Consider the following 144,179-nt stretch of genomic DNA (forward strand, 5'->3'; position numbering starts at 1 on the left):
TTTATCTGCATCCCATTAGGCTGAATTAGTTCTCCTTCCCTCAAAATGGCCCTAAAGGTACAAATTGAAATCCTGGCACTTTGTTTTCAGGAAATCACACACTGAGTCACAGGACGCTAGTTTTAAGAGATGTGCACACATTAAAACTTTCACTGCAGAGCTTGGTGTAAAGCCAACTAAACTCTCCTCTGAGTCTCCTGTTTACTAGTACCCCTGAGATCAGGCAGTGAGAGGTGTTAGCGCTAGTACAAATTCAGGCTGATGCATGTCTGCACCAGGGATTTATGAGGGAAAGGACAAGGTCTTGGCCCCATTGTCTGTGAAAATAGAATGAGGAGCATGAACAGGGAGTCTTAATGTTGTGGGTCAAAATATTCGCTTTGGCTTCCCCTGTCTCATTGACCAAAGCAAACCATGTTAGGCTGCTAACTTTAAAGTGAACAAGCTAGTGCAGTGTTCCCAGGCGCCTAAAATGGGAAAATATAGAAATACTTGGCATAGCGGTTTTGAAGATAACTCTCAATACTGTACACATCTTAGCACTGGCCAACATACATAACAGCATATGGCACAATAGAAACATTTTCTTATTGTCAGATTACCTATTTTCCCCCCCAACTCATTTTCTGAAGTTATATTAATAACCCAATCTCATACCAAAAGTTTCCTTCACACACACACACACACACACACACACACACACACACACACACATGCAGGCTTTTTTTTTTTTTTTTTTTTTTTTTTTTTTTTTTTTTTTTTCAATCCTGGCTGCTTCTTGCCTTCCATACAATGTTTCTCTACTTCCACGTCCTACTTGTGTAGGACCAGCCAAGCAGCCACAAAGCTGAATGGATGAGTGAGACTGAACAGCAGGCAAACCACAGTGCTTCCCAGCTCACTGGCCTGTTCCAGCACTTTCCCTGGGATGGGGCATGGACTCCTTAGATGGAAGAGACTTTGGGTCCTGGAGGAGGAGGCCGCATCAGGGATGTTTACCAAGGGACTGGGTCACAGGGCTTGTAAGACAGAGCTGACTGAGATATCCGACACAGGTATTTTGTGTTATTCGGCTGGTTGCCCAGGGACCGTAAGAAAAGACTGACAAACAATTAAGATTTGTTTGACAGCTGAGAAGACACGTGTGTGTGTGAACACCCTGGTGGTGTTCTTCACAGGAAAGGTAATATGCTGTCTGTCCTCACACACGGCTTGACGGAGGTTCACTAATGCTGCTCTGATGCTTCAAGTAACCTCTGCAGGAAACCTCTCTGCTCTTCAGGGATCCTTATCACAGGCGAGAAGAGCTGTTATATAGGCAATATTCATATAGGACATGTGTACACAATCCACATTTGGACTCATTAATCATTCTTATTATGGAAAAATATCCAAGGCTGTAAAATATAATGAAAAAGTATCTTGTTAAAATACTAAAATGTCCAAGAGAGTACTTAGGGAAATTAGATCGAAAAACATATGTTAAGTGCCTTCCAAATTACAATTTGTAAATAAATGCTTCTGGTTTAATCACATGGCAATTTATAGGGACATTTTGCTAAAAAGAATCACATTACAGTCTCTGACAAGAATTTGATAAAGATTGAGCCATATGGCTTGCTGCTTGAGTAGCTTTAGAGATTTCATTTGTCATTAATCTTTTTAAACACATGTTTTATTATCTTACTGAATAATTCTGTTTTTAAATCAATTTTGCAGTAAATTTTGAAATACTGTTCCATGTCCCAAATCTGGAAATCTGTTTTCAGCCTTCAAATCCAGCACTCTTTATGTCCTGACAGTTTTACAGTTTCCAGTGCTGGACAGCAAGGTGAACTCTTGCTTTAGGAAGAATATTTCCTGCAGCCATTTTGTAGATTTATTGGCTTCTATGGGAGAAGAGAAGCCAAAGCTCGCAGTGATTCTAGGTGCTGGTGCTCACAGAGCAGACAAGAGCTTGACCCCACAGTCAGCTGGTGAGTCAATCCAGTCAAGTGAACCATCAGTGCTGAGTCTGAGCCTCAGGTGTGATAGACATGAAAGGATAGATGAGTGAGGTCTGAGATGGGAAGTGATACAAAGAAACAGTGTTAAGGCAGCAAGCTGTGTTCCCCAACAATGGTTTACTCAGTTTTCTAAGACACACGGCTATCTTTTCCCTAATTATTTTGCATCTAGATGGGATGATGAGCTAGGATTGCAGCAATGAAACATGAGTGGAAAGGACATGAGCAACTTCTCAAGCATTTGAAACTTTTCAGTAAGCCTTGACAGTCTCTCATTTCCATGGTCTGGAACACTTTCCACCACACAGGTAAGGACAACTATCTAGAAGTTTTGCAGCAGCAAGGTGGGAGGAACTTGGGACCCTCAATAACCCTGTGGAGAAAAATTTCCCAGCTGTCCTTAATAAACTAGACTGTCACGTTATAAATTTCAATTAAAATTACTGGTTTGTTTTTTTTTTGAGGGGGGGGGATCTTATATTTTATGCTATTTTATTTTATTTTATTGAATTTACTGGAGTGACATCTATATACAGTATATAAAAACCCAGCAACCAATACAGAACAATGAACAACCAAAACGACCAGTCGACCAGTTGCTTTGATGTACACTGACCACCAGGGGGCAACGCTCAATACAGGAGCTACCCCCTGGTGGTCAGTGTACTCCCATAGCAGGAGCACCACTCAGTGAGAAGCCAGGCTCATAGCTGGCAAGAGCAGTGGAGGTGGTGGGAGCCTCTCCCACCTCCATGAGCCAAGTGGTAAGGAGCAATGAGCCAAGTGGTAAGGAGCAAGCATACGGGCAGTTAGGAGTGAGCAGGTAGGTGGTTAGGAGCAAGGGGTTGATCCTGGGTTGTGAGAGGGATATCAGAAGTTGGACATCCCCTAGGGGGTCCTGGATTGCGAGACCCCCCCCACACACACGTGCACAAATTTTGTGCATTGGACCTCTAGTAGGTAAATAAAATTATATACATTTCAGGTATACAATTCTATGATACATCATCTGAATACTGCATTATGTGTTCACCACCCAAAGTCAAGTCTCTGTCTAGCACCATTTATTCCCCATCTACCCTCTTCTACCTACCCCTATCCTCCTTTCCCTTTGGTAGTTACTATACGGTTGTTTGTGTCTATAAGTTTGTTTTGTTTTTGTTTTCCTTTTGCTTAACCTCTTCACCCTTCTCATCCAGCCCTCAAAAATCCTCCCCTCTGACAGCTGTCAGTCTGTTATCTATACCTGTGAATCAGTTTCTGTTTTGCTTATTTTGACCATTAGATTGCACATATAAGTGAAATCATATGTTACTTCTCTGGCTGAATTATTTCATATTGCATAATACTCTCCAGGCCCATCCAGACTGCTGCAAAGGGGAAGAGCTCCTTCCTTTGTATGTCTGACTAGCATCCCATTGTGAAAATGCCCCACTGCCTGATTACCTGCTCAGCTACTGATGGGCACTTAGGCTCCTTCCAAATCTTGGTATTTGTAAGTAACACTGCAATTAACATGGGGTGTATATATTCCTTTCAGTTAGTGTTTCAAATGTATTTGGATATGTTCCCAGAAGTGGAATTGGTGGGAAAATGCAGTCCTATTTTTTTTTTATTTTTTTTTTGAGGTAACTGCATGCTGCTTTCCACCGTGGCTGAATTCCCACCAGTGTGCATTCCCATCAACAGTGCACAAGGTTTCCCTTTTCTTCACATTCTGGCAAACACTGTTGGTTTTTTTTGTTTGTTTTTTGTTTTTTAACTTATTGATGATAAGCAATCTGACATATATGAGGTGATATCACATTGTTTTAATTTGCATTTCTCTGATGGTTAGTGAGGTTGAGCTTCCCTCCTCTCCCCGCATAAGTCTATTGGCCTTCTGAATGTCCGCTTTGTAGAAGTATTTATTCAGGTCCTTTGCCCAATTCTTAATTGCATTGACTGTTGTTACGGTATTGAGTTATAAAAATTCTGTATAAATTTTCGATATTGAGTACTTATTAGATGTGTCATCATTCAGTGAGTTGTCTTTTCATTTTGTTGATGGTTTTCATTGCTGTGCAACAACTTTTTATTTTGATGTTGTCTCGTTTGTTTATGTGATCTTTTGTTTCCTTTGTCAGTGGTGATATATTATCAGAAAAAATATTGCTAAGATAAATGTCCAACATTGTGCTATATATGTTTTCTTTTAGAGTTTTTATGGTTTTGAGTCTAACAATTAAGTCTTTAATCCATTTTGAGTTTATTCTTGTGTATGTTGAATGAAGGTGGACTAATTTCTTTCTTTCTTTTTCCTTTCTTTCTTTTTTTTCTTTTCTTTTCTTTTTTTGGACATATACCTGTCTAATTTTCCATACATAATTTATTAAATGGACTATTTTTACCTATTGTATGTTCTTGCCTCCTTTGTCAAATAATAAGTGAATGTAAAGGCTTGGGTATATTTCTGGGATCTCTATTCTGTTCCATTTATCTATATGTCTGTTTTTATGCCAATACGAGGTTGTTTGTTTTTTATTTTATTTTAAATGTGTTTTTATTTATTTTAGAGAGAGAGGAGAGGAGAGGGAGAGAGATAGAAAAATCAGTATGTGAGAGAAACATTGGTCAGGCTCCCTCCTGCATACAACCTAACAAGTTATCAAACCAGCAATGTTCAAAGTGCATGGTGCATAGGAAAACACTCAACCACCTAGCCACATCAGCAGAGGCTCATGATGTTTTAAGTATACTAGAGGCCTGGTGTCCAAATTCATGCACAGGTAGGTTTTCTTGGCTTGGCTGGCAATCAGGGCCCAATTGGGCTGCCAGCTGCAAGGAGGGACTGCAGGAGGTTGGCCAGCCACGGGAGGTAACACACTGACCAACAGGAGGCAGCTTCTGTGTGGAGCATCTACTCCCTGGTGGTCAGTGCACATCATAGCAACTGGTTGACCGGTCATTCGGTCATAACAGTTGCTTAGGCTTTTATGGTCCCAGATTAGGAACAGACAATGGATATATTTAGCCTTCCTCAGAACCCCTCCCAAGAAGCCCCAGAATCAGTATAGTTTGTGGCCAGGTTGAGTCCACACGAAATCACCACCCACACCACTACAAATGAAATACCCTTATTGGTTACACTTGGCAAGATCTAGAATTCTGCTGAAGTAAATCTGCTCCATGTGGAGAGCCCCCATAAAACATTATGTGCAATAGTCACAGCTATTACTTACAAACAGCCAGCCTGAGAGTCAGCTCTACCCACTGAGTACCACCAGCAATAAAAACTAAACTACAACAGAAAAGTACACACAACCCTTACAAGTAATACCTCTGGAGCACTTGGTTCAGATGATCAGAAAGCCTGCACCATTGGGCCTCCCAGAATACTTATTACGTAAGCCACTCTGCCAAGACTAAGAAACATAAAAGATACAATTAATAAGTAGAAGCAAACACAGATAGTCAAAATGAAGGAACAATGCCAAAACAGGTTTGGTTCAGTGGATAGAGTGTCAGCCTGCGGACTGAAGGGTCCTGGGTTCGATTCCCGTCAAGGGCATGTACCTTGGTTGCGGGCACATTCCCAGTAGGGAGCGTGCAAGAGGCAGCTGATTGATAACTCTCTCATCAATGTTTCTAACTCTTTCTATCTTTCTCCCTTCCTCTCTGTAAAAAAATCAATAAAATATATATATTTTTTTAAATGAAGGAGCAAGGAAACATATCCCAAGTGAAAAAGCAGATAAAAACTCTAGAAAAAGTTCTAAATGAAATGTAGACAAGCAATATTCTAGATGCAAAGTTTAAATCACTGGTATAATCATATAAATGAACTGAGAGAAATAATTAATGAACTCAATGAGAACAACAATAGATAAATAGGGAACATAAAAATGAAGAAAGGGGACAAAAATCAGAAAAAATGAATGTGATCACTGCAATAAAGAATATATTCAGAAAAAAATAATATATTAGAGGGTATTAATAGCTGATTAAATAAAGGAGAAAGTAGAATCTGTGATCAGTTAGACAGTTAGTGAAAAACACCCCAACAGAACAACTAAAAATAATTTTAAAATGAGGATAGTTTAAGAGATCTCTGGGGCAACATCAAGCATAGCAACATTGTCATCATTGGGGTTTCAGAAGGAAAAGAGAGAGAGATCAAAGGATTGAAGACCTATTTGAAGGAATAATAATGGAAAGCTTCTTTAAAATTTTTAATATATTTTATTGATTTTGTACAGAGAGGAAAGGAGAGAGATAGAGAGTTAGAAACATCGATGAGAGAGAGTCATCGATCAGCTGCCTCTTGCACACTCCCTACTGGGGATGTGCCTGCAACCAAGGTACATGACCTTGACCGGAATGGAACCTGGGACCCTTCAGTCCCCAAGCCGACGCTCTATCCATTGAGCCAAACCGGTCCCGGCTGGAAAGCTTCTTTAATGTGGTGAAAGAAATAGCCACACAAGAACAGGAAGCACAAAGATTCCCAAACAAGATGAACTCAAAGAGGTCCACATCAATGCAAATCATGATTAAAATGCCAAGTTTAAAGACAAAGAGAGAAGCAAGAGAAAAGTAGTTAGTCATGTACAAAGAAGCTCTCATAAGACTGTTAGCTAACTTCTCAACAGAAACTTTTCAGGCCAGAAGGATTGGTACAAAATATTCAAAGTGATAAAAAGCAAAAAATAAACTACAACCAAGATTGCTCTGCTCAGCAATGTTTTTATGTAGAATCAAAGTAGAGGTAAAGAGTTTCTCAGACAAAAAAAAAAAAAAAAAAAAAAAAAAAATCACACACACACACACACAAAAAACAGACAAACAACAACAACAACAAAAACAACACTAAAGTAGTATATCACCCCTAAGTCAGTATTACAAGAAATATAAAAGGGACTTCTTTAAGAACAGATCATATACAAAAGATGTAAATGTTATGTTAAATGAAATAAGCCAGTCAGAGAAAGAAAAATACCACATGACTTCACTTAATATATTGAACAAACTAAAGCAAATTAGAGATAGACTCATAGATAGATAGCAAGCAGACAGCTTTGATGAGGAAAGAATGTGGAGGTAGTGATGGAGAGATTGAGATAAAGATAAAAAGAGAGAGAGAACGCATGGACATGGGCAACAGTGTGGTGATTTTGGGGTTAGGTGGATGGGTAGAGGTGAAAGAGGACATAGAGAGGATAAATGCTGATGAATAAATTTAAAAAAAAGGTAAGTTACAGAATTTAAAAATATAAAGAAGAAAATATAAGAAAGAAAAAGTTCTCACTAAAAAAAGCAAACACACAGTTAAAGCAGTGAATTAACCAACCACAAAGTTTAAAAGACAAAACTAGGAAGATCATATAAAATTACAAAGTTTACAGATAAACTCAATCACACACACACAGAAGTAAAAAGTAATGGCTAAAACATAACACTGAGGAAGAGAGAAAAAATTTAGTGATTTTAGAATGCATTCAAACTTAAGTAATCATAAAATTAAATTGATTTCTGTAAAAATAACTTTGTGTATTAGAAGCACATGGTAACAACAAACCAAAAATCTACAAGGGATACAAGAAATAAAGAGAAAGACATTCAACTATGTTACAAAGTCTCAGTTTTTTATCTTTTTTTTTTTTCTTATTCATTTCTTATTTTTATTGAATATATTGCAGTGGCATTGTTTAGTAATAAAATTATACAGGTTTCAGGTATATAATTCTATAGTACATCATCTATATGTTGTATTGTGTGTTTACCACTCCAAGTCAAGTCTCTTTCCATCAGCATTTATCCCCCTTTACCCTCCTCTACTTCCCATCCCACCCATTCCCTCTGGAATCCACATTATCAATACATTTTAGCCCCCAGACCCCAAAGTATGCTGACACATTGAAAATCAATTAAAATACCTGAGATTTCCCAAATCTGTAAAATAAAGCAATAATACTTTTTAAGAAAGAGAGAGAAAGGAATCCAAACAAACACTAGAAAATTTCATTGTATCACAAGAGAATGAAGCAAGGAAATAAGAAACAAAGTAGAACTATAAAACTTATCAGAAAACAGTTAATAAAATAACAATAATTATATACCTGCCAATAATTACTTTAAATATGAATGAACTAAATGCTCCAATGAAAATAGGTCTCAATAAATAAAAAGACAAGACCTACACATATACTATATACAAGAGACCACTTCAGTATGAAAGGCACTGAATTTAAATGATGAAAAATATATTATGAAAATGGAAACAATAAAATCTGGTGTAGCAATATTTATACCAAAAATACAACTTTAAAACAAGGTCTTTAATAAGACATGAAAGACAGCACTTCATAATGAGAAAGGAATCAATCCAACAAGAGAACATAAACTCTCCTAAACATCTACATAGCCAATGTAGGAACACCTAAATATAAAAAACAAATATTGATGGGAATATAAAGAGATACTGGCAGTAACACAGTCATAGTAGGGAACTTTAACACACTATTCACATCAATGGATAGGTCATCCAGGCAGAAAAACAGATGGAAAAAGGCGTTCAAATTCATAAGGAACTCTTACACACACACACACACAACAACAACAACAACAACAACAACAAAAACACACACACACAAATTCAATTAAAAATTGGGCACAGGATCTGAATAGGGGACATACAGAAGGTCGATAGACATGAAAAGATGCTCAATGTCACTAATCATCAGAGAAATTCAAATTAAAACCACAGCAAGATATCACCTCACACCTGTCAGAATGGCTGTCATCAATAAATCAACAAACAAGTGTTTGTGAGGATGTGAATTTACAATTAACTGTTGTTTGAATTATAAATTTCTGCAACCACTATGCAAAACAGCATGACATTCCTAAAAAAATAAAGAGTGGAACTACCATATGTCCCAGCAAGCCCACTTCTGTGTATTTATCTGAATAAATCTAAAACACAAACTTGGAAGAGACATACACAGCCCTATATTCATCACAGCATTATTTACAGTAATCAACATATGTCAGCATACATAGTTCATTGATACAATATACAATGAAATATTACTCAACTATAAAAAAGACTGAAATATTGACATTTGTGACAATATGAATGGGCCTAGATAGTATCATGCTAAGTGAAATAAGTCAGAGAAAGACAAACCATATAATTTCCTTGTATGTGAAATCTAAAAATAAACAAACAAAAGGAAACAGACTCATAGATAATGAGATTAAACTTGTTGGTTGCCAGATGGGTGTGTGATTGGGGAAAAAGGTGAAAAGGGGAAGGGAAACAAAGTCTCTTGGTTCAATGTTTTATAATCTCACGCAGCCTGATAGGGAGAACTTAATGTGGCAGCATATTAAGCACCCTGGGGACATCACTCGTCCTGGCACCTGAAAGGCTAAGCTGGTAATGCATATTAACAGGAGGAGTGGGCTTGCCCTCTTGATAAAGTCAGAGCAGTTATGAGTTCAGTGTTTGCTCCTACAAACCTTAGATTTGGTTACCTGAACCACCCAACTTCCATTTGGCCTGTTCTCCTGGCTCTTCTAACAACCTAGGCATGTGGACTGAATCTCCCTTATTCAGGAACTGTCTTAGTGCCCTTTTGTGTCCTGATGGACATTAACGGAGTTTACCAAAAATGGCCAATTTAAAAACAAGGCCTAAGGAAAAGCTGCCTTTCAAATGCCCAATCATTGGTCCAGATGCTGTCAGAATTGATCAGTATCCTTTCTTAACTTCTCACTCAAACTAACTTCCTGAAACTTAACCTAGGACAAATGTCCCTTTATAATGTACTTATTCAAATATATCTGAAAGATATAATAGGAAATTCACTCTTATAAAGATAATTAGAGGCCCAGCACACAAAATCGTGTGCGCATACAGTCCCTAGGCCTAGCCTGTGATCAAGGCTATCTTGCCCAGCTGCTGACAGCCAGCCCCACTCCCTGCCACCATCCATCCTGGTTTCCGGTTCACCACCCTACCATGGGAGCCTGTCAGCTGGGGAAGGGGCAGAGAGGTCGGCCATTCCTGCCTGCTGGCTGGCCCCACCCCTGCCTCAGATCACCCTCTGTGTGTGGGGAGACTGGCAGGGTTGGGCCTAGTGCCACCTGCATCCCCTGCCACCCACCCCAGTTCCCCATTCACCATTGACAATGGGAACCTGAAGGCTGGTGAATGGGACTAAGTGGTTGGCCTATTCTGCTCATTCGCCAGTCCCACACCCTGCCCCCACCCACCTCTGTTCCAGATCATTGCTGGGTGGGGTAAGAAACCAAGAGGTGGTCAGTGCACCTCATAGTGACTGGTCAAGCGATTGTTCTGGTCATTCTGCTGTTATGGTCACTGGCTTTTATTACAATATATAGGACTAGAGGCTCTGTGTATGAAATTCGTGCATGGAGGGGCGTTCCCCCAACTCAGCCTTCACCCTCTCCAATTGGGGACCCTTATGATTGGGCCTAAACTGGCGTCAAACATCCCTCTCACAATCTGAGACCACTGGTTCCTAGCTGTTCACCTGTCTGCCTGCCTGATTGCCCCTAACTTCCTCTGCCTAACAGCCTGATCACCCCTAACGGCCCTCCCCTGCTACCCTGGTTGCCTCCAACTGCCCTCCCCTGCAGGCCTGATGTTGCCCCCAACTTCCCTCCTCTACTGGCCAATTTGGTCCTGTTTGGTCAGTTCCTATGCCAGTCAGCGTCAGAAGCTCCACCTCTTAGGCCATCATTAGTTCCCCTACAGCACATGTGTCAAACACAAGGCCCGCGGGCCAAATCTGTCCGGCCAGGCCTTGCAATGTGGCCCGCACTGCGCTGTCATCACTGCACTCCGCTGCGTTTCCATCACAATGACAGTTTATGACTGTTCAGTAAACCATTCGGCCCGCGATTTAGGCTGGATTTTAGATTTTGGCCCCTTCTCTGATTGAGTTCGACACCCCTACCCTACAGCACCCACCTTTGGTTCTGATTGGTTGGTTCCTATGCAGTCAGCATCTCCAGGCCTATCTCTGTGCCTAATCAAAGAGGCAGGGCTTAACAGCAGTCCCCTACCCCCTTACCTATTCACCCCCACCCCCACCCCACCCCTCTCTGCCCCCTGCTGGCTGTTGGGGAAGACAAGAAAGAAAGAGGGAGAGAAAGAGAAAGGAAAGTACACTGATCAACAGCTTCCACTGAGGCTGCAGTTCAGACCCTGACTCACTTTCTGGGTCTCAGCCACCTGTACAATCAGTGCTGGGTCACCAGGTTGCAGCTGGGCAACCCAGCGCTGACTTCTGGATGGTCAGCGTTCGGTCGTGAGCAGTCGTTATAATCCTGGGCTTTTATTATTATTGATGATAGGTATGAAAACACGTCGATGTTATGTAATTTAGGTCATGTAATAAGTGAGATAAAATTGCATGTACATTAGTAAAAAAACACCAAACCAAAAGTCTTATCTGAGAAGAAAATAAAAATGGTGCAGGATACCAAATAATCAGAATATAACTTACAACAGAAGGTAATAAAGTGGAAAAAAAACTTAATGAAATTCCTCTTTCTCTACTTTTTGTTTTTTTTTTTACTTTCTCTCCACAAAACATACAATCGGTGAGAACCTAAATGAGAAACATGAATCTTTTAAGTTTTATACATTTTTAGACTCACTATTAGTCGGCTTAGCTTTTCTGTAGATTACCTTTTTCTATTCTACAGTTATACCCTGCTCTCCTCAGCCTCTTCCCTCAATATAATTTAATAAGGTAGTCAGAAATGTCACTTTCTGCCAATTACATGGTACGTCAATCACTCATTCTATGCACAAATTATATGTGCTCTTGATATACTGACATCCCAAATTAATATGGAGAATAAAAGTAATAATTTTTTCCTCTTCAATGGAATAACATATTCCTTAAATATGTTTTATTTCTGTAAATCTGTAAAGCGCACGCATGTGAGCGCGTGCGCTCGCGTACACATACACACACATTTAGCTTTAGTGAAATGCTTGTGCTCTCAAAGCTAAAAAACAAACAAACAAACAAAAAACTATGAGCAAGACTTAATATAATGTGCCTATGAGGGAATATATACATAAATCCACTGATAGGAAAGCACAGCACAGGTAATGCTCCAAAGACAGGCAGTGAGAAACTGAATCGATATAAGGCGAAGACACAGTGGAATAAGTGTGCACTAGATAAAATATCAAGCTAATATCCCAGGTAGTCTTCCTAAATAGAAATGTAGAATAATATTAAAATGCTAATGAGTACTGGGTACTGATATTTAAGAGTTGGTGAGCCCCAGCAGGTGTAAAGTTCTGACTTTAAGCCAGTAGACTAAAAGCCATGTGCCCCTAATGCAATTTGATCACTACAACTACAGTGATAGCAAATTGGTCTCTGATATTTTATTTTAAATAAGCAAGCATTTGGTAAAAAAAAAAAAAAGTATACTAATGATATCTACTTTTAAATATTACTAATAATGTTCTAAAATAAAGAGATTGTGTTCTCATTTATGAATCCTTAAATGTAATCATCAAATGCATAGACTTTTTCAGATTTTTTGTAATTTTACTTTCTGATAATTATACATGCCCTGAAAACAATATTTTAAAAAATCTGAGGAAATTAAGTGTTTAATTGTAGAAAATGCATCAGAACAAAATAAATTTTTGCAATTACATACAAAATATAAAAATAGTTTAATAATCTATCAATTGTTAGAAATTAAAATTTTTCTTATAATATCACATGTGGTATTGGACTCAATAGCTTTCAATAGAATTGCATGCTAACTGGAAGACAAAAGTGTGTGATGAGGCTACATTGTAAAGTTAGATAATATTTTTTAAACCCTCTTTCTTCTTTACCTCCTGTCCTTCCTACCAAGTCAATGCTCTTTCCAACCTTGGTGTTCTTGGATAGTTTAGTGCACAACCTGTGGTACAGAATGTGGTACCCTCATGTCCTAGGACTCATGCCTCAGGTAAGGTCCTGTGACTAATTCTGGCCAATAGTTTATAGAAGTAAGTTGTATAAATTACTTTCAGAGAGTTAAGAAATAAAACAAAGAAAATACCCTATGGATCCTGTATCTCTCACTTTTCCTGCTAGACTAGAGTTTGTGAGGCCCTAGATCCCAGATGGCATGACCAAGGAGATGCCAGCCTATGGTTATTGGGACCAATGCAACACCAATAGGAATCCAAAATTTATAGTTCTGTGAAAAAGGAAACATCATACAGTGCAAAACACTGCAACATTTGCCTCTGTGCCTCTCTGCTGCTTTGCTATATGGAGCTGGGAAATCACAATCTGCAGTGGAAAGGGCAGGCACACTCCGGGAACTAGAGAGGAGCTGGCTTATATAGACAGAAGTTCCACACATTGATCCCTGATTGGTCCATCTTTTTGAAAATGAGGACTCGGAATCTTCACAGTTTGATAGGTCCAAAAGACACTGTCATGATTGATCAGAATAGAGACACTGATTGGCTGTAGCTGCAAAAGCTCTGCTTAGATGGTAAAAGAATCCTGTTGGTTGAAAAAGATTCCAGAAAGTCCCTTATAAGTCTGCTCACATGGCAGGAGCATAGGCAGGCAGGCAGTTCAGTGCAGAGGCAGGTGGCTCAGTGCAGACTTCTCCCTGAACTGCAGTTTGCCTGAGAGGCCCCTGTCAGGCTCCTAGGGTCTGTTTCTGTTTGTTTGTTTGTTTTGTTTTGTTTTCATTTGAACCTAGTTAAGCCACCAGATGCCATTATTACTTGGTAGGTATCTTCTTTCTGAAGTTCCATGCTTCTGAATCTCTGCACAAAGGAAAGCAGCGCTGGGGAGCTTCCCAGTTCTATCTCAATGTGATCTAAGCAAAATTTTAGCCCTTATATTAAACCAGAGGCCTGGTGCACACATTCGTGCACAACAGGGTCTAATTAGGTTGGGCCAGTGGGAGGAGGAGGCAGTGGGAGGTTGGCCATCCAGCTCTGCTCTCAATGGGAATGAGGGAGCCATTGGAAATGGGGCCCATTGGGGAGAGGGGCTGCAGGCAGTTCTCCTGCTAACCCCACCCCTGATGCGGTGGTGGTGGTGGTGGTGAGGGGAGATCAGAGGTCTGGCACATCATAGCCACCAGTTTTTCCATCTTTCTGGTTGCTTGGCTTTAATATACCAGTATATAGATTACTAAAAATTCAGGGTCTGTCTGTTATAGAAGTTCCTGTTACTTATTGTGACTTCTACATAAATTGATCCAGAAAAGAAAATTAACTCTGAAATATGTTATATTTGCCTCATGTCCAAGTGGAAAACTGATCTTACAGGCTTTGAAATGAAGCATATATGTGGATAAAACATACTAGGGCAACACTCAAGGTGAGGATATGGTTTTCCCATTCAAGTTCCAATACACCATTTGAGAGAGTGAGAACTGAGTGAGCCAGTGGGGAGAAAGTGGAGAATGAAGGTACAGGTACATGGGAACTGTGTTGAAAAGGACATTATTAGCATAAGGTAGGCATTTATAAAATCATCCAAGAAAATATATTGCTACCAAATATGAGTCCTTATTTAAAGTGTTTCACAATTTTTAAAAAATGTGAAATAAATACATTTGCTAAAATAAAATGTCTTCTTAGACTTTGGAAATCTATCATAGTTACAGGTATTTAGAAATAGGACACTGGCAAGAATGACTTTCATCCTGTTCCTTTTTTCTCCTCAAAACATCTGTTCATTCACATGCTCCAGAAGTAAGATTTTAAATTGTACATCATAATAATTTCATATACCTTTACATTGAGAATTTTTTTTCACTTAAGTTCTAATCTTATCAACTATATTCATCATATCAAATAAAACAATGTGTACATTTTACCTTATCTTATAGCTGAATGTTGTACCCTTTTACTCATCTCTCCCTGTTTTTCTCACATCACTGAAATTTAAAAGCTAATTGAGCAATATTTGACTTAAATAGAATTCAAAACTAAATTTATTTACCTACAGATACTTCATAAGTCACCTACCCCAAATAAGAATATGAGGAAAAATTAAGGAATTAAACCTGTGACTTCATATGTATCCCTCAACAATGTCTAGGTCATGGATGGCCACTTGGAAATTCTTCAGTTGTAGAATAATTCATGTTTCTCCCACTCTCATCAGCTTTTACTATAAAATGAAAATGCAATATTATTAACACATTATAATCATTCTGTGTTGATTCTCAGTTATAAAACAGTAGAACATTCAACCAGACTCAGATTTCAGCTCCTTGAGGGCCACAATTGGGTCTCAAGTGTTTCTGAGCACTGTTCTGCAGTTTCTAGACAGAGTTTTTGGATCTCTTGCCTAAAATATCTCATCACAGCCAATGTTTAGGCATGTGCTTGTTCAATGCCAACTTTCTGTGCTTATGGTAGGCTTCTGGCAGGGGTTCAATTTCTCATAATCCTCTCATGTTCAGATGTGCTCTGTTACTTTGTTGAAGAAAGAAATATTTTGTTCTCTCTTGTGGGTTATTAGATAGCAAATGTGACAGCTTGTTTGGTGTTTTTTATTTTACTATGCCATCCTTGGATCTCATAGGTACTTGGATATCAGCCATAGAAATGGATTTTGGAAACATGCTGAATGAATTACGGCAGGCTATAGCTAAAATTGCTTCACTCTGCTCCCTACTATAGCTAGCATTTTAATTTGTGTCCCATACATATGCATCCACCTCTTTTACCTAGAAATAATTTCTTTCTTTGTATTTTTTAAAAGACTTTCCTCCCTTTGTGAGCTCTTCAGATGTGTTTTAGTCAAGAGCTGGTCCTGGATCCAGTGTTGCTCCTAGTGTCACCTGTAGCATTATTTTCACCGAATGGCTGGTAGAGGATACAGTTGGAGAAAAATCACTGCAGACATCCTTGGGCCTGTCTTTACCAGAGAAAAACAGTGTGACCTCTTTTATGGATAAGATATCTATGCTGTAATGATGCAGTTTTTAGATTATAGTTAAATATCTTTACTGAAAGTTGGGGTTTAATAACCCCTGGAGCAGACTGGGGTCCACTGCTAAAGATCACAAATATGTCCATTCATTTCTTTAGAAGCAAGTGCCCTTCCAGTTTCTTTTTCATGCAAGTGGGTGCGTCTGGACTGTGCTCCGCAGGCTTGCCACTATGACTGCACTGTGACCTGCAGTTTGTGAGAGAACAAGACTGACTAGTGCCTGTACCCACTGGCTGCGGAAGTGCTCCCATTTCCTATCTTTCCCCTCAGTATGCAGCAGAAGCAGCATGCTGATGAGGCTATGGGGAAACCTTCTTTCTGGATGCCATCTTTCCCCTCTCTGTTTGATGGACAGCAGGAGACAGCGCAAAAGAAGCTAAGGCATTATGCTCTGTGAGATAAGCCAGGTAGAGAATGAAAAACTTTGCAAGGCACCATGCTCATAGTACCTTTTAGATAAGAATCCAGAACAGAATAGAGCAGAGAGTTGCCAGGGACTGTGATGTGAGAAAAACAGGGTGAGATAAAAGAGTACAACATTCAGCTATGAGATAATGTGAAATGTACACATTGTTTTATTTGATATGATGAATATAGTTGATAAGATTAGAACTTAAGTGAAAAAGAAATTCTCCATGTAAAGGTATATGAAATGATTATGATGTACAATACAATTTAAATATCTTACAATTTTACATGTCAATCATTCTTTAATAAATATGAAATTTAAAAAAGCAACAACTCTAAAACAAAAGTTTTATTATTAGGAGGTAGCTGTTTACTATCATTGGACACACACTGAAAGGTAAAATTCAGAGCTGATCTGTCACCCATATGCAGATTCTGGCCTCACAGCCTAATTGATATTTAAATGAACAGTTGCATCCTGTAGAAAAGAGGAAGATAACTAGTGCAGGTTAACCAGAAATTACACTTTGTAAAGATTGTCTTCCTTGAGTCATTTGGCTCCATATCTGACTGCACATATAAGCACAAAATGATTTCATAGGTAAAACAATTCGAAGAATAAATTTATTAATGACATAAAAGTAGCAAGGGGAGAATTATGTTGTTGTTTTTTCATGCTCATTGATAATTGATTGAAGAGTATGGGAATTTATAGGAGAGATGGGTAAGCCTCAGAATATGATTAATTGCTAATTTTTACTTTTTCAGTTTTTCCATAGTAAGTAATAAATGAGAAATGAGCTAATCCCTAAAAATGGGAGGAGATAATGTGTATTACATGTATGCATGTCTGTGTGTTTGTAGTGTGTTTAGTTCAGTGTTGCTTAAGGGAAATACAGTTGGGAATAAATGATATTAAGGTTTATTTCTACCTCTAGGAGTCAAAGAATTATTTAGAAAATCATATGGAAATCACTGTTTAAATGCACTCATGTGTCTCTGGAAGCAGCGCTATTGCAGATGGTGGTGAGTCACTTCCCCTATCCTAATATGTAAAAAGCCAAGGACTATCACGACCGGAAATAACCAGATGAATAACCAAAGAGCAGGCTGTGGGGGGTGACCAGACTAACAAGGGGGCAGTGAGGGATGACCAAATGACCAAGCAACAGTTTTGTGGAGTGGCCAGGCCAGTAGAGGAAGGACAGTTGGGGGTAACCAGGTCAGAAGGGGGGACAGTAGGAGGCGACCAGGCTGAGGGGGCAGGCAGTGAGCTGCAGTCAGGCCAGCAGGCAGGTGAGCCGTTAGGAGCCAGCAGTTCAGGATTGTGAGAGAGATGTCCAACTGAGGTTTATGGGCCTAAACCCTCAGTCAGGCATCTCACGAGGGGTCACAGATTAGAGAAGGTACAGGCTGGGCTGAGGGGACCCACTCCCATGCAGAGTTTTTACACTGAACCTCTAGTCTATATATACATTGACAGAACACCGGAAATCAGTTCTGCAGTTAGTTCTGGGTTGCTGTGGTGACCCAGCACTGACTGCTGAGCAGGCTGTGGATCAGGCCTGGAGAGAGGCCTGAAGAGAGAAGCAGGGTCTTATCTATAGTCTCCATGGCAGCTGTTGATTAGCCCTTGCTTCTCTCTTTCTCTTTGGGCCCCTGTGGCAGCTGCTCATCAGCCCTGGAGATAGGCCCAGAGATGCTGATTGGCATAGAAACTGATCAATCAGAAGCAAATCTGTGTGAACTGTGAGGAGCCACTGGCTGCCTGGGAGGTGTAACTTTTGACACTGACTGGCATAGAAACCAACCAATCAGAACCTAATCTGGGTGAACTGCAAAGGCAGAACCTAAGGTGGGGGCTGAGGAAGAGATTTTTAGGCAGTTGGGGGCAAGATAAGGCCTGCCAGGGAGGGCCATTGGGGGTGAGATCAAGCTGGCAGGGAAGAGCAGTTAGGGGAAATCTGGCAAGCAGGCAAAGGCAGTTAGGGGTGATCAGGCAGGTAGGCAGAAGGGTTAGGGGCGATCAAGTAGGCAGGCAGGTGAATAGTTAGGAGCCAGGGGTCCCAGTTGTGAGAGGGATGTCTGACTGCTATTTACGAGATTGAGCCTAAACCAGCAATCAGACATCTTCCAAGGGGTCCCCAATTGGTGAGGGTGCAGGCTGCACTGAAGGAACCCCCCCATGCATAGATTTTGTACACTGAGCCACTAGTTTGTAATAACAGTAATAAGAGCAATGCAACTCATCAGAGGCATTTCATGAGACAGGAAAAGTGCTGACTGTAGCCACGTGGAAAGAGCAATAAAGGGGACACCAGCATAGCCTGAAGGATTCCCGTGAAAACCAATATGTTCCCAAAGTGTTATTTGCTATTTAATAATAAACATAATTTGAGAAAAATTGAAGCAAATTAATGCGAATATGGGCAAAAATTAATCAAAACAATTCTACTAAATGGCAAAAGGCATCAATAAAAAAGGCAAAAAATTTTTAAATTAAAAAGGTGCAGATTGAAAAAGAAGGAATTAAGTCCTTTCAGTGAAGAATTTTATCTCTTCTACCTTTGCAAAATCTTGTTTCATTTTACTTCTTACTCAAGCACTTCTTCCAGGAAACAGTCCCAGAAAATTCAGGATCACTTTAACTCAGCCTGTTTCCCAATGAAGCCTGTGTCTGTGTGTCTGAAGATTAGTGAGGAATGCCAGGGGCTAAGGGAAAAGCAGTCATACTTCTCATACTTATTGCTTCGAAGTACCCTTCTTCATAAACATCAACTGTACTTTTCCAGCTGCTCAGGATACAAAACTTACCATTATCCTTAATTCCTCCTTAAAACAAAAAGTCTGTCCTTTTTATTTTATTTTATTTTTTAATTTTATGTTTTATTGATTTTTTTACAGAGAGGAAGAGAGAGGGATAGAGAGTTAGAAACATCAATGAGAGAGAATCATACATCAGCTGCTTCTTGCACACTCCCTACTGGGGATGTACCCGCAACCAAGGTACATGCCCTTGATGGGAATCGAACCCGGGACCTTTCAGTCAGCAGGATGTCACTCTATCCCCTGAGCCAAACCAGTTTCGGCAAGTCTGTCCTTTTTAAAGTGTTTTACATTAATAATGAAAAAAAAGTAAGGTAGTAAATAGTTCCCATATATCTTGTACCCAGTTTCCCATATCAATATTATTGCTACTATTTTATCCTCATCCAAGTATATGTTTTTTTTTTTTTATTTTTAATTTTTTTGGAGAGGAAGGGAGAAGGGGACAGGGAAATATTGATAGGTATGTGGCCAGAGATCCAATCTGCAACTTACGCATGTGCTCTGACCAGGAATTGAACTCACAACTTTTAGGTATATGGGACTGTGCCAGTACAGGTCCTTCCCTGTCAGAGTCTGTACCCCCATGGAAGCCAGCCATTAGATGGAGAAGACATGAGAAGCCATAGGCATGTAGGAGAAACTTTATTGCAGATCAAGTAGCCTTTGCTAACAAGGAGCCATCGAATAAAACAGTAGCTCTTAGTAGCTTACAGAGCAGCAGCACAAGCATAGGAGCCCAGTAAACTGCTTTACAAATCAGCCACAAGCATAGGAGCCCTTGCTAATACAGTAGCAAACAAAAGAGCTACAGGAGCCAGCTGTCTGCTGTCAGTAGTACATTGTATACCAGCTTTGACAAAGAAGGCTTCTTGCCAAATTAGTATCTTGGTTATAGAAACTTAGGCATGCACAATGCATACAGTAAGATTGCTGTGACTTTGCTTTTGCATCTGCATATGGCAAGTTGGCCTTGAACATCTGGCATACTCTGATTAGGGTTCCCACACTCAGATTGGCCTTGAACATCAGACATACTGATTAGGGTTTCCATAGAGATAAAGTTCCAACCACTGTGCCTTCCAGCCGGATCCAATTTCCCATATTATTAATATCTTCATATTATAAATATCTTCAATTGTAACATCTTCACAATTAATGAACTGCTATTGGTACATTTATTACTTGAAGTCCATATTTCTTTCAGATTTCTTTAGCTTTTAACTAATGCCCTTTTTCTGTTCCATGTTTCTATCAAAGATTAGGCCTCCTCAGACTCCCCTTGGCTGTGTCTGTTTCTCAGCACTGGCATGTTCTTGATGACTTAGGCAGTTTTTAGGAGTCATGGTTAGGTATTTTATAGGATGTCCCTCTATAAGAATTTGATGTTTTCCTTCTGATTAGACTGAATTATGGGTTTGGAGAAATAAAAATAAAAGATAATGTATTATTTTTATTACAATATATCCTTGACACTGTATCATAAGCAAGACCAATCTATTAGCAAATCCCATGGGCTTTTCCATTGGTATATTTCTAAGTACAAAATAATTACCAAAACTACAACCAGCACCCTGGCTTATGCTACCATCATCATTCTCTTGGATGATTTTAGTAGCTTTTGAACTGATATACCCTCTTTTACCTCTTCCCCTACATAAAAGGCAGAATGAGAGTTTATATGTATTATGTGCGTTTGTGTGTGTGTGTGTGTGTGTGTGTTTGTGTAATTCTTACCAGAGGATTTTTTTTCCCATTGATTTTTTAAAGTGACAGGAAGAGAAGGAGGGAGGGGAGAGAAAGAGATGTGAGAGAGACACATGGATTGGTTGCCTCCAACACCAGCCCTAAAATTGCAACCCCGGTACATGCTCTTGACATGGAACCAAACTTGAAATCCTTCATCACTCTAACCACTGAACATACCAGCCAGTTTTTTTCTTTCTTTTTTAAAATGTAAGTTAAGTCATATCACTCCTCAGTTGAAAGCCTTCAGTGAATTCTTATCTCACTCAAAGTAAAAGTCCTAAAATCTTTTCAATTAATGTATGTATGTATGTATTATCTAGTATATTGCATTTATTGGGGTGGCAACCACTCACCTGCCTGCCTATCTGATTACCCCTAACTGCTTCTGTCTGCCAGCCAGATCACCCCCTAACCACTCCCCTGCCAGCCTGATTGATGCCTAACTGCTCCCCTGCCAGCCCGATTGCCCCCAACTGTCCTCCTCTTCCAACTGCCCTCCCCAGATAGCCCAGTCATACCTTACTGGCCTCCCCTACCAGCCATCTTATGATGGCCATCCTGTAACCAAATAAGGGTGGCCATCTTTTGACCACATGGGGACAACCAGCATGTGTGAGGGCATGATGCTCAATTTGCATAGTACCTCTTTATTATATAAGATAATTAGTAGATGCTCCCTATATAATCACTAACATTGTAAAGATCTGTACAATCTCTTGTTATACCAGATTCTAGTCACCAGTTTAATAGCCACAGAGATGTCTTGAGAGATAAATGGGATTTGTGAATTAATCTTCTGAATTAATCAGATAAATGGGATTTATAGAATTTATCATCCTCTGGAGGAAGATTAATAATTTAGTTATGAAGTGATTTATACAGATTTATTAGAAATTGAACACTGTTCCTAGATTTATAGCTATATTTCAATTCCAGTTATTTAAACAAAGTTTATTAAGGGATTTGTGTATTTAAGGTAATATCCCAAATGTTGCAAGAGATGCAAAGAAAAACAGGAGATACTACTACCAAGAAATCTGCACTTCATTGAGATAAAATGAAATAGCTTGCTGTTCCCAAAACGTTGGAGACCTGAAAATGAAAAGTCGTTGTGCAGAACAAAGACAATGAAACCTTCAGACTCACCCCCTCAGGCATGCTCCACCCAATGGAATGGACTAGTCACTCAAAGAAAATGCGACATTACAGGCCACCAAACACATCCCCCTTGTGTAGTATTTTGTTTTCCATTTCCCACAATCTCTTTCTCTTACTTCATCCCATTTCATCTGCAATCGTCATGACTGAGAGGGCAGGGTGGGGCGAGGATAAACTCCTGACTCCACTGTGGGGCAAGGCAGAGTTATCCTCCATTTTGTGTAACTGGACCCTAGCCCTCACCCAACCAATCAGGGTCAGCCAAAGCAGTGACATCACCACCGGAGTAAAACCCAGGGCTTGGTGAAATTCTCTCTTCAGCCATGCTGTGGTGTGAGTGGGACTGAGTCCATGCTAGCATGGAAAAAGCTCTTTTGTTTATTGGATCGGACTTGCTCCCTGGTTGTCCTTGGGAATCACAAAGTCTGGGCGTAACAATGACAAGTAAACCATCTTTGATGCAGACACAGATGGACTTCCCAGCCTCCATCCTTGATTCTTGTAATTGGTCTCATAAATCATATACTCTCCTGAATAAATGCATGTGAGAAGAAAACAATTCCTCATTTTAGCAGTTGAATGATAAAAAAAAAACAAAAAAAAAACTGAAACTTTGTAACATTTTATAATCTATTTTTTTATTATAGAATACATTTTAAAAGGTAAGGGAAACTAATGGCATCAGAAAGTACTATAAAATATTTCACAGAAAATTATCTGATGAAAATAGATAAATCCCAAAGCATTAACAAAATAAAAGCTTATCTCTCTCCCAGGGAAATCCCCAAAGGATATTCCCGATTAAGTTTTCCTCCAAGGGACCCACATGTGCTGGTCTTGCCCAGCGGTTTCAAGGTAATGGAGCAAATACAAAGGCAAACACAGACCCTGAGGGGACATGCCTGAGGGCTTTCACAAGCCAAGCTTTGTGTTAGTTATGTTCTATCATTGCTTAGACCTGAGAACCTGCTATTCTACCTGCTTACCTGGACCCCGAGGGACCCACCTGCAAAGAAGGGACACATAGGATTTCACTTGAGCCAGAAAATGACCAGCCGCAGACAACTATCAGCTTCTTAGTTCAGCAGACTTCTTTGAAATCCTTCAAACTGCTTGCTAAACTTAATGTCCAATCTACTGGAAGACAAATTAGGAAGTCTTTCTGGATTCCAAATTTTTGACAATGAGAAACTGGCTCAGTATTTCCTTCTTTTCACTTTGTGTTGTGGACCACATGTTTGTGCTCCAAGCCTGCTGCTCCCCTCCCCCGCAAAAATATCATAGGCTGAAGCTCTAACTCCAAGGTGATGGTATTTGAAGGTGGGGCCATTGGTAGGCGATTAGGTAATGACAGAAGGGCCAGTAGGTTTAGTGCCTATTTGAATAGGGTGTCCACAGAGCTTGCTCCCTGTTTTCTCTCCATAAGCACCTCCTGGGAGAGGCCACGCAAGCACAAAGCTAGCAGGGGACTGTGGAAGCCAGGAAGTGACCCTTCACCAGAAAAAGAATCATCCAGTTTCTTGTTTTTAGATCCGCCCCCCTCCCAAACCCAAAAACTGTGAGAAATCATGTCTGCTGATTAAGTGTTAAGTCTATGTATTTTATTACAACAGTCTGAGATGACTATAACACTAGAAACATCACTCTCTTTTAAAATATCTCTGAACCTCTATTGAGACTAAAGTGATAGCAGATGGGGTCTCTTACAGCATAAATCATAAATAAATGGCTTTTGCTAATTCTGTATATGACTTGGCTTTATTTTTCTCAGAACTCAGTCATATAACCTCACCCAACTGGAATAAGCACTTGAATGTGCCATCTAGCTATGCCCACAAAGTAGAGAAAACTAAGTAGGTCAGAAGCTAGTCAATTGTCCCACATGAATCAGAGATGCCGTGTATTTATTTATTACAGTGATATTTATAACAGGAAAGTGTGCGAGTAAGCCCAAGCCAAATGCAGGAGTAGCCTTGCTCTTTCTTATCCCATGAGTGTCTGAACCAACAGCCATTCCTTCTCCCTGAAACAGGCCTCCTCCCGGCTCCTGTGACACACACTGTCCTTATTTTCCTTTCCTGAGGCTTTGGCGGGCTCCTCCGCCTCTGCCCAGTCACATGTGTTCTGATCTCGGCATTCTCTTCTCCTTTAAGCCATTCACCCTCTCCAATCCCATCAACCCCTTTAATTTTATTTTGTATAAATCCTGATGATTTTTAAACATTCTTCAACTATATGTAGATGAATATAGTTCCATAGACAATCACAGTTTTTAAAAATGAAGAAACAATTCCTTTATTGAGGTGTTTTTTCTTAGGTTTTTTGTTTGTGTTTGTTTGTTTTTTTCTCAAAGATATAAACCTGAATACCATTGTTACTCCTTCTATCACTCTTAGCAAATCAACCCCAACCCCTGCCAGGTTGACCTCTCAGTGCCATTTAAATCATATGCTTCTCCTCATCCTACAGCTATTGGTTTAATTCTATTTAATTCACAGTCATCTTTATTAAGGACAATTGAAAAATTCCTTTAACTGGTTTCTCTTCAGGCCTAGTCACCTCTTATTTTTAATCCTTACACTTTAATAGAACAGTATCTATATAATATGAGAAGGGCTATGTTGCTGGGAATGGGAACTGTAAATTGTGGTTTTGCTCTGTCAGTGTCTATATTTTCATAGCATAATTGTGCTAAAAGAGAAACCTCTCCCCTTATAACATAAGACTTATTACCAAATGCATTCTTTAGCTATTTGAGCTTCAGTGTGCTCCAGAATCTAGGAAAAGAAGGAATCAAGGGAGAAGAGAAAATACTTCATCGCATCCCTAAGACAGATGATGTAATCAGTGAGTATGAAACCTTTCTGGGCACTTGAACAATCACACAATTTAATTGGAAAGGAGCTTTCAGATGTCTCATTCCTGGGCTTCCATTTATTGGAATTAGGGCTATTCTCTTTAGGTATTTTGAGTGTATTATTCATTTTAATTGATTCTATTTTGACTTCTATCATGGTTTTATAAGTTATTAATAGAAACAGTTTCCTTACACAAAGGAAAGATACTGCCTTGGTGGCTTAGTTGTAAACCCTCATGATAGGGCCTCCTAAGGCCATATTAATCATTTCACCACTGTATTTGTGGAGGCTTGCTTTAAAGGGAGAGCAGAGGAAGCAAGCAAAGTAGTAATGGGGCAAGTCTAAAATGAGAAAAAGGCCTATAACTGTGAGTTTTAGGACACAGGAAATATGTTCCTTATAGTTTCATGCTTTTCCATATTCAAGATTTAAAGCTTCTATTATCAAATATATAAAGCTGCAAAATTGATATAAAGAAAATGAAAAATAAAATACAAGCTTTTCATGTCTATAGGTGAGAAAAGTTAAGCTCAGAGGATTTGAAGGATGTATTTAAAATTTTCTAGGTACAGTAAACATAGAGCTTTGCATCTGTGTGACTTAGCCAATCATAGCATTATTATCTTTATTTTATATTAGCTTTTTATTGTGCAAAATAAATTACCTCACAATTGATAGCTTAGAACCATTTTAATTTATCATCTCTCAGTACCTGTGGATCAGGGGTCTGGGCAAGTTCACCTCCTGGGACACAAAGTCTGAGGGAAAGGGGTCATCTGGGCTGTGCTCCCATCTGAAGCTGAGGGCCCTCTTCCCGATTGAGTGGGTATTGGCAGATGTGTTTTCTTGTACCTGGAGAAAACACAGGACAGCTGGAACACCTCTTAATCTTCTAGGCCACTTTGTTTTAAGGCATATCTGATTGGGTCAGACTTACACAAGATTTTCTTTTGATTACTTCAAAGGTAATTGTTTAGAGAACTTAACTGCATTTGCCACACCCCTTTCCTTTGTAATGTAACAAATCAGTCATTGAATAATATCTCATCATATTCACGTGGTTTTGGATTTCCTCTGAATAGTTTACTGGTATTATACAAAGAGATAATAAAGGGTAGATAGATGTCTTGCATCAGACATCCATACTTCAGCTATTGTCTTTGGTACCTACTAAGTAGTCTTGCAACTTAATTAGACTTTACCTGGCATTTTAAATCTTTGTTTTCTTCTTTGCAATATTAGCATAAAATACATTCACTTGCTAGAAGCCTTTTTCAACTGTATATCCAAAATAGAAACCAGAGCCTATTTCTTGCCATTTGATCAAGATCACCATCTTGTGATTGATTTATTTAAAGTCAATGTTGTTTTTTTTTCTATGAGGAAATATATAATATTAGAGGCCCGGTGTGAAGATTCATGCACATTGAAAGTAAATTAATTAGAAGATGGCTGGTGGGAGGGACTGGTCAGATATGCCCAGGAGCCAACCTCCTACAGTCCATCCCTGGCTGGCCACACCTGGGGTGGTGCCGGGGCTCAAAGGGTGACTGTGGAGTGAGTAGGGTCCCTCTGGCAGGTGGAGGTCCCTCAGCCTGGCGTATGGGTATTGTGCTGAAACCAGCTCTCTGACATACCCTGAGGGGTTCCGGAGTGCCAGAGGGCATTCTGGAAAGTTACTGCCCGAATTGAGCATCTGCCCTGGTGGTTAGTGTGTATCATAGCTACTGGCTATAGGCCAGTTGTTTAGCCATTTATATACATATAGATAGTAGCTGATCTTTTACTTCAACCCAGAAACTTTTTTTTTAACTAAAACTTCAAAATTTTACAAATCTTACTTATTTTCATTTACTTCTTTTTTATGAAGAAGATTATAAAACCAACATGAATTGGCAATCGCCATAGAGTGAATATTAACAAAAAGGTATTATGACCTTTGGCCCACTTTTCTTTTCTTTTAATTATATTTTCAAAAAATTAACAAAATGGCAACTGTTAAAGTCTTATATGCAAAAAGTAAGACTGTTGATGTAGGTCCATTTGTTTATGTTTTCTTTTGTTTCCCTTGGTTGAGGCAATATATCAGAAAAAATATTGCTATGAGAAATGTATGAGATTTTACTGCCTATGTTTTCTTCCAGGATTTTATGCTTTCAAGTATAACATTTAAGTCTTTAATCCATTTTGAACTTAATATTGTGTTATGATGTAGGAAAATGCTCTAGTTTCATTTTTTGCATGTATCTGTCAATTGTCCAAGCACTATTTATTAAATAGACTATCTTAAGTCCCTTATATTTCCTTTACCAATTATTGATAGACTATAAAGACCTGGGTTTATTTCTGGGTTCTCTATTCTGTTTCATTAATTTATATGTCTTTTTTTAATCTAGCGCCAGGCTATTTTGATTACTATGGCCTTGGAGTATAATTAGAAATCAGGTAGTATGATTCCTCCAACTTTGTTATTTTTTCCTTTTCTTTTTTTTTTTTTTTTTTTTTTAAGATTGCTGTGGGTATTCTGGGTCTTCTGTGGCTCCATATGTCTTTTTTGAATACTTGTTCTAGTTCTGTAAAATATGTCATTGGTATCTTATAAGAATTGTGCTGAATCCATAGATTGCTTTGGGTAGTATGAATATTTTAATGATGTCAATTCTTCCTATTCATGAACATGGTATATGCTTCAACTTTTGAATCATCTTCAATTTATTTCTTTAGTGTCTTATAATTTTTCCAGTACAATATTTAGTTAAATTTAAATCCTAGATATGTTATTTTTTTGAAGCACTCGTGAATGATATTTTTTTAGCATCTCTTCCTAAAAGTTCATTATTGGTATATAAAATGCAACTGATTTCTGGATATCTATTTTATATTCTGCTATTTTACAGAATTCATTTATCAGTTTTAAAAGTATTTTGGTGGAAACTTTAGGGTTCTCCATATATAGTATGATGTTATCTGCCAATAATGATAGATTTACTTATTCCTTTCCAGTATGGGTGCCTTTTATTTATTCTTTTTGTTTGATTGCAATGGTTATGACTTTCAGGACTCTATTGAATAAGAATAGTGAAAGCAGACATCCCTGATCTGATCTTTCAGGGGAATGCTTATAGTTTTTGCCCTTTTAGTATGATGTTGTCAGTAGGTTTGTCATATATGGCCTTATTACTTTGAGATATAAAAATACAACCTACTAAATGGGAGGTCATATTCACTGATACATCTAATAAGGGTTTGATATCCATAATTTATAAGGAACTTATAAAACTCAACACCAAAAAGTCCAATTAAGAATTGAACAAAGGACCTGAATAGACACTTTCCCAAAGAGGACATACAGATGTACAAGAGACATATAAAAAAATCATCAATGTCACTAATAATTAGGGAAATAGAAATTAAAATGACAATGAGATATGACCTCATATTGTCAGAATGGTTATCATCAACAAATCAAAAACCAACAAGTGTTGGTAATAATGTGGAGAGAAGGTAACCCTTGTACAGTTGGTGGGAATGCAGATTGATGCAGCCATTATGAAAAACAGTATGGAGTTATCTCTAAATTTGAAACTGCCTATGACCCAGCAATTCTGGAATTTGTTCAAAGAAAGCCAAATCACTAACAGGAAAGAATATATGCACCCCTATGTTCATTGCAGGGTTATTTACAATAGCAAAGATTTAGAAGTAGCCCAAGAGTTCATCAGTAGATGAGTGGATAAAATATATGTGGTACATTAACACATGGAATACTACTCAACCATAAAAAGAAGAAAATCTCACTCTTTGCAAAACCATGAAAAGTATTATGCTAAGTAAAATAAGCCAGCCAAGAAAAGGCAAGTACCAAATGATTTTACTTATGTGTGGAATCTAGTGAACAAAGTAAACTAACAAACTAGAGACAGATTCATGGATACAGAGAACAGACTGACAGCTATCTGAAGGGAGCTGGGTAAGAAGAGTGAAGGGATTAAGCAAAAAATATAATAAGACTCATGAACACAGACAACAGTTATGGTGATTGCCAAAGAGAAGGATGTATGGGGAATTATAGAAGAGGGTAAAAGCGATAAATGTTGATAGGAGACTTAACTTGGGATGGTGAACACACATACAATATACAGATGATATATTATGGAATTGAATACCTGAAACTAATATAATTGTATTAACCAATGTAATCACAATAAATTAAATAAAAATGAAACTTTTGCACTTCTGCATTTAACTTTAAAATATATTAATGCTGTGATGGCTGAGCAGGAAGCAAGCCTTAAAAACAACCCTTGACTGGAAATTAGCAATAAGAAAACTTCAGAATCACCAGGAGGTATGATCCTTCACCAAAGTTTTCATGTATCACATTTGCAAAGCTGAAGGGAAAATTCTCCAGATACAGTTTCCCTCCAGTGATGTTTTGATGTTTGTTTCATTGAAGAAAAAATAATTTCATAGTTTTTGAAGTTATAATCTATTTTGAAGGGAAAAAAACACAAAACTTTCAAAGTAAATACAAAATAATAATGTCTTATTGGGTATCTACTAGGTGACTGCTATCTTTCTCATCCCCAGGAGTTAGAGATGCTACATGACTTACCCTAAACACGAAGTATCTAAGCAGCATAAGAATCTAAGTGTACCTGGCCACATGGTTTGCAATAAGAAAAGCTTGTACAGGGAAGTGGCATTAATTATTTTATCCGGACACTCGTAAAGGGAAAAGTAAGACAATCTATTGTACTTGCAAAATCAGAAGATATGGTGAAACAGGTTGCTGATGTAGTGCTGCTATATATGTAGTCTCTGCAAGCCTTTTCTTTATTTATTAACTTAAACATTTAATGTGCACTTACTATGTGCTAGACAACATATTAGGCCTTTAGGATACATTCATTAAATAACCAATGGATTAAATAACAAATTTTGTGACCTTTTAGAACTTACTTTTACAATGCTCAACATACTGAGTATGCATATAAGACTTAAATTACATGGTAAATTAATGAGAACAAGCAAACAGTGTATAGGGATCAGGAGTGCAATTTGAAACAGAATGGTCAGAATAGGGTACATTGGGAAGAAAACGTTGGTCAAAAGCTAAAGAAGGAGATTAGATAGGAGGGTATGGAAAAGGAATACAATAATGGAAGAGAATCAAAAATTAAGCTGGGAGTGATGCTGATTTTTTTTTTCAACTATAAAAATCCATCCCAATTCTATTTTATATATTTTTTCAATTCTGCTACAGATCATGGCCATCATCTTCCTGTTTTGTCTCTTTCTTCTTTCATCTCTTTGACCATTTATAATTCTCCATTTACTTTCTTATTTTTTTTAATTCTCCTCACTGATACAACTCACTTATAATTTTTGCAGAATGTATGGTTTCATTTTTTATGGTCACATTACAGTCTTTTACCTATTCTGCTCAAAGCTCCCCAAAGGAATGCCACATACAGAAGACATGTGAATAACTCTTCTTCTTTCTTCCAAATAATCTATGCTTGATTTTTACTTAGGGTTTGATTAAATCTGTGTGTTATATATTCTCCATTTGACTCCTAAGATGCATTTCTCACTGTGGCTCAGTGTCCAGGAATGTTTCCTCTGTGGACTTCTGCAACCTCACTGTCTTTCCATCTGACTTCCCATTGGTCTCATCTAGATCACAGGACAAAGAGAAGTGATTATCCTCATCTTCCTTCCTTCTTGGGCACAGTTTTCAGTGGCCTATCAAAGTTATGCCTCCCATCTGGTAGCCCTCTTTTCCAGCTATAGTTAATGGTAACCATGTATTCTCTTGTTCTTTCAGACAAAGGTAGCAAATACTTTATGCAATCAAGATATACTTCACCATCTCTTCTGGGTTTAGTGCTGTGTATATCTCTGTAAATAGTCCCTCAGTAGGTCCATTTTAATGCACCTCTGCGCCATCTCTTTCTACCTGGATACTGATCTATACTGTCATTGCTGCTCTCATCATATTATTCCATTGCAGGGTCAATCTCTATGTTATCTAAGAAGAAATATGCTAATTGACTGCCTCAACTTCAAAGATGTCAGTGCCCACAGCCACAAGATGGTGGCACCCAGTCACCTCAGCCCGACCAGGGTGGCAGGTGTGTGGCACAGTCCGGCTTGCCCCCAGACAGGTCCAGCCACACCACACGCCTGCTGCCAGAGTCTCCCAGTCCCCTCAGCCTCACAGCCACCCAGGAACAGCCCGAGGCATAGGCAAGCCTCAGATGGGGGCTGCCCAACCAATGCCCAAGGTGCAGGCAAACTTCGGATGAAAGCTGCCCAGCTGCCCAGAGCCACCCAAGGCTCAGATAACCAGGGCAGGCTGAGCTTGCACCGCCAGCAGTGTCAGCAACAGAGGTGTGATGGGGCTTTGCCTTCCCCTGATCACAGCATTGCCTCCCACCCCTGAGGGCTTCCAGACTGTGAGAAGGGGCAGGCTGAGCTGAGGACAACCCCCCCTCCAGTGCATGAATTTTCATGCATCGGGCCTCTAGTTTACTATAAGATAACAATACACAGATGTATCATAAAATTGTGCCCTTGAAATCTATATGATTTTATTAACCAATATCATCTCAATAAATTTAATTTAAGCCAAAGCCGGTTTGGCTCAGTGGTAGAGCGTCGGTCTGCGGACTGAAAGGTCCCAGGTTCGATTCCAGTCAAGGGCATGTACATTGGTTGCGGGCACATCCCCGGTAGGGGGAGTGCAAGAGGCAACTGGTCGATGTTTCTCTCTCATCGACGTTTCTAGCTCTCTATCTCTCTCCCTTCCTCTCTGTAAAAAATCAATAAAAAAATAAATAAAAATATTAAAAAAAAATAATAAAAAAATAAATTTAATTTAAAAAAATAAATAAAAGGATGTTAATATTTAAAAACACTAAACACATATTTTTATCTCAAAGACACAAAATATTGATGGTTTAAAAAATAGCTTAAGCCCTAATTGGTTTCACTTAGAGGATAGAAGGTAGGCCTGCATACTGAAAGGTCCCAGGTTTGATTCCAGTCCAGGACATGTACCTTGTTTGTGGGCACATCCTCAGTAAGTGGTATGCAGGAAGCAGCTGATCAATGTTTCTTATAGATGTTTCTAACTCTCTATCCCTCTCTCTTCCTCTCTGTAAAAAAAGCAATAAAGTATATATTTTTAAAAAATACATTAAAAGCATTTATAATATGAAAACTCAGTAAACTAAGCATTAATAAAGATATCTTATATAATAAAGAGGTAATATGCAAATTGACCATTATGCCCTCACAAGATAGTTGCCTATAACCAGGCTGGCAGGGGTTTAGTGAGGGACAAACAAAGAACTGAATAGCAGGCTGAGTGGGGTGACCAGGCCAGCGGGGTGGGGGGGCCATGAGGGGTGACTAAACTGGCAACGGAGGCAGTTGGGGGCAATTCGGCTTGTGAGAGGGCAGTCAGAGGTGACCAGGCTGGCAGAGGGGGGTATTTGGGAGCAATCAGGCCAGCAGGGAGGGCAGTAAGTGGTGACCAGCCTGGCACAAGGGTGAAGGGGCAGTTAGGAGCTACCAAACTATCAGGGAGAAGGCAGTTGAGGGTGACCTGGCCAGCAGCTGAGGGTAGTTAAGGGCAACCATGCCAGTAGGGGGCACAGTTAGTGGTGATCAAGCCAACAGGGGGCAGTTATGGGCAATCAGATTGGCAAACAGGCAGTGAGGGGCGATTAGGCTGGCAGGGAGGGTAGTTAGGGGCAACTAGGCAGGCAGGCACATGATTGATTAGGAGCAGTGGTTCAAGATAGTGAGAATTTCTGATTGTCAGTGTAAGCCCAATCACAGGGATTGGGCCTAAACCAACAGTCAAACACATCCCTCTCATAATCTGGGACCACTCACCTGCCTTCCTGCCTGATTCCCCCTAACTGCTTCTGTCTGCCAGCCTGATCACCCCCTAACTGTGAGCCCCTGCCACCCAATGGCCCCCAACTGCCCTATCTTGCCAGCCTGGTCACCCCTAACTGCCCTCCCCTGCCAGCCTGGTCACTCCTAACTGCCCTCCCCTACAGGCCTGGTCCCTCCAACTGCTCTCCCCTGCTGGCCCTCCCCAATCATCCTGATTGCCCAAAACTGCCCTCCCCTGCTGGCCATCTTGTGGCAGCCATCTTGTGGCAATCATATTGTAGCAACATAAGGGCGGCCATCTTGTGATGACATGGCAGTAGCCATCTTGTGCTGGCCATCTTGTGATGACATGGCAGTAGCCATCTTGTGCTGGCCATCTTGTGATGACATGGGAATAGCCATCTTGAGATAACTTTGGGGAAGCCATCTTGTGATGATATGAGGGTGCAAAGGCCATCTAGGCTTTTATTAACATGTCTCTGATTTGAAATTATACCACTACTATTAAGAGTGAGTTCTCCCTGTTTTTCTATTATTTATGCTGTCAGAGATGTGAACTTTCAACAATGATGAATCATATTGGCAAGGCCAGGTTATTTTATTTATTTATTTATTATTTATTATTTATTTATTATTTATTTATTATTTATTTATTATTTATTTATTATTTATTTATTTTTATTATTTTTTTATTTTTATTTTTATTTTAGTTTCTGACTTTAAAGCAATTGGTTCCACCATTTCATTTTTAACAAATATATCTACTTCATTTTCTAAAGACAATCTTAGCTATTCCTGTTTTATTAAGAGTATAAAAACTGGCCTTGAATCTTAGGACAGTTTGAAGCTTCTATCTAGATGTGATATTCAATCAGGGATAACTGCTACCCCCCACAGGAAGTGTTTGAATGTCATTTGAAAAGGGAATCATTCTTGTGGGTCACTTTCTCAGCTGGAGAATTCTCCTGGTAGTTACTGGAAAGAGATCAGGAATGACCACTGTTCTGCCATGCATTCTGCTCGGCTGCAGTCACTCTCCCTGCTGAGATCCTATCCAGCTTATGTTTTCTTCCAGAAAATATTAACATTGTGGGTTACATTAATAAGTTTCATGTTTTTTCAGAAGGAAATCGTATCCCCATATGATAATATAATTGATCATGATATGCTAGAATAGATTTGATAATATTTTTTTTAATTTACATCTTATCATAAAAAAGATTGAGCTAGAATTTTACAAGATCATATATGTACACATATATATCTTATGAAATGAAAGATTCATATGTCAGTGTGTTTTCTACTTTTTCTATGTTCACTGTTTATTATGTGGTTTGTTTATTTTTTAATTTTCTTCTCTGGCTTCATTGATCATATCTCTCCTCATTCCCTATTTATTTGAAAGATGTAAACCTTGTGTTTATTCTGCCAATGGCTTACTTGTGTACTTGAATCTAAATTTCTGCATCAAGTTTAAAAACAAAAACAATTGCATAAGTAAAACATTTTACACTTACTTTCTTCTGGCATACTGCCTTCTGAAAATGTTATTTGGAAAGGAGGAAAGGTAAAGTGTGTGGATGGACAAAGGTCTGGGAAGAAACCTCTGATACTGGTAGTTCTCATAGGAGTTTGGTGAATGGAGGATGTTAAGTTAGCCTCCAGTTTGCCTCTCTATACCCTCACCTTTAGCCCTTCATGACCAGTGTATTTGAGGAGCCCATCTTTGTTTTCAGCCTTGTGAGATGGGTTTCTTCTCACATGAATGATTATTTCAACAGAGGAAGACACAGGAGCAGTTCTGTTCCCATGTGTTAGCTCATTCAGATTGCATAAAGATTGCTCATAGAACTTCAAGTAAGGAGAGCATGTGATGAAGTAACAGCAGTATTTTAAATCATGGGATCTTCATCTTTATCTTTATTCATATTCATTTATTTTAAAAATAATACTAATGTATATGTGTGTTAAAAACTGCAAATGATAGTGAACGTTGTGATAAGTAAATGTCTTTATTCTTACTTGGACCATGGATTTATTTTCTTTAGTAAACCAGAAATTATTTTTAGATAAAGAAATACACACATAGGAGGCAAACACCTATGTATTTGCATTATAAGCTAATAATATACAGATAAATTTTTCTTTCTCTAATAAAACCTACCTAGTTCTTATTAATTTCTATAGACTATTTTGTCATGATAGCTATAGCATAAAATAATTAAACCATCCACTACTGTTGCTAAACATTAAAAGTATTTAATTTTATTTTCTTTTAGAAATAATACTATGCTGAATTTCTTTCTACAATTATCTGGAGACAGTTTTGTTAAATTCTAGCAATAGAATTTTATTACTGAAAGATATGTTTATTTCTGATTTTAGAAGATATTCCTAACTTTTCTCAAAAAGTTTGCTCAAAGATTTTATTTATTCATTTTTGTATCCTTAGTTCCTTGCATAATTATTGGAACACAGTGGGTATATGATTAAATGAATGAATGAGATATTTTATACCAATTTATTGATATATCAATATTATTGATAGATTCTATGCCTGCCCAAATTTGTAATATTAGCAAACTTTCAAATTCTCAAATAGATTTCTTGAACTGATCCTTATTATAATCAAACATATATCATGGTGGATGCAATACTATATGATCAGATAATATTACCAAGACTCACTGTAAAAACTTAAATAAAATAATAGGTTCAGCACTAAAATATATTTTACCATTTAACCACATTTAAGAAATATTTTTTTCATAATATTTCTGTTTTCTACAAAATAAAGGTTACTACATTTAAATATGCTGAAACTACATAAACTGGAGCCATCATTTGACTTCTATAAAACTCCATCTTCAAGTTTTCAGCCTAAGTTTTTGTTTTTTATTCCATTCTGTATCATTGAAAGTATTCCTCTAGCAAGCAAAAAAAGATATCTTTATCAGGACATCACTGACAGTATTTTGTGAGGTATGACTCATCCTTATTCTGTAAGTAAGGGAAATATGGCTTAGATTCATTTTATGCCCAAATCAAGCAGGTATTGAAAGATAGACAGAGATTCCAAATCAAGCCAAAACAGATCTTTCCTATGAAAGACCACGGCTTGTTTGGCTTTGCCAATATATTGCCCTAGTAATTCACTGCTGTGTTTCTATTATTTTTGCCAATGCTATCAGTTAATAAAAAAGATTGGCTACTGAGTTTAAGCACTGTGATCATTCACTGTCCCTTTCACTTTCTCAGCATCATAAAATATCAAGTTCTGTGCCTGGCAACTTACTTCTTCAAAACAAAGCCTTTAAGAATATGCCTTTACATCTTGTTGCATCTGATGTAATATGCTTCAATACAGTTGTTATTAGATAAATGAATCACATTAAATTTGACTGACTGACTTTCATCATCTCTGAGTTATCTAATTTTCAAAGATAAAATGAATTTTTATACTGATTTAAATAAGCCCCTCCCTCTTTTTGGAAATACAAAGTTTTGCTAGAAAGTTAGGAACTATATTTAAAAATCTGACTCCAGACCCCCCTTCTGTTTGAAAGTGAAATCTTTTAGGGAGTGAAAATATGCCAGCCCTGATGGAAGGGAATCTAAGCACTAAGAGCTTCTCCCTGCAGTCCTGAGAAATTTATACCACTTCCCTCCTAGGATGCAATTTCCACCTCTACATAGTTTGAGGAGTTCATAGGTAATCTCCCAAGTTCTCTTTTTCTCTACTATCCTATGTGCTTGTAAATATAAGACTGGCTGAAAGACTTGGATGAAATTAGATGATTTTACATAAAAGGGAGGTAATGTAACAAAATGACCCTGTTCTTCAAGAAATGGCTGATTTGTCACAGGAAACAAGGAAAATACAAGATGAGACTAAAAAATATTGCACCAGAAGGGAAGGAAGGTCTCAAAGAATCATAAGGGTATGTGTGAATGTGCATTCCTTGACTATGTATGAGACAATTTGAGCACAGAAAAAAATGATGACTGCGTATTTATTATAGGTCTTTGAAATAGATAAGTACAAGGAAAAAGAACACTTTTTAGATGTTTTAGTATGGTGCAATCTATAAATAGTGAAGGAATAAAAGAGTTAGAAAATCACCATTAGTAACTCCTTTATAAAAAAGTGGTGATATGCAAATTGACCCTCACACCCTCACAAGATGGCTGCCTACAACCAGGCCAACAAGGGTGTTAGTGAGGGATGACCAAATGACTGAACAAGCAGGCTGCGTGGGGAGACCAGGTCAGCAGGGAAGTTAGTGAGGGACTACCAAACAACTAAACAGCAGGCTGTGTGGGGTGACCAGGCCGACAGAGGGGGGAAGTTAGGGGCAACCAGGCTGGCAGAGGGGGGCAACTGGGGTGACCAGGCTGGCAGGAGGGGTAGTAAGAGGTGACCTGGCCAGCAGGGGTGGGGGCAGTTAGGAGCAACCAGGCCGGCAGGGAGAGAGTAGTATGGGATGAGCTGGCCTGCAGCAAGGGGCAGTTAGGGACAACCAGGCCAGCAGGGGGGGCAGTGAGGGGTGACCAGGCATGTAGAGGGCCCCCTGGGAATGCACATGGATATTCTTTAAATTGATGTCAGTTGAGTCCCATGTGACTGGCATGGCCATTTCCTGGAAAAGGCCTCCCCACAAATGGCGGGAGACGTATCAGTACTGACATCTTATCTGTATCCATGTGCTGGGAATGAGGGATTGAATAGGACCTTGGCCCACCCAGGCCGTGATATGTTAAATCCAGTTCTAATACCAGGAATGAGGGAATGCATAGGACCAGGCACACCCAAAGCTTCTTTGATCCTAAGCTTTTCAGGGAAATAAATAAATGTGCTGCGTGGCTCAGGTCGTAGTCTGTCTCTCCAGCAGAAGAGGGCAGTGACCCACCTGGGACCCAGCTTTGAATCTATTTCTGTGTCAGCTCTCTTTATTTCATATATTTCTCAATCCCTGGCCGCCTCTTCCAAGAACCTGTTTCATCTCTCTTCCAGCGCTGGACATGGAGAAGGGAGATCTCCATCAACTCAGGCCCCTGCACAGGCAGGCAGGAAGGTGAGCCATTAGGTTCCTCTAGTCCAGGATTGTGAGAGGAATGTTCGATTGCCGGTTTAGGCCCAGTTGGACATCCCTCAACGGGTCCAGGATTGGAGAGAGTGCAGACTGGGCTGAGAAGACCTTCACCACTGTTCACAAATTTCAAGCACCAGGCCTCTAGTCATAATAATAATTCAAATAAGTCCCATCAATGGATGCTAGATTTGGATGTGAAAATTTGAGGAGTAAAAGGATATTTACATAGTATGATAGTGTCATCTTATAAATTATTTATAATTACAAACAGAGAAATTGAAACTTTATAGAAGTTAAACCTGGCACAAACCTCTGAAACCGGGGCTCAAAGCTAACAGCTCCAGAACTGTGGCTCCTCATATGATGCAATGAAAAGAACCAGCAGCAGAGCCAACAGCAAGTCCTCGATATTGCCACAAAAATTCTTACACAAAACTGAACATTATCAGAAAAACACAACTGGGGAAATTTTTAAATATAAATGATATGTTCATCAATATTAATGTCAATATAGCTAAGATAGATGAGGGACTATTCCAATTAAAAGAGGCTAATGAGATATTACAAGTCAGTGCAACACACTAATTGGGATCTCCTTTAGTTATAAAGCACAAAATTGGGACAATTAATAAAATCAGAATAAGCCTGGAGAGTAGATAATGTTATTCTTTCTATGTGAATTTCTGGATTTTGATAACCATTGGTCTTATATAAGAAAATGAATATGTTAGTTTTAGGAAAATCACTCTGAAGTATTAAAGCATAAAGTAACTTAAGTAGATCTGCAGCATGTGCCCTTTGATTCTGGGCTGGTACACTTCTGACACACCCCTGCCAGGACCTGCAGGACCTGTGAGGAGTTTGGAAACATTCTACCAGGAAGCATTTTACTAAAGGTGCAGAGAACCTCTGTACTTTTGAATAGTTTACTCCCACACTTTTTTTTTTTTTTATAGACTTTGCTATTTTTCTGCATACGGCAGGCTAAATGGTGATTAAAGAAACTTGACTTTATGTAATGGAAGGGTTGAGAGATGGGATATCCAAAGGGAAGGGTCGCACAGCATGGAGCTGAGGGGGCGTTGGGTCAATGATGACAGCCCAGAAGCTGGAGTTTCATTCTTATGTGCAGTCACTGTCAGGAAGCTTTGTCTGTGGGCCTGGGGCTGAGGTGGTGCTCTGGGAATGCGGACCAAGTGTCATCAGGACAGTTTGCATTCCTTATACCTTATCAGTCTGATTCCTGGTGTCCCTCAGGTTTTGTCTGGTCTTTGTCCTTCTGTGGTGGGAAGCTTATAAATGGCTATTAAAGCCCAGCCACAGTGGTTCAGTGGTTGAATGTGGATCCCTGAACCAAGAGATTTTGGTTCTATTCCCAGTTGGGGCACACGCCCCGGTTGCAGGCTTGAGCCCCGGTGTGGGGCGTAGAGGAGACAGCCCATCAATGATTCTCTGTCAGCATTGATGTTTCTATCTCTCTCTCCCTCTCCCTGCCTCTCTAAAATAAATTAAAAAATAACCTTTAAAAGATGTCCATTAAAGATCATATTGCCCAATAGTCTGAGCACTAAACGCTTCCTGTGTAAGATCCTCTTCACTTTCCTACTTAAACCCCCTTTTTATACTTAGGTGAAAATAATGATGGAGGAAATATTCCGTTTTGTATTCTGAAGGAAGGGGTATGTGTTTAACTTTGCAGAAGGGTCAGATTTTGCCCTGCTTGCTACTGAGAAAGAACCACTATAAATGTTTTACAAGAATGAAGTGCCTGGGGGATTGTTCTTCTTTTGTTAATATATGTAATCCATTTTTTCTCTAAATACAATATAAAACATACTTTTGTTCAAGGCTTTTAAACATATTAGAAAAACTCAAAATGGCTCAAAGTGCTTGCAAAATGGCATTTTGATAATATAAGCGAAAATTAACTCACACTACTTAGCTAAATTTTTTAAAGTTACCTTTGATTCAAAAAAAAATAAAGTGAAAATATATTTGCAAATATGCTTGATGGCTCAATGGATCGTGGATGTTTTGAAATTCAGCAGGAATTGCTTGATGCATTCTGATCTGTCTGTGCCCATCAACTGGCAAGTTGCACCTGGAATTTCAAATAGATCTTTTCTCTTCAGAGGAGCCTTGATGTGTAACTTCATTCACTATCACTCCATTCCTCACTATGCTATGAAATGTCAGAAGAGAGAAGAAATGACATACTTACTAAGTCTGTCTCTGCTTGACACAAAATCACTCTCATTTTAAAACAACAAACCTCTCCCCTGCATGAAGAGGCTCAGAAACATGCCACGCGGCTTTTGTCTAAACCAGCAGTCAAACATCCCCCAAAGGGTCCCAGATTGGAGAGGGTGCATGAATTTTGTGGACTGGGCCTCTAGTATTAACATAAATGTGAGGTATTCATACATGAAAGAAAGATTAATTAAAAATAAGACAGTTATAGCCCTAGCCAGTTTGGCTTAGTGGACAGAGCATCTGCCTGTGGATTGAAGGTTCCCAGGTTCAATTTCAGTCAACATCACATGCCTGGGTTGTGGACTCGATCCCTAATAGGGTGTGTGCAGGAGGCAGTCAATCACTGATTCTCTATCATCATTGATGTTTCTATCTCTATCCCTCTCCCTTCCTCTCTGTAATCAATAAAAATATATTTTAAAAAATTAAAAAGACCGTTATTTTCCAACCCACTTATTCTAGTTTAGGGTTGAGGGTAGCTGGAGCCTATCCAAATAGTTGAGGTTGCAAAGTAGGAACACACCCCAGACAGGATGCCCTTCCATTGGAAGGTACACACACACACATACATGCACACACATACACACACTCAGACTGAGACAATTTAGACATGCCAATCCATGTCACATGGATATGTTAGGGATGGGGGAGGAAACTAGAATACCCAGAGAAGGTGTCCCAGACAAGCAGAATGGACAGACTCCACACAGATGGTGGTTCCAACTGGAAATTGGTATTTTCTTCTCATCAATATAATAATGAATCAATGTTGAATGAAGTATTATTAGAGAACCTGCTATAGCTTCAAGGGGTGAGTTGTAGGAGATGAGACCCACAGGCCACTGTAAGAGTCTATTTCTTTTAGTGAGATGAGTCACCAATAAGGAGAGGGTCCTTTCAGTTAGGGGTGAGCAGGGCTGCAGGAAATCCCTCTTTCCAAGTCTTTATCATAACTTTGGTTGTGGTGGTTGCAGGAGTGACTCTAACCCAAGTTTTTTAATAGCAAAAAAGGTGACAGATTTTACAACCTGATTCAGCTCTTTATCTAACAAGAGATTGGCCTTCCATATAGGGTCCTGTATGAACATGATTCTGACAGTGAATGAACTTATCCTCATTCTTAGTGATATTAGGAGCATTTGAACCTGGTTTTGAAGGGTCTCTTGGCACAGTTTTGTGATTGCTCTTAGAGTCTGGTTCACTCTTTCAGCCTTGTCTGGTGGCTGAGGCCTCCAAGCAGAGTGTAGATGCCAGGTGATGTCTAGAGCTTTACTAACCAATTGGCTTGTATGCTAAGTGACTTTGCAAAGATCGAGGAATCCCAAATCATGTCAAAAGCTCTTTTAACAATATTTTAGCTACTGTGCCTTTTCTGTCCTAGTGTAAACACCTGAACCCAGTCCACAAAGGAGTGTATAAAAACCAATAGATATTTAAATCCTTGACATAAATGCATTGTGTGAAGTTCAGTCATCCCGTGGGTAAGACCCTCTCCTTTGTATTGGTTCAACTAAAGGAGAAGGTTGTCTTGACCTCAGAAGGTTATTTATAGCACAAAAAGGATAGCCTTGACTTATTTGTCTGACAGTTTCCTGTAGCCCATTCCCAGCTAAATAGGTGTGAAGAGAATTGTGTTAGTTAGTCTCTACCAAAGTGGCAATCTTGTAAGGCTTTAATAATTTTCCGTTGAATATTTTGGGGAAGGTGCATGAGGCCTTCCTTCTGATACCAGCCCCTTATATCTTAGGTATATTCATGTTGGTAGCCCAGTCTATCTACTCCTGTATGTATTGAGATAGAAGGTTATTAAAATGTATTGAAAGTATCAAGACTCCCAATGTTGGGCTTTTTGTTGTGCCTGCAGTAATAGCAGTGTGCTCAGTGAACTTATTTCCTATTATGATGTCATATGTGCCCATTTGATGCTTCTGACAGTATATTACTGATATTTCCTTGGGCAGTTGTATTGCTTCAGGGAGTTTCAAGATATATCTTCCATATCTTATTGGGCTTTGTTTGGCATTTAAATATCTCTTTTCCTCACAAATAGCTGCATGGGCATGCAGTATGAAGAATGCATATTTAAAATCAATATACGCATTCAGACTTTTTCCTTTCCCTAATTCCAAGGCTCTTGTTAGAACTACTAATTCTGCCAGTTGTGCTGAGGTTCTGGGTAAAGCTTGCACCTCTATTATTTTATGTGCAGAGACAATGACATATCCAGCATAATGTATTTCTTTTTACATCCCAAACATCATCTGGATGTAGAAGAGGTTGGTCTTTGAGGTCTGATATGACTACATAGACTTGATCTATGACCTCACAGCAGATATATTCCATTTCTGAATTGGATGCAGGCACTAGAGTGCTGGATTCAGGACTATGCAATTCTCTATTTTCACTTGAGGATTTTCAACCAAGATGATTTGATATCATAACATGTGATTATTAGTAAGCCAATGGAGTCCCTTGGTATTTAATAAGCATCCTATTTGATGAGAGACATATAGGGTAATTTCTTGTTCTAAGGATATTTTAAAAAGCTTCCTCTAAGAGCAGGACAGCTGCCATGACTATCCTCAGATAGTGGAGCCAGACCCAAGCTACTGTACCCAATTATTTTGAGAAGTAGCCAAATGGCCTCTTGGTGGGTCCCAAGGCCTGTATTAAAGCCCCTAATGCCATCCTCTGCCACTCAGTGTCATACAATTGGAAGGTTTTTCAAAGTCCTGCAAACTCAAAGCCAGAGCTTGCATCAAGGCCTTTATACCTTTTAAGGCCTTTTGTTGATATTTTCCCCATTGTAAGTTAGGTGCTTCCTGCTGATTGCTTTCTCATAGGGTCTCATAAAGGACTCAGGCTTTTCTCCATATGTTAGGATCCATAGTCCACAATATCCCATTAGCCCTAGAAAGGCTTGTAGCTGCCCTTGGGTGGTAGACTCAGAAAAACCCAGGATAGCCTAGATTCTTTTTGAAGACAGCATTCTTTCCCCAGGAGTTATCACAAGGCCTAAATATTTTATTCTTTGTTTGAGGACTTGAGACTTATTTTTAGAGATTTTATAGCCTCTCTCAGCCAGGAAATTTAGGGTTTGTATTACATGTTGCATCCCGATTCTTCGTAGGAGAACAGAATAGTAGGTAATCTATATATTTGATCACCTGTCCACCCCTTCAAGTGATAGGTCTCTTAAAATCTCTGTTAAGGGCTGTCCAAATAAGTGTGGACTATTTTTGACCCTTTGTGAAAAACTCTCCATGGAAGCTTTATGTCCCTGGCATCTGACCATTCAAAGGCAACCGAGAATTGGCAATTTGAGTCTAATGGGATACAAAAGAATTCATCTTTCAAGCGTTATGCTGAGAACCATTGAGCTTGAGAGAGAATTTTCCCCAAAATTGTATATGGATTTGGTACCTCAGGATGTATAGGAATTGCAACATCAATGATAACCTGAAAATCTTGGATGAACTTATATGTTCAATCTTTTTCCTAACAGGTAGGATAGGGGTGTTGCATGAGGAATTATGTAACCAAGAAATATTATAATAACCTTTTGTAGGCCTTTTCTTGCTTTGGTATTTATAGGGTATTTCATTTATTTGGAATTTTTTTTGGATCCTCCAGACTTTGCTCTATGGATTTGGAATGGAGTTCCCATGGCCCATACATAGGGGTTAATTTCCTGGTCTATGATTATATCTATTTCACCTGTTCCTCTTTTTACAAGTAAGGACATAATTGGAATGGGACTCTCAATATCTGTTTAAAAAACACTAAACTTTTAACTTTGCTTAGAAAGTTTCTCCCTAACAATGGAGTGGGCCATTCTGTCATAACTAAGAATTGGTGCAAAAAACTAGTCACTTCCCATAGGCAATTGAAAGGTTGTGTAAAGTATTTTCTCTTGGGTTTTCTGTCTATCCCTGTATGGGCTTTTCTGCCTCTTCCAGGGTTACCTCTGTCTCCATCTCTTCAGTTATAATGTTCTTAGTGGGAGCTGACTGGTGAATAGGGCCACTTCAGTTCAAGACCATTGTATGGACAGGTTCTTGTCTGGGGACCCTTTGCCCCCTGGGAACAGTCCCTCTTCCAGTGACCAAACTTGTGGCAGAGGAAGCACAGTTTTGGACAAGGCCCCTTTCCAGAACACTCCCTTGTTCGGTATCTAGGCTGCACGCATTTTTGGCAATTGCCTTGTTTGAAGAAGCACTTTTGGGCTTTCTCTTCCATGGCATCATTGGCCTCTGCCCTTATAGGGTGGTGAGAAGTTGGGCCTGCCTTTTTCTTTGTGTTTTTTCTTTTCTAAAGCTCTCTCTTCCTCTTCCCTATTTTACAAAATACTGAAGGTGCTTTTTCTTAACATCTCTTCCATGGGGGTACTCTTCAAACTAACTTATCCTAATTACTTTCTTCCTAATATCTGGGGCCAATTGGGTCATGAACTTCTTTCATGACCCAACATAAATGTGAGGTATTCATACACGAAACAAAGATTAATTAAAAATAAGACAGTTATAGCACTAGCCAGCACCTCTATTATTTTATGTGAAGAGACAATGACATATCCAGCATAATGTATTCCTTTTTACATCCCAAACATCATCTGGATGTAGAAGAGGTTGGTCTTTGAGGTCTGATATGCCTACATAGACTTGATCTATGACCTCACAGCAGTTATATTCCATTTCTGAATTGGATGCAGGCACTAGAGTGCTGGACTCACTCTATATAACTTCAACTAGATCATTAGGATTCAGGTTGGTGTACTTATTAAAAGCTTCACTTAGAATTTCTAAGGAGGAGGTAGGATTTTATAAGAGGCTTTGATCAATGGCTGCCAGTTTGTTATAATTAACAGGTTACTTTTAGGAGACTTTCATTCCCTGTAAGAGGCAAAAAAGCAAGTTATCTCTGGCCCATCTCCATCCTCTGAATCATAGTTTCAATTAGGAAAAAAATATGGCATGGACCTCATTTGCCTAGGTCAATGCCTTTCCCTTAATGCTATAATTTTTTGAGGTGGTCAGGGCTTATTGAAATATTAGATTAATACCCCTTCAAAATAAGTCATAAAGTGAGCTATTCCATTAGATAAATTTGCCATGGTCATCTATAAACTCCCAACCTCTTCTTTATGTCCATGATGTCTTACTTGCTTAATGGAACCTGAATTCTTATTAAAGAGAAGAGTTAAGATTGTATTATTTGTTTGTCTTAGAATTTATTGTTTTATCCTTCCTCCCACTGGCTGATTCAGTACAGGGTGATGCATGTTCTGGGGCACTTGGTTGTTGAGGCACAATGTGTGAAAACACATTCACTCTCAAGATTTAATTATTTCTTTGCTATGGTTCCTACCAGTGCAGGAACCTTACAGTTTTTGCACATTTGGAGTCATTCCTTGGAGCTATGAAGACCTGGACATACGTTATTTCAGTCCATTTGCCCTGTCCTGGACAGAATAAGTTTGGCTGTGAGATTATATTATAGTTTAGGGTTCCATTTCTAGGTCCAAGCTATATTACAAAAGAAAATTAATATATTTTTTTTAAGAAATGACGGTCATATTCTGTATTTTTTAGGATGTATACCAGAGGTGAAAATATCATAGTATTGAATTTTGGTTTCCCATCTAAAAGAGAATAGAGATCATCAGAGAGAATGGGCATCCTTGTTCCTTCTCTTATGTTGTTTCCACTGTCTGGAGAAGGCATCTCTTCTCAGACATGGGTTTCTGGAATTAACTAGTCTCACTGTGTAACCCAAATTTCTGGCTCAGTTTATGGTCCTATTTACCCCATGCCCTGGGGGTGGCCTAGACTCTAACATCCCTCTGTCTCAGATGGATGGAATTTATCTCATGCTCTGGGGACTCCTTTTTTCAGCATTTATGGTTCAAGATGGGGAGTCCTGTGTGGGGCTGGGACCACTCCCTCCTCAGTGGGAACTTCCACAACTGAGATATCCTTCCCACTTATTTACTGCTACCCATGGGTATAGCATCAACCTGTTTTGTGTCTCCACTCCTCCTACCAGTTAAGTGCCCTCTTCTTTATATCCTTAGTTATAAATGTTCTGTTCAGGTGTTTCTCTTGGATGGTTCTATAATTTAGTTGTTATTTTTATGTGTTTGTGGGAGGAAATGAGCAGCTTTTACCTACCTTGCCATCTTGACCAGAAGTTTCCTTCCTAGCTTACTTACAAATAATGATGAATGGACAGCTACATTTTTATTCCTAGAGTTTTAGGAAAGATTTGATTTGATAGGAAACTGGGATAGACTCAGGGAGGTCTCATGCATCACAGTTGAAACAAAGATAGACTCTATAGTTGGAAAATTCAGAATGAAGTTAATGAATGTTTTCTTATAATAGCTCACAGCATCTCAGTGGAGGAAAAAAAGGCCATTACCTAAATGTGACTGTTGGGGGGAGGGGGAGGGGGTAGGGAGTTTGAACGATTTTTCAAGGAGAAGGGATCAAAAGTATTCTAGGAGAGCATGATAGTGATAAACACAATGAGTGTTATTAGGCTCACCATAGAGCATTGAAATGCATTCTTGTTGTCAAAGTCTATAAATTTAAAGTAAAAAGGATTTGGAGAAGGATATGATAGACAAGTGTTATCTTCCATGTGTATAAAAATGGATAAACTACTGGAAGATCAACGTCTCATTTGGAGGAATTGAGAACAAGTAATTGTGTTATTATCAGAAAGGGAATAATCTAAATAGAGATTAATGTGATAAAGATTTACCAGATCATGAATGAAAGTGGTTTTCTCCTCATAACCTATGTTTCTTATATTGGTGATTTTCCAGCTCCTTTTATTAAAAAATAAGTAAATAATAAGATAAATATAAATAAGTTATGGTATATATTAAGACAAAACCAACTTCTGGGTAAATTTTTCATCTGTAGTAGAGTCTCTAATAAGATAGCAGGAGTTTTCCAGTTTTAGGAAATTCAGGGTAATATCGATATGATGAATGTTTATATGTATGTAAATTTGTCTCCATGGGTCTTCACATTACCAATTTCAATGGTTTGTTTTCTTGACTGTAAAGATAAAAGAGGTAATGAGTGCTACATTGTTCACTAATTGTGCACTTTAATTAAGTCACAGGTAGCAATTGTAAATTGCTGCTTTACTCCAGTGTTTGGGTGTTTCAGTGCAAATAATCACACATACATCTGTTCTCACATAAAGCAAACTCCTTCTGCTAAGAAAATAAACAGATGCAATGAGCATAAAAATCATCATGGTGAATTTGGTAGATTAAAATTTTGTGGCTTCTGCTTTTTATATACAGTTTCTTTAAACATTCATATCTATATATTGTTTTTTTAATGAAGATGCTGACTGTGTTATTATTAAACTTTCTTGTTTCCTTGCAAGGCTGATACTTCACTGTATAAAAATTGCACAAACAGTTCATAACTATCTCTTGATAATGTTAAAACCACAAGCCCAAAATAGTTTCATTTGTGTTAAAGGCTCGTGGTATCAAACTTAGGTTTCATAACTGATCTAATTACAGTTTTAACCATCTCAACCAGCCAGTCTGAAATGTTCTGGGTAAGCCCCAGCAGGTAGTCTGTCCTGGGCCCTCCCCATCTCCCAAAGGGGAGGACCACATGACAGAACTCTTGTCTCCCTTCCACCCAAAAGAAGATGTTTTAGTCTAAAACTAATCTTTTATTTTCCTTTTCTAAAGATGTCTCTGCCATACCCTTTGTATATTTTGTACAAACCTCAGAATGCCCACTATTTTCTGGATGGGATGTTACCCAATTCATGAATCACTTATTAAGATCAATTAGATCTTAAATTTACTTGGTTGAATTTTATTTTTAATAGCATCAGTACAATTCTATGCCTACAGGCAAAGATATGGAAGTTGTACTGCCCACATTGAGAACCCAAACCATTTTTCCCCCAGAGGATATACACAGTATTTTAAAATAAATGTTTTTAAAAATATGTAACTTAAGAGTGACATCAGAAAAATTTTGTAAGTAACTCCCAATGCCTATCCTTCCACAGAAATTTCAAAAAACAAACAACATTGACAGGACCAGCTCTGTCACAACCCTGGAAAACAGCCAAAAGTTCACAACAAACAAGCAAACACTGAGTCAACCAAAAAGAAACTTGAAATCATCTGAAAAGCTTTGTGACATTTCTTCTGTCTTCTTATCACTTTGGGTAATGGGCAGCACACTGAGGCCAAGCTGGTGGATGTAAGACTGTAGCCCATTGTTAAGGGACAGAAGTGAGAGAGCACTCCCTGTGGTGACAGCAAACTATGCCCCTGGCCTCTGCACAGGAAACACTGCCCAGGGCAATTGTTAGTCAACAAACCAAGCTTAAATTTATTTCAGGAAAATAAAATTATACGAAGTATATTTTCTGGCCACAATTAATAAAAAGAAATAAAACTGGAGAATCCACAGTGTTTTGGAGTTTAAACAATGCACTCTTAATCACACAATAGATGAAAAGGGGAGAGATATAAGAGAATTTAAAATATACGTACAGATGAATTAAAATGAAAACACAAAATACAAAAAGTTATTGAAAGCAGTCCTCAGAGGGAAATTTATAGCAGTAACCGCTTACATTTAAAAATAAATTTTAAATCAATAATCTAATTATAAAACTTAGGGACTATAAACATTAAAGAAAACTAAAACACAAAGCTAATAAGAGGAAGAGGATAGTAAAAATTAGAGCAAAGATAAATGAAATAGGTATTAAAGCATAGGAATAATCAGTGAAACAGAAAGTTGACTCTTTGAAAAGATTAACAAAATTAAAAGCCTTGAGTCAGACTATGAAAGGAAAAAAAAGAAAAAAGACATAACTAAAATTAGAAGTAAAACTGGAAACATTACTACTGATTTTATAGAAATAATAATAATAATAATAATAATAATAGTAATAAAGATTATAAAGCCCTGACCAGGTTGCTCAGTTGTTTGGAGCATCAGCATGGATACCAAAAGGTTGTGGGTTCTGTTCCCAGTCAGGCACATACCTAAGTCATGGTTGGATCCCCAGATGGGACACGTGTGGAGGCAACCAGTCAATGGTAGTCTCTCACTATAATGTTTCTCTCTCTCCTTTACACTCTCTCAAATCAATAAAAACATTATTGGGTGAGGATTTTTAAAAAGGAATGGAAAAAATACTATAAATATTTCTAAGTCAATAATCAAATAAGCCAGATGAAAAGGTTCTTAGAAATATACAAATTATAAAAACTGAATAAATAATAAATAGAAAATCTTATACTTTTTAAAGAGATGAATGATAGTTTTGAATTTTAATTGTTTTTTTCCATGTACAAAAATATTTTTCTACAAATAATAGTGTGTGTGTGTGTGTGTGTGTGTGTGTGTGTGTATGTAGAGGAAAGCAGAATGTTTTATCATGATTTTGCTTCAATAACTTTGAGGCATATTAAAAGTCCTAAACTCTGGTGCTTTCCGGCCCCCAAACAATTAAAAACTAAAAAGAATTAAAATTTAAAAATAAATAAAGTTCTTAAAAGGTAAAGGTCAGGTCCATATGTCTTTACTGTTAAATTATACTAATAATTTGAATAATAATAACACCAATCTTCTTCAAAATCTTCTAAAAATAGATTACATCATTCCATTAAGTCACCATTCCCTAATACCAAACCCCAATAATGATATTATAAGAAAAGATAATTGCAGATATGAAAGTTTTAAAAGAGCCTCTAAGGACACAATGTCAGGTATTACTGGTAAGGTCAGGTCTGTAATGTTGCTTTAATATTATAAAAAAATCTGTATAATAGTCTACATAAATCAAACAAGAAAAAAAACGTACACAGGACCATCTCAATACATCAGATAAAGCATTTGATAAAAGTCAACATATATATATATATATATATATATATATATATATATATATATTTCAGAGAGGAAGAGAGAGGAAAATGAGAGACTCATTGATTGGTTACCTCCAGCATGCTCCATAGTTGAGATATTGAGCCTAAAACCTGGCATGTAACCTGACTGGGAATGGAACCAAGACTTCTTGATTCATAGGTTTATGCTCAACCACTGGCCAGGCAAAAGTCCACTTTTCATGATAAAAACCTTAAATTAGTAATACAAGAAAATTTACCTACATGATCAATTACACTGATGACAAATTCATAGCTATCATCACACTCATGATGAAGAGTGAAATATTTTCTTCTAAGGTTAGGAACAATATAAAAATTTCTACTTTCACAACTGATAATCATCATTGTACTGGAAGTTTTAACCATAGTGATTAGACATTCAGTATAAATAAAATATATTTAAAATTGAAATGAAGGAATAAAAATCATTTCTTTTCACAGATAACATGCTATAATCAGATAATCCAAAATAATTCACATGACAATAACAAAGTCATTAAATCTTCAAGATACAAAATTAATATGCAAAAATTAGTTGAGTTTCTATGCATCTGCAATGAACAATCTGAAAATGAAATTAAAAAGCAATTTCATTTGCAATGGCTTATGTTACAATACCCAAGAATAAAGTTAGCTATAAAAAAAATTGCTTGCTGAAAACTATAAAACAATTCTTGAAAGCAATTAAATAATAGATAAATAAAAAGACATGCTTTGCTCATGGAATGAAAGTTTTAATATTGTTAAAAGGTCAGTGCTCTCCAATTAATGCAGAGATTTAATAAAATTTCAACCAAATTTCCATTGGCCTTTTATGCAGAAATGAAAGAGCAAATCCTAAAATGTAAATGATTGTAAGGGGTACCAAATAGCCAAAAAATATTGACAAGAAACAAAGTCAGAGGACTCACACATTACAACTTAAAAAAATCACTATCAAACAACAGTAACCAAAACAGTGTGGTACTGGTACACATATATACCAATGCAATGGATTTAAGAGAACAAAAATAAAAACATGCATATATGGCCAGCTAATTTTCAACACAGGTTCCAAGATTAACAAATAATAATCTCCTTAACAAATGGTGCTTAGACAAGTAGATACCCACATGCAAAAGAATTTCTCCAAAGTGGATATACAAAAATCCAACAAACACATAGAAAAATGCCAAGCCTAATTAATTATTAGGAAATGTAAGTTTAAAAAAATAATAATGAGGTAGCACTTCACCCTACTAAGAAGAAATGAAAAAGCAATTCATTTTGCAGTTGCAACCAAAATAATAAAATACATAGGAATGAACTTAACAAATAACATGAAAGACCTATATATTTAAAATTTGGAATTATTATTAAAAGAGATTGAACAAGACACACAAAAAAAGTGGAAAACTATTCATGGTTTGGAAGTATCAACATGGCTAAAATTGCCATATTACCCGTAATAATACACAGATTTAATGCAAGCCCCGTCAATGATATTTATGTCATTTTTTAAAAGAAATACAGTGAGAAATCATCAGATTTATATGGTACCACAAAATACCTTGAGTAGCTAAGGCAATGCTGAGAAAAAAGAACAAAGCTGGAGATATCATGATACTTCAAGTTATACTACAGAGCTATGATAATCAAAACAGTGTGTTATTGACAGAGAAACGGGAACACGGATTAATGGAACAGAATAGAAAGCCCAGGTATTAAACCACACATAATTTTCCACATAAGATCCAGAAACACATAATGGAGTAAAGACAGTCTCTTCACTAAATGGTGCTGGTTAAACTGGAAAGCCACACACAATCGAATGAAACTGGATTACAGTTGGTCCCCATGTACAAAAAATTAATTCAAAATGATCAAAGACCTAAATAAAAGACCCCAAGTAATAAGTTACATATAATAAAATATAAGTACCAAATTTATGGACCCCGAACTTAGAGAACATTTTGTGAACTTGACCTGAGAGGAAAGGGAAATAAAGGCAAAAATAAATGAATTAAACTAGAAAGCTTCTGTGCAGCAAGAGAAACTGACAACAAAAGAAAGAGCCAGCCAACCAGATGGGAGATGATATTTGCAAACAGTAGTTCTGACAAAGATTTAATCTCCAAAATACATAAAGAACTTGTATAACTGAACACCAAAAAATAAACAGCCCAATCAAAAAGTGGTCAGAGGGCCTGGAAATACATCTCTCCCAAAAAAGACATATGAATAGGCAATCCTTTGTAATAAAAGGGTAATATGCAAATTAGCCATCACTCTGTTACAAAGATGGCAGCACCCATAATGGCCTGGGTAGAACGCTGGCATCACAGCCCTGGCAAGGAGGCCATTCCCAAGCTGGGCTGCGAAGGCAGGGAGGGCCTCCCAGCAGACAGGGCTTAGCAGCGAGAGGGCAGCAGAGAGCTTCCAGCGGTAGTGGGTGCTGTGGCCTGGCTGCCAGAGGCCTGCTTTGGGCTGCTGGGGCCTGTGCTGAGACTACTGGTGGTGTGGGCAACTGCAGGCTGGGGCGCTGGGAGATGTGGGATGACCTGCCTGGATCAGGGTCATGGACCGCCTTCAAACTGTGGCAGCCCCTAACATAAGGAGGCCCCCTGGCCAAGGACGCCTGAGTCTGTTCTGGACATAGGGCCGGGCTCTCCCCACGAGGGACTCAGAAGCCTCCAGTGTCTGCCAGTCTCTGGGAGGTGGGAGTGCAGCCACTGTCCACCTCTCCCCCACCCCGGAGAGATCCTGGACTGAGGGGCGTCTCACCTAAGAGTTGTGTACCTGCTTCCCACCCCCTTTACCCAAATGGACATGTTAGGGGGTTAAGGGGAGGAAGAGGAGTATTGCAGGAAGATATTCCCTGGAATTGCACCTCTGTCCTTCCTCCAGACCTGACCTCTGGGAGAGCAGAGCCTGATTCCATCTTCAGCAGATTTGCATGTCCCAGACCCTCCCGTACTTCCAGACACTGGGCATTCCCATATCTTCCCTGCCTCCCAGGGTCTGACCCCACTGATTCCTATCCCAGAAGCACTCTGTCCTCCCCAGCTTTCGGTCTTTATAGCCTAAATGCATGGTGGGCTTAGTTGCTTCTCCATGGATTTTATTAGATAAGAACCCAGTGAAGTTGCTTAGCAACTGAGCTGCTCAGACTTCATTAAGGGCAAGAATGACACATCTTACTTGGCTTTTATAGCAAAGCAATCTTATTCTTTTATTTTTTAAATAGATTTTTATTGATTTTAGAGAGGAAGGGAGAGGGAGAGAGATAGAAACATCAATGATGAGAGAGAATCATTGATTGGCTGCCTCCTGCATGTACCCTACTGGGGATCGAGCCCGCAACCCAGGCATGTGCCCTTGACCAGAATTAAAGCTGGGACCCATCAGTCCTCAGGCTGAAGCTCTAACCACTGAGTCAAACTAGCTAGGATAAGTAATCCTATTCTTAAAGACTTTGATTTTTGTCATAAACAAGTGGATTTGAATCATATCAAACCAATATACACTTTTTAATGAAATGTATTTTTATTTCTACTAATGCAATTCTCCCTTAAAGCTTATGTTGTATAATCTCTAGAGAATAATAAAAGTGTAATATGCTAATTAGACCAGACATCTTCCAGACATCCATTTGGACATCCTTCCACACAAAACCATGGTGGCAGGGGACAAGGCAGTGGTGGTGAGGGTCGACCAAGTCAGCAGGGGAGGGAAGTTAGGGGCAATCAGGCCAGCAGGAAGGTGAGCAGTTAGGAGCCAGTGGTCCTGGATTGTGAGAGGGATGTCCCCTGTGTGATAGGGCCTAAACCAGCAGTCAAACATTCCCCAAGGACTCTCAGATTGGAGAAGGTGCAGGTTGGGCTGAAAGTTCCCCCCATCCCCCATGCACAAATTTCATGTACTTGGCCTCTAGTATTTGCATATTAGCCTTTTATTATATAGGATTAGATGCCCCTTGCAGGAAGATTCTTGCAATAGAGCTTCCTGCTGCAGTCTCCGCTGCCCCATCTGCTTCTCTCCCTTCTCCCCAACCCCACCTGCTTCCCTGCCTTCTCTGCCACCTCGCTTGCTTGCTTCTCCAGAGCTTCGCTCCCTTCTGTAGTGCTTACCTTCTTTCTGCACTGTCTTCAGTCTTCTCTTTGCGCTGGCCTGGAGATGCAAATTAATTGCCATCTTAGCTGGGTTAATTTGCGTACTCACCCTGATTGGGCTGGTGGGCGTGGCTTTTCAGTGAAGGGAAGGTCAATTTGCATGTTTCTCTTTTATTAGAGAGGATATATTAGAAATACATGAACACATTGTGGAAAAAATTACTTAGAGCTATCAAGAATACACAAAGATATACATATACATATCACATTCTGATCAAACTAGCGTAAATTTATTTAGATTCATATATTTAAGTTGACTATAAAATCACTGAGAATAGAAAGGAGGTAGAGCTACAAATAAATTACTAAGTTATACATCAATTCGAACCCTCAAAAAGTCAAATGTGTAATTTTTCTTTTACACTCATTCTATTTGTAAACTGCATTTCACAGGGAAGAAGAAAAGGCATTTTCACCAGAAACACATCCCACTGCTTCCTCGACAGAAGTTTTTCTGCATGATGATGCCTACATACCATAGTGTGTTCACACTTATCATGTTTTAGACTTCCCTATGTATACAGACTACCAGCTTATTCTGGTCTAGTACTCCAGCTTCCATTCCTCAAATTATAGGTCCCTGAAACTTATTTTTAATTATATGGATGAAGGATTGTTGTCGCATTTGAAAGAAAGGACAGACAGAATGCTGTAGAGTTTATATAAACATCTATGTTTTCTTCTGAGCCTGTGATGTGCTGAGAGGCTGGCAATGTTTACTGGGCACTCTATGGGGCTGCCTGAGCAGCTATCCTTCTGTCTGACCTGGAATTTTAGCCATATGAGCCGTATGAGTTGTTAGCTGAAATGTCAACAGAGGTATTTTGTTTGGTTTTCATGTTGATGTGTTTTTGTTGTTGTTGTTGTTGTTGTGTGTGTTTTCTTTCAGAAGACCCCTAAGATATGTGCAAAAAACACTTTTTGAAGAATAATTGGTAGTAAGAATACGTGGCATAAGGCAGTGTAAATAGGAAAAACATAGGATGTGAGGAGAGAAAATGAAAGGAAAATTCAATAAAAAAGTCACAGAAAAAAAAGAAAATGGTGAAAAGAGTGAAGAAAAGAGAAATTAGAGATTAATTAAAACATAAAAAGTAGCAATATATTATGGTTATTCCACATTCCCCTTTATTTTCAATTGATTTTTTTTTTAACTGACTCTTTTAGTAATTTTTATTTTTTATTTTTCTTACTTACTTTTTATTTTAAATTTACTTTCTTTGGAAATATTCCCTAGAATAAAATACAATTAATAATTTTGATAGAGAATGGCTATACTTTCCCCAACTTTCTTTTTTGTTGTTGTTGTTGGTTTTTCATAAAGCTGGGTTACATTTACAGTCAGTGTGGACATATGACTGGATTATAACTAGTGGGGAATAGAGAGAATAATGTGTGTCACTTCTGGACTGAAGTGGTAAGGCGTGTCTATAATTTATCTGCTTATTTATTCCAAAACTACACAGAAAGCAGAAAACTAAGACTGAAAGACCAGAGAGCCCAGGAGCCACAAGACAGAACACAAGTGATTTCCTAACAAACTACAAAACCAGAAATACACATAAGAGGAATTGTTATGTGATTATGAAATAAGATTTCCCCTACATTGAGCTGTGGGGATTTATATCTCAGCTAGAATTACCCAAAATCATATGGAAACCAACATCCCAAAGCCCACTGCTCTATATTGTAACAGCTTCTCTTCTTTTTCTCATTTAGCATAGTTGCCTTGTTTATACTTGTACTTATGAGACTTCAGGCAGAGCTGGGAGACACTGACTCCTGGGTCTAGCTTTTTAAATTTTTCCCAACTTCCTCCTAAGCTGCAAATGTGCATCAGTTGATAGCTATTTAAAAACACACTCATATGCATGCACAGGCACACACACACACACACACACACACACACACACAAAACCAGTCAATACATTATAAATTAAATGATTTTACTTCTTTCGCTAATTAAATCTTACAGTTGATTAACATATCTAAATTACTATTTGTCTTGGTGCCTTAGAAACCCAAACATTTGCTTTTTACTGTTTATTTTATATGGATTTTAAGCAACTTGATGAGAAGAAATTCTTTTTTAATTAAACTTACTGGGGTGACATCAGTTAGTAAAATTATATCTTTTAAGTGTACAATTCTATAATACATCATCTGTATATTTCATTGTATGTTCTCCATCCAAAGTTTAATCTTCTTCTGTAACCATAGTAGTATATCTGACCCCCTTTTTCGTTTACTAACTACACACATCCCCCTTTCCGTCTGGTATCTATGAGTTTAATTTGATATCTTGTTGTTCATTTATTGCTTTCATTTTATATCTCACATATAATGAAATCCTATAGTTCTTGTCTTTTTCCATCTTAATTTTATTGCTTAGCATGATATTCTCAAGATCCATTCATATTACTACAAATGACAGTATTTCATTTTTTTTTATGATGAAGCAGTATTCTATTGTATATACATACTACATCTTCTTTTTTTAAATATATTTTATTGATTTTTTTTTTTACAGAGAGGAAGGGAGAGGGACAGAGAGTTAGAAACATTGATGAGAAAAAAACATCAATCAGCTGCCCCCTGCACACTCCTCACTGTGTATGTGCCCGCAACCAAGGTACATGCCCTTGACTAGAATCAAATCTGGGACCCTTCAGTCTGAAGGCTGACTGTCTATCCATTGAACCAAAATGGTTAGGGCATACCACATCTTCTTATCCAGTCATCTATTGAAGGGCACTTTGGTTGTTTCCATGTCTTGGCCACCAGAAATAATGTTGCAATGATCATAAAGGTGCATATACAAATATATCTTTACAAATGAATGCTTTTAATTTTTTTTTTAGTAGACACCCAAAAGAGAGGTAGGTAGGTAATACAGTAACTGTAATTTTTTTAGGAACTGCCATATTATTTTCCATAGTGGTTATAAAAGATTATATTCTCCCAGCAGTGAATGAGGGCTTCCTTTTCTCCACAACCTCTCCAACACTTGTTATTGCTTGTCTTGTTGATAATGGCCATTCTAACAGGTATGGGATGATATCTCATTGTAGTTTTGTTTTTTTTTTAAGATATATTTTATTGATTTTTTACAGAGAAGAAGAGAGAGATAGAGAGTTAGAAACATCGATGAGAGAGAGACATCGATCAGCTGCCTCTTGCACACCCTCTACTGGGGATGTGCCCGCAACCAAGGTACATGCCCTTGACCAGAATCGAACCCGGGACCTTTCAGTCCGCAGATCGACGCTCTATCCACTGAGTCAAACTGGTCTCAGCTCATTGTAGTTTTGATTGCATTTTCCTAATACCTAGTGAAGTTGGGCATCTTTTCATATATCTGTTGACCATTTGCATATTTCCTTGGGAGAAGTGTCTGTTCAGGTCCTTTGCCCATTTCATAATTGGATTGTGTGTACTTTGTTGTTGGGTTGTATGAGTTCTTTTATGTTTTGGTTATTAACCCCTTATTGGCTATGTTGTTTGCAGGTATCTTCTCCAATTACATTGGCTGCATTTTTGTTTTGTTTATGGTTTCTGTGCTGGGCAGAAATTCAATAAGAAAATTCCATTATATTTAAAAAATATTTATTGTGATGCAAATATATCAGAAATTCAGTAAAAACTTATTTTCTTTCATGCAATTCCAATATAAAAAATAAATAAATAAAGTATTTCTGAGGTAAAACAAACACTAAAGCAACTTAGTTTTAGCTTTTTATAAGACTGGAGCCGTAGTACTTTTTCTAATAATTATTTAACTAGAGGCCTGGTGCATGAAAAACTTATGCACTCAGGGGGGTCCCTCAGCCCAGCCTGCCCCCTCTCACAATTCTGCACCTCTTGGGTAGGGTCCCTAGGTCTGGCCTGAGATCAGGGCCTATCAGGGCTTTTCTTCCCATGGTTGCAGGCAGCTGGCCCCACCCCCGCTGCTGCCACTGCTTGCCATCTGTGCAACACTGCCCCCCCGCCCCCCCCCCCCCGCCCCCTCCCCTACCTCCACTCACCTCCCTCTGCAGGTGTGATGGCTTGATTGGCCTGAGGCTCCCTTTGCAGGTGACAGGTGTGGGGTGTAATGCTTAGCTGGCCTGGGGGTTCCTTCCTTCTGCTGGGGGCATTGCTATCTGCCACAGTGTCTCCAGCCGGCGGCCTGGGCCTCCCTCCCTTTTTCTTTCTTTCTTTCTTTCTTTCTTTCTTTCTTTCTTTCTTTCTTTCTTTCTTTCTTTCTTTCTTTCTTTCAAAGTAAGAGTAATGTTTACTGAGTGATACAGATCTGAGTACAATGAAGGATTTACCAGGATGAAAATGCATCACACCATGCCCCTGCCACCCCAACATCCAGAGACTACAGTACTTAGGAGTTACACACAACGGCCATAACTGCTGAATATCTGTTTGTAACAAACAATCCATAGCATATTTATACTGTATCACATCGAATGATTATAGAAATCTGTTTATATATTGCTTATATAATATCATTTTTGTAAACAATATTTTTAAAAAAGAAGAAGAAAGCATAAAGAACATATGCAGTTGAAAGCCCTGACAGGACAGCCAGTCTGTGAACATTCAATGAGTAAGTGCTTTGGAAGTGCCCATGCCTTATGCCCATGGCATCTCCAGCAGTGCCAGCGAGGGTAGCCCCAGCTGCCACTCCAGGCAGGACTGAGCTAGACCACAGTGGGTGGATACAACAGGACGTGACACTGTGCCTTCTCCAGCTTTGCATCAGGGTCAGGGTCAGGGTTAGGGCTGGGGGAAGCAGATTGCAGTTTCACTCTGAGTTCCATACTCAGTCTAATTTTGGTTGCAACTCATGGCTTTTCCTGGCTGTTCAGAGGTCATTTGAGTGGGTGCCCTGGTGGAGAGGCCAGAGAAGTGACCACAGCTGCCTGGTTGGGCATCTCTCTGACCCAGAGCCTCTGTGCTACCTCCTGCAAATCTGGCCCCAGGCAGAACAGGCCCTCCTCAGGACTACTTTGCTCTCAGCATCAGCCTGGGTTTCTCCCCCTGGTGTGGCTGAACTGAGTTTCACAAAAAAGTCCAGTCAATACTGGCTGTGCTGAACCTCATTGAGAGTTTTTCGTGCAGCAAGGAAGAGCACTCTGGGACCCTTCTCTTCCTCCTTCTCCTCATCTCCTCTTTCTCCTTTGCTCCTCCCAGGCCATGGTCACTTTTCCAGCTGCTCCAGCAGTGGGTTGGCTTCTGAGTCGGGATCTCAACGCTGTCAGTCCTGATGACAGAGGTGGGGAGATGCCGATTGAGCATCAGGAGGAGCTGCTGCCGCTCCTGCTTCAGCTCCTCCTTCTGGGTTTTCAGCTCCACATTCATGAGCTCCAGCAACTGAGATTCCTGCTGCAGACACTCCATCTGGTCCTTCTTCTTGTTCTGGCATCGGGCTTCTGCCGCTTTGTTCTTTACCTGGCGCCTTTTTCTCCACCCCTCTTCCTTGTCTAGCTCACTTTTCACAGGTTTCTTGCTCAGTTTCAACTCCAGGAAGTGCAAGGGAGAGATCCTGGCCCCAATGTTGTGGATGTCAGTGTATTTCAGCTCCTCTGTATTCAGGTCCAATCTGGGGAGTCCGTGGCAGAGAGCCTGCAGTCATGAGAAGGTCTGGGATCTGCCCAGGCATCATGGCAGTTCATCCCTGCAGAAGCTGCAAGGAGAGGCTGCAACCCTGGGGTTTGGGCCCGGCTGCAGGCATCATGCCCACTCAGAAGCCACAGTAGTACCAATCCTGCCCTGCAGTGTCCACCACTGCCAGGGCCTCCTGTCGCAGCTGCCGAGCATCCCTCCTGCAGGCTGTGGCCTGGGTCTCCCTCTTTGAGGTGATCTATCTCAGCGCTCTGCCTGCTTGCCTGCCTCATCACCCCTAATCACTCACCTGCCTATCCGATCACCCCTAACTGCTGGCCTGCCTAGTTGATTGCCCCTAACCACTCCCTTGCCTTTCTGATTTCCCCTAACTTTTTGCTTGCCTACCTGATCACCCCTAACCACTCATCTGCCTGCCTGATCTCCCCTAACTGCTTGCTGGGGGTGGGGTCAGCCCTGGAGGGGCCACGGTGGTTCTGGTCATTATGCCTGGGCTTTTATTATATAGGACTTATGCTATTTATAGATGTATAGTACAGTGTTTCCCCGAAAATAAGATCCTCCGAAAATAAAACCTACTTACAGGTTTCCTTCTGAGTGAAATATAAGGCATCCCCCGAAAATAAGGCCCCTCTAGGCTAAACATGAGAGATTTGGTCCACTGATTCTGAAAAAAATGGAGTCACAAGAAATTCACCAGAAAATTCAGGAATTGGATTGTTATTATGATGTTCCAGAAGATGATGACATGATTGTCATTGAATAAATGAGTAAATTCTTGATACTGTAGGATTCACAGTTTGTCTGCTTTGTGTTTCAGTATTACCATACTGTATACAGGTAATAAATTTCCTTTATTTTTATTTAACAATAAATGTGTACCATATTCTTCTTCATGGAAAAATAAGACATCCCATGAAAATAAGACCTAGGGCATCTTTGGGAGCAAAAACTAATATAAGACACTCTTATTTTGGGGGAAACAGTGTATGATACCTGTCACTATGTGTAATTGTTGCATAACCCAATCATTTTAAACAACTTAATGTTTTGGACATTTTAATTAAAATATATTCAATAAGAACAGATAAAAGATAAGTCCATGTAATTAAGTTGATTCTCACTAACACAGTAAGAGACTATTATTGGCCATTGTTTGGAATTGGAGATTCAGTTTACATAAAACAATGTTTATAAATCTGTGGAGACTGAAACACAGGTAAATGGATACTTATTGTATAATGTAATATATTTAAAAATTAGTTCAATTATCAGGATTCATTGAAAATTTGATTTCATAAAAATAAAATATAAAATAAAGGTTTTCCACACCGTGTTTTTTTTTTGTTTGTTTTGTTTTTTTAGCACATAGACTAATATATGCCCATACTTTGATTTCTAAAAAGGAGAAAATTTATTTAAAGATGCTTAACTGATAGCCTAAGTGGTGTTTAAAAAATGGCTAACATCACATATAGTTTATATAATGAGACAATATTTTCCAAAGGACATGCTACAGGGCTAGATCAAGTACTTTTCCTTTGTCCTGCTTTGTTATGCATTGCATGGCAAATTATTATGGAAATAAGATCTTTGTTTCTTTAGAGTTTATTTTCTTTTGCTCCTTCATCCATCCTCAACTTGTAATCTTCCATTTGTGACAGCAGTGAGGTAATGAGGAAAGGATTTTGTGTTTGTAGATCCAAGATAAGGATTTAAAATAAGTAAAAAAATAAAAAAGCATCATAGCTTAAGAATGAACAATAGCCGAAACCGGTTTGGCTCAATGGATAAAGCATCGGTCTGCAGACTGAAAGGTCCCAGGTTCGATTCCGCTCAAGGGCATGTACATTGATTGCAGGCACATCCCCAGTAGGGGGTATGCAAGAGGCAGCTGGTCAATGTTTCTCTCTCATCGATGTTTCTAGCTCTGTATCCCCCTCTCTTCCTCTCTATAAAACTCAATAAAATATATATTTTTTAAAAATCACCTTAAAAAAAAAAGAATAAACAATATAGGAAAATCTCTTGGCATGAAAGGTTCTTTATTTAAAAAGTGAGATTATCTTATAGATAATTTTTCAAAGTCATATCATAATAGGCTTGTTTATAGATTTATTGGCCAAGCTAGTCAAGAGGTAGCATAACATTGGTATCAGAATAAGAAATATTTGGGTTCTAATCTCATATTTCTGCTATTTGAATTACCTAAAATCTTTTTTTCTAAATACTCACCAGATAATGTTTTTATTGATTTTAGAGAGGGAGAGAGAGAGAGGAACATAGATTGGCTGCTCCTTACATTGCCCCAGTTAGGGACTGAACCCACCACGTAGGCATTGCCCTGACCAGAACTTGAACCCAGGAACTTTCAGTGTACCAGACAACTCTCCAACCAATTGAGCCACACTGGCCAGGACAAATTACCTGAATCTGGAGCCTTAGCTTCATCACCTGAATAACAACATTATTAACCTCCTTATTGGGAAAATTTGTATATGTAAGGTGCATTAATTAATAGTGGCCATTATTAATGGGCTTCTTTCTTCTCATGGTGATGTGTGTAACATATAATTGCAATTTTTCCTTCCTCTGTTTAAAGGAAGGGAAATATGACCAAGAGTCGTAAACCAAGATTATACTATTCAGGAAGTAATTTTGTTGATATGCGCAGCAACTCTATCAGTAAACATTGTAAAACCATTATGGCTAGGCATTTTTCAAAATAAAGTAATCACATTACCATCGTCCTGCCAAAAAGCCCTAACTCCTATTTCGTGCCCATTAGTCAAAGTCAAGTAGAGTATAATCTGTTTTTTGCCGTATTTTCATTTTCTATCTAATTGTGTCAAATTAAATGAACGCTAAAGTCAAATCTGTAAAGTATGAATCTTACTTACCTAAACTATTCAATCAGTTAGAAGTATTTATTTAACTCTGGCAAGGAGTGAGGTCTGCTGATAGTTGCCAAAGGGGCTAAAAAGGTTGTCGAGAACCATTGCCCCTATAATATGACCTGAGATATTTTATATGTTAAAGACAAATATCATCGTCCCCACGTGCCAAGCACAGAACTTAGTACTCAGACATTAAGTTAAATGACCGAGGAATACTGATGCAAAATGAGGGGCTGTTGCTGAGTTCAAACCCAGCATTATCTGACTCCAAACTGTGTCCTTTTATACCATCTACTCACAACCCAGGGGTAAAGCAATATATCTCCCCAGAAGGAATTTATAATCAAGTAGGTAAGATATATTGACACAAAAATAGAACATTGCCTAGGAATGGCGTAGATTCAGGAGAAATTTCAGAGGAAAGACAAAGATGATTTTAAGTCTGGGTGGTTAGTGAGACATTATAAATTGAGTTTTGAAGAATGTGTAGGATTTCCTCATGGACAGAGGATGTGGGGTCGGCAAGCCTTCCAGGTATGACGAGTGATTAGAGCACAGGAACAGGAAATTCTATGTTCCTACAGATAGTGAATAGAGCAATCTGATTGTAATAGCCATCTTTTTTGATAAACTACTTTAAAAATTAAGACAGGGAGCTAAAGATCTTATTTGAATGTTTCTATTTTTATTTTAGGCCTTTTTGAGATTACTCTCTGACTTTAAAATTATGATTTGAGTCCTCAAACAGTGTATACTTTATTTCAAAAATCAAACATCGCTAACATGAGTGACACAAATACAAAGCAGCACATGACAACTGGGTCTTGCATGGCCTGGATCTGTTCCTTTGCACAGCCCACTTCAAATCCATTGTATGTGGTGGTGATGTGACTGAGGCGGGCTAATCACAGCACACACTCCTTGTAGTATATTGGTCTCCCTGAGTGGCACAGGAAATAAACAAGCCAATAACATCACTTCCCTGGAATTGCTATGCAGAGAGTGGGGGTTCCATATCCACTAAGACTGCTTTTAGCCACTCAACAACAGTGTAACTGTAAGAGGAGAGAAGGAGGCCTGTACTGAGGGGAGTGAAGAAGCAGAGTCAAAGGATAACAGTGAAATGGGACACACACACAAACACACACACACACACACACACACACACACACACACACACACAGAAAACTATTTTTAGGGACCCTGGACCCAGCAGTACTTAAAACTAAAGATTCACATACATAAACAATAATTTTCTTTTTCCCACTTGATATATTTGAGCTGGGTATCTATTATTTACATTTCCCAAGTGAAAAATAAACCTCTTTATTAAAACTTATTCTAATTGTGTAACTCAAGTAAATATTTTAAGATACCTTAAATAAAAATTTTAAAGTGAACAGTCTGGGAATTCTGACAAAGATAGGAGAGTGAACATCACACAATTAATTCTAGACAACTCTAAACTCAGAGCGAAAGGTAAAATATTTTTTGTCTGCTGGGCATAGTTCAGTGGTTGAGTGTTGACCTATGAAACAGGTCATGGTTCAATTCCCAGGCAGGGCACATGCCCAGGTTGCGGGCTCTGTCCCCAGGAGGGGGCATGCAGGAGGCAGCTGATCTCAATGATGTTTCTATACCTCCCTCTCCCTCTCTGAAAATATTTTTTAAAAGAAATGTAAAATATTTGTAAATGTACTTAACAGATCACATATCCCTGATTAAAAAAGAAAGAACACTTGGGAGAATTTCTGTTCCTTAACCATGAAGAAGAAATAAGATGCTCTAAAATTACCCTTGCACTATAACAACTAAACAACTAGAGGAAATATAGGAAGTAACTATTTTCAGACATAATTCCACAGGCAGCACAGGGCTGTAACTCACCAGAAAAGGGAAAGAAACTTAATTAGGCAAAATATAGCCTAGATGTTCTGACTGAAGGTAATTTTCATATTACAGCAAAGGCCAGAGGAGCCTCAAATCATGCTTGAAAATATTCTGGAATTCAGAAACATAATTTTTCTAATCTGTAGAGATCAAGGCAAATAGAAATTGTGCAGAATGTAGAGAGAAATAAGGAACTAAAACTACAGGAAGATAGAGTTCTGCTCTGGCCAGTGTTTCTTGGTGATTAGAGTGTCAGTCCATGTAACAAAAAGGTCCGGGTTTGATTCTCAGTCAAGGGCAAGTCCCTGGGTTGTGGGTATGCTCCTGCCCAGGTTGGGGCATATTGGGGAGGCATCCAGTCCATGTGTCTCTCTCCCATCAACCACTCTCTCTGAAAAGCAATGAAAAAAAAAATATTCTCAAGGGAGAATTAACAAAATCAAACAAAATAAGAAATATAAATCTCCAGAATTCTACATAAGGCTCCCATGAGTTTTTCCTGGATACAATATGCACATGCATAGTATGAAATCTTATAAAATTAAACAAAGCAACTTCTAAGAAAATAATAATTCTGCAAATTAATAAGATGAACAATTCTCAAAGGTCACACAGGGCCAGGAATTTGTGAATTTCCCTCAAACAGAGTGTAGAGCCTTTGGGGAATATACAGGGCCTTCAGTCAATGCTTTTTAAAAAAATCTAAATTAATTAAGAATACAGTCCACTCTAATTCTGCCCAAGACAAGCTGAAAACACAAACTTCAACAGCATTAAACTAACCCCAAAGCATCTTTAGAGCCTAATAAGAAAAATATAACACTTTTTTACTCTTCAGAGAAATATAAAAAGTATGGGATTCAAAATATAAAATTTCTAATATCTAACATTCAATCCAAAATTACTAGCTGGAGAAGGAGAAGGAGAAGGAGAAGGAGAAGGAGAAGGACAAGAAGAAGAAGGAGAGGAGGAGAAGGAAGAGGAAGAGGAGGAGGAGGAGGAGGGAGAGGAAGAAGGGGAAATCAGTCAAAACCAGAAAAAAACTCATCAATGGAAACTGACTTAGAACTTTCAGAGATAACAGAAAAGGCCATAATGCAGTGTTATGTTATGAAAATGATCCATATTTTTATTGATATAAGAAAAAAGAACATGAAGAAAAACAAATGGTGTAAAAAGAACTGCCTAGAACATGAGACATGAAAACACAATACCTGTAGAGGGAGTAGGGGGCTAGAAGGGGCCTAAGGGCAAAAGGGGGACATCTGTAATACTTTCAATAATAATGCTTTAAAAAAAAGACTGGATATGATTAATAGCAATTTGAAAACTGAGGGAGAGAAATGACAATGAACTCTGAGGTTTTCTTGTTTTTGCTTTGTTTTGTTCCTAATATGTTATCTCATATGGTAACAATACAAACAATCCAAATCAATTATAGAGAGAGAAAAAAAGACTTAAAGTAAAACCAAAACCAAAAATACCATTGTTTACCTGTGGGACATTAACAAATGATCTGCCATATCTAACTTCTTTGGACTGAGTATTTATATCCCTCCCCCCAAAATTATATGTTGTACTCTAAATTCAAAATGTGATTTTTTATTTGAAGCTGGGGCCTTTGGAAGATATTTAGATCTGGGGGGTGGAGCTTGCACGAACGGGCTCATGCTCATAAAAGGGATGACGAGAGCAACCCTCAGTACTCCCCCTCTTCGCCATGAATACACAAAACTAAGAGGACTGTCTAAATCTAGAGAGTGAGCCCCACTGGACAATGAACCTGCCTACACCATGATTTTCAATATCTGAGTATCTAAAACTGGGAAAAATAAATGTTTGTTGTTATGGCATCCACATTGACTAAAACACTAATCTTATACTGTATAATAAAAGGCCAATATTGACTAAATGGCAGAACAGCTGGTTGGTATGAGGACACTGACCACCAGGGGGCAGATCTTGCGTTGAGTGTCTGTCCCCCTGGTGGTCAGTGTCCTCATACCAACCAGCAGATCTTGCATTGAGTGTCTGTCCCCCTGGTGGTCAGCCAGAAGCCAGGCTCATGGCTGGTGAGTGCAGTGGTGGCAGCAGGAGTCTCTCCTGCTTCTGTGACAGCACTAAGGATTCGGGCCTAAGCCATCAATCAGATATCCCCTGAATGCTCCTAGACTGCAAGAGGACATTGTCCAGGCTGAGGGACCCCCTTGTCTGAGTGCACAAATCTTGAGCACAGGACCTGTAGAGTATATATAATTAGAGTCCCCAAAAGAGATAACAGTATGACCTATCTATTTATTTACCTATCAATTATCAAATCTATGAAAGAATCATGAATGGAACTTTCTTAAATTTGATAAAAACTATAGTACTATACATGAGACAAAGTTAAAAAAAATTACAAGTAGAGCCCTGACTGGTTTGGCTTGGTGGATAGAGCATCAGCCTGCAGACTGAAGGATCCCAGGTTCATTTCCTGGTCAGGGCACGTGCCCAGGTTGCAAGCTTGGTCCCCAGTAGGGGGTGTGCATGAGGCAGCTGATCAATGATTACCTCTCTGCATTGATGTTTTTAATCTCTCCCTCCCTCTCTCTCTCTCTCTCATGTCTCTCTCTCTCTCTCTCTCTCTCTCTCTCTCTCTCTCTCTCTCTCTCTCTCCATATATATATATATATATATATATATATATATATATATATATATATTTTTTTTTTTTTTAATTACAAGCACAAAAAATATCCATATCCAGGTACATGTTATAATCAATTTTCTAAAAAAAAAAATTGAGATTAAAAACAATGTCAACAAAATACAATTTACTATTATGGAATGTGACTACCAATGAAAAACAAATAATTCAAATAAGGATGTGATAAAGGGAGTACATTTTTTGGCTACTGTGTAATAAAATTATAATCGAATAGTAAAAGAGAGACAAAAATATTACAAAATCTTTTTTAAATAATGACATCTTAAATACCTCATAGATTAATGAGAAATTTGCAATAAAATTTAATAGATTTAGAGTTGAATGGTTATTAAATCTACACATAAATAAAGTCTTACATATATAAACTAGCATTAAAGTAAATTTATAGCTATAGTTATATGTATTATGGTATAAGAAAGACTTGGATTAAATTATTTTAAAAATAACCTTAAGCCCTAGCCAGTTTGGCTAAGCAGCCTGAGGATTGAAGGGTCCCAGGTTTGATTCTGGTCTAGGGCACGTGGCTGAGTTACTGGCTTGATCCCCAGTGTGAGGGAGGCAGCCAATCAATGATTATTTCTCATCGTTGATGTTTGTCTTTCAATCCCTGTCCCTCCTCTCTGAAATCAATAAAAATATATTTAAAAATGACTTCAAGAAACATAGAGAGATGGTTGTCAAAATGTCAGTTGAAGTTGTTTAAGACCTTATTAATATATAATAGAACAATATGACTGCTCCATAAAAATAGAAAATATGCAAACTTTACCAGAAATACTACTTTTATTTCAGAAAAGTATAATGAACCTCAGAGTACAAGGTTCTCACATGTAAGCCCAAACATAAGAAAGCATGTGTGCTAACAATACAGTGCAATTTAGACATACTGTGAATCCCTTAGACATATTTACATTTCTCAGAATCCCATACAGTTAGATTAGGTTCATCTGACTAATCCTGACCATAAAATATGAGCAGATGTGATAAGAATCATCAGTGTGCTTCCTCAACCCATTTCTTGCCATGCTACAGTGGGTTTGGAAGAGTTGTCTTTCAGTTAGAGTAGTGAAAAGATGAAGCAAGATTCCTGACACACTTTCAAGTTTAGTTGAGCCACAACAAACCTTTGCTATGTTAAAAAATGCAATTTCAAGGTTCATAATATTGCAGCAGGACCAAGATAATCTTCAATAATATGCACCTAAATGTCTAATAAGGGAAAGAGATGTTAATTAAATGTAGTCTACCCATGTATCAAAAAATACAAATAATTATCTAGATGTATGTAATATATAAATATTAAAATAATAAATGAGCAAATAAAGCGTTTACCAAATAAATGCATACAATGTACTCTAAATATTCTTTTGTGGATATCTAAAATGTATATTAAGATACGAGTCAGGTTAATCTCAGTCATTGGCTCTGGAAATGAGATTTTATGGTAGGAGTCCATAGTAATTTTAACTTCATCTACAGATTCATTTATTTTATGCAAAAATAGCATGAAGACAATGGAAATAATATTTTAATAAGAGATAAAAGAAACCCATAAAGGATACATAGAACAATACATCTTATTTCTAGGTATCTCTTACATTATTTTATGTACTTTCTGAAGTGCTTAAATTTTTTGAAAAAACTAATAGCATACTAAAGAGAAAAATAAATGGAAAAGCAAAAAAAAAAAAAAAAAGAAAAGAAAGAAAGAAAGAAAACAACAACAACCACACAGTTAAGAGGCTAGTATAAAGATTTTCATGTATTGATTGATTCTTCAAGCAATTTACTGAGAACAACTATAAGTCATGGCGAATACAACCTCTGTTCTTATCCCCAAGCACTCTGCTGTCAAGAGGGGTCCACACACATGAAATAACCTCAAAAAAGTGTCGTTTGTCATGAATGTGTTATTTACAGAAGGTCGTGGAAGCCCAGAGACCAGCATTAAACTGGTGCTGTGGTTATTCACAAGAGCACGTCCTCGAAAAAGGAGGCAGGCTGCAATGTCTATGCTGGAGAGAGCTGTTCTCAAGGTAGAAAGACATGTCAGCTTAAAGTTGCATCTTTTAAAGATATGAATATATGAGGTAAATTATTGGGGGAATTTCAAATCTTCAATATGACCAGTGATGAGAGTCATCCCTAAAAGCATTACCACCCCCCCCATCTTAACCTATAGATTTGGTTATTTTCTTTCCTACAAAAACAAAATAATTTTAATATAAACATTCATTCTAACACCTATTCAACATCATTGCAGTCATTTCCTACTGGGAAGAAAGCATTTCAGATACATTATTTGAAATTATGTCTGTCTTCCATTCCTAGCATAAATTGCATTGCATTCAAAGTGCTCCATCAATATTAGCTAAACAGTCAAATATAGACTTGTTTGACTAATAAATATCTGACTCTATAAAACAGTTAAATCTTTACTTGGGGACCAAAGGAGACACAAATTCAGGAGAAGAGCTGAAATGTCCTCTGGGAAAGAAAACCAGAGCTTACAAAGGCAAAACCTACATGCTGAAACAAAAGTAACTGTTCCCATTGGCTATGCAACACAGTGTGATGGCTAGTTAAAAACAAAACTGGTCAAGACCAGGTGATGAAACTCTGAGGTAACCGACCATGAAAACAAGGGTGAAGCACATTCAAGGATGTCACTGTACAGCAAGCACAAAGCCCAAAATTTCAAATGTCTGATTTCCCCAGTGACCTCCCAACTCTAATTTAGTGCCCTCCATTTTAGATACTTCAGCTTATATTTGTCCCATTTGTTTGAGATCTTTCCTTGGAAAACAATGATAATCAACCATTCTAGCATAGAGTTAATCAGGAATGTCTGGTCCCTCATTCCCAGGGAATCTCATTCCTACTGTGCCATGCCCTGCATAGGAGGAAATAAGTGTTATTGTGGAAGAAATAAGGAGCATAGGGACAACACTCACATCTGAGTAACAAGGAGGCCCGAGGGAAGTGGATCTTAGGTATGGTCTTACCAAGAATTGTCCTTAATGAGGATCTCAATTGCAGCAAGCTATTCTGCTGGGAAAAGGTTGATTAATTATCTCTGCTCTTAAGCAACCATTATCTGAGTTTTTGCAAGAAACTAAAAACACTTGGTTGTATAAAGCATAAACAATTTTATAATAAAGTACAGTAAGCAAATCAGAATAGCAATGATTACAACAATTTTAAATCCAGACCTTAAAATAGCTCTGGGTCCAGTTGGGAGCCAGTTGAAAATATTTTTTTTTAAAATTATAATTGTTTACTAGCATTCATGGCAAAACAGAAATGTTCCTTAAAGGACTGTGAGAATTTAAGAAGCTTAGCTGTTTCTAATTTGACGTGGAAAGATATATTTAACCAGGTACAACAAGAAGGATTCACTGTGGCACGAATTCCTTGGGCTGCAAGCAAATAATCTAAGGCTGCTCTTTTGTTGGAGACTATCTGAGATAGGAATGAATGTAAGGATCTTTCTCGATCTCTGAATGCACTAGAGGGTGACGGGGCTATTTTTTTAACTGTTCCTCTTAGAGTCTGCATCATTATATCTTACTGTGCAGTGCCAAGGCCAGCACATGAATCTATAATTCTAAGAAAATGGCTGCCCTCATCCCCTGCCTGGTAAGTCATATCCAACAGAAAGGCCACAGCAGCCATCATCATATTCAGAAGGGTTCTCACCAAAGTAGTCACCTATTATTGATAAGGCTCTTTTGTGAATGAGTCTTCAGAGTAGTGACTGCAATTATTTAAATAATAGTAAAAGGGGGTGAAAGTGGCCCAGGAGACATTGTCCAGTTAGTCTCCCACTATCCAGGCAATTAAATGGCCAAAACTGATTTTCATACATGCAAATGATAGTATTACTGTGGAGGTATATGTGTGCCTGGGAGGGTTTGGTTATTTATGGATTCATTGGCAAGTCCTTTCTGAAACCTTTATATTCTGAAAGGTGAACACTAGGTTTCCACAGTGTGGCCTCATAGAAGGGGATTCACAATTGTAACACTTGCAATAGGTGCAGCCTACTTGATGTACAAGACCTCTATCATATGAAAAGGCCTGCAAAAAGGAGGATAGATGCCACCTCAAATTGCAGGAGGTGCCTGGGGCCCACCAGGGAAGAGAGTGCATGCATGTATGGAGACCACCATATAGAGGATGTGGATGGGTGTTAGGTAGACACAAAGAAAAGGTGAAACCCCTTTTGGTAGCTTAATCCAGTAAATATCAGGAGAGTGTTCTGTAAAATCAACAGCAAAGTTATGGATGGCTGAGAAATTGCCAAATCAGTTCCACCAAATGTGAGAGGTAGGCATCAAAGGACAAATGCTGCATTCCGACAGGTTCACTACAAAGGCCAAGGTTTAAGAATAGTGTAATACTTCTGTGCCACACTTTCTTATTTCAAGGGTAAAAATACTAAGAATCAGGAAGTATTGCATAGGCAGAAGTTAATGATATGGAAGATTATTCTTATGCCCAGGAATATAATCATTATACTATCTAATAAAAGAGAATCTTATCACAGTCTTTGTTTGACAACCTATTTTATAATTTACAACTATTGCTACCTCAGCTCTTTTGTTGTTTTGTTTTTATTTGCATGAAACATAATTTTCTATTCCTTTATTTTCAGATTCTATATGTCTTTTGATCTGAAGTAGGTCTATTGTGAACAGCATAGATGGGTTTTATTTTCTTTTTTCTTTTTTTAGAGTCACTTTTTATTTATTTTTTATTTTTTGGTTGCAATTTTATCTTATTTTTTTATATTAAATTATTATATGTGTACATATTTTAACATTGTACCCCCTCTCATATATACCCTCCCCCCCCCAGAGTTTTATGTCCATTCCGTTGTGTACTTCCGTTCACCTACTCTATGTCTTTTAATTGGAGCATTTAGTAGGCCATTTATATTTAAATAATTATTGATAGATAAAACATGCATTATTTATATTTGTGTTCCTTTTTCCCACTTATTCCTAAAAAAATCTATATTTCTTGCAATTCTGGTTTGGTGGTGATGAACTCCTTTAGCTTCTCCTTGTCTGGGAAGCTCTTTATTCTTCAATTTTAAATTATATTCTTGCTAAGTAGAGTAGTCTTGGTTGTAGGGTTTTCTTTTCCATCACTTTGAACATTCTGTGCCAATCTCATCTGGCCTTAAATTTTCTTAAGAATGTAGCTGACAGTCTTATACATACTCCCTTTTAGGTAACTCTTTTTTTCTTTAGCATTTTAATTATGATGTATCTTAGTGTTGGTTTCTTTGGGTTTATCTTGCTTGGGATGCTCTGTGCTTCCTGGGCTTCTGTGTCTTTTTCCTTTACCAGGTGTAGACATTTCCAGTCATATTTCTTCAAATAGGTTCTTAATCCCTTGCTTTTTCCTTTCTCCTTCTAGTACCACTATTGCAGATATTCTTACACTTAATGTTGTCCCAGATAACTCAAACTATCTTCATTTATCTTATTTTTTTTCCTTGTTGCTACTCTGATTGGGTACTTTACATGACCTTGTTTTCAATATCTCTTATTTGATTCTCTGGTTTACATAATCTGCTGTTGATTCCTTCTAGAGTATATTTTATTTCAGTTACTGTATTCGACATTTCATACTGGTTCATTTTCTGTTATATCTTCTTTATGCTTAGTAACTTTTTAAGTTATCATTGAGTTCTTATTTTTGTCACCTAAATTCCTTAGGCATCATTATAGTCATTGATTTAAATTCTGTATCTGGTGAATTGTTTGGCTCTGATTCATTTATTTATTTTTTCAGGATATTATTTCTGTTCTTTCTTTTGGGGCATGTTTCTTTTTCTACCAATATTGGCTGCCTTTTTGTGTTTGTGTCTGTGCATTAAGTAGATGTGCGATGTGTCCCAGTATTGGTGGTGCAAGGGGGGTGGGGCTTATTTAGTAGGTGTTCTGTGGAGCCTGGTGTCACAAACTTTCTAACACCTGAGCAGCATGCTCCAGGAAGGTCACTTATGTGGGTTTTGTGTGCCCTCATTTGTTCAGTCTTGATTACTGTTGGCTTATTTTTTAATTGAGTGTTAATCACCCCATCCATACTTTCCAAAAGATTGGGGATAGTGTGATATTGGCAAAATATCACATATTTGCTGTAGAATTTGTGCCATAAGATGAGTTCCCCACTCACTATGGAGTTCAAATGAAAATTCTACAAATAGAAAAAAAGGAATATTTTAGTAACTGCTATGGTAGTAGCCTCTGGGAGACCCTCTACTCAATAAGAACATGTACATCATTAGTACATATATACTAAGAGGGAAATAACTGGATAAAATTGACTTGGTAAAACTTAAAATTTTAGCATATCACTAAGCCTAATTATTTTCACTCACACACACACACACACACACACACACACACACGCACAAACATACACACACACCATTACAAAGAGAGAGAGAGATTTCTCTTGAACTGCTTTTGAAAAATTTCCAGTTATTTTTCAGGTTAAAAGTATTTTATTTATTTAGTTAGTGAAATTTGGGAAGGTTATCAAATATATCAAAAGTGTAAAACATCTCATCAAATAGGGTCATAAGTCACTGTGAAATAGTTGTCATTGAAATAAATAAAATAATTGGAAGTAAAATTTAATTATTTTGATGATACAGAGAATAGAAATCATTTCAATGAAACAAAATCTTTGTGTGTGTGTGTGTGTGTGTGTGTGTTTTAAATATATTTGATTGATTTTCACAGAGAGGAAGTGAGAGGAACAGAGAGTTAGAAACATCGATGAGAGAGCCGAAACCAGTTAGGCTCAGTGGTAGAGCATCAGTATGTGGACTGAAAGGTCCTGGATCCGATTCCGGTCAGGGGCATATACATTGGTTGCGGGCACATCCCAGGTAGGGAGTGTGTAAGAGGCAGCTGGTCGATGTTACTCTCTCATTGACGTTTCTAGCTCTATATCTCTCTCCCTTCCTCTCTGTAAAAAATCAATAAAAAAATATTTAAAAAAAGAAGAAACAAACATCGATGAGAGAGAATCATCGATCAGCTGCCTCCGGCACACCCTCCAATGGGGATGTGCCCACAACCAAGGTACATGTGCCTGACCGGAATCGAACCTTTCAGTCCACAGGCTGACACTCTATCCACTGAGCCAAACTGCTTTCGGCATGTTGTGTGTTGTTTTTTTTTTAATAGTTTCTGATTAAGGGTATATCAATAATATACGAAAATTATGCTTTTTCAACAGAGAAAACCAAATTCTAATGCTGTATCAGTGTATTGTATCTAATAAAAAAGAAATATGCAAATTGACCATAACTCCACTACACCCACAAGCCAAGCCCACCAGCCAATCAGGAGTGATTATGCAAATTAAACAACCAAGATGGCTGTAGTCATGAAGAGAGCAGGAGGCTTGGGTTTCCCTGGCAATGGAGGAAGCCACGCTTTCCACCTGCCTTGGCCTGCCTTGGCATCCTCTCAAGACTATAAAGTTTCATTTATAGAAGATAAATAAATCCCAACGAAAATGGCTGTGGCCACAGAGCAAGCAGGAGGCTTGGCTCTGCTGAAGGCTAAACAGTTTTAATTATAGAAGATAAAGAAATCCCAGAAACCAGGGCCTCCATGCCTCTGCTTGGGTCACTGGAGGGTGTAGCTGGCCTGAAAACCACCACAGGCCCCTCGCCCAGGCCTCCTCACACCCCAAGGGAACCCCCACCCTGATCTGGGACACCCTTCAGCACAAACCAGCTAGCCCCCACCCATGCATCAGGCATCTATTCTATCTAATCCTATCTAATAAAAGAATAATATGCAAATTGATCACCACTCCAACACACAAGATGGCTGCCCTCATGTGGACACAAGATGACCACCCCAAGATGGCCAGCAGGGGAGGGTAGTTGGGAGGAATCAGGCCTGCAAGAGAGGGAAGTTGGGGGCAATAAAGCCTACAGGTAAGAGCAGTTAGGGGTGACCAGGCCAGCAGAAGAGTGAAGTTGGGTACGACTGGGCCTTCAGGGAAGGACAGTCGTGGGGGGACCAAGCATGCATGGGAGGGCAGTTAGGGGTGACTAGGCCTGCAGGGGAGGGCAGTTAGGGGCAAACAGCCTGGCAGGGGAGCAGTTAGACATCAATCAGGCTGGCAAGGGAGTGATGTTAGGGGGTGATCAGGCTGGCAGGCAGAAGCGGTTAGGGACAATCAGGAAGGCAAGCAGGAGAGCAGTTGGGAGCCAGCAGTCCTTGATTTTGAAAGGGGATGTCCAACTGCGCATTTAGGATCTGGCCTAAATGAGCAGTCAGACATCCCTGGAGGGGTCCCAGATTGGAGAGGGTGCAGGCTGGGCTGAAGGACACACATCCTCCCCCCGCCCCCTAACTCGTCCTCTAGTGTTTGATATAAAAGAAAGTTACCTTGAATGAATCCTTTTTATTTTAACTTAGCTAAGCCATACACACAATTTCTATTTTTCAAGATTCCTTTACCATAGCCCTTCTGTAACTCCCATAAACCTTTTGCAAAATTTCTAAAACTTTCAGCTTTTGTCCTATCTCTTTCCTTTCTTATTGTGGAACAATCATTAACGTCAAGACAGAATTACTTTCTTTTTCTCCAGTAAAAATGCATTTCTATCCCTCTGATCATCTTTTACCAAACATACTTCATCCTTTTCATAATAAATCATTTGAATCACCATAATATCCTCTTCTTCATTTCACTACTTTCCCAAAGATTCCACCTCTCAGTGTCTTATCCAGGATCCATCACTATTGTCTATCTGAGGCAGCCTGTGCTCTCCTAGCCTTGAAAATGGCACATGCAGACCACCACTTTAATACCCTGCTTCCCCTTCCTGTCTGCTAGCCCAAAGGTAGCAGAGTCTGGAAAACCACATGCTTTTCTCTCTAATTTTAACTCCACTTAAAATTTTACTTAATTTTCATATAAGTTGACTTAGAAAACTTTAAGGTTTGAGGAATCAAATAATTTTGAGAAAACTATTTGCTGAAAAGTTCACCTAAATACTCTTATTCCATTCCTCTATAATTAAGCCATTTGTTTTTAACAATCATAGTTAAATTACTCTTGAAGATTTCATGAGACTTTAGTGATTGACCATTATCTTGTCTTTTTCTTTGCTAATATATTTTGTAATAAAGAAAACGTAAGCTTATTTGACTAATAAACCCAGGTAGAACAAAAGTTGTACATTTGAATTATTTTGCAGCAGTGATAAATCTAAAGACATGGCTGCTTTAATTAAGCCAAGGAGCTTATGTTAGCATTTATTTACTAAAGATGTGTCTGAAAGCATTTGGGTTGGTTTCTGTTATATTCCTTTGATTCACATAAGTGCTCGTTTGTTTTTAAGCTGAATGAATAGGGTAACTTTACAAATCTAATGTGAGGTTTACAAATTAATTTTAGACATGCAGTCCATAGCTAGAAAAATAACATATCTCTAATATCCATATATATAGAAACAAACAAGACAGACACAAAAAGAGCTCTCAGAGCTTTCATTTAAAGTATTATTTATGTTTTAAATATAGCAATATAAAATTCAAAGAAAAACTGAATCCAAATTGTTTTTCTTTATGGCTGCTTTTTAAAGATAATTTGTCCTTTAGCAGCTTCTTCATATAAATCGAAGAATGCATTTCATTGTCTCTACGTTTTTTTAGATCGTCTCTTTTAAGGGAGCCATTTAATACAAACAAAAAGTAATAGAAAGGAGTTTGCATATTAAGTAAAGTTGAGAAGCTCAGACTAAAAAAACACCTAGAAGCCCTGAATTTAAAGGAGCTGGCTTCCCTAGAGGGGCAAGTTGGTATCAGAGATGATGCCTGTGCAAACATGTTAGTGCTAACTTCCAACTTCTCTTCAGACAAAAAAGACAGGGGAGGAAAAAGAGGCCTCATCAGAAGCTATTTTTAATTTTTCTTTTCCCAATTGCTCATCCACCTAGTTCTAAATGAGTTTGGAAGTTTCACGGTACCAATTAAAATAAGTGTACTGAGGAAGAGGAAAATGGTGGCAGAATAAACATGTGTTCTTAGCCTTGTCCTGGAGCAGATAGACAGAGCAGCTGAGGGTAGCTCGGGGAGTGTTTGTTGGCAAGCTAAGGGATAGCAAAACTCTAGGAGAAGGTGGGAGACTGCCTGACGGGGTTCCCTGACTAGAGCAGCCCACACTGAGGCTGAGACCTCTCCTGGAGCTATGGGTTCAGACAGAAAACTGCTCCATCTTGCAAGGGAAAGTGGATCTTATCCGAGGCCCGAAAACCCACAACTGGGCGACCACTGAACAACTGTGAGCCCCCAATCAGCACAAACACACAGATTCAAGGGAGCTCTTCACTCCACCACAGAAAGGTCAGATTTCACCAGGGATAAGGTGAGGTTTCTGGGTCCAGGAGGCAGCAGCAGTGGTGCCGGCGACAGTGGTGGTGGAAGAGAGAAACGCTAGCTACAGAACGTGGAGGACCGGGGAAGTCTGTGCCTAGAAAAGTCCCTGGCTGTTGGGTCTGGCGTGATCCGTGAATGTGGAAGGGAGTCCTCAAAGCTGCTAACAGAAGGGATCTCTAGAAATCAACCCATTCTTATCTGACATGGATGAAGAGCATAAGAATCTGAAAGGTGTGCAAGCTGCTTAAACTTGCGCACACACCCATCGTTCACACACCTGGGCTTTTCCCCCTCATTCTCTTGCTTCTGATTACTAAGCAAGGATCACCCAGTTGGGGACACCCTGGGAGACTGAAGGGGAAAGTTGCTTTCCTGGAAACTGGGGATCAGAGCAGGGAGAGACCATTTGGGAGGCAGCCCACCTCCACAAACTGGTATTGAGTGCCATAGAGAAAGAAGGCTAGAGCAGCCAGAGACTGGGAAGTCAATCCTGAAACACCGCCAACTAGGAGCTGAATTACAAACTGATTTTTTATTATTTTTTTATTTAATCAAAACTAAAGGAATACAAGAAATTCAGACACTGCCTACTTAAAAATAAGGACTGGCTTACAACACTGAGAAGCAGTGGAAAGCAGAGAACTGCAGTACTGTCTGGACTGAGAAATAGGCGTGCCAAACAGAATAATAGAGGAAGTGAATGACCTTCACTACTGCACATTTTCTATGCTAATTTTTTTTAAATTTTATTATTATTTTTGCATCTTTTACTTAAGAAATGAATTTTCTTCTTTTTTCCTCACTTGATTTTACCTTTTTAATTATTACATTTTTATTTTCAATCAGCATTATTACTACTGCTATTTTACCTTTTTTTCTTTTTTCTCTTTTTTAAAGTGTCATCTTATTTTCTCTTTATTTTACATTGAGATTAGTGTCCTACATACTATTTTCATATTTCCTTTAGCATCGTTTTATCCTATCTCAACACGACCTTTATGACATCACTCTCTTCCTAATATTTCCCCTTTTGGTGTCCTGTTTATCTTAACCCTTTCCTGCTTTAAAATTTCCCTACTCTTTCTGTCTACCTCCTGCTAAAATTTCACCTACTTCTATATCTAATTTCCAATCCCCTGCTCCAAGTGCATACACACCTCTCTCTTTGCTGTCTTAACTATTACAAAAAGAATTGTTTTTCTCTTTGTTGTTTTCTACAGAAGTGCTGGGCTGGTGATATGAAACATGTGTTTGAAGAACAGAGGAATTCTAAGACTGGGTAAGTTGAATCAGTAGGCACATTGGGAATTTGAGAATACCTGCTGCTGGCCTCTGTGCCACTTGAACTTTGTGCCACTCGAGCTTTGTGCCACTTGGGTCCTATTAGGCAGGGCCAGTTGGAAGGCTACCCCTGATGCTTAGGCTCTGTGCCCTTGTGCTTCCTGCCATTTGGGTTCAGCTAGGATGGCTTGCTGTGTCGGTTGGCAGGAAATAAGATGCTAAGACTTGCCTGTGAGCACTTGTTTGAAATAATGGAATAATGTATCCAAGTGTTGTTCATACGTTCCACTTTGTTGGGGTCTTTCTATGGTTAGGATTTTGGATTTGTACTTTTGCACCATCAGGGGTTGTTCTGTTTTGACTCCTGAAGAGAGCTGACTGGGCCAAATATTAGCAGATTGGTCCATGTACAACTATGCTCCAATGTAAGAAGGAATTGGGTTTCTATTGTAATTCAGCTTGGCCTATGTATACTTTAGAGTTTAGACTATACAGGGAAATGGTCCCTAAAAGTACTATCATACAGTTGGAATTGTTATATCAACAGTCAGAGAAATGGACAAAATCCATTATATTCAAGCATTTATTTCTTTACACAATAAGAATTCAACAAAGAAAGAGAACAACCTAATGGTGCAGAGAAGGGAATTGGCTTCAAAACCTCTCCTGATGGTAAGACACAGGAAGAAAAGGAAAATGAGGAGATGACTCTCTTTAATGCCCTGAACCCAAGGGTACCAGTACTAGCAGCAGGAACATAGTCTTCCTAGAATGTTACTAAGTATGCTGAAAGGAAGGTGGAAAGTCCCACCAGGTGCCATTCAATGTGCCTATTACAAGGAGGAGGGCCGTTGGAGAAAGGACTGCCCAGAACTCAAAAGAAATAATTAAATAAAAGGATAGCAAAATTTTCCAAGATATATTAGAAAGGAATTATGTATCTGGAGGCTCAGGGGGTCTCTAGGCACCTCCCAAAATAAAACATGCAAAAGAGATTTAAAAAAACATGAGATGCCTTGGCCCATGTTGTCAGGTAATTGGGTGACCTCCTGTGCACCAGGAAATTGCTGGTTCAATTCCACGTCAGGAACACATGCCTGAGTTGCAGGGGTGGTAAGGGACAGCTGATTAATATTGTGCTCTCACAATGTTTCTCTGCCCCTCTCCCATCCTCTCTCTCTAAAATCAGTAAACTAGTCTTTAAAAAAAAATGCTAGAGGCAGTGAATCTGCCGATCTAAATTGACATAATGCACTGTCCAGGACAACAGAACAATAGTTCTCAAACAAGCCAGGGAAACCAAAGTGCTGATAAACAGCAGGACAAGCTGCCTGAGGGCCACCACTTCTTGGGGCTTTAACTCTCCATCTGGACTTGTCAGAATTTAAACCCTATTGCACAGAATGAGATGAGGAATGGGCTGGTGAATGGGGATTCTCTAACACTGACCCTGATTTATATGGAAAATCTATACTCCCTGAAGCTCTAGTATCTCCAATCCTTATGAACAATAAAATGGGACCCACTGTGGAAAGATGCTTTAATGCAGTTAGCTGAGCAATGGACCAGTCCCTATGACTTCCTGCTGACAACACACTCTTCCCTAAAGCTCAGAGGAATCAAGCCTTAGACTCACCACACACTGATCAAGTGGGTGCCCCTGAGGAGGACAAGGGTCTGGCTTCTGTTGTTACTACAGCAAGGGAAAGCTGGATTTGCACTCCCAGAGGAGATTTAAAATTCCTCTTTCAGAAAGGAACAGTGTCTCCCAAAGTTAAGTGTTTGTTTGTTTTTTCCTTTTTTATTTTATTTACTTATTATTTTATTTTATTTTAGAGAGTAGAAGGGAGAGAGGGAAACATCAATGTGAGAGAGAAATATAGATCAGTTGCCTCCCACAAGTGCCCCAACCAGGGATTGAACCCCAAACTGGGTATGTGTCCTGAACAGGAATTAAACCAAAAGGAGGTGGGACAATCCTCCAAACAACTGAGCCACCCAGTCAGAGGAACAATATAACTTTTTATTTTATTCTGCATTTTCTAGACATTGGCTTTCTTGACAAATTTATCCAAGTCCTTCTCTGGATTAAATCATGGGGGTCGCTAGGTCTCTCCAGTTTTGGACTTCTCTAAAATTTCCCCTGCACTACTAGGCATACCCCCCCTACATACTTGATTTGATATCTAAACAACAGGACTTCCTTGAAAGGTCCCCTGCAAACAAATGAAACATGAAGCAATCCTACAGGCTTTGCTTGTCCAGGAGTACTATCCCCTAGACACCCCATATGCTATCTTCTGAAGGCAGCAATGCTCCTCCCTTGTGTAAAGCCTTCCCTCCATGCTTGACCCCTCTCTTCTTTCTGTAGATTGTAAGAACCTCTAGACCAAGGGAACGGTAAGACTACACCCTTTGACAGCAAGAAGATGAGACCTCAATTCATTTACCCTTATGTTGGGAGCCAGCAGAGTTGAGGCAAGCAACTCAGTCTTATGGAAATATAATAGAATTAAGTTCCTTCTAGCAGAAGTTATGCGGTGCCCTGAGGGCTTGGCCAGAAGATAAGATTAACCTGGGGCTTAGCATCTTCCTGTCTTCCTGCCTCTTCCCCTTCCTGATCCTCCCCCCTAGATAGCCCAGCCTTGGAATGTTGCACCTTGGAATGTTAACATCTTTGCAACTTCCTACTTCCTGATCCTCCCCCATGGACACTGCCAGGGACCCCTCTGCATGGGCGGCCCTGCCCCCCTTTGTCTCTGCTGTATAAATACAGCCATTTCAGAGAATAAAATTGAGGCTTGATCAGAATCTTGTCTTGCCTCCATTCTTCTGCGTTCCTTGTTTGTTTCATTCTGTTAGGTCACACATGTCAAACACAAGACCCGCGGGCCAAATCCGGCCCGCCAGGCCTTGCAATGTGGCCCGCACCGCGCTGTCATCACTGCACTCCACTGCGTTCCATCACAATGACGCTCGGTGACATAGGAGGCTTGTGATCTTGCCGGCCGCCTCGCTGGCCGCCGTACTTGCTATCTATTACGCATGCGCATAGATAACAAGTCACGCAAGATTCAGGAGGCATGACCTATAGTCCGGCATCCGATGTGGTTGTGCGGTGGCAGAGCAGAGGAGAGAGTGAGTGTGCGGGCATAAAAAATACACAGCAGAAGCTGCCAGTTCCTGGCATAAAGTGCAGGCATAAAAATCGCAACAGCGTCTGCTATCTGTACCCAGCCAGGCATTTATTGACTGACTTTTTTTTTTCTCCACTCCATCTGCCAAATCAAGCTATCCCTGTGCAGTTTTCAACTTTTACCTTCTAATGCAGATTTCCAATAAACTACATCTTTTACTGCCAATATTGATCCCAAAATGTCCAGGAAAAGAAAAGTTGATGGTGAAGGCAGACAATTTAATGACAAATGGGAAAATGAATACATGTTTGTGCTTAGAGAGGGCAAACCAGTGTGTATATTGTGTTATGAGAAAGTGTCGGTGATGAAAGAGTACAATATACGTGGTCATTTTGACACCAAACATAATGTTAAGTATTGCAAATATACTTTGGAAGAAAAGCATAAAATTGTTAAAGAACTAAAAGGCAAACTACAATCACAGCAGCAAATGTTTACAAAGGCTACAGCGAAAAATGATGCTGCAGTGAAAGCAAGCTTTATAGTGGCTGAAGAAATTGCCAGTACTTCAAGGTGTTTTTCAGAGGGTGCCTTTTTGAAGCAATGCATGCTAAAAGTGTGTGAGCAAGTATGCCCAGACCAGATACAGAGTTTTCAAAATGTCAGTTTGTCAAGAAACACCATTGCAGATAGAGTTCAAGAACTCTCAGGAAATCTATCATCACAGCTGGCCAAACAGGCGTGCAGTTATCTCGCTTTTTCACTTGCTATCGATGAAAGCACAGACAACACTGATACAGCGCAGCTGTCCATCTTTATACGTGCTACGAAGACTGACCTCTCTGTCACTGAGGAACTTTTGGATGTAGCTGCCATGCATGGGACGACGACTGGTAGAAATATATTTGAGGCTGCGGAGAAATCTATAAATAATTTTAAATTACCCTGGGAAAAGTTGGTGGGGCTAACTACCGATGGCGCACCTTCAATGTGCGGAGAAAAGAAAGGCTTGGTTGGACTAATGAAGGAAAGAATGCAAAAAAGTCACTGCCGCACACCCTTGATTACTTATCATTGCATTATCCACCAAGAGGCTATGTGTGGAAAAGTTCTGGACATGAATGACATAATGACCACAGTCATTAAAACTATTAACTTTATACGGGCACGTGGCCTGAATCATCGCCAGTTCCAGAAGTTTTTACAGGAGGTGGGTGCAGAGCATGGAGACGTGCCATACCACACAGAAGTAAGATGGCTGAGCAAGAGCGCAGTCCTCAAAAGATTTTTTGAGCTCAGAGAACAAATTGCTCTTTTCATGGAAAGTAAAGGAAAGCCCTTGCCTGAACTGTAGGATCCCGCCTGGCTATGTGATTTTGCTATGATGTGTGACATATGCGAGCATCTCGCCCAACTGAATCTGAAGCTGCAGGGACGCAAACAAGTCATCACGAAGATGTCTGACATGATCACAGCATTCCAGCGTAAACTTCAACTATGGAAGTCCCAACTGGAACAGGACAATCTTGCCCACTTTCCCGTTTGTTTGAGTATCTCAACGACTATTTCTGGTACTTTTCCTTGCAGTCGGCTGGCTACCAAAGTTAGCCGTTTACTAAGTGAATTTGAGCGGCGTTTCTCTGACTTTAGAACACAGCACGTCGGCTTATATGTACCGACTGTTTCGGGCAAGCAAGGGAGTAAAGTGTAGAGTCGAAAAGAGAGTAATTCCGCCTGAATTCCTGGGCTGACGAGAAAATTCAAGCTGACCTGGCACGGGGTTTATACGTCCCGGAGGCTTACGTGGAGAAGGAACTTCCTAGAGAGCCATCCAATCAACCAATAATGGGGAATTTAAGTTGTCATGAAATGTTCCTTGACGGTGTCAAGGTTTCCCTCAAAACGCGAGGAGTAAGGATTAAGAAAAAAGAATCTTAGAAAAAGTGCTCAGGGAGTCCAGTCCCTTCAGGCATGAGGAATTAAGGCTAGAAAAAAAAAAAAAAAGGATCTTAGAAATGAAAGTGCTCTTTAGAGTGAATGTTGAAGTCTATGTGATCACAAAATAATGTTGTTTTTTGTTGAAATTAGAATCTTAGTATATGTATGGAATTTAAAATCTATAATAAGTGGAACTCCACTGCTGAAACTACCTCTGACTTAATGCCTTGTTTAAAAATTATAAGAAAACTCACAGGGAAATGCAAATCTTGACCAAATTGGGTATTAATTATTATTTCAGAAAGCCAAAAAGGAAAAAAAAAAAATTGAGATCTGTCTATCTTTTAAGCATGAAAAGAAATTCAGCTAGATCTGTTGCTGATGCTTCCCCTGAAGTAAGCAGAATATGGGGGAAGGGAGAGACATGAGGCGATCCAATATAGAAGCTCGCTCTCCTAGTATATTAAATTAAAAATTTCCTTTCTCGCCATAAAAAAAGTTTTAAAAATTTAGAAATGTGTCTGGGATATCTGTGCACGTGTGAAGAGAAAGCTAGTATAAGACTAAATGCGCGCACATCCGATTTCGGATATTAGATAAGTCTTGAACTAGCCTTAACTTTTTACAAGAGCTACAGAAATGAAAAACCCATAACTGATTCTTTTTCCTGAGAAAAACAGCGAAAAAAATCTTCTTGAAAGAAATTCAAGCTAATTCCAGCAACAAGATTCGCATTTCCATAATAAAGAATAGTTTTCAAAATACAAGTGAACCTTTTTAAAAAAGGGAGTTAACTTTTAAGGCCTTCAAGAAAATAAATAAATTTGTCTTTGTCATAGAATTTATCCAAAGTAAATATTTTAAAGATCTAAAGTCCAGATAACTGGCTACATCCTTTGTTGAGGGAGGAAAGGGTAAAGGCCCTTCCCCCAGCAGACAGTTAATATAGTGTCCTGCCAGTAGCCATCTTAAAGAATGTGAATAAACAAAACCTAGTTTCCCAGAACCACTGGCAAATAAAAATAAAGTTCAAATTTGCCTCATAAAAAACCTAGAGGACAGAATTGAATCTATTAATTGATTATGTCTTGTATTTCTCTTAAAAATATAAAGTATTATTAATCTAAGAACTACTAAATATATTTGACTTGCCAGTTTTAAAAATTCAAAGTTCAAATTAAATTAGGAGAAATTATAAAGTTGTGGTGATTAAATACTTAAAGCATAAAAACTTATTTTTAAGAAAATAAAATAATATATTTCCTCTAATAATTAGGAATTCAAAATAAGTTGCTTGTTATTGATCTAATTAGAAAGAGAATTGATTCTGTGATCTCCACCAAAAATTTTTCTATACAAAAACTAGTCTAAATCTAATTGATATCTTAAGATGTAGATATTTATTTGATGGTTTTTTCCATGTTAAAATTTCAAGCCCTTAACAGAGATGATTCTTGGAAAGCCCCAAGGACCCGGAGTAATACAAGAAATTTATTCTCTCTTCTTATAGGAAAACTTTTTAAAACAGATCTAATATACTTGAAATTGCATGGAAAGCCTTATCAAGTAAAAATTAATAGATATATATTAACTATTATGAAGGTTTTCACCTGTGAGAAAGGCAAAAACAATATATTTCTTAAATATAGCCAAATTTTTCAACAGCAATAAAATTTCAAGAAAGACAAAAGCCATGCTTTTGGATCAGACCAATAAAGTATCAAACCTATAAATTTTACTGAATAAGTTTCTTTGCCATTATCTTTTTAAACTAAAAATACCTACTTAAGTTATTTTTAAATTAGCTTTTACAATATAATCAATGTCATATAAATTAAGTTACATGAGAAGCCAATGTTTTATAAATAATTGAATCCTAACTATATATGCCGCCTACATTTTAATCAAGCTAAAGGCAAGGCAACATTTGTGGCTTATGAATTCAAAAGTAAATTTGCTTTATTTTTAAAGTAAAGATACCTTGTCATGATATCAGTCAGCACCTGTGCATTGTTACAGGTTGTCCAGGACCAAGGGCAAGGAAGATCGGTGTACACACCCTTCTACATAGAAGTCAAAATACTTAATATTTTATATTCTACCGGGAACCCTAGCTTAGCGGCTTAATTTATATCTAACACAGAAAATAGTATTAACTACCACATTAAAAGAAATTTTTTATCTCAGGTATTAACCATTTTTACAGATAGATCCAGTTTTACAAAGGCTAGATATACTACAGCAGAGGAGCAAAGGTCCTTCAGACCTCTTATATTTCAATAGAAATACAAGCTCTTATTTATACTTTAACAGATTTTACTACGGAGCACATCAATCTATAGTAATAGTACTTATATGGTAAATATAGCAAAAATTTGTATTAAAACAGCTATTATAAGGCACATTAATTCAGAGGAACTTTTCATTTAATTTTCAGTCTATAAAATATTATTTGAGAATGGCAATTTCCATATTTCATTAGAAACAATGTCCTCAAAATATTATCCAACTTCCTATACCAACTTTAGGAATAAATCCCTGAGAACTTAAACCTAATCAAATCTGGTCAAATAGATATCACTCACTAGTAGACAGAGCCATTCATACTCTTAAAATCATTTAAAAAAAAAAAACAAAAAAGGGAGAGACAGATATTATGTGTCACCTCAAGAGAAGCTCAGTCATACGTTTTATACTTTAATATTTCAATAGATTGATCTAATTAAAAAGAGATAAAATGTTATTTGAGATAAACAATGTCCTCAGTATATTATCCAACTTCCTAAACCAACCCCGAGGACTTAAACCTAATCAAATCTGGTAAAACAAATGTCACTCAGTGGTGGAAAGAGCCATTCGAACTCTTAAGATCATTTTAAAAACAAAAAAGGGGGAGACAGATGTGTCACCTCAAGAGAAGCTCAGTCATACTTTTTATACTTTAAAAATTTTTAAATTGTGATGCAGATCATACAGCAGGCGAAAGGCATCAGGCCTCCTGTACAATAGCTTCCACCAAGTCAGCTAGGTAGAAGGAAGCATAAACCAGAAAAGAGTTTTATCAGATTCAGTAATAATGCGGGGCTAGGAGTGGCTGTACATTCTTATACTAAGTTATCTAATCAAGTAATCAATGATGTCCAAGCCCTCTCTAGTACCATTAATGATCTCCAAGACCAAATTTACTCCTTAGCTGAAGTTGTTCTACAAAATGGAAGAAGGTTAGACTTACTCAGAGCAGAGCAGGGAGGGATTTGCTTAGCCCTACAGGAACGTTGCTGTTTCTACGCCTACAAGGCCGGAATCGACCTAGACAAGAAAGTGGCGGAAAGAACTGTTCGAGAACCCTCTCTGGAGTGGACTAAACAGACTTCTCCCCTACCTTCTCCCCATCTTGGGCCCCCTCATAGGTTTCTTATTAGTCCTATCCTTTGGCCCTTGGGCTTTTTGGAGGTTAACAGATTTGTAAAACAACATATTGACAGCATCTTGGCCAAACCCATCCAGGTACATTAACACCTTTTAGCCGTAGCTGACCATGAGCAAGATTATGAACTTTACCATCGCTCCCTCCCTGCGGGGACAGCATGATGACCAGAGGAATGCTTACCTACTCCTCACTGGGAGAAAGGTATGGGTACCAATATGGGTACAGAGCAAAGCATTGCAAGGGAAGGTCCAAAAAATTTTCCGACCCCCTCTTACCAAGGGAAGGTCACGGGAAAGTTTCGACCCCCTCTGGATTTCCCTGCAAGCATACCTGGTTTGCATAGGGGTTGGTATCAATACAAATCCAATCGGCTCTGCCTCTCCTTCCCAAAAGATACCAAGAGCTGCTAATACTGGTGGGTCTGGGAAGCCCACAGGAGGAACCAGGTCACTACTCACCCAATCGGTTAAGGCCCACCCTCAATTAAGACAAAGGGAGGAGATATTGGGAGCCAGCAGAGTTGAGGCAAGCAACTCAGTCTTATGGAAATATAATAGAATTAAGTTCCTTCTAGCAGAAGTTATGCGGTGCCCTGAGGGCTTGGCCAGAAGATAAGATTAACCTGGGGCTTAGCATCTTCCTGTCTTCCTGCCTCTTCTCCTTCCTGATCCTCCCCCTTAGATAGCCCAGCCTTGGAATGTTGCACCTTGGAATGTTAACATCTTTGCAACTTCCCCTTCCTGATCCTCCCCCATGGACACTGCCAGGGACCCCTCTGCATGGGCGGCCCTGCCCCCCTTTGTCTCTGCTGTATAAATACAGCCATTTCAGAGAATAAAATTGAGGCTTGATCAGAACCTTATCTTGCCTCCATTCTTCCGCGTTCCTTGTTTGTTTCATTCTCTTAGGTGGTTCTTGCGTGCCCCCATTGTTGTCCCCCCGGGCCGGGACACCCTTATAAGATTACCAGGGTCCAGAGTTTTGAAGGGGGAAGTGGTTTCAGTAGACAGTCAGAGGGCCAGGGAGCCTCCCTGATGGGCCAAGATTTGTCTGGAGGAGGTTCTTCCACTGACTGCACCAAAAGCTAGAAAGATGAATAGACCCATCCTGGTGAGCCAAGAGCTAGCAAGATAATTAGGAAAAAAGCCACCTTCCTATCCTTGTAAAAACAGTGGGGGCGTGAGCTGGTGGGGGAGATGGTCTTTGAGACAGGACTCCACCATTCTCTTAGGCCATGTGGCACTTGAATTAAACCTTTTCCTTTTGCACTATTACTGCACTCATAAGTTTTGCATGCTTTTGTTTGGTTATATATATGTATGAGATATTTAGCAGTGTAATTTCACTGTTGCAGGTAGTGAAAAATCTTAGAGGAAAAAAAAATTGGGCTTTAAATATTGTTTTGGATCATTTTCTTATCCTGTGATATTGTGCAGGCTATTTAATTTTTGAAATTTAAATTAATCATACATACCTATAAGTTTAATAATGAAATCCTATGAAATATTGTATGAAATAAACTGTAAAACATCAGTGTTTAGTAAATACAGAAAATAAAAATGTAAGCTATCACAGATGCCTCCCAACTTTTAATAGAAACTGAATAATTTTCTTCAATATGTGTGGAAAAATATTAACAGTTAAAATGCACAATGTATATTTATTGCCAGTTAGGAATCATATCTGATAAAAGTAGAGAATTTTAAGGTAGGTTGAATGCAGAGGTTTTATCAAGAGACAACCTGATTCTTTGAGAAGGCAATGTCTGATTTTGAGAGTTACTGATGCCAGTGGGATAAATAACATCCAGTTCTCCAATTAATTACCGAAGCTCTGAGCACTTTTTCTCATTTATGATAGCCACAAAGGCCAGCATTTTCCTTATCATGTTGTGAGCAGACACTGATGGCTGGTTGTTGTCCTCAGGCCTGGGGAGAAAAGCAGTTGTTTTACCAACAGAGTTGAACTTTTTGGCCATGTTTATTCCCACAAAAGTGCTGCCTCCCTGATGGAGGAAATTAGGTAAAACTTATTAGGAATGCTCAAAAGACATTCTCCAACATCCCATAACCTTTAAACAACTTCAATTTCTATGGTATCAAATAAAACAGTGTATTCAAAAACTTAGAGCATATGCAGTCTATTTGCTTTCTAAATAACAAATATGAGAAAAATAGAAAATAAAAACCAAGAAAGATAAATTTGTTTCAAGGGATATTATGAGAGTTAACTGTCTCAGGACAGTTATGAGAAGGTAGCTGATAGAATAATCAGAATATTGAGAAAACCTGTTATTGAAGTAATTGAATTGCAAGTCATTGTATATCAGGAATGAGGAGATGAAAGAGATGCTAGAAGAGCTGTCAAGCTACAAAATACATGCATGGAATTTAAATACATATTTTAAAGTGAATAAAGCCAATCTTAAATAGTTACATATTTTATGATGATTATTGTAAGGCATTCTGGAAAAGGCAGACCATATAAAGAGATCAGTAATTCCCAGTGTTTCCAGATGAGGGAAAGAGGGAAAAACAGGTGAGATATGTTGTTGTTGTGTGTGTGTGTGTGTGTTTTGTTTTTTTTTAATGGAAGTGGAACTATTTTGTATCATACTGTAATGGTAGAAACATGCCATTATACATTTAACAAATCTCACAGTGACATATGACAATCTCACAAAATTTTAACAGGTAGAGTAGAGCCTATATAAACTATAGACTGTAGTTAATAATAATTCTCTATAATAAAACCCTAATATTCAAATCAACAGTACAACCAGCAGAAATACTGGTCACTAGAAGGGGGAGAGTGGCTGTTAGTGGAAGCCTGTACATCCCAGGACTCTAGAATCACAACACCCAGGGACCAGCTACAAACCCCAAAACACTGGATCTCAAACAGCACAAATACGAAGGCTTGGATGAGCTCTGAACCCTCTCATGAAAATGTCAGATTTCACCTAGGGAAAGAGAGAGAGAGCTACATAACCAGACACCTGGAGAAGAGCGATCATAAAGACCAAAGAAACAGCTCAAATATGAAAGAAAAGGAGGCATCACCAGAAAAAAAAAAAAAAAAAAAAAAAAAAAAAAAAAAAAAAAAAAAAAAAAGTAAAAGAAATGGAAGCAAGTGATATGTCAGAGAAATAATTCAGAAAAATGGTCATAAGGTCGCTGAAAAGAATGGAAGACAAATTCAGCAATATGTATAAGAACTAAGAGAAAATGAAGAACCAAGAAGAAATGAAAATGACATCGCTGCTATAAAGAACTTGATAGGAATCATTAATAGTAGACTAGAAGAAGCAGAGGACTGCATCAGTGAGCTAGAATACAAGGAAGGGAAAAAGACCCAAGTAGAGCAGATTATAGAAGAAATAAAGTAAAAAGCAGGAGGAGAGCCTAAGAAAACTGGGACAACAGGAAACAAAACAACATCCATATTATAGGGGTTCCAAAAGGAAAGGAAACTGAGCAAGGAATAGAAACCCTGTTTGAAGAAATAATGACAGAAAACTTCCCTGATATAAGAAAGAAAACACACAAGTCCAAGAAGCTCACAGAGTCCCAAACAAAATGAACCCAAAAAAACTATTGCCAAGGCACATTATAATTTAATTGGCAAGCACTAACAACAAAGTAAGAATTTTAAAAGCAGCCAGAGAGACAGACAGTTACCTACAAAGGATCCCTCATCAGATTAGTGACTGATTTCTCACCTGAAACATTAGGCCAGAAGGGAATGGAAGGAAAAATACAAAGTCATGTAAAAGAAGGGTCCAAATCCAAGAACACGGTACCAGCAAGTCTATCAATCAAAATTGAGGGTGAAATCAGGAGCTTCACAGACAAAAAAAAAAGAAAGAAAGGAAAGAAGGAAGGAAGGAAGGAAGGAAGGAAGGAAGGAAGGAAGGAAGGAAGGAAGGAAGGAAGGAAGGAAGGAAGAAAAGAAAGAAAGAAAGAAAGAAAGAAAGAAAGAAAGAAAGAAAGAAAGAAAGAAAGAAAGAAAGAAAGAAAGAAAGACTAAAGGAGTTTATCACCACCAAACCTGCAATATAAGAAATTCTAAAGGGTTTGTTGTAAAAAGAGGAAATAGGAAGGAAAGAAGGAACACAGGGGTAAAAAATAAAAATGGTGACTAACAAGTACCTATCAATAATAACTTTAAATGTTAATGGGACAAATGCCCCAATCAAAACACATAAGGTAGCTGAGTGGATAAGAAAACATGACCCCTATATCTGCTGTCTACAATGGTGAAGGGATGGTAAAAGGTTTTTCATGCAAATGGAAATGAAAAAAATAGCTGGAGTAGCAATTTTAATACCTCACTATCACCACTGGACAAATCCTCTAAATAAAAATAAAAATAAAAAAAACAGCAAATAAACATCAATCTTAAATAACTCACTAGTTCAGATGGAATTAATTGAGATCTTCAGAACATTTCACCCCAAAGCCACAGAATATTCATTCTTCTCAAGTGCACATCGGTCATTTTCAAAGATAGACCACATATTTGATCATGGGCAAAATCTCTTCAAATTCAAGAAGATAGAAATCATATCAAGCATCTTCTCAGATCACAATGGCATAAAACAAGAAATCAACTACAATAAAAAAATCAAACACCTGGAGACCAACAGCATGCAATTAAACAATGATTAGGTTACCAGAGAGATCAAAGAAGAAATTAAAAGCATCATGGCAACAAATAACAATGAAAACACAACAATCCAAAACCTATGGGACACAGTGAAAGCAGTCTTGAGAGGGAAGTTCATAGCTCTACAAGCCTAAAAAACAAAAACACAAAAAACAAACAAACAAACAGAAACAATGGTAATAAATTACCTAACCATACAACTAAAAAAAAAGCCCAGTATAAGTAGAAGGAAGGAAATAATAAAGATCAGAGCAGAGATAAATAAAATGGAGACCAAAAAAAAAAAAAAAAAAAAAAAAAAAAAATACACAAGATCAGCAAAACCAAGAGCTGGTTCTTTGAAAGGATAAACAGATTGATGAACCTCTAGTCAGGCTCACCAAGAAGCAAAGAAAGAGGACCCAATTAAAACCAGAAATGAAATAGGTGAAATAACAACCAATTTTACAGAAATACAAACAATCATGAAAAAACACTATGAACAACTCTATTCCAATAAAATGGAAAACCTAGACAAAATGGACATATTCTTAGAAAAATATATACAAGCTCCCAAAACTTAACCAAGAATATTAATAATAAAAGAAAAAAACCTGACTAGGCCAATAACTACTAAAGAAATTGAAATAGCAATCAAAAATCTTCCAGCAAACAAAAGACCTGGTCTATGTAGCTTTACAGGGGAATTCTACCAAGCATTCAAAGAAAAACTAATATCTATCCTCCTCAGACAATTCAAAAAAATTCCAAGATCTTTCTATGAAGCTAGAATTACCCTAATCCCAAAACCAGATAAAGATACCGCAATAAAAGAGAACTACAGGCCAAAACCCTTGCTGAACATAGATGCTAAAATCCTCAACAAAATTCTATCAAATCAGATTCAGCTAAACATTAGAAAGATCATAATACCATGACCAAGTGAGATTTATTCTAGGGATGGAAGGATGGTACAACATCTACAAATCAATAAATGTGATACATCATATAAACAGAGAGACAAAAATCACATAATCATATCAATCAATTCATAAAAAACATTTGAAAAAATCCAACACCCTTTCTTGATAAAAACTCTCAGCAAAGTGGGAATAGAGGGATCATATCACAACATAATAAAAGCCCTATATGAAAAACCTACAGCCAACATCATACTCAAAAGGCAAATACTAAACCCATTTGCCCTATGAACAGGAAGAAGATAAGGATGCCCACTGTCACCACTCCTGTTCAACATAGTACTAGAAGTACTAGTCATAGTGATAAGACAAGAAGAAGAAATAAAAGGCACCCAAATTGGAAAAGAAGTAAAAATGTCCTCATTTGCAGTTGACATGATACTATACATAGAGAATGCCAAAGTCTCCATCAAAAAACTGCTAGACCTAATAAATGAATTTGGCAATGTAGCAGGATACAAAATTAACACACAGAAATCTATGGCCTTTTTGTACACAAATAATAAAGTCACAAATACAAATGAAAAATAAAAAAATCAGTTTCCCAATGCACCAAAAAAAGTTAAGATACCTAGGAATGAACTTAATCAAGGATGTAAAAGACCTGTACTCAGAAAATTGCAGGACATTGAAAAAAGAGATAGAGACAGACATCAACAAATGGAAGAGCATACCATGTTCATAGATTGATAAAATTAACATCATTAAAGTGACAATACTATCTAAACCAATCTATAGATTCAATGCAATACCTATTAAAATACCAATGGTATATTTCAAAGATCTAGAACAAATTCTCCAAAAATTTATCTGTAATAAAAGAAAAATATCCACAAAGCCACAGCTGTCTAAGAAAGAAGAACAAAGTTGGAGGGACCTCAATACCAGACATCAAACTGTATTACCAAGGTATGGTTCTCAAAAGTGCCTGGTAGTAGCACAAGAACAGACTTATAGACCAATGCAACAGAACAGAGAACCCAGAAATTGACCCAAGCCATTATACTCAATTAATATTTGACAAAGGAGGCAAGAGCATACAATGGAGTCAAAACAGACTCTTTAATAAATGGTGCTGGGAAATTAGTAAGATACATTAAAAAAAAAAAAAGAAACTAGATCAACAGCTTACACCATACACACACACACACACACACACACACACACACAAAAGCATTTTTGTTTTTTAAGATGTTAGAGTAATGCAAGCCATTATACTCAATTAATATTTGACAAAGGAGGCAAGAGCATACAATGGAGTCAAAACAGACTCTTTAATAAATGGTGCTGGGAAATTAGTAAGATACATTAAAAAAAAAAAAAGAAACTAGATCAACAGCTTACACCATACACACACACACACACACACACACACACACACAAAAGCATTTTTGTTTTTTAAGATGTTAGAGTAATGCAGAACAGCAAATATTATGGTGGTGGTGATGATTTAAAAAAAATAATTTGCACCAAAACCGGTTTGGCTCAATGGATAGAGCATCGGCCTGTAGACTGAAGGGTCCTTGATTCTGGTCAAGGGCATGTACCTTGATTGTGGGCACATCCCCAGTAGGGAGTGTGCAGAGGCAGCTGATCAATAATTTTCTCTCATTGATGTTTCTAACTCTCTATCTCTCTCTGAAAAAAAAAATCAATAAAATATATTTTAATAAATAAATAAATAAATATTTTGCAAAGACAGACCTGTACATTAGATAAGAGGAAAAAACAAAACAGTCAAAACAAACATTAACAATTCAAACAGCAATTGTTGAGAAAGTACAAATACCCAGAAAATAACTTATTATAAAAAAGAAATAAAATATCAAAGTGAGAGTGAGGAAGAACATGTAATGAGTATAGAGCCACAGTTGTCTAATAATCACTCACCTTACTAATTGTAGATGAGAAGTTTGCTTACAGACCCTGGGAAATGGGAGGATGAAACAGGATCAGGCTGTTAAAAGATAAGATGCCTCCATGGATCCATTACTCAGAAAAAAAAAAAAAATACATTTTGAGAATAGACAAGGACAGCACCGGCTTTGATTTGGTTGCTGTGCCCAGACCCTGACCTCCTCAGGGGTTTTTCTCAGGAATGCTGACCAGCCTCTGGTCCCAGGAGCAGGCTGAGTTTGAAGCATCACTTAGGATTAGCCACCTTGTTATCTGACTTTGAGCTTCTGAAGGCCAGACTTCGGACTCTACCCTCCCCTGTCCATGTTATACTTGTATTCGCAGCTGCATGTAGCTCTCTTCTCCCACTGGGAAGGAGGATTAGAGCAGATTTTTGTGGGTGAGCTGCTGCTCTCCCATACTGCTGACAGTATAGGAATAAAACCTCATATATGATTCAACCCTATCTCTGTTTAATTGGCTCAAGTGGTGACAGGCATTCGGACCCCTTGGTTGTCTGGTTACAAAAGGGCACATAGGAACATCTGGAAGTTAGAACACAGGGGCCAATATAAAGGATCAAATAAAGAACAGCTTCAATTAATCTGTTGACAAGGTTGCTGAACCTGGCTAACTTGAAAATAGATGATACATGTAATGATTTTCAGTTTTCATAATTTGACAAAATATCTTATAATTATTTTCAAGATCCGGAATTTCGTGAATCAATTACCAGCAATGTTAATAGTTAATTAACTTATAATGAATTTTTAAGTAATATATGACAACTCTATGATTTCTGTTCTGTAAAGTAACAAAATTGCATTAACATATGAGACATCAAATATACTGGACTAAACATGTCCATCTAAATATATACTGACATGCTGGTGCAAGGGATACATCCAATAAAATAATATTCATTACAAATAAAACAGACACATCATACCTGTATCCAAAATTTAGGTTTATTTGAAAAAAATGGGAACATTGGACTCTATGAAAACTAAAGCTTAAAATGTGTGTGTTTGTGTGTGTATAATATAGATCAATAATATGGAAAATATACCAAATGATGTCATAGGGTCACCCAAAAATGAATGTGATTCTTAACTCATATGATTATACATATTTCTACAAGCAGAGTCTAAGAGAGATACAATCTAAAGAAACCAACATTTTATTACAATACTAGAGGCCCAGTGCACAAATTTTGCACAGATGGAGTCCCTCGGCCTGGCCAATTGGGGCCAACTGGGGCTGTCTCGCCCAGTCGTGATCAGACCCAATAGGGGCTGGCTGAGTCTGAGGAAGGGACTGCAGGAGGTTGGCTGTGGAAGCACACTCACCACTGGGGTGGGGGGGGAAGCTCTTGCATTGAGCGTCTGCCCCCTGATGGTCAGTGTGCATCATAGTGACTGGTCGACTGGTCGTACTGGTTGCTTGGGCTTTTATATATATAGATTTAGGGGCAATGGGTAATAATTTGTTCAACATACTATAACCATAATATGTCCACCAATAGCCATTATGATTTTAGTTCATATTAACAGATATATTTCTAAAATATAAAAGAAAGAGGCTAACTAAAATGACTCTTTCATTTACACTCTCAAAGTTCTGAATTCTGATTTAGTGCTACACCTTAAAATAATTATAATAAAATTGGAATGTGTTAAAAAAAATGTAATGATAAAAATGTTCATAGTATGTCAGAGCAAGAAAAGTTAAATGAAATGGACATGTTTACTTTTGTAAGAAAAAATTATGAGTTAAAAATATTTCCAATAAAATTAATTAATTAATTAAAAAATAAATAAAAAATAAAATGCAAAAATATATATTTCTTCAAATATCTGTAGTTTTCATTTTGAATAACAATAACTCATCTCTATGACCCTAACTATGCAAATACAATAAGTTACTTTAACTTTTATTTGAATTAAGAACATCTCACAAAATAGAATTAGTCATAAATAACCAACTGTGGATTTATGACTGTTCCTCCTTATATTACCTTATATATATTTCCTCCGTGTCTACCATGATGTATCAAAGCCCTTTGCTATCCTCCTTGATCAAAATGTACTAGAAAGGTTAAAAATTACACATCACTGGGGTGGGAATAGGAGTGAAGAGGAGGGGAGTCAATGGGGGAAAAAGGGACATCGGAGATGCTTTCAACAATAAAGATAAATATTTTAAAAATTGAATATGTTTTACATAATATTGAAGAAAATACTTAAGATTTCATCAGTGGTCAGAAAACACTCCAGGATTTGAAATAGAAAAAGGTGGGTTCTATAAGATAACAGAAAGCTTCAAGGGGTGGGAGGCCAGTGGAGAAAAGAAAAAGTGACTAATGAAGCCAATTAAAGATATTTCAATTTTGTGATGAATTATGACATTGACTACCTGGCTGGGTAGCTCAGTTGGTGAGAATGTTGTCCTGATACACCAAGGTTGTGGGTTCAATCCTCCTCCAAGGCAATACAGGAATTAACCAATGAACACACAAATAAGTGGAACAACAAATCTTCCAAATCTCCTCCCTGCACCTCTCTCTCTAAAATCAATCAATCAATAAATTTTTAAACAGTCTGACATCAATAGGACACAGAAAAGCAGAAGAAATAATATTGTAAAACATAGCTACAGTTCCAGAGCTTATTCAAATTTTATTATCCGATTTTCTTATGGCACACAGTAGGCCTCTGAAAGTTTAACATTCATTAACAATCACTTTAAAGTCACTCACTTTAATTTAAACCTGTGGGTCCTCTGCTCTTTAATTTGATATCCAATGATACATTTCATTGCTTGAAACTACATTTATCCTATACATTAACCCATAAGATAATAAAGAATAGCTCTATCAAGAACACGGACCTTATTAGAATATATCTTAAATTTGGTCTATCTCCTTAATCTGGAGATAAAACATAGTGAATTGAGGAATTGCACAATTCATATTTCATGACTATTTCTTTAGATTTTGCCAATGAATCCTTGACCTAATGATTCCAAATATTCAACAATCCCACTGTGTTCTTGATTTAATGCACCTAGGTTTCCAGGCATTACATCTATAAAAAATTTACAAGGATTTTAGAATCTGCTAAAAATAATAATGATTTTTTAATGGCTAATAAGATATTCTTCCCTTCTCCTACAAAAAACAAACAAAATATTAGCATTAATAGGACACAATATGAATGGAACTACTCATGATGTAAAGATATTGTAGCTAGTGAGTGTGTGTGTGTTTGTGTGTGTGTGTAAAAATTCTTCATGACTAAATCTAGAGAGAAATGAAAGAAAATTGTAATAATTATCTCTTTTAGATATTGTAGTAAATGTGATTTGTGTTTTGTTTTATATAATGTTATTCATTTTATAAATAGTTTGCAATGAACAGTCATTATTTGTATAATGAGAAAGAATGACTAAGTGTTCTTACAGCAAATACATAGACATCTATATTTATGTGTAGATATAAATACAGGTATTAGAATAGGTATAGATATAGATATCTGTATCTATAGATAGTGACTTGGACACATTCATGTCATATGATATCTGTATGACACAAATGCATCCAACTCATTAAGAGCAATAATTTTAGAGAGTGGAAATTTTGTTCATTTTTTAATATATCTAATTTTTCTAAAATGTGGCTATATTGCTAATATGATAAAAATAGATGAGTCTATGGATGAGTCTACCAAGGATGTAAGGGAATTGCTCCTCTATCAGGTAAGAAAACACTATTTAGGAAATGCATAAGCATTGAGAAAATAATATAGAAGAATCGCCTCTTCATAAGATCATTCTTTTTCACAAGATAATCTGTCATCTACTATCTATCATCTATCTATCTATCTATCTATCTATCTATCTATCTATCTATCATCTATCTACTTATCTATCTATCATCTATATCTATCTGCATTTATCTACCTCTACAAGTGGATCTAGAACGTTTACTTTTGTTTTCTAAGTAAACATGTCTATGAATACACAGAGTATTAAAAAGAAATCCAAATACACACTTAAGCTGCTATTCATTTCTCACCAGAAAATAAAGAAGTAGCCAGGGGAAAGCATAACAGTTTTCAGCTTCTGACCTATTCCAAACAGGCTTTGAAAGTGTTGAAAATAGAGAAGGCGGAGACTTTTCTCTTTGCAGCCAAAAGTGGGCCTGCACTTTCATCAGTGTATTGCAGGGGGTCATGATAGCACTGACTTGTCACATGTCTATTTACCTAAGGCTTGGCCTTTACTGGGAGTGACTAGACAGCAAGACCAGACATGTAATCCCACTGAGGATGGCAGATGTTTAGGGAAGTTCTGCTAGGCCCTTGGAAAAGGATTATCTCAGCAGTTTTCAACAAGCTGGAGAAAGATACACAAGGGGTTAAGTGTCCAAGTATAATAGATGAATAGATATGTAAAGAGGTAGATAGGTGAGATGGGGGGGGGCAGGGCTCAGGGAGGGGGAGAGAAGGAGAGAGAGAGAGAACATATAGTTTTATCAATGTCTTCAAAAGTATAACTTGGCCCATCAATATGTATGATAGGGTAATAAGGACTACAGGTTATATTCAGGAGTATCTGTAGGTAGTCTTAGGTCAAATGCTGTTCTTAAATCAGACCATGGCCCAATTCAAGTTCGGAAAATAAATAAGACAGTATTAATATATATTATGTGATAATTATGAACTGATGTGCATTCTGGCTAAAGTGTTCATCTGAGAATCAATAAATATTAGCTTAGTTCTAGCAATAAATAGCAGACACAAAACACAAAAATGTCTCACAATGTCATGTTTAGCAAGGCAAAGTTCAGTTTTTCTCTGTAAAATAGAGAGAAAAAATAAATTTAAATAAAACAAAGCCCAATAATTTAGTACTTAAAACTTTACGAGGAGAGTATGATTCTGTTACACTAAATTTTGATTTTTAAGTCCAATCAATTAATCAATATTTTAAATATTTAATATTTTATGATATGCTCTGAAAACATGTGAGAGGATGAACATTAAACATACAAGCAAATAAAGACAAACAAATAAAATAATTACATACACATTTTTTATTATGTAGAGTAGATAGAAAAAAAATTTAATTTAATTTCCCATGCATATTAAATAAAGAAAAATGAATTTTAAAAATACAATGTACTACTATAGAAAAAAAACACTAGTCTTTTTTTAACAGAAAAGAAATTATTCCAAGAGTCAAGCTAAGGAAAAATGTAGTGCTTTCAAACACTTTATTCCCAAATAAAAGGTTTGCCAGAAGCTCATCAAGATCTAATGGCAGCAGTCCTGGCCTGTGTCCAATCCTGGCCAGTTGGTTGGGCCACATGGACCAAAAAGTAGCAGTTAAATGTCAGTCAGGGCACATGCCAAGGTTGTGGGTTTGATTTCTGGTTAGTGTGCATATAGGAAGCAAGCGACTGATCTCTCTCTCTCTCTCTCTCTCTCTCTCTCTCTCTCTCTCATCAATAAATGCATATTTTTAAAAATGCATTTAAAACTGGCCACAACACTTCGAGTTCTTCTTATGCTGTTATCTCTGAAATTACTGTGTGGACACATTTCTTATCCTGACCACAGCCAGGAAAGGCCCCTGCTTTTAAGGATTTATGCAATTATGTTGGGCCTATAGAGATACATAGGTAACCTAAGATAATTTCCGTATCTCAAGGTCCTTACCTCACATTTTATTGTGAAAGTCCCCTCTGCCTTTAAGATACTATATTCTCAGTTCCCAAGGATGAGGTTCTGACCAACTTTGGAGACCATTATTCTGCCTACTTCAGTGACATTGCACCATATTATTTTGCTTATCTCCATATTGACTTTACAATCTCCATTTATCATTCTTCTTATTACCCATAGAGTATTAAGGAGTAATCTTTTCAACTCATTCAGAGACACATCCACTTATTTACTGGTAGTCACATTCACTTATTCAACAAGTCTGTCCCAAATTCCCCATTATGCTCTCATTGCACTTAGTAGCATGTATTCATTTAATTAATATTTGTCTCCTCCACTAGAATCTGGAGAGTGCAAACCTTATTTTTTTTTCACTTAGTGTTCTATTCTCAGTCACTAAAACAATATCTAGCATAAAATGTGGCTCAATGTATATTGGTTAAAAAATGAGTAGGTACACCAATATTTATAATACCAAATCTATTTGCTAAGGCTCGATACTTACATACATGAAGGCAGGAAAGTGAAGAATCACTCAGAAAAGGGAAAGAGTGAGGCCCACGTGCTGATGCTGTGACAGTTATTTACAGACAGTCAGCATGGCCTGTTTCCTGCCTGGACTCACCTCAGCGCCCCCGGCCAGCAGCAACCCTATGGAGGACTTATTACACATCGAAAAGGCAAGGAGGACAAAATTAACTCCAGAGCTGGGAGGCAACAGCAAGGACACTTCAGCTAGAGATTAGCAAACAAATGATTCTAGTTTTAACTCTGTCACATACCAATTTTGCCCCCTTGGATATGAGTTGTGGCTGCAACACCAGAAAGGAATGCAGTCTGCAGGCACAGAACCAGAGGTGTCTAAGTGATCCCCAACCTTGGCCCCTGTTGCAAAATGGATCCTATAACACTGGACACAGTGATGTGTTCTCTGTGACGTGACTCTGGCCATTTTATTTGGAGGGCAGAAAGCCATAAATAGCCATGGCAAGACCCAGGCTAGAGAGGGAAGAAGGTTACAAATGTGAGCTCAGACAGATGATAAAATGTTGCAGGAGTAACAATCTTTCTCTGGACTGTGCGTTTGTCTCTGCACATAATATACATATGGGTGTGCATCCAGTGGATACTAAAACTTTATTTTGTATGGCACCTCTCATATTGTGCTCCTAAATATTTAATGGAGTTAAATAATGCAGTTCCTACGGAGAGTAATAGCAGGGAAGATTAAAAGGCAGTGACAAACAGTAAGTTATGTTAGGGAAGAGACTAAGAATGATCTCTTGTTTTCTACACCGACTTTCCAGAAAGCAGTCCTGAAGCCAGAGCAGATCAAAAACAACAGTAATCCAAGAATCCTTGAAGTAGTTCCTGGGGTCAGTGCCTCCTCTGACAGCTCATGTGGCCTGGGCTGGGACACTCGAGCCCTCCGAGCCTGTTTTCTGACTTGAAAAGTAGAAATATATGTTGTGGCAGTTGTGAGGATAAACTTGCTAAGACAGGTAAAATGGCTTTGCAATATGTATTATGCCAAGTAAATCCCTTCACAGATAAAAGGAAATCAGGTGAGGAGGACAGACCAAGATGAAGTACATAAGACTTGAAGAGACGGGATTGGCAGCTCTAAAGATGGGCAAACTGTGGGTTAAGATCAATTTTCATGGCAGCAAACCAGGAAATCAATTCCAGAGGAGTTTAGAGTTGGCTTGTGAGACAAGAGGTGGGAAGACAAGCCATGATGTGGGGTCAGTGGGGTGAACTGCCCTGTTTTCCTCCTGCTGCTGCTCAACAGCACCTTGATGTCAGAAGTGTTTCTCACCGGCCTCACTGGTCCTCACCAGTCTAATCTATACATTCTGAGCTCTCATCCTGTACTTTTTAACTGGATTGCAATCTTTTTATTGCTTCCTATTTCACTTTTAAAATCTCTAATGTTGTGGCTCAAACCTAACCTCATTGAAGGCTTCCAAAGGTGTCAGCTCCTCTTCCAGGCTTTCCTGACCTCATAGAAAGGCATTTTGTGTCTCTGGTCATATAATACACTAGAGGCCTAGTGCACAGATTTGTGCACCAGTGGGGTCCCTCAGCCTGGCCTGCAGGGATCAGGCAAAAACCAGCTCCCCAACATCCCTCAAGGGGTACTGGATTGTGAGAGGGCAAGGCCAGGCCAAGAGACCACGGGAGGGCTCCAGGGCATGTCAGGCCCATCTTGCCTAGTCCCAGCAACAAGCTAACCTATCATTTGGAGCATCTGCTCCCTGGTGGTCAGTGAACATCATAGCGACTGGTCAAATGGTCAAACTGTCAGACACTTAGCATTTTGGGCTTTTATTACATAGGATGGTAAAAGTTGACCCACTAGAGGGAAGAGATGAATCTTGTAGCTTTGACTATTTTGCCTTGAGAATACCCTTTCCCTATGGGCACTGGTTCTCAAACCTCAGTGTACAGTGCTACTCTGAAGGCTATGCTTTTTTGTTTTACATGTTTTTATTGATTTTATAGGGAGAGGAGAGAGAGAGAGAGAGACATTGATAGGTTGCCTCCTGTATGTACCCTGGCCTGGGATCAAACCTGCCACCTGGGTATTTGCCCTGACTGGGGGTCAAACAGGTGACCTTTCAGCACATGGACAATGCTCCAATCAAGTGAGCTGCACCAGCTAGACTTTGTGTTTGAAACACGAATGACAAGACACCCGAGTTTCTGACCAGCAGGTGTGGGTGGGGTTTGAGAATGTATATTTATAACAAGCTCCCACGTGAAGCTGACCCTTCAGTTCCTGGGACTACACTCTGAGTTCACAGCCACTGAGGACTCTCCCCACATGTCCCATCTCCCAACACTCATCCACGCCTCAATGCACACTTGAGTGTGGTCCATGCAAGGACAAAGACCCTCCTCCATTTCCCTCTGGCATTAATGAGAATAAAGTGAAACAATTGTAAAGGGCAAGGAAAGCAATATAATAGAAAAAGTGCACCTCACTCAATAATTAAACTTTCCACTTTCGGCTTAGTTTCCCTGCAGTGTGGCCCCCAGCTTAGCTCTTGGTCAGTGCTCTTTACAAAAAGATATGTCTTCTCTGTAAGCTGGACAACTCCAGGTCTGTCCAACACCTGCATGCTTGGGTGAGTGCCCCTTTTATATCTGCTTCAACTCCCTGTTCTTTTTTTCAACTCCTGCTTCTTTTCTTCATAATACCTACCACTCTGTGTTTTTATTGAAATACAGTTAACATAAAGTAAATCGCACAAATACTTAATGTTTTATGTTCAACTAGAGGCCTGATGCACAAAAAATTCATGCAAGAATGAGCCTTCCTTCCGTTAGCTGCCAGAACCACCTTCACTCCAGCTGGAGCTGTCTTTCCGCCTTCCCATGTTGCCCAGAGACCTGGAGTGGCTGGGGCAGCATGGAATGCCTGCATAGTCAACTCAAGTGTCTTGCCCCTGGCTGCTCAGTGCCTGTGTATGCAAATTAACACACCATCTTTGTTGGGTTAATTTTCATACTAACTCCTGATTGGCTGGTGGGCATCACAAAGGTATGGTAATTTGCATCTTTCTCTTTTATTAGTGTAGGTTGTTAGAGGCACCTCTCACCAACACCAGAGAGGTGCTACCAGACAGCTCTGGGATCCAGTGGGAGAGGTCTATCCCCAACCTTGATCCTTATCTTCTCATATAAATGAATTTATATGAGAGACCTTGGCTGTGTTGTGGAAGCCAATTTATTAAAGCAATTAAATTGTGCACCTTCATTGAAAAAACAAAGACAGCCAGCAAACCTGTGCACCTGGCTTATGAAGCACAGAAGGCTCTCAGCTCATCAGGAGAGCAGGTTGGGTGGGGACCAGGGCGTTATAAACCCTCCCATCTATAGGTCAGAATCCCTCTGCGACTACTCTCGTGCAGACTGATTCCCAAGATCCCTTTGCACTGCGGGGTGGCCTTCCCAGAATTCACAAGAAGCACCTGGCAACCTTATTTGTCATTCGTTTTTTTTAAATTTATCTATTTTAGTGAGTATAAAATAAAATATGGTTGAGTAACTTTTTAAGTCTTTATAGGCCATTTGTAAAGTTTTTGAGAAAAGTTTAAGTATTGTATTTTACACAGTAATTATTATGTTGTCGATTATTATTGATTTAAAAGATAAGATACTATGTATATTCTGGGAAAAAAATTCCTATTTATATATGGCTGCAAATATTTTCTCAGGTAGTAGCATTTCTATTCATAGTTTTACTGGTATCTTTTGATACATAGATTTTATTTTTTAATTTTTAGAAAATCTAATTTAACATTTTTCTTTTTTTATGATTTGTCTGTTATTCTGTCCAGTCTATTAAATCTTTATTGAACATAAAATTGCAATTCTCCCATTTCAATATTAGAAAGTTTTATGATACTGGATTTAATATTAAGTCTATGATCCATTTCAAAATCAATCTTGTATATGGAGAGGAAAAGGTATTAATGGTCATATAAAAACACAAAAGACAACTTTTTTTAGCATATTTATAAGTTTTTAATTTTTTTCCTACTGAATTATCCCAATGGCTGAAAATGAATTGCCATTATAGAATGTCATATACATACATATATATACTAGAGGCCCAGTGCACAAAATTTGTGCACAGAGGGGGTGTCCCTCAGTCCTCCCTGTACCCTCTCCAATCTGGGACCCCTCGAGGAATGTCCAACTGCCTGTTTAGACCCAACCCTGGTGCAGTCACACATCCCTCTCAGAATCCAGGACTACTGGCTCCCAACTGCTTCCTGATTGCCCCTAACCATTTCTTCCTGCTAGCTTAATCACTCCCTAACCACTCATCTGCCAGCCTGATTGATGTCTAACTGCTCCCCTGCCATCCTATTTGCCCCCAACTTCCCTCCTCTACTGGCCCCTAACTGCCCTACCCTGCAGGCTTGATCACCCCCAACTGCCCTCCCTTGCAGGCCTTGACCCTCCCTATTGCCTTCCCCTGCTGGCCATCTTGTGGTGGCCATCTGTGTCCACATGGGGGCAGGATCATTGACCATATGAGGGCAACCATCTTGTGTGTTGGAATGATGGTTAATTTGCATATTACTTTTTTATTAGATATGATAGAGGCCTGGTGCATGGGTGGGGGGTGGCTGGTTTGCCCTGAAGATTGTCCCATATCAGGGTGGGGGTTCCCTTATGGTGTGGGACTGCTTGGGCTAGGGGCCTGGGTGGTTTGCAAGCAGACCACTCTCCCCAGAGACCGAAGTGGAAGCCCTGGTATCTGGGATTTATTTACCTTCTACAATTGAAACTGTAGCCTGGAGAGGAACCAAGCATTCTGTTCGCTCCTTGGTGAGAGCCATTTCTGTTGGGATTTATTTATCTTCTATAATTGAAACTTTGCAGCCTTAAATGGAGGCCTGAGTTAACCTGGGTATGTGAAAAGCTTGGCTTCCTCCATCTCCAGGGTAACCCAACCCTCCCTCCTGCTTTGTCTATGGCCATTGCCATCTTGATTGGGTTAATTTGCATACTTGCTCCTGATTGGTTTGTAGATGTGGCTGGTGGTGTAGCAGAGTGATGGTTAATTTGCATATTACTCTTTTATAGATTATATATAAATATATATGGTTAATATGTTAAGTATTCAACTGTCCAATCAGTCACTGTGACATTCACTGACCACCAGAGAGCAGACACTCTATGCAGAAGCTGCTGTGACACCCACTGGCCATTTACAGAGAATGGCAACACAGACCTGGCACTCATAAAGCAATACCTGGCTTCCTCCAAATGGAGCATAGGCTCTGCCACCAGCCCAGAGTGATAGACCAGCAAATCACAGCCAAAACTGCCAAGAGATCATGATGCAAAACACGGCTCAGCCCAGAAATGATGGCTGAGGGCACTGGGTAAAGGAGTCACATGGGAATGCTCGGCTTCCTCTCCCTAGTAACTAACCTTCTTGGAGTTTCTTCAGCCTAGGAACACAACTTGCTTTATGGCCAGATGCAAACATTTTACACTTTAACCAAATGTCTGTGAAATATTTTCCCATGCCTCATCTCATTTTCCCATGCCTCACAGAAGTCCTAGAATAGGTAGATAGAAGACTTGATGGAATCTTTTTTTTAATTTCATTAGCTGAAAAATAGAAATTTAGAAAGCTTACACACTTAACACAACAGAAAAGAAGAAAAGGTGCACCTTAAAAACGACTTCAGATTTTCTCACTGTGCATAGTATAGTCAAACACTGTAGCAGTTAAATATTGTACCCTTTGTTCTCCCTGCATGAACTATAATAATAATCTGCTTCATGTTGATATTTACTTCTATATTGCTGACAATTACCATAAAGAGAAGTTGGAGTGCTTCATTGGACTGTAAAAATTTTAGCTAAATCAGAAAGCAGGTCTGATTAAGCAAATTTATTCTATATCTATAAAAGGCTAAGTTGACTTGCACATGAATTGTACATTTAAAGCTCTCACTGGTGCCAGTCACACATGTGTTTTTCCATCTGTCATTGTCAATCGTGAATTTGGTTGACACTTCTATTATAGAGAAAGGGCAAATAGCAATATTAAAATATTTCTTCTAATTAATTTCCTTTTGATGTGTACAAATTTGTGCACCAAGCCACTAGTTTAAAAATAAAAACATGTGACATTTTTTACAAAAAAATAATTAAATCTATAGATCAATCTGGAAAGTTTTTGAAATCCTTGAACATATTATATGTAACCATTTGTTTATTGTACAATTATATGGCCTTATGGCACAAGAAAAAATGCTCGTTTCACTAATTATCAGATAAATTAAAGTTGAAACTACATACAATATCAACTCACACCTGGTACAATGGCTACCATTTTTGGCAAGGATGTGGAGAAATAGGAATGCTTTTCCACTGCTGAAGGAAATATAAGTTGTTTCATTTTCTATGAAATACAGATGTTCCTCAAAATGTACAAATATAACTATCATATGATCCATCAATCCTATTTCTGGGTAAATATAAAAATAGTAAAAATGGGATATTAAAAAAATTCTGCACTCTACTGTTTAATGTAGCCATAGTAGCCAAGATTTGGAAACAATCTGTTGTAAATGGATGAAAAAAAAATAAAAAATGATGTGGTATTTTCTAGAATGGCATGTTATTCAGTCCTGAGAGAAAAAAGAAATATTGCCATTTGTGATAATATGGATGGAACTTGGGGGCATTATGCTAAATGATATATGTCAGACACAGAAGGACCAACTCTGTACTTATTGTGGAATTAAAAAATGCTGAATTTGTAGAAATAAAGGATAAAATTGAGGCTTTAAATGGTATAAATGCATAGTTAGAAGATTAATAGATTCAGGGGATATAATGCACAGTATTTTAATTATTGTTAGCAATACTGTAATATATAATTAAAAATTGCAAAGAGACCAGATCTCAAATGTTCTCACCACACACACAAAAAGAAATGATAATGATCTGAATTCATGGAGTTGTTAGCTAACACCTAATGCTTACAGTGTTAATTTCATTGCCGTATATAAGTGTGTCAAATTAACATGGTGTATACCTTAAATTTGTACAATTCTAAATGCCAATTATATATCAATAAAAATAGCACTTTATCAAATTTTCAATTCTTTTGAAAATATACAAATCACAGAATGTAGAATTTACAGAAACAAGTCTGTAGTAGTTTCATAGGTGAGATGAGGAATCATCTTCTAAAACTTTTAATGGAAGCACATATATTTTTTATTAATATATTTTATTGATTTTTTACAGAGAGGAAGAGAGAAGAGAGTTAGAAACATCACTGAGAGAGAAACATTTATCAGCTGCCTCCTGCACACCCCCTATTGTGGATGTGCCCACAACCAAGGTACATGCCCTTGACTAGAATTTAACCTGGGAAGCTTCAAGTCCGCAAGCTGTTGCTCTACCAACTAAACCAAACCAGTCAGAACAGCACATATTTTTTTTTTTATACAGACTGTCAAGCCTCAGAGGGAAGGCAGGGAGGAGTGAGAGGTGAGGGTAAGAGATCAAACAAAGGACTTGTATGCATGAATATAAGCATTACAATTGGACACAGACAATAGGGGGTGAGGGCATGTGCTTGGGTGGGCTGGGGGAGAGCGAGCTGGGAGAGGTCAGTGGGGAGATAGGAGACATATGTAATACTTTCATCAATAAAGAATTAAATTAAAAAATTTATTTCTCTAAAAATCACTATAGTTAACAGCCTCCTTCATCCCATTGCCTATTAATATTTCTACAAACTATCTCCTCCTTTGTAAGATAACATAATTTCTTAGTCTTCAAAAGAGAAGTAGAATATTAACACCCCCTAGGCTTCTCCTCCTTGTGCATGAAATAGCTGTGTGGATTCTAAAGTGAGATTAATGTTCTGGAGAAGAAAAAAATAAGGTTAAGGCTATCTTGATAATGACGACCGTTCATGGATCAAAGAAATCACTGCTTTAAGGTGACTTGAGTAATTCTAATTAGAAAAGTAAAGAAGGTAATTTACTTCTTTAGATAGGAGAATATTTCTGTTTGTCTTTCTTCCTGTAAATTTAAAACCACATTACAATGAATCTTTGTAAGGCTTAAAATTTTTCCTTTCTTAAATGATTTATTTGTAATGCACAATTTCTCACTTGAAACAAATTCCAAAACTACTTTCTTCACTGACTAAGATGCTCAGGTGCGGTAAGGTAACTATAGAATATTTTGATGAGGACATAAATCAAAGTTTGGTATTTTTGAGACACAATATGTTCAGTTTTAGTTCTTACCCAACAAATCCCTTCTTTTGTGAGAATGACACTGATCTCCAGATATTAGATTCTCCTTAAACCTGTTTCCTTACATCACTTAGCAGCAAGATTCCCCGGGCATCATCAAGTTATATCCAATACCTCGACATCAATTACATTCAATAAAAGTGACAATAGGAATCCACTGGGAGCAATATGAGCAAAGAGTTTGCTCAAAGCAGTCTGGACCATGCGAGCCAGAGCAAGTGCAGAGCATGCCCCTTAGAGAACTGACTAGTACAACTCAGTATATTAATAGCAAAAACAAACATACAGAGGACCAGGTTAAAGAGAAAACTTGTCGAGAAAAAAAAAAGGCTTCTGAGAAATGTAGCAAGAATAATGTTTCCTCCCCTTTTATTTTTAACAAAATTCAAACTCTTTCATCTGACAAAGAACCCTTTTATTATCTACATTCCTATTCAGCTTCAACTCCCATTAAAAAATTCAGAAATGTATTCTGAACACACTCTCACCCTCCATAGGTACAATTGTTGCTCCACTGGACCATCCTCCTATTCTGGATTTCCTAATTTATTTAGTGTTCAAAGCTCAGCTCAGGCATTACTTATTCTAGGAAACCATGCCTGATACTTTCTTGATTTTGTTTTGTTGTTATAAGACTTCCTATATGCTATGGTAATAATCTGTTTATTTGTATAAACAAAGCATACGGAGAGCTTACCTTTAACATAGAATGAGTTCCTCCTTTTTTCCAGCAGGGTTGCTGAGGCCTCCATGAATTCCCTAACTCTGATCTTAATTGTATCTAAGAAGTCAGTTGTTGTTTTTTACTGAATCAGTAAGAAGCCTGAGATCACTGGAAATACCTTTTCCATACTATCCTCAGCATCCACATATCATCAATTCTTAGGAGAAACATTTTTTGAATAATATACAAAATAAAAAATAGAAACAAATCAAAATTTAAAAGAATAAACTCAATGGATTGTCTGATTTATCCAATGGCCAGAAATAAGTTATGAGTTACCTCCCAGTGATACCAACCAACAATAAAACACCACTTGGTTAATCCATTCTCATAGCTATTTGAAATAATCTATCTTGTAGATTGTATTTAAGTGTTTTGTTTTGATTTTAAGAGTTTTTGAGAATAGATTACTTTTTTATTCAGAGAGACTTTAAATACACAAATAACAATGGGACTCGGTGTGGACTCTTCATTTTTAAGGGAGAAGCATTTGAATTATTGAAGACAGTTCACTAATGCAGATTACCGTATGATGATAATTGCTGATTTCTAAGTGGAAATTTGAACCACTTTTCAATATACTTTTCCTTGAAAAAGAAAGCCCAAGTCTCTTAACTACACTTTTTTATTCAGGAAATTATGCATTACTAGCCATGAATGTATCTCTCAAGGTTGGTATGACCAATGAATAAAAAATGTGGTTGTTACTATGTAAGATACAAATTTACAATAGTACCACATTCTCTCCCTTGGCTATAAAAAGACAAGAAAATATTTCAGGAAATTGAGAAGCAGACAATCAGAATCTGAATAAATTGAAGCTATGTCTCAAAATAATCAGAAACTACCAAAAGACCAAATTTAACAAGTTGAGATTTTTAAAATATCTTCATACATTTTTAATTTGATTGCTTTTTTTTTTTTTTTTTCTTTTTTTTTTTCTGGACCCGAGTTTGGTAGATCATTTTAAAATAGCCAGATGATTGTGCATACTCCTGTTGGCATTATACTTTTGAGTGTTTTCTAACTCTAAAACCAAGTTTTCTCTTCTTATTATTGGCAGAATAATGTAAAATGAGGGTAGAAAACAAAGTGGTTGCAGGGGAAAATATGGATTTTATTTTGTCTTTAGTATCTTGAGATTGAGTTATAACAAGAAGTAAGGTATGTCACACAATTATTTTTTTTTATTTTTAAAAGACCTCTCAAAAAATAACCATATTTTATCATTATTTTTATTTCTTTGTTTAAAAATGTTAAGATATTAAAGATAATTATGGATTGAGAAACATGGAACACTTGGTCTAAAGGTCAAATGCTTAAGGTAGAGAATTACCTTCTCTTTTAATAACATCATCCAACTCAATAAAACAAGACATGTTCTGCAGTTTCCAAAGTCAAATTAGTACAGCATAGAGTGCTGTGTGCTCAGTGGGTTGAGACAAAAGTAAGAAAAGGTTGGCAATTTGGATAAATAATTTAAAAATAAGTTACTTCAACCCTGGCTGGCATCATCCTATGTTTCATTGATTAATTAATGTTTGTTTTCTCCTTCTTTAATAGAAACATACTAAGCAGAAATATAAAAATATTTCTTATGGTTAAAAATATTTAAAAACAAAATTAGTTTACCATGCAACCCTTCTGTTACTTATTCTCTCTCTCTCTCTCTCTCTCTCTCTCTCTCTCTCTCTCTCTCTCTCTCTCTCTCTCTCTCTGTCTCATTTTATTAATACTCACCAGAGAATAGTCTTTCCATTGATTTTTATAGAGAGTAGAAGAGAGGGATGGAGAGATAAAGAAAGAGAGAGAAACATCAATATATGAAAGACACATCTATTGGTTGCCTTCCATAGGTGCACTACCCTTACTGGGGCCAGGAATCGAACCTGCAACCCAGATACATGCCCTTGACCAGGAATCCAACCCACAACCCTTCTGTGCAGGGGCCAACACTTCCACCACTCACTGACCAGAGCTAGATAATCTCTTAAGGATATAATTGTATCGACATTTGTTGATATAATGTATAATTTTCCTAATGAAGAATGAATACTTAGCAAATGCACAAACATATTTAGGCAGAATTTTCTAAATATCACTTTTCCAAAGGTTTCTTCATTGTGCTTTTATTTATTCTTACTCAAACTATGGTTTATTGCCTTGTTTTATACATAATTCAGCTGAAACTTGTGAAGTATAAAGCATGTCTAATATCCTCACTGACTGGTGTAGAAACTGGGATTTGAACCTCAAAAATCCAATTCCAAAGAACTAATTCTTTACCATTGCCTGCATGATAAGCATTTAAAATGCTAACTGTTTATTATCACTGTCTTGTATATAAGGACATTAAAAAGTAGAGAGATTGGTTGATTTGTCCAAAGTCAAACAACTAAAATGTACTGGAGTGAACAATAAAATAAATTGTAGGATCTTTCTACTAGTATGCTGCCACATTGCTGTCAATTGGAGAATGCTGATAACACATATTGCCCAAGACTCCTGGTACCTTTGATCCAAACAGAGTCTTTGGGAATACAGTTTTTCACACAGGTAAGCTCCAGAGAAAGGTATTATATATTTAAAAAATTCATGGATGTAACTATGTAGGAATTCTGGGATATAGGCACTATGTAAGACTGGAGGTCCAATGCATGGAATTCGTGCGTGGGCACTATGTAAGACTAGAGGTCCAATGCATGGAATTCGAACAGGTGCCAGCCAGGGCCTCCCTTCCCACCCGTCTTGTCCTGCTGCTGCCGGCTCACCTGCTGCATCATCCCACTGCGCTCTGGCTCTTGTCAGGCACATCAGGGCTGGCAGCGCCTCCACTGCCTCCTGTTGCCAGCAATGCATTCCCAATGAGCCATGTTTCGCGCTGCCCCCTGGTGGTCAGTGCACATCTAACTCCCAATTGGTGGAACACCCACCCATGGGGACAATTTGCATATTAGCCTTTTATTATATAGGATTATATAGAATAGAGACTCAAAACATATACACTCATTTTTTGGTATATTTTTTATGTTTATTTATTGATTATGGTATCACTTAATTGTCCTCATTCCCCCATTCCCATCCCAAACACCTCCCCAAATATGCACCCACCCCCCTGTTGTCCATGGCCACTGGTTAGGCTTAGATGCATGCACACAAGTCCTTTGGTTGGTCTCTCCCCTCTACTCCCACCCTCCCCTACCTTCCCTCTGAGGCCAGTGACTACATTGGGCAGGGGGATCAGCCCACATAAGGGCTCCTACCCATGAAGGATTAGAAACATAAGTCCAAAAATACTTCCCCAATAGCCCCAGGTTATATTACCGTACAACTGATGACTGCTATCATGGCAGTAAAGAAATCTTGGCTCTAAGCTGTGGCAATTTCATTTCAAACTGGTTGTCAATTTCTTTGTGTCTAAACAAGGTCTTTGTTACATTTTCTGCACCTCTCCCAAGAAGAAGTAGTGATAGTCCCTTCCGTTGATGTCCTCACAAGCCAGAACCTTCTCTTTAATTTTACACACAAAGGAGTGGTTTTATTTTGTGTCATACAGAAGGGAAGCTGGGTGGTGACCCCTATGTAATTATACTTCCTTACCCCACTGATGATCCTCCTGCATGACCAAGGTGTTTGGTCATGTGTTCTTATCCCCCCATTATCCCCTACCCTCCACTCATACTCCAACTCCCTACTATCTATGACCATTTATGAGGCTCATATGTATGCCAAGTCCCTTGGTTGATTAATTTCCCTTACTCCCAGTGATCCCCTCCTTCCCTGAGATTTGAGGTTCTGATCAACGTTACTCAGGCTCTGGGCCGGTTCTTGTTCATCAGTCTATGCTGTTCATTATATTCCACAAATGAGTGAGATCATGTGTTGTTTATCTTTCTCTGCCTGGCTTATTTCAATTAGCATAATGCTCTCCATTTCCATCCATGTTGTTGCAAATGGTAGGAACTCCTTATTTTTCACTGTAGCATAGTATCCCATTGTGTAAATATACCAGTTTTTTAATTCATTCATCTGCTGTTGGGCCTTCTTTATCTCTTATTATGGCCTTTTCTTTGAAATCTATTTTATCTGCTATAAGTATCACAACCCCAGCTTTTTTCTCATTTCCATTTGCCTGAAAAATATTTTCCAATCCCTTCACTCAGTCTATGTGAATCCTTTGCTCTAAGGTGGGTCTCTTGTAGACAGAAAATATATAGGTCATATTTTCTTATCCATTCAGCTACCCTATGTCTTTTGATTGGTGAATTTAATACATTTACATTTAATGTTATTATTGATAAGTATCTGTTTGTTGTCATATTTTTCCTTAGTGTTTGTGTTTCTTCTTGCCTTTCTCTTTCTTCTTTTTACAGCAGTCCCTTTAGCATTTCTTGCATTGCTGGCTGGCTTATAGTGATGAACTCTCTTATTTGTTTGTTTGTTTGTTTTTGTTTTTTTTGTCTGTGAAGATTCTGATCCCACCTTCAATTTTGAATGATAGCCTTGGTGGGTATAGTATTCTTGGATTCAGTTTCTTGTTTTGCATCACTTTGTATATTTCATTCCATTCCCTTCTGGCCTGGTATGTCTCTGTTGAGAAATCAGTTGCTATTCTAATAGGAGAGCCCTTGTATGTAACTTTCTGTCTCTCTCTTGCAGCCTTTAAGATTCTTGCTTTGTCGTTGGTGTTTGTCAATTTAATCATGATTTGTCTTGGTGTTGGTCTTTTGGAGTTCAGCTTGTTTGGGACTCTCTGTACCTCTTAAACTTGAATATTTTTTCCCCCCCACTATCAGGGAAGTTTTCTGTCATTATTTCTTCCAGGAGGTTTTCTATTTCTTGCTTTTCTTCCTCTCATTCTTGTAACTCTATTATTCTAATGTTTTGTTTTGTGTTGTCCCAAAGCTCCATTAGGCTCTCTTCTTGCTTTTTAAGTCTTCTTCCCAGTTACTGCTGTGTTTGTATGTTGTTGTTTTTTCTACCTTCTCTTCTACTTCACTGATGCGGTCCTCAGCCTCTTCTATTCAATAGTTACTTTTTAAGCCTTCCATTGTGTTTTTTATTGCAGCTATGTCATTCTTCATCTTCTCTTGCTATTTTTCCATGTCAGTAACATTCTCATTCAGCTCCTTATAGGTCTCATTGAGTTGTGTGTATTTGTCCTCAAGCCATTTAAACATCTTTATAACCATTACTCTGAATTCTGTCTCTGATAAGCTGCTAACTTCAAATTAATTTAACTCCCTTTCTGGTGACTCCTCTTTTTCTTTCCTTTGGAGATTGCCTTTTGGTCTTCCATCTTTTCCTGTAGTGTTTTAATTGTAGATCCAGTTGCCTTGCTGCCCAGGTTCCTTTAGGGATGGTCCTACTGGTGTAATCTCTCAATTCTCCTGGGATTGTTAATCTAGTGTAGCTCCCTTCTCAAGCTATTTGAGTTCTCTTGATGTAGGCCTGTAAGCTTGGGAGGGACAATTTTGGTGTCTAGAAGTCAGCCGCTGTGGAGGGGAGTTTCCTAATTTTTGCTGTCTTGCACCCTCAATTGTAATCACACATGCCCAGCAGGGACACTCAATGTTCTCCAGGAACCATCTGTTGGGGTGTTGGGGATTAGGGGACCTGCTATTTGGAAAGGTATGGCTGAGGTGCCCAGAGATATACAATCATGGGGTGGGCAGATTCTGCTTTTGCTGTTGCACCTGTGGTGGATAGGTGTTTACTCCAGTGGTGGTTCACTGGAAAATCCACATTAGTTTGCCAGTGAGGTGCACTGAAAGAGTTTGAAGGGCCCTGGCAGTGTAATCATGCAGTTGAGGTGCCTGTGGGTCAGTATCTAGGCTAAGTGAATTCAAAGCTTTTACTGCTGGAGGGGTGTGTGCCTCCTACTTGTTCAAAACCACACCCAAAGCAAGCTCACAATGGCTCCCACTAGTGGCTTACAGAGGTCTACTGGAACGTCACCTCTGCAGTGGCATATCTGCGGATGCACACCTAGGGGTCCCGGCACCCTGGTTGAGCAGCTGGGCTAGCCTCCAGGAAGAGGGAATTCAGAATTTCCACTGCAGGGCCTCATGCTCCCATCTGTACAGAATCCACTCTCAGGTGCTCTTGGCGTTTCCCGCACACTGCCCCAGGAGAGATGTGCAACCCTGGAGTGGGCTGTCCTCATGTCTATGGGGTTGGGGTAACGTGCATGAGTGCCCCAGGAGAGGCGCACAACCCCAGGGTGGGGTGTTCTTGCTTGTCTATGGAGTTGGTTCATGGACACGACACGAGCAGGCACAAGCAGGCAGAGCAGATGCTAGCAGGCAGAGCAGGCGCGTGCCCACAAATGCGTGAATCTGGGTTTTGCTGTTGGGGAGGGGGAGATGCACTTACAGCTGTTGCGAAGAATGTATCTTTGGATGTGGAGGTCTGCAAGTCTGCAGCTGGGGTAGTAGGATAATGGCTGGGGTGAGTGTTGGGTCACAGGGCAGTTCCAAGGCCTGTTTGGTTGATGGGTTTCTAAAAAAAAGCCATTCTCCCCTTCAAGATGGCTTGGGCTCCGTGCTGGAATCCTGCTGTCTGGGGAGTGTCCACAGTGGTGGTAGTCTCTCCATGTCAAGGAGATGCTTTCTGCCAGCTCCTGCAGCTCCTGTGTGATTTAACTTTCCCTCACTCACTCACACACACCCCACATATGTCCACACACACTCCTTTCATACCCTCACTCACTTCCTCTCTCTCAGCTATGTCCTGCCAGCTGCCATCTTTTCTCGGTTCTGATATACACTTGTTGGGATTTCCTGAGAATCTTGGCTCAGTCCTGGAAGGCTTTGGCACCACACTGGTCCTGCAACTGAGTCTCCAAGTGGACATTCCACCATTTTATCAATGTTTCAGGGTGGGTGAAACATGTATTATATGATCAGTGTGTCCCATGAGTATGGCCCAATGCTGCATTTTCTGTGGTATGAAAAGAGCCTCTTGATCAGCAGCAGTGTTGTGTGAAGTAACATGCTAGTGGCTAAGGCTCTGAAAGTTCATGGATGGTAGTTTTGGCAACAATAGTGCATGTAATAAAGTCAGATCTGTATCCAGTGCTTATTTTGGGAATGACAAAGGTCTGTCCCTTCATAAGGAAAGAGTCCATGTAATCAGTTTGCCACTGGGCTTCTGGCTGTTCTTCCTGGAACATGGTGCCATACATACCAGCGGCTCATCTATGTTCATGGCAGATTGGAATCTCAGCAGTGATTGCAGCCAGCCTCGCTTTGGTGAGTGGGAGGCTGTGTAGCTGAGCTGAAGTACAGTCTCCATCTCTACCACCATGGCCACTTTGTTCAGAAGCTATTAGAAGACAGCAAAGGTGACTGGGAAAGGCTGATAGGGATCCACATGATGAGGCAGGCTATTTCCTGATCATTAACATTTTCTGCTCACATGGGACACATTATCTTAACTTTTCACCCACTTAGAGAGATTATTCATACACCTGTTCTCCAGATTTCCTTGTCACCACTTTTTCAGTCAGGTTCCTTTCAAGTCCCTGATCATCTAGACCCGTGGTCGGCAAACTGTGGCTTGAAAGCTACATGCGGCTCTTTGGCCCCTTGAGTGTGACTCTTCCACAAAATATCACAGCCTGGGAGAGTCTATTTTGAAGAAGTGGCATTAGAAAAAGTTTAAGTTTAAAAATTTTGGCTCTCAAAAGAAATTTCAATTGTTGTACTGTTGATATTTGGCTCTGTTGACTACTGAGTTTGCCAACCACTGATCTAGACAAATAGTCACAGCCATCAATATATCATCATGCAACTGACCATTCCTAATTTTAATATAGTGAACAACCAGGTTCACGGATCAAAGCTCTGACCACTTGGTGGGTTTTCCTTTACTAATGTCCTTCAGGAATATTCTGGGACAGGGCCATATTACCTCTCAGATGGTGTTTGTATATCATGCAGAACAAACCTGTGGACCAGGTTCAACTTTTTTCTTGTTCTAGCACCACCTCAAAATGAGTAGCTTTTCTTTTTTGTCACTCAGTAAATGGGCCAGAGGGATCAGGTGAAGCAACTTATACTTTGCCTTAAGAAGGATATCTCCACATGCTCCCCTCCAGCAGACCCTTGCAGTTTTGCTGAAGTAGAATTTTTAGGCTCATCTCCCCTCTTGAGATGCCAGTGTCTTCACAATAAGGCTACTGAAGTGGTTGATGCTTCTTTTTTACTGATTCTGATAAGCATAATGTCATCAATATGGTGTCTTGTGAAATAGAAAAATGATCACAATATCTGTAAACAAAATTGTGGCAAAAAACTGGAGCCTCGATATGTCCCTCTAATCTGGGACACCAAATGTTCATTGCTGGCCTTGTCTGCTGAGAGCAAACCTCTTCTGGTGATTTTTATTTTTTAACAGGGATGAAGAAAAAAAAGGATTGCCAAATCAATAACTGCCTACCAGGCAATCTGGAAATATGCTAATTTGCTCAATTGATGAAAGTACATCTGGTACAACAGCAGCAGTTGGAGTCAACACCTAGATAGGCCTACAATGCCCATTCTTATTCCCCGAGACCCCTCTGTCTTCTGCAGAGACCAAATAGGAGAATTGGGTGACCATGTGGTGGTATCAGCACCCCAGCATTCTTTTAGGCTTACCAGCTCCCTGGGCAGTGGCTGTTCTAGTGGCCTTTGCATAGCCTTTCCACTTACAGTGTCCTTTGCTGCACAGGTCAGGGTATCAATATAAGGATGCTGCCAGCTGCTCAGTATGTCAGTTCCTGTCATGCAACCTAGAGCTGGGGACAAAACCACAGGGTGCGTTTGAAGATCCACTGGCAGCAAAGAAAAATGGAGCTGAGCTAAAACTCAACCTCTGTAAGCTCCTATTCTGACTCATGGGATGCAAGTTATTATGATGAAAACTACCATTTTTCCTAGAGACAGGATTTATGAATCCAAGAATCAAGAGGTAGACATGGAAGTGTCATACAGGGGGGTGACTCAATAGCAAAACTGTTGCTTACTGTCTCTGTGGTTTTATGCTCTGCTGACTTAGAGGTCTTATCTCCAAAGAAGGAATATTACCACCAGGATATACCCAGTGATTCCACTGAGCTGGAAGTGCAGGCTGCCTCCAAGTCACTTCAGGAGCTTCATGCTTCTAGAGCAACAGGAAAAGAAGGGACTTGCAGTGCTGTCTGGGATTATTGATTCTGAGTGCCCAGAAATTAGACTGTTTTTCCATAATGGAGTATATTCGGAGTACAGAAGATCCCTTAGGAGGTCTCTCAGTATAACTGTGCCCTGTGATTAAAGTCAATGTAAAACTCAAGTAATCCAACCCAGGCATAGCTACTAATAGCTTAGACAAGTGGTAGGCAAACTCAGTAGTCAACAGAGCCAAATATCAACAGTACAATGATTGTAATTCCTTTTAAAAGCCAAACTTTTTCTAACACAACTTCTTCAAAATAGACTTGCCCAGGCCGTGGTATTTTGTAGAAGAGCCACACTCAAGGGGCCAAAGAGCCTAATGTGGCTCACAAGCTGCAGTTTGCCAACCATGGGCCTAGACCTTCCAGGAATAAAATTCTTCATCATCCCACCAAATAAAGAATCATGACTAGCAAGGTACTTGCTAAGGGCAAGAGGAATACAGAGTAGGTAGTGAAAGAGGCTAGTTATAAATATCAGTTTCAAACATATGGCCAACTACAGAAATAAGTCTATAAGTGTCATAAGGATTTATTTTGTTGTTAGGTTATCAATATGTGTGTACATAAATATTCTCTCTTGAGTATTAGAAGATGTATTAACTTTATATCATAGTATTTTAAGTATTGTTGTCTTTTCATTATAGCAGTTAAGTTATAGGATTTCAAGGAGGAAAGTAAACATCATTAATGGGTTTTGCATCCTATTCTTGAAAAATAGCTAGTGCATTTTTTTGTTAACAATAGTTGGATCATTCTAGGCTGCTATATGACCTTGTTATAGTCTTTATTTGGAGATTAAGTATGAGCTAAGGAGATACTTGCAGTTGCCAATTTGACAAGAGGTAGACTTATGATGATTAATTTTATATGTCAATTTGGCTAGGCCATTGTGCCAAGTTATATGATTAAACAGAATTCTAGTTGTTTCTATGAGAGTATTTTTAGATGAGATTAACATTTAAATAGATAAACTTTGAATAAAGCAGATTGACCTTCATAACATTGGCAGGTCTTATCCAATCAGTTGACAGCATGAATAGAACAAAAGACATGAACAGACCAAAAAATGACCTTCCACTAGCAAGAGGGGATTATGATGCAGTCTTCAGATTTGAGCTGAAACACCAACCTCTAGCCTGGCAGCTTTCTAACTTGAATACAACATTGGCTCTTTCCCGGGCTTTGAACATGATCTACAGCATCAGTTCTTCTCTGGATCTCATGCCAGTCCACCCTAGCATTTGGGATTTGCCAGCCTTTATAATTGCATAACACACGGACATCTTACTGGTTCTGTTTCTCTAGGGGATTCTGATTAAAAAAAAATTATGACTATCTGGGGTTATATCAAAAAGCTTCTTGTAAAAGACATTAGATGCACTGAATTTTAAAGTTGACAATATATCATAAGACTCTTCTTTGAAGAGATACTTAAATAATACATCATTAATTGACTCAAAAATGTTATTGAATGTTTGGTTAAAGCAAAAACAAAATAATCAAATCACTTCAGGTTATCATAATGGGTGAACCCTGAGAAAATGATAACTACTAAGAAAAGGTCCTCGTGGCTAACTGAGTTCAAATTTGTAAACAGTGCAGAGCGGCTGTCACTGAACAAGGGCCTCTCTCACAAACTGCTTCCGGGAGAAGTCTGCGAGGAGCTGTCTGCCTCCTCACCCAACTACCTACCTGTAAGAGCCCTACCAGCTGAGACAACCCTTATAAAAGAGTTCCTTGAATAGTATTTCAACCTGTAGAACTGAGGCTTTTCTCATCCATTTAGAGGTAGGCAGCTATATTGCCCCATTAACATCTTAACCAATCAGAGAAGTTCCATTATAACCAATCAGTACAGGCGTTTCTGAATCAATCAATTGGCAAGGAGTCCTTACTTGCATGAGAATAGACTAATCAGGGGCCACTAGCAGGGGCTTCTGTCTCTATGTCAGCTTTCCTCTGGCTACACTTTCCCTTTCCACCAGAGACTGAGGATTGCATTTCCCTGCTGGAGCTGACCCAGTGCAGCTGACACAGAAGGATGTCTTCCCAGGGCCGGAGCACAGTGACCAGACTGGACAGCAGCTGGATGGGAGCAGGTGGAGCCCACTACGCAGAGCAGAGCTGAATAGCCAGAGGGCTGCTTGGCCCCAGGGCACCTGTAAGTAGTGCTTTTCCAGGCTGAGCTGCTTCATTATTAAGCTGTAACAGTATTGAGCTGTTTCACAGCTGTGCTGTTTAACAGTTGAGTTCATTGTACTAAATAGCTTTCTGTTTCCACCTAACCCCAAATTGGGGGTGCCTATTGCTACTGAATTCGTGCCAACAACCATTGGTTGACAAATGTCAGAGACACTTACTACATTTTAGCCCCTTAAGAAGTAAATTATATATGCTCATTTCATTAATTACATTATGTAATTAATGTAATTGTGGTAATACCTACAGAGTTTCTATGGTCATTTAGGGATAATGTAAAAACTTGATCTTTTGTCATTATTCTAGACAATGCTTATCATCTTTACTAATTCAAGTGTTCTATCATTGAGATAATGCTAAAACCTATCTATAATAATAAAAGCATAATATGCTAGTTAGACCAGACAGCTGAACAACCTTCCGGACATCCTTCTGGATGACCTTCTGGACAAAGCTGTGGGGGCCAAGGCAGAGGGTGACCAGGCAGGCAGAAAGGGGAGCCATTAGAAGCCAGCAGTCCTGGATTATGAAAGGGATGTCTGACTTCGGTTTAGGCCCAATCCCACAGGATTCCCTTGAGGGGTACCAGATTGTGAGAGGGTGCAGGCTGGGATGTTGACCCTCCTCCTCATACACAAATTTCATGTACCAAGCCTTTAGTATTCTTAATAACAGCTTAATATTGATGAATCTGGACACTGGACTCCTAAAAAGGTAAGAATAACTAATCTTTAGAAATCTTCCAAAGTTGTTTTTATTTAAATTCTTTATTGATTGAAGTATTACATATGTCTCCTTCCCCACCCCCATTGACCTTTCCCCAGCCACTCCCACCCCACAACACATGCCCTCACTCCCCTACTATCTGTGTCTATTGGTTATTCTCATACATGATTTGTAAACATAGCCAGACCAATAAAATCTTTATCTTGCCCAAATTAAATAATAATATTTCTTCCCATATTTTTCTTCTGGTCACCACTTATGCATCTAATGGCAAAGAAAGTAAAGAGTCAAAAAATATCCCATAATACATTGAGAATCATTTTACATTTATATTTTTATGTCAACATAAAATATAGATTTTATAAATATTTTATAGATATTATTCCCCAAAAGTTTTATAGATTTTAAATTGATAGTGGAATAACATAGAAATCAAAGCCCATCAGAACTAAATTTAAATTTTAGCTCTTACAACTGATGATTGTTTAAATTGATAATTTATTTTTAATGTTGAACTGTCTAATATTGATTACACCAATATTTCATAGATTTGATATTTTTTGAATGAAATATATGTGAAAAACTCAATGGCAATTTTTTCATGATTTTCAAGAAGCAGATGACAAATATAGATTAGAAATATGAGAGAAATTTTTTTTAATTTTTAATTTTTATTTATTTTTAATTTTAATTTTTTCCTTATCCTCCCATTGCCGCCCCCCCCCCCCATTCATGCCCTCACCCCCCTGTTGTCTGTGTCCATTGATTAGGCTTATATTAATGCATTCAAGTCCTTTAGTTGATCTTTCCCCCTTACCCCACCCTCCCCTACCTTCCCTCTGCAGTTTGAGGGTCTGATCGATGCTTCTCTATCTCTGGATCTGTTTTTTGTTCACCAATTTATGTAAACAATAATAATGAACAACGTAAAGTGGAGTGGGAGAGGGAGAGCAGAAGCTGCTGAGAGCCTTCACACTGATGCAGGTATGAAAGCTGTGGGAAGAGGGAAGGAAGGAGGATTGGGAGAAAGCCTCTGAAGCATAGTTCCAAGAAAAGGACAGTCAAGTGAATGGAGAATCCTTGAGCCAAAGCTTCCTCCTGAGCAAGTTTTGTGTGACCTCAAAAGGGTCTGCATGATTAACCATGCTGCCCAGTCCCTGATTAGGGGAGCCTGTGGAAAGGGGACTCCATGTGAACTTGTTGGCAACTGTGAGAGCTGTTAGCTAACTCTGCTCCCCACAACTGAGCAGCAAGCAGCATATTCTCTTGGCCACCACAGTGCTCTAGATTTCAGAGCATGATTCATACCAAATGCTCTATTCTCAACATTTTCACATTTATTCACATTTGCTTGAATCAATCTTTCTCTTCCCCTTGCACACTTGGTCCCCCTCCCCTCTGCCCCATTCTTTTCTCCTTTACCTCTCCTCATTTTTTTTGTTAATTTCTGACAGTTTTGAATTGTATAGTTTTTAGAAATAATAAATTTCCTGAGTATATTTATTTCAAAATTACTTTAGTATTGATGGCATATCTAATGACTAAAAATGGCAAATAATTACTTAAAAGATTTCTCAGTAATTGAAAGTAAAATTATTACTCTTAATTTCACATCTGTTTACCTTTCCGTATTGCTCTTACCTACCTGTTCCTACACTCATGCCATCCTCTCCACTATGGACCCTATGCAACTGGGGAAAGAGAGCAAGCATTGCACAGGACTCCATGTCCACAAAGCTCCTGAGCATCCAAACATTCTCTCTCACTCATGAGGAAGCAATATAAAGAAGTTCCATCCTTCTTTATATTGCTTTATTATATAGCAGGTAAATCTTTATTCTCACACATGGACACTTGAGATATATATGATAGTGGTATAATTTGTCCAGTCAACTTGCCACTTCCACTCCAATTGTTACTAAATTTAAATTACTTTAGGAAACACTAAATCGAACTTTAGGAACCACTAAACTGAATACTGGAACAGAAAAAAAAAATTAGGTAAAATTATTTGTTTTTGCATTATTCCTTGCTGGCCATACTAATTCATACCTCTTCTCCACTGAAACACTTTATTGAGCATCCTGTTTGGATTTGCCAGCTGGGATCGATTAATTACCTTTGCCAGAACATAACCTTTGCTTACGTTTCTTTTGTTGCTTCTATTTCCACCCCTGCCTCCACTTCAGGAAATACTGCTATCCTCAGTTATTACCGCACTGGCCTCTCACCTCCCACCTCACACACCTGCTTCTTATCCTACTTTGGCTCCACTGAAGGCACAGTTAGACAGGATCTGTTAAACTCTGTCTGATGAGATTAATGAGATATCCAACCACACAAGAAGACTGTGCTGCCATAGTGAATATCATGGATGTTCAGTCCTATGGACAACAGTTTAAATATTGCATTTTGTTAATTTAATATATAAATTCCAAGGAAGTCTTAATGTATTTAAAACACTTTAACAAAATGGCAAAATAGAATATCAAACTCAGAGGATAACTATGTGAATGAAATTTATATATATTGGGGACTTACATAAATATATATGTAATGAGGTAGATTCTAGGTATAAATTATAACTATTACTAGAAAATATACTCAACCCCTGCTTATGTATTTATAATTGGATATATCTATGTGAGAATTCATTGGTAACTGACATTGATAATCTTGATACTCTTAATAACTTCTTTTTTTATATACTACTGCTTTTTTGTGTGTATACAGAATTATACTTTTAAGTAGCTCCTTTGGAAACTGAGTACTAGAATGAAAAAGATATTTTAATTTTGAGTTGCCAATAAGGAAGTTTTGTTCCAGACTGAGAAGGGAATACAAATCTTTGTGCCAAAGAATTATTTTATGATGTAGAGGGAAATCTTTTTTTTTTTTTTAATTAAAACAGCACAAGGCATAATGATTGGAACATGACAAGTAAGTGCAATGATATCAAAGGTTAATTCTAATGAATTTACTGTAAAAATGGTCAAAGAAGGCTTTATGAAGTTATGGTGCATTGGAAACAGTTTTTTACATTTTTAGGAACTTTGAGAGCTACATTAAAAATAGCCATTATAAAGGTGAAGAGATTAGGCAGGGATGGGAGGGAATGCTCACAGAAACAACAGTGTAGTAATTTCCAGAGGGAAAGCAAAGCGAAAGGGAAAGGGGAAGGTATCAGAGGGTAAGTAGTAATGGAAGACTTGGCTTGGAGTGGTGGGCACACAACATAATGTACAGATGATGTGTTATAGAATTGTATCCCTGAAACCTATAGAATTTTATTAACCAACTAGAGGCCTGGTGAATGAAATTTGTGCACTGATAGGGAAGGGTCCCTCAGCCAAACCTGCCCCCTCTCAAGACTGAGAGACCTCAGGAGATGTCCTACTGACAGGGAGCAGGCCTAAGCTGCAGTTTGGCCTTCCTCTGTGAAAGGTGACTGGGCTGATCATCAGGGGAAGGCACAAGTCCACTGGGCTGGTCATCAGGGGAAGGCATCACTCCACTGCTGCTGCCACTGTCACAGCCGCCAAAATGTTCTCATTAACACAGGCTCCCAGTCCCTTCACCATGAATAAATGACAACTTTCTTTAGGCACTTTCAAGATATGACTTTCATAGGATATGACCTTTCTTTCTTTTTTATCCTCACCTGAGAATATGTTTCCATTGCTTTTTAGAGAACTTGGAAGAGAGAGGGAAAGACAGAGAAAAACATCAATGTGAGAGGGACGCTTCAATTGTTTACATGAACTCAAGGAATCGAACTTTAGGAACCATTAAACTGAATACTAGAACAGAAAAAAAAAATAAGGTAAAATTAAGAAAGTATAAAAAATATCAGTATTAGTTAATAAAATATATAATTACTGATTCATTATTTGTGACAAATGCACTAAGGTAATGTTAACAATTAAAAAACTGGATGAGAGACATACAGGAACTCTGTTGTATTCTTGTTTTCTAAATCTAAAGTGCTCCTACAATAGAACAATTATTTTTAAAATGCAACTGTTAATAATTGGCTTTGTGATCCTAAAGAAATTGCTTATCTTCTCAGTGTTTCAGTTTTTCAACCTGAAAACTGGAGATACTTTTATAAAACTTATGGGATTACAGTGGAGAACAGTGGAGCATATTTGTGTAAATGCTTTTTAAATTCATAATAATGATGAGCATTTGGTATTTAAGAAAAATAGAAAAAGTTCATGATTTACTAGGAGACTTGACATTCAGAGTTCCTAAATGTTTTATTCAAAACTAGAAGCCCAGTGCACAGATTCATGCACCAATGTGGTTCCTCAGCTTGGCCTGTGCCTTCTTGCAATCCAGGACCTTTCAGGGGATGTTGGACTGCCAGTTTCGGCCCAATCCCTGCAGGCTGCCAGATGGAGATGGGGTCCAGATTCATCATGCAGGGATTGAGCCAAAACTGGTAGTCCGACATCCCTTGAAGGATGTAGTAGTGCATGAAGTGGCATGTAGCCAGGGAGGAACCCATGCCACTCCATTCATCCCAGCCGCACTGTGCCTGCCGCTACCGCTGCTCAGTAAGCTTGTTGAGTGGCACTCCCATTGTGTGAGCACACTGACCATCAGGGGGCAGCTCCTGCATTGAGCATCTGCCCCCTGGTGGTCAGTGTGCATCAAAGCACAGCCAGGTAGCTCCTTTGATTGGAGTGTCTTTCAGTTCAGCAGAAAGGTTGAGGGATCAATTCTTAATGAGAATACATACCCAAATTGTTGGTTCCATCCTTGGTGGGGCACATAGGGGAGGCAACTGATTGATGTTTCTGTCTCACATGGACAATTCTCCCCCCACCCCTCAAATCCATAAGCATATCCTCAGGTGAGGATTAAAAGAAAATATTCCTTGGCTTCTATCATCAAAGTTTACAACTTAGTAGTATTTCTTCAGCTCAGGAATCTGTATTTTAATTAAGTAACTCAGGAGATTTCCATAGTTTCCGTTCTGACATTCAGTAATACAAATATATGCATACATACATATATTATAGAAGCCTCAATGAAGCAAAGAAAGATCAACAAATTCACTTTTGCTAAGATTGGCTAAGACTTTTCAGTAGTTACACAAATATAGATTCTACTAGAGGCCTGGTGCACAAAAATTTGTTCACTGGAGGGTCCTCAGCTTGGCCTGTACCCTCTCACAGTCCAGGAGCCCTTAAGGGATGTCTGACTGATGGGAGCGGGCCCAAGCTGCAATCTGGCTTCCCTCTGTGGGAGGCAACTGGTGGGCTGATCAGGGGACAGCACCAGCCAGCAAGCGGCTGGCCCCACCCCCCATCAACCCTCCGTAGCTGTTGGTCATCACTTTCCCCCGATCACCATCCCCTCCCTCTGCCCATGGGCACACGCCTTGGCTTGCCTGATGCTGCTTACTTGCCAGCCCTGCCCCCTGCTGATTGGTCATTCCACCATTCAGTTAATTTGCAAATTATGCTTTTATTATATAAGAAGTATTTCTAGACTTGTGACCTTTTTGATAATTAACAAACCATCACACCTATAAGAATTCTATATATAATATATAAAAGCCCAGCGACAGAAACAGTGGAACTACTAGAATGATCAGAATGAACAGTGGCTGACCTGCACTGCAGCTGATCCAGGCCCCTATTGGTCCCCCACTGGCTTACCTAACTCCCAATTGGCCGCCAACACTGGGGGCGCAGCCAGCCACCAACTACCCGCAGACCCTCCCCCCACTGACTTCGCCCAATGGTCCCCCGCCAGGGGTGGGTTGGCTGGACCCCACCCATGCATGAATTCGTGTACCAGGCCTCTAGTCGATTTATATGTAGCAAAACCCAAACAGAGATAGAAAATGCATTCTGATAATCGTTTACCAGAATGAATGAGGGAATTCAGTTTTTGAAAATTTGCAGTATAAACTAGTGTGGATGTGTTAGCTGTCCTCACTGCATTTATTATTCCCTTTCCTGTCCTTGTTCATTTCAGAAATAATTTGATGATTCACTCTTCTCAGTGTGCTTTGGGGAAGCTGATTTTAAACTTCCAGAGAAGGACATAATTGGGAAATGTTCCTGGCTGTATTTATGAGTAAACATGAGAGGAAAACTAGAGCACTTCAGATAGATTGTAATTCTTCTGCTTTGAATGTTGTTTAGAAGTACTCTCCCTCCTACTACATGTGAACGGGAAAACCAGACACTTCTATTATAAGTGGTCTAATACCAAGACTCACGTGAAAGTTAATTTTAGGCTGCAGCTGCAGGGGCAGAGGTATACAGAAGGGAAATGAAGAGCATAGAACTTTGAGAACAATGATGACCCACACAAGTTAATTCCAAAGCTTGTCTTACCTCTGAACTTTCCCAATATCTACTCTCTTTGACATGCGACTTTGAAACTCCACTCTTCAAAAGGTTGAGATCTATTTACCTTCTGTTGGTTCTGAATTCAGACATGCTACTTTCTTTGGCCAATGAGATGCTGACAGCTATGACATTGTAAAGCAAAAAATATACTTGGAAACATACAAGGATTTATTCTTATTCTTCTTTCTCCACCATAAGACCTTGCCTAGGCTAGCCTGCTGAGACAAAAACACCTGGAGCAGGACCAAGTCAACTTGTTTATTCAACAGAAGCCATTCCAGGTCACCCACCAGTTAATGACCCCAAATATGTGCAAAAGCCGACCAGGAGCAGCACAACTGCCTAAATGAACTTCCCTGAACTCATAGCATAGGAGATCCCAGCAGGGACTAAAAGCAATCAACCATCAAACAATCTATCTCCCAAATTTATGAACTAAAAGAAAGCAGCGAACTTATAAAGTAAACATTTACTTATATTTTATGCACTGAGTTTTGGGGTAGTGGGTGTGCAGGACCATTGTGACAATAGGTAACTATTATATACATTAACACTAAAAGTGAGATCTTGCCATGATGAAAACCTAAAATTGGTGGCATAGTTTGGGGACCAGGTGATGAAGATACACTTATAGCAATGGATGACAGGTGAAGAAACTGCCACAGTGAGGCTGGAAAAATAGTGATGGATGTTATACAGCAGAGAAATATTTGATAGACTTTTGCCAATGACACCTTAGAATATAAAAACATGACCAAGGTAACTCAGCCGCCTGGCTTACTAGTTGAACATCAAGCCATGAACCAGGAGGTCAGGATTTGATTCCCAGTCAGGGCACATATCTTGGTTGCAGGCTTGAGCCTGCAGGAGGCAGCCAATCAATGATTCTCTTTCATCATTGGTGTTTCTATCTCTCACTTCCTTCCTCTTCCTCTCTCTGAAACAAAAAATACATTTAAAAAACAAACAAACAAAAATCATGACCAAGGTATTAGATTTTATAAAAGTTATTCCCCAGCAATATGCTAAATGTGCATCTATCTTTTACTAGCAATGTATGAGATAGATGAGAGAGATGACATCAGAAAATAAATAATATTTTGCAAATTCAAATTAGAAGAAATACACAAGGGGTCAGAACTTGCCTTGGAGAAAAACAAAACTTCTTAATTTCCAGTTTCTTCAGTGGCAACATAGTTTCAAAGTATGATGCCTCCAAGGAGCATAGGCAAAATCAAGAGCCTGACTGTTAGGTTCTTGTTAAATTTTCTGATGGAAAAAGGTGGTGCCTCGTGCTCTCAGGAATCTGAGAGCTCTGTCATGTAGAAGCTTGGCTTCCTTCCAATAGCAGTGAATAAACTAAGAGTGAAAGGCCTTACAGAAAAGAAGTGAAGTACTGACGTGACTTTCTGATTCATTAAAATTGAATAGACTAAAATTCATAAGAAACATACAATTTCTGACAGTTTTATCAGAGTGGAGCTGAGGATAAAACACACTTAAAATGCTCACGATATTATTAAGGTCACGGGTCCTCAATGTGATTTGGGCAAGAAATAGGCTGAGAATGCTGTTCAAAGGGCGAATTTTCTAATTTCCTCCTCGGAGGTAATGGAATGTTCCAAAGGTAGAGCCAATAGGTATGGCAAACTAGGAAATGTGAACCAGCCACAGTGGACAGAACCCTGGGCCTTACCAGAGAAGCACATACCAATATGAGGAGACTGGCTACATTTACACATTTACTCAATGGGATTTCAGAATTATGATAAATTGCTTCTCTTTATATCATTGTCTTCCTCTTTGGGGAAAATGAATGTTTATCACAATGACCTTAACTCTGCTTAACAACTGTTCTAATCACATTTGAGTAGGGGTGTGTGTGTGTGTGTGTGTGTGTGTGTGTGTGTGTGTGTGTTGGGTGAGGTGAATAAAAGCAGATACCTTGTCTTCTTGTTCGTAGATCTCCAAATCCAGAGGATCAAGGGATACTGGACTTAGAGCCTGGTGATGTGACTGCATAAGACTTGTGGGGTTCTAAGATAACAGTGAGCATATGAAAGAGATGTGTACCATCATGACCAGAAGATGGACTAGGGCATATTGAATGCATACTCATTCTTTATGCTTCCCTGTATCCATGTGTGCAGTAGGACTGTAGCTTCTCCCTTAGAAATATCTATGATCATAGAAGTATTCTATGGCCCTGCCCTTGTTCCCAAGTTCAGCCACAAGGGTTGCTTTTGGGGGGCAATGAGATGTTAGCAGTATTGACTAATAGTAAAAACATTAGCATGTTTTCTGGTTTCGTTGTTGTTTGTTTGTTCATTTTGTGTTGGTTTTTTTTTGTTTGTTTTTGTTTGTTTTTTTTTTTTGTCTTTTGCCTTCTCCATGGGACAAGCCTACTACAGGATGAGACACTTGGGCCCAGACAAGTATGCCCACTTTTCCATCACAGGCCTACTAGAACAGTTAACAGCCAATTAATCTCCAGATGTTAGAATTAGCTTAAATAAAATTTGCAGAGATGTCTCACCATCTGCAACTGACTCCAGAAAAATGGATGAACCATGTTGAGATGAGTCAACCTACAGGAATGAACAAAATGACTGTTTACTTATTGTTAAACCTAAGAGACCTAGGGAATTTTGAATTAATGTGGCAACAAGTATAGAGACATAGACCTTAAGAATTAGGTTGAAAGTAAATACTTGTAAAGTTTGTGTGACATTGATTCGGATATGGAAATATACTCCAATTGACAGCACGTTGAGTGCTCTAATTTTCCTAGCTCTGACATAAATAATGTCATTTGCATGTTCTCTTATACATATACATCTACTTGTTGTTTCTTTCTTTTTTTAATTTCAGGACTTCCTTAGTTTCTTTAAGGATGCATGATGATTCTGCTCCCTCTTCTTATTAGTACATATAATTGTGGTAGGTGGATAAATAAAGTGAACGATATGCTTGTGAATTAATCCCAAGAACATGAGAATGTTATTTTATTTGGAAAAAAGAATCTTAGCAGATGTAAATTAATTAAGGCTATTAAGAAAAGGGAGTATTTTGGGATTCCTGGATGGATCTATAAAGTCATAAGAAATGTTATTATAAAGGAGAAGTAGAGGGAGATTATGCTGTCCAGAGAGGAGAAGGCAAGGGGAAGACAGAAGTAGAAATTCCTGTTATATAGCCACGAGCCAAAAACTTCCAAGGAGTCCAGCAGCTACTGGACATTAAAAAAGGCAAAGGTTGGATTTTGTATATTTTACCTATACTTTGTACAGATATCACAGCATTGCCAACACCTTGATTTGAACTTCTGACTTCCAGGAATGTGAGAGAATAAGCTTCTGTTTCTAAATTTATGGTAAATATTATAACAGCCACCAGAAACCAATCTATCACAATTAAAACAGGTGTCAAAACATTGTAACAAGTTTATTTTTATCTCTTTCTCATAATCCACCAGATTTAAAGTCAAATAGATAAATTTCTCATTGTTCTATCCTTACTATTTTGGCCAACCTTACCTCAAAATCTTACCAAAATAAAATCTGTTCAAATAATTAACTTAAAAAATCTTTATTGTTGAAAGTATTACATATGTCTCCTTTTTCTCCCCGTTAGTCCTTATAGCCTATCTCTGTCACCAACCCAGGCCTCCACCACCCTATTGTCTATGTCCATGGGTTATACATATTTCAGACAAGTTCTCTGGTTGATCTCTTCACACCCATCCACATTTCCATTGAGATTTGACAATCCATTTGATGCTTCTATGTCTCTAGATCTATTTTGTTCATAAGTTTGTTTTGTTCATTAGATTTCATATATGAGTGAGATCATGAGATTATGTGATACTTGTCTTTCAATTTGTATACCGGTATGTGATTTATCACCATGTTTATGGATTTGTGAATATTGTACCAGCCTTGCATCCCTGGAATAAATCCCACTTGGTCATGGTATATGATCTTACAGATAGATAGATGATAGATAGATAGATAGATGATAGATAGATAGATAGATAGATAGATAGATAGATAGATATGCCTAATGTGCAAATTGTCCCCACAGGAGTTTGACCAGGAGACCGATTACACAGTATGACGTGCACTCACCACCAGGGGGTGGCATGGAACAAACTAAGGCTCCAGCTGGCAGCGGACAGTCAGCAGCTGGGGAATGGAGGCTCCAGCCAGTAGCTGGAATGCCTCAATCAGCCCTGATCACTGGCCAGAACTGGGAAGCCTACCTTTGCATGAATTTCATTCACTGGCATCTAGGTTTAATATATTTCTGGATCCAATTGGCTACTATTTGGTTGATGATGTTAGTATCTATTGTATGTTCATCAGGGATACTGGCTTATAATTTTTTTTTCTTTGTAGCATCTTTATCTGGTTTGGGAATTAAGATAAAGTTTGCCTTATAACATCAACTTGAAGTTTTCCTTCCTCTTGCATTTTAAAAAAAATATTTTGAGGAGGATAGGTTTTAGTTCTTTGACTGTTTGATAAAACTCCCCTGTGAAGCCATCCAGAGCAGTGCTTATGTTTGCTGGAAGTTTTGTTTGTTTGTTTTGTTTTGTTTTGTTTTTTGACACTGCTTCAATTTCCTCAATTGTTATTGACCTTTACAGGTTTACTGAAGTAGGTTGTTATTTCATCACTTTCATTTCAGATTTTAAGTATTTGGGTTCTCTCCCTTTGTTTCTTGATGAGTCAGGCTAATCTTATATATATTTTAAAAGAACCTGCTCTTGATTTCTTTTTTTTTTTTTTTGTCTCTAAGTCATTTATAGCTAATATTTATTATTTCCTTGTTCAACTTACTCTCACTTTCTTGTTATTCTCCTAATTATTTTAAGTTGTTGGGTTAAATAGTTTATTATTAATTTTTCTTGCTTTTTGAGGTAGGCCTGTAATGCTATGAACTTCCCTCTTGGAACTGCTTTTACTGTGTCCCACAGATTTTGGATTACTGTGTGTTCATTTTCATTTGTTTCCAGGAAGCTTTTTTTTTCTTTTTTCTTGATCCAATTGAATATTTTTGACAATTTTTTATCCATTATATTCCATTGTGATCTGAGAAGATAGCTAATAAGATTTCAATCTTCTTGAACTTATAGAGACTTTGTGTCTTAAAATGTAGTGTATCTTTGAGATAATCCCTGTGCACTTAAGAAGAATGCATATTCTGCAGATTTGTGGTGAAATGTTCTATAAATGTCAATTAAATCGATCTGAACCAGTGTGTCATTTAGAGTCACTGTTTCCTTGATAATTTTTTGTCTCCAAAATCTATCCAATGAAGTCAGTAGATTCTTAAAGTCCACTACTATGAGTGCATTGCTGTTGATTTCTCCCTTACAGTCCTCCAGAATTTTTTTAAAAAATATACTTAGGTGCTCCTATATTGGGTGCATATATGTGGTAGAGCATCGGTCTGCAGACTGAAAGGTCCCAGGTTTGATTTCGGTCAGGGGCATGTACGTTGGTGGTGGGCACATCCCCAGTAGGGGGTGTGCAAGAGGCAGCTGGCCGATGTTTCTCTCTTATGGATGTTTCTAGCTCTCTATCTTTCTCCCTTCCTCTCTGTAAAAAATCAATAAAACATACTAAAAAAATCTTTATGCCTATGCTTCTCTATATCTCTATTTCTTCCTTTCATTACAGCTGTCCCTTTAGAATTTCTTGCAGTGTTGGTTTGGTGGTGATCCTTTTTTTTTTTTTTTTTTCCTTTCCAGAAGCTTTTTATCTCCCCATCTGTTTTGAATGATAACCTTGCTGGATATAGTAATCTTGCTTTCAGATCATTCCTTTTCATTACCTTGAGTACTTCAGGCCATTCCCTTCTGTCCTGTAGAACTTCTGATAAAAAAAAAAAAAAAAAAAAAAAAAAAAAAAAAAAAAAAAAAAAAAAATCAGCTGACAGCCCTAACCATTGTGGCTCAGTGAATAGAGCATCAGCCTAAGACTCAAAGGTCCCAGGTTTAATTCTGGTCAAGGGCATGTACCTTGGTTGCAGGCACATCCCCAATAAGAGTGTGCAGGAGGCAGCTGATTGATGTTTCTCTCTCATCGATGTTTCAAACTCTCTCTCCCTCTCCCTTCCTTATTGTAAAAAAATCAATAAAATATGTATTTTTAAAAATCAGCTGACAGCTTTTTTGCAAATGGGCCTGTTTGTGTTCTTCTTGCTTGGGATACTCTGTGCCTCCTGAACTTGTGCACTAAGGTCTGCTTTTCCTGGCCTGGCTCTGAATTAGATCAGACTAAAACTGAAAGCCTCCAGAGACCCGCCTCTGCCTGCAATGGAATGGTATGCACTCCTTATTAGCCGCAGGCTATGGACCACACTTGAGTGAGTGGTTTTCTGGCAGGGTGGGCCAGCTACTTCTACCAGAGTCTTGTTGTTATCCTCAGTCTCTTAATTGGCCTCAGAAACTTCACAGGGTTGGGCAAGGAATTTTCCAATAGTGTGGGATCACTGTCTTCCCCCAGGCAAAACCCTCCTGGATAGCAAAGGTCCACCAGAGAAGGATGCCTTCTTCTTTGTAAGAGAATGACTGCACAGGAAACTTAAATGTCTGCCTTCTGAGGTCTAACCCCAGAACCTCCAAACCGGGCTTCTGCTCACACAGCTCCAGTCCACTCTGCCTTCCCTCTCCTGGAACCAAAGTGAGTGTACATGAAATTTTGTGTGTTGGCCCTTTAAGAGTGTTCCTGTATTTCCAGCCTTCTCTTGCTGGCAGACAACAACCCTGCTGCTTTTCACACCCAGATGTTTTGTGTGCTCCTTTCTCAGTTCTGGTGCTCTCTGCTGGGGGGCCCAGCTTGGGGTTTAGACTCCAGAGTTCTCAGTGGGAGCCCCTCACCACTGGAATATCCCTTCAGAACTTCAATTGCTGCTTGAGGGAGCCCAGCCAGCCCTTTTGCACCTCCACAATTCCTGCCAATCTCTATATGTACTCCACTTCCACCCTTGGTTATCAGTTTCTCTGAAGTGAGTTTTCAGTTGATTATACAGGATGTTTTTTCTGTATTTTAGTTGTATTTCCAGTTTGGTCCTGGAGCATCAGTGTAGTGTCCACACAGAGTCAGTCCCTCTGAGCTCCAGCACCCAGTATTGGCATTGGGTGAACCAGGGAAGTATCAGGGCAGCGACTTGATGGAGAAGGGCTTTCTCCCAGATGGAGGTGCTCTCAGGGGTCATTGTTCCAGTGCTAGGACCTGCCTCATCCCAAAGCTGACTAGGTAGTGATTAACAATTCTTATATATAAAAATCCAGGGGCTGTAACAACCGAAACAACCAGACAAATGACCCAACACAGGCTGTGTGGGGCGACCAGGCAGCAGGGGCATTAGTGAGGGACGACCAAATAACTGAACAGCAGGCTGCATGGTGCAACCAGGACAGCAAAAGGGTTAGTGAGGAATGACCAAATGACTGGATAGCAGGCTGCCTGGGGTAACCAGGCTGGCGGGGAGCGGGAGAGGGACTTTAGGGGGCAAACAGGCTGGAGAGGGGATTAATGAGGAATGACCAAATGACTAAACAGTAGGTTGTGTGGGGTGACCAGGCTTGCAGAGGTGGTGACCAAGTCGGCAGGGCATGCAGTTAGGGGCAATAAGGCTGGCAGGCAGAGGCAGTTAGGGGTTATCAGGCTGGCAGGGGAGGCAGTTAGGGGAGATCAGGCAGGCAGAGAGGCGAGCAAATAGGAGCCAGCAGTCCTGTATTGTGAGAGGGATATCCAACTGCCAGTTTAGGCTCAAACCCCAAGATTGGGTCTAAACTGGCAGTAGGCATCCCCTGAAGGGTCCCAAATTAAAGAGGGTGCAGGATGGGCTGAAGAGACCCACCCCTATGCACAAATTTTGTGCACCAGGCCACTAGTCTATAATAATAAAAGCATAATATGTTAATTAGAACAGACGTCCTCCAGACAACTTCTGGACAAAGCTGGGGCTGCAAGGGAAGCCCAAGTACGAGTGCCTGCTGGAGTTGTAGGGAAGCCCAGGTCCTAGGTGCCAGAGGGAAGCTGGTGCCTGTAGCAGGGGGAAGGAAGGACTATTGCACAATTTTCATTCATTGGGCCTCTAATTTAACATAATTGCTTTCACACTTTTCTGTAAATATACTGTATTTTCCTTGTTAAAATTTTTGTCTATATTGCCAAACAATGAGTAAAATGAGCTGTGTCACAGAATAAATTAAATATTAACTCAAGATATTGATGTACATATTGTCTATTATTTATTTATTAGAGGCCTAGTACATGAAATGTATGTACTGGCAGAGGTGTCCCTCAGCCCAGACTGCAACCTCTCTAATCTGGGACCCCTCTGGGAATGTCTGACTGCCAGTTTAGGGATCGAGCCTAAACAGGTAGTCAGACATCCTTCTCACAATCTGTGACTGCTGGCTCCTAACCGCTCCCCTGCCTGGCTGCCTGATTTCTCCCTAACTACTCCCATGCTAGCCTGATTGATGTCTAACTGATCCTCTGCCAGCCCAGTCGCCTCCAACTGCCCTCCCCTGCTGGCTTGGTTGCCCCAAACTGCCCTCCCCAGGTCGCCCCTAACTGCCCTCTCCTATTGGCATGATTAGCCACAACTACCTTCCCCTGCCAGCCCAGTCACCTCCAACTGCCCTCTTCTGCCAGTCATCTGGTAGCAGCCATATTTGCTCACATGGGGCAGCCATCTTGTGTGAGGGTATGAAGGTCAATTTGCATATTACCTCTTTATTATCCTATCTAATAAAAGAGTAATATGCAAATAGGCCATCACTCCAACACACAAGATGGTTGCCCCCATGTGGTCAAAGATGGCTGCCCCCATGTGGACACAAGATGGGCACCACAAGATGGCCAGCAGGGGAGGGCAGTTGGGAGAAACCAGGCCTGCCAGTGAGGACAGTTGTGGGTGATTAGGCCAGCAGGTGAGGGCAGTTGAGAGGGACGAGGCTGCAAGGGAGGGCAGTTGGAGGCAATCAAGCCTGCAGGGAGGGCAGTTAGGGGTGACCAGGCCAGCAGAGGAGGGAAGTTGGGGACAAAAAGGCTGGAAGAGAAGGGCAGTTGTGGGGGATCAGACCTGCAGAGGAGAGTAGTTGTGGGGAACCAGGCCTGCAGGGGAGGGAAGTTGGAAGTGACCAGGCTGGCAGAGGAGGGAAGTTGGGGGCAACCGGGCCTGCTGGGAAGGACAGTCAGGGGGGACCCAAGCCTGCAGGGGAGTGCAGTTAAGGGGGACCAGGCCTGCAGGAAAGGGAATTTGGGGGGACAGGCTTGCAGGGGAAGGCAGTTTGGTGGAACCAAATCAGAAGAGGAGAGCAATTAGGGGCAATGAGGCTGGTAGGGAGAGCAGTTAGGGGTGACCAGGTCAGTAGGAGAGGGTAGTGGGGGAGACCAGGCCTGCACGGGAGGATAGTTAAGGGTGACCAGGCCAGCAGGGTAGGGCAGTCAGGGGTAATTGGGCTAGCAGGGGAGTAGTTAGGCATCAATCAGGCTGGCAGGGAAGTGGTTAGAGGGTGATCAGGCTGTCAGGCAGAAGCAGTTAGGGGCAATGAGGAAGGCAGGCAGGTGAGCAGTTGGGAGCCAACAGCCCTCAATTGTGAGAGGGATGTCTGACTGCCCTCAAGGAGTCCCAGATTGAAGAGGGTGCACAATGGGCTGAGGGACAAACCCCCCCCCCATGAATTTCATGCACCAGGCCTCTAGTATAGGATTAGAATCCTAAGAAATTTATCTCAATTTTACTCATTTTACTTTACTTTTAAAGAAGTGTCATTTTACAATAAATTAGGTCCCTCAACAAAAATAATATATTAATTAGCATTATTTTATATATTCATTTATATAATTATTATTCAGCAAATGTCCTCAAAAAATTGCAGATACCAATATAAATGACAGATTCATTGCATCAAAGAGAATATAGCCTAGCAGAGGAAAGAAAATTAAATTGACAAAACAGGTTACATTTATAATATTACAAACATTAGTATAAATGTAATCAGAAGAGCTATGGAGACAAATAAGAGAAAAACCTCATTCTTATGGAAGGCTGAAAATAGAGCTAAGTATTTTTTCCAAAATAATGCAAAACCTATTTTCGGTTTTGAAGGACTACTGGGATTTGGACATATGATAAAGGATAAACCCTGGTGGAAGGTACTCTAAGCAAAGCAACGTATGCTAAGCTTCAGTGACTGGAGGACTCATGGGACATTCTGAAAGTGCAACACGTCTGTGAAGCATAAAGAGAATGAGATCAGGGAATTCCGAATGAGAGAGATTTTTATATTTTCTGGATGGGATACTCACAAACTCTCTTTTCTGGTTTTTGCAGGTTTTTAGACCAGCTCTAGGAAATGCTTTGATTACATGGAATATATTTTTGGAAAACTTTGTTCCTGGAGAATATGATTCCAAATAATTATTTAAATAGCAGTATTTTCTTCTTCTTTATCTCCTCTTTACATGAAGGTATATCAGTGAACACTGATGACAATGAAACTTTTATTGAATTAGGGATTTCATAGCTTATGAAGCAGTGCATTTCCTAGTGACTTTCAGAACCTAGGACCTCTTTCACAGGAACTCCTGGAAGAGGCTCAGGAAAAGTATGGTTGGTGAGTCGATCCATGTTAAAGGCCCAATAGCCAGATTCTTTGGAAAAACCCTTATTAAAAAAAAAAAAAAAAATATATATATATATATATATATATATATATATATATATATATATATATATTGCTTCCGAAAGTTCTCACATAATAAGAAAAATTAAGTGCAATAAAATGCCAAACGATTTTATAAATATTAATAACTTAGTATGACTAAGTGCTTTTATATTACAGATTGAATTTAAAAACAGCATGTTGAAAAAAATTATAAATAAATAAATAAATATAACCTAACCTTGCAGAAGACTATGTGTATCATTATAGTGATTACATTAGGGGAGGAAGGGGCAGAAAGAGTAAGTATTTTGTTTTGAAAATGCAAATAATATTCAGGTATTTAATGTGTTCATGACTTTACACATAAAATCAAACTGATATACATCAGATTAAAAAATGATGCCAAAGCATTAGCTGCCGGCACCCGCCTTTTCCCCTCGTAGGACACCTGTGGCCTGAGCCCAAAGGATTAAAGACTAAACTCCAAATGCTGATCAGATTTTCCAATTGTGCCAGAAACCATAGGATTAGAAATGAGACATTTCCCACTGGGTTGCACATGCAATTCTCCTGGTTTCTCTTTCAAGAGATGTTCTCTGGGAGCCATGACAGAGTTAGGACTTTAACCATCCCTCTGTTAGTAATGTGCCCTGCTTCTGCAGCACAAGAGGCCAGGGGCTGGGTTTCAGTCCTTTCAGTCTGGGTAACAGAGACAACGGGAATTAATGCTCAGTTTCTGGAGGCTCCAAAGATCAAGTTCGAGGTGCCACATGATTATGGTTATGTGTTCTGGGGCGTTCGCTCTTCTTTGCCCACATGGACAACTTCTTACTGAGTGCTCACTCGACAGAGGGCCGGAACTCTCTCTGGAGCCCTCTTAACAAGGACACTGCTTACGAGGACACTGCTAATTCTGTTTATGAGCAGTCTATCTCCATCTTTTAATAATGTCCCAAAGACCCTAGTACAGTGGTGGCAAACTGTGGCTTGTGAGCCACATGCAGCTCTTTGACCCTTTGAGTGTGGCTCTTCCACAAAATACCACGGCCTGGGTGAGTCTGTTTTTGAAGAAGTGGCGTTAGAAGAAGTTTAAGTTTTAAAAAATTTGGCTCTCAAAATAAATTTCAATCATTGTACTGTTGATATTTGGCTTTGTTGACTAATGAGTTTGCAGACTACTGCCCTACTACAATCATCTTTGGTGGTAAGGATTCTGCATACGAAATTTAGAATGTAGCAACTGAAAAACACACAGTCAAAATAAAGGCACAAAACAGAAGCTACTACTGAAAAATCTTATGTAATAAAAGCATAGTATGCAATTGTCTCCTGGACAGGAGTTCTTCAGGGAGTTCGGCCAGGGGGTGGGCCAGCCAAGAGAAGAAAGGGAGGCCGGCCCAGCGAAGGGCAGGGGGCTGCAGCAGGTGGCAAATGGCTGGGGGAAGGGAAGGAGTACCTGGCTAGAAGCCAGCAGTAACTAGGGACCCTACCAGTGCACAAATTTTGTACACTGGGTCTGGAGTTATTAATATTTCCCAATTTTATTAATGTTGAGTTTTTGATAAATGCATATGTTCAGCTGATATGTTCTAGCCAAATATGTAAAAGTATCATGTAAAAATTTCAGTGAAAAATAAAAATGTTCTCTACTGTGAAATTGACCTCCAAAGATATACATCTTCAAATTAAAAAAAAAAAAAAAACACAAAAAAAACTTCAAGACTGTTCTATTCTAAACCAATGTGCTTTATAGAAAACTAGAGATAATGCACAGCTCAATTAATACCTTTAGAGACTTTCAAAGTCCTAGTAAATATTTTACTGACCATTTTATGTTTTTAGTAAATGAAGTACATAAGGTACCAGAGAAACTAGAAAAATACTGTTATTCTATTTCAGTTTTATAACCCCTCTCCCATTAGTGGTATGAGTTTATCTATAATTTGTGATGATACAGAACATCAATTCTAATAGAATGTATTATAATATTCAGAATTCTCAAAGCACAGAGTAATAAAAAGCCTTGCACTATACATATAATTTTAAAATTTAAAGTTTAAACAGGATTATGTACATAATAGAAATAAACCTCTTAAAATACTCATACCTGGTCATTGACAAGTGAAAAAACTTCTATATTGTCTGTGGTTTGGGAATTTATAATTACGTTTAATATTAAAATTTAAACATGTTGTTACAGTAGCTGAATCAACATGACTACAAAAAGTTCCGGTAAAATACTATTCCAGAGCATAAATGTAATTTATTTGCATAAACTGTATGGCTTAACATAGTCCATTATCTTTTGGGAAATAGTCTATTTTATCATATTTCTTGAACAAGGCACTATATAATTAATTAATATCTCAAAAATAAGATTCTTGACTACTGATACTACAATATAATTTTCAATTTATATGTGCTCTACAGTAATATGAAATAATTAGAGGTTGGTACATGAAATTCATACACAGAGGGGGCGGTATACCTCAGCTCAGCCTACACCCTCTCCAATCTGGGACCCCTGAAGGGGTGTCCAACTGCCCATTTAGGACTTGGACTGGGCCTAAACAGGCAGTCGGACATCCCTCTCACAATCCAGGACTGCTGGCTACCAACCACTCACCTACCTCTGCCTTATTGCCTCTAACTGCTTCTGCCTGAAACTTCATAACCCCTAATCACTCTCCTACCAGTCTTATTGATGCCTAACTGCTCCCTGGCTAGCCCAATAGCCCCTAACTACCCTCCCCTGCTGGCCTGGTCACACCTAACTGCCCTCCCCTGCAGGTCTGGTTGCCCCCAATTGCTCTACCCTATAGGCCTTTACCCCGCAACTGCCCTCCCCTGCAGGCTTGGATCCCCCCCACCACTGTCCTCCCCTGCTGCCCTACTCTGCCAACCTGATCACCCCTAACTACCCACAACTGCCCTCCCTGCTGGCCATCCTGTGGCGGCCATCTTGTGTCCACATGGTGGCAGCCATCTTTGACCACATGGGGGCAGCCATCTTGTGTCTTGGAGTGACAGTCAATTTGCATATTACTCTTTTATTAGATAGGATAATATTTTTTAATGGAAAATGTACTATAGATATGTCATTAAGGAATAGGGGGAAAGAGAAAAAAAAAAGTGTCCCATTGTACAGAAAGAAAAACTCCAGGCAAAAAGAAAAAGAAATGTATTATTCTTAGCACTGCAGTTCATAGAGTCCTAAAAACAATATTTAAAAAGTAAAGGGGAGTGATTTTTGACATTTTGTTTCAATATTTATGTCTATCATTTTTTCTTTTTGTGTTTTATGGTAAATCTGTCATTCCCAATGGTCTTGTTTACATTCACAAATATTCATAACTTAACCATCAAGTCTTGCTGAATAAAGCAAGTCAGGGCTATGTAATTAATTCTAAAAAGTAAATGTTACACACCAGAACTTAAATGGTTTATCCAGCAAATTGCTTTCTACTTTCCAACTTTAACAAGGGTCAGCTGTATAACATACCATCCCTCTAAATGTTTTATTTATGTTAATATCAGGCACTGAAGGCACATCACATTAATTTTAGCTAATGACTGTGGACCTTGAACATCAGGTCTTCAAATCATGTCATTTGTTCAACATATCTTCATTATTACATTGATGAGATGCCACACAAGCTTAACTTTTGTTTATGTCAACTAGCCGTTGGTAAAACTGGCTTTGATAAACACCATTTTGCTTAGAGTCACAGAATCTACAAATGACATTAAGTTAAAGCTTACTGTACAATTCTTTAACAATCAGCTTCCCTATGTCCAAGTGATGTCCTCTGAAAATATTTAGTAAAAATATGTACTTTAGAAGATTTTACTACTTTTAAGTAAAATAATACATGTAAGACACACTGCCTAGGATGTCAGCATCATGGTGGTGTGAGAAGTCCTCTTGGTTTCTCTCTTCAAGTTACCACAAATCAAACAAGGATAAGTCAACAAAACATTTCCTGCTCAACAAATAAACACATCTGAGAAATCTGCTGGTTGAGTCACCTACAGATGGGCGTATGGAAGAAAGCAGGGGAGGCAGAGCAGAGGAAAGTACACAGAAGGCAGCCTCAATGCAGTTTGCTGCATGGTCTCAGCTGACGGTAGCAGTGGAGGGTGGTGTTATCGCCCTTATTCTGTAGCCCAGAGAAGTGGGAGGGGCAGAGGCAGAATTCCAGACTGAGAAGCTGGTATACATTGTGGCTGAGCCCAAAGAGAGGGTTAGAGACACAGGGCAAAGGTGTGGAGCTATGGTCTGGAAGTCACCATTCCCAGAGAAAAATAAAGCCTAGATTTGCAGTCACACTTTCCCTCACTCTTCCTTCCTATTCCTGGCTACAGCTGATGCAGTATCAATAGAGATGCTAGTTGCAGCCTCACTCAGCAGCCCAGAGGGGGGCAGAAGGGCAGAAGCACTATTCCTGAGTGGCCAGTACACACTGCAGTAAACCCAGTAGAAAAGAACAAAT

The 144,179-nt window shown here is 38.7% G+C and overlaps 1 pseudogene; it reads right to left on the reverse strand.

The window, feature by feature from the left end:
• Nucleotides 1-59,571: 59,571 nt before the first annotated feature.
• Nucleotides 59,572-60,036, reverse strand: LOC118709834 (annotated as a pseudogene).
• Nucleotides 60,037-144,179: the final 84,143 nt, after the last annotated feature.

The sequence above is a fragment of the Pipistrellus kuhlii genome, unplaced genomic scaffold (genome assembly GCF_014108245.1).
Source record: "Pipistrellus kuhlii isolate mPipKuh1 unplaced genomic scaffold, mPipKuh1.p scaffold_m20_p_7, whole genome shotgun sequence".
Classification (NCBI taxonomy): Eukaryota; Metazoa; Chordata; class Mammalia; order Chiroptera; family Vespertilionidae; genus Pipistrellus; species Pipistrellus kuhlii.